The 123,577-nt window shown below is 34.6% G+C and overlaps 1 protein-coding gene across 7 annotated transcripts; it reads right to left on the reverse strand.

The window, feature by feature from the left end:
* Positions 1-30,121: 30,121 nt before the first annotated feature.
* On the reverse strand, positions 30,122-83,382 carry LOC128236302 (carcinoembryonic antigen-related cell adhesion molecule 5-like). 7 transcript variants are annotated; one of them, XM_052951195.1, is made up of 18 exons: positions 83,279-83,382; positions 80,912-81,242; positions 79,212-79,523; positions 76,892-77,149; positions 76,317-76,577; positions 71,992-72,249; positions 70,421-70,681; positions 67,690-67,959; positions 67,125-67,418; positions 65,840-65,977; positions 64,986-65,294; positions 64,188-64,298; positions 53,001-53,040; positions 50,486-50,535; positions 46,636-46,800; positions 41,045-41,080; positions 37,356-37,429; positions 30,122-31,383 (listed from the first exon to the last, which is right to left on the reverse strand). In XM_052951195.1, exons 3-18 carry the CDS (start codon positions 79,288-79,290, stop codon positions 31,198-31,200), a joined length of 2,790 nt encoding a protein of 929 aa, XP_052807155.1. In that variant the 5' UTR covers positions 79,291-79,523; positions 80,912-81,242; positions 83,279-83,382; the 3' UTR covers positions 30,122-31,197. The 7 variants fall into 7 exon arrangements, with proteins under 7 accessions (XP_052807155.1, XP_052807151.1, XP_052807153.1 ...); XM_052951191.1 differs by having other exon boundaries at positions 65,630-65,977; XM_052951193.1 differs by lacking the exons at positions 50,486-50,535; positions 53,001-53,040 and having other exon boundaries at positions 65,630-65,977.
* Between the last annotated feature and the right edge of the window lie 40,195 nt (positions 83,383-123,577).

The following is a 123,577-nucleotide window of genomic DNA, read 5'->3' on the forward strand; positions in this document are numbered from 1 at the left end:
TGTTATTTTTATATCAGAGATTAAGTCATTCCAATATGGGCAATTTCATGAGAAACATGTCATAACTGATGTGTCCATAAAAGATTATATGCTGTGATCTATCATCCGAGTGAAAACGAAATCCCCAAAACCGAGAATGAGGAGTAGCACAACCTAACTTCTCTATTACATATATAGAATAATGACAAACCCTGCAGAGTAAGATATTTTAATTAAGGGTTGAGGGTTTTGTAGGACTGTATGCCCAAAAGTTTTATGTGATTGATAAAAAGTCAAATAGACAAGTTCAATCTAAAATAACAAAGCCCCACAAAGTTGTAACAGGCTGTTTTAGGTTATAATATAGTTAACTTAAAATATGTTGCATAACCTTAAATATTCAGTAAAATATTTATCTATACATTTCCACCAAACAAAAGTACTTTTTCATAGAAACTTTTAAGTTAATGTTTTAACCATTAAAATGTGTTAATATAAGTTTGTTAATGCTAGAATGATTTAATTAGAATGATTTAATCACCACCTTATGTGATCATGCATTGTCAGTTTTGAAACATTGTACTGCTGTTCTTTGAGATGTTATTTTTTTCATTGTTTTATTCAATCATGATTTAGTGCTGAGCTGAATGCTGTCCATCAGATGTCAGATGATGTTTTATGTATCTAGATACTATTTTTTACATGTTTCAGACCTATATCAATGTAATGACATGAATGACAACACGGGCCTTGACTTGATACAAGAGCAAGTTTTAAAACCTACATCAGCTTTCATTGGAAGCATACAATGTTAATTCAATTTTTCAAAGTGCAAAATATATATGTATTATGCTACCAGGTAGTAAAATACACATATATTTGCAACATTGGTTGCTAGTTTTGATCAAGGTTGTTTGATGCCTCTAAGAATCATGTGAATGTTAATCACTTCATTCACACCTCGTGTCTAGATATACATGTTTTTACTTATTAATTTACAATACAAGTATCAGGTAGACACATAAATTTCCAACACTATGCATTTGAAGATTAAGCAGACTGCCATTTTATAATTGATTCAGACATAACAAGACCACTTCTGAATTGTATATTTATAACAATGATGCAAACAATCAACTTATATTTTTACCTGTTCAGACTCCATCTCTGCCAAATCTGGCATCTTGGGCACAGCAATGACCTCAACGGAGGTGTTTCTTCAGACTATAAAACAAAACATGTTTTACTTATCAATATACAAACAAAGTATTAGGTAGACACATATATTTCCAAAATTATATATTTTAAAATTTTAAAAGGCAGACTTCTTTTTGTTTCTGATTCAGGCTGACAATAACACTCAAAGAAATCTAAGTTAAAAAAATAATGCAAATATTCAGCTCGTAATCCCACCTGTTCCGACTCCATTTCTGTCGAATCTGTCATTTTGGGCACAGCAATGATCGCAAGGCTTGGTTTCTTCAGACTAGAAAATAAAAAAAAAATGCTGTTGAATAATTTAAAATGAATTGATAATAAGAGAGTCAAATGAAGTGCATCTGTATTATGAAATTTTAGGTACAATAATATAAAATAAATGAGACATTGAGTATTTCTTAAATCAATCCAATAATTTGAAAAGTCAGTGTTTCAATTTCATCAGTTTCTATGTCTGGTATCAGTGACCTTACCCAAAACTCAAAACCATGTTAGACCCTGAAAGGTCTTTGAAAGTATTTACAACAAGCCAAGTTTGGATACAATATGACAACTGTTTTTAATACTGTAAAGATATATAAAACAAAATTTCCTAATTAACTCAAAGGCCACAAGGGGTCTTATGACTTGGTTTTGACCCAGATGGCCCATTTCTAAGTTGATTTTATCAAGGGGAACACTCTCGCCAAGTTCAAACATTTTATGACCTATGTCTACCAAACAAATGGTTCAAGAGAGACAAACAATGACCGACATGACAGACAGAAGGAAGAACGGAATGACATATTGACGGACAACGCCAACACATATCCCCCTTCCGAACTGGTTTGGCAGAGGATAATTATTGCTTATAACTTTTGGATTGGTAATATCTTTGAGTGACTGCAAACTATCTTATGAATAAGCCTGTACTTTGTCCATGCAAAAAACAGGTCGATTAATATTATTCAGGGAGAGTAAATTTAAGAGTAAGTAGCCCCTAAACTATTCAAGTAATAAACTAAAGAATAATACTTAATAAACAGTTAATAACATGACAAGTTCCATATCATCATTCTCATTAGGCATTCCTACATTTCATGTCAGCTTTTGAGATACACTCTGCATATGCATCAATCAATTGCAACCACCGACCCCCAGGTCTTGGGAATAGCGGGGACTTTGCATTTCGTTCCGGCCAATCCCAGGGATGTTGGGTACAATCCTTGCACTGTGTGGCCAAATTGCTTGTAAAATCCCCGCCAAATGCCCCCGAAAAGTGGGGACATCCTAGGGCTGTTCCCCACTATTTTGGCGCGAAAGCGAAACCAACACATTCACTCGGCACTGTGAGCCACCTCGAAGGTCAAAAAACGGCCCATATCCCTCGGTATACCAGGTAAACTCCTGGACCTTGGGGCCCCTTGTTACAATTGACCGTTGCATAATATTATCAGGAATTATGTTGGTTTTAAATAAAATGTGCCCTGTATTTATCAATATAGAATACTATTAGTGCAAAGGCCAATAAACATACCACAGTTTTTGCCCATCGTTAGAATAATAGAATGTCTTGTTCTCTGCATATTTGATCTGACGACTCTCTACTTCCTCCTTAGTCAACCTCTTCACCACAATTATACTCCAGCAGAAAGCTCTCTTTGATATGCTCATCCGTGGCTCTTCCGTGGCAATCATGCAAAACCCTGCAAATATTAACAACTTGTCAATTGTACACCATCACGCTTAGACTTTCAGGGATAAGAAGAATTACGTTTTAAACGTTTATAATCTAAGACTTATATGTAAGGTTTGGTATAAAAGACTGGCCGGACCGGAAGTTTCCGTACCGGTAAAGAAATCATTCGGCTGACTTAAAAATTTCGGTTATAATAGAATAGTCGGATCGGACCATTTCCATACAAAATCATGATAATATCAACAAACAGCAATTAAAGAGCTCATTACATATTAGGCCGACAGAAAGATCTTGTTTCTGGTCAACCAACCGACCATACTTGTTTTGCCTCAATATCAATTAACCCTGGGGAAACCAGTTAGAAACAAAAAATATTTTTTTTCCCAAATAGGGCTTTCATTTGACCTGAGCTTCCATGAGAAGTCAATTATGACCAGTAGTTCGCGTCAATTATGACCCAGGAGAATTTCAATGTAACAGTCGGTAGTCCGGAATCTGAAGATCAAAATGGTTGTATGTTTGTCTATTCTTTCACAATTAAAGTATATATACAACACATGTCAAGAGCAATAAACGCACTAAGTGGAAAGTGATTTACAATCAACTGTGTACATTGTTTAATATCAAAAATTGAAATGATATTTAGTTCAATTCTATTTTATTTATGGGCTAAAAATAAATTGTAAATCTTTGAAGTAATGCATAACAGAACAAAAAATAGCACGCACACAGACAATAAAGCGCGGCAAACAGGTGAAGACGTTTACTTTCCGTCAATTTTAATGGAAGTGAAAGGAGAACTGTTTTACGTAAATCGGGGTTTATCTACAGTTAAATTCTATTAAATAACATTTTGATTGCTTGCCTTTTTATAAAAGGAAAATGTAGGGTTATTGGCAATAGAAACTTTTTTATGTATTTGTTTATTTGGAAGAATAATTTGAAAGTGAAATTGAGAAAAAAAATCATCTCATATTGGATTTTGACAAGAATGGGTCGGATTAAAGACCAATAAATACATGCAGATTCCTGTTTTACTCAACACTTACCAGTACCGCTCCGACAACAATGTTGTATATCGCCACTTTCCGTTACAATTCGCTACAAACATTTAACGTTATTCTGCCGCCAGTACGGGATGTTGCTATTTTAGTAATAGAAGGTATTTCCCCGCTACTCATAAATTTCTACATCATAGTATTTGCAAACTAGATTATAAATGTTGCTGTGCATTATCAGCATTTATTTTTACAATAAACAAGTCTTATGTTGTGTCAAATAGCATTGAATTCATATTTGATTATATTAAATGTGCTATCAAATGCTGGCAAACAATACATTCAACATTCCGATCCAAAGATGTATTTTAAAGACCTATGACCAGAAGCAAGAATTTTATTTATTTGGCCTAAATATTAAATATATGATATAAAATACATAAGTTATATACAATTATAATACTTGGTAAGTTTTGGACACTGTGAGAACAATATTCGCATAAAAAACATACAGACAAAGGTACATCAAAAGAGCTCAAATCAATCAGGGACCGATAACAATCCTTCTCCCAGAATAAGTGAACAAGTCAAACACTATGCAATTACACTTTTGATTAAATAACTTAAATATAGGTATGTAACACATACAAATTGTGTGCACTGTTGTCTCCGGTGACCTCGGCTGCAAGAACCGTCTTTCCTCGACTATGCGAAGTGAAAATTGGGCCCCTATTTTGACCAGCAGCCAATTGTATGAACAATGGTAAAAAAATCACCAAAATAAATAAAAACTTCCGTAATTTCCATGGTAATTTTACCAAGTCGGTAAATGCGTTGTATAAAAGAAATTACCAAAACGGTAAATTTAAAAGGTATAGGTAATAGTTTACCTGTGGTAAATTTTACCAAACTGTCCGATAATGCAATATAGTGACGTTATTTTCACGCACATCTGTCAGAATGGAGGTATCACCTTTCTTTTTTAAAATGTACTTCCACATTTCATTTTCTCTCAACTCTTAGCAAAAGTAGATTTAACGACAAACTTAATTAAATCTGTGCAACAAGTTTCATGGTGAATATTCAACAAAATAGTACAAAATATTTATTAGCTTCTTCAATGGCTGATCAATAAAACACATGCAACACTTCCAGAAGTAGGTTCTTTCTCAATTCAGGGGTGTGGCTCTTTACCTCATACAAAACGGTCATTGAATACCACAGGAAAGTGCAAACATCATTGCAATGATATGCTAGTAATAATGGCACAATATATCCGAATTACTCCGAAAACAAATGTAACTTTACATTTTACCAGCTAAAATAAAATACAGAGACTCACTTAGAATAAAATTTATTGACATCGTCCATTTAGCTGTTTTTCACTATTAATGAATTTATAGTCAACTTGTCGTAGAAAATGATGCACTGAGTTTCATATAATTGAAACTTATTACAATGATCAATAATTTATTCTTTAATTCTAATTATAAATGTGTGCCATTGTTTAAGTATTGATGTATTAGCTGGTACTAAATATTCCTTTGTTATATTTTAACCTCAATTACTGGTGAAATTGAGGATATATGTATCATTAAACAAGATTACACCACTTATTCTTTATCGATCAATATAGACCTATTTAAGTTTACTTGATCTTTTCATCATTTCCCTTATATAATTTACTAAATTGTTTATAGTCATATAATAGATGTTGCATCAAACCTATTTGCTAATTTCACAAGAGTATTAAACTACATGTAACATTTGTATATTATATATTTATAAAACTTCTTAAGTCAATTTCTTAAAAGAATTCAAAGCCAAATGAAAAGAAATGTATAAGGGGTTTTAACATTATTTTTTTTTTTCAATAAAGGCAATAGGGATAATGTATTATGGATTATTTCATTTATGATGATGAATAATTAGGAAAGTAACTTCAGTTAGGAAATGACTTAAACAGATTTCAAAAACCTCCCCAGTTATAATTGATGACCAATAAAATCATGAATGTTTTACTTTGATCGTTTTGGTTACATAATTTATGTTTACTATACAAGATTGCAGTTACCTTAATTACTGAAGCGCAATCATGTATTATAATTAACTTTTAAAATTATTTTTAGTTTTTGTTTTCATCATTGTTTCTGTATAAAATATAATGAAACATCATCTCTTCAATTTTTATTAGCACCTGCTAAATAGTTAATACATACTGTAATACTATTCAAAAACTAAGATGTAAATGGTTTTCTGTAAGGGCCATTGTCTCTATGAATTTAAAAGGTGAGCAAACAAGAGCACCGCTAATCGAAGGTGGGTTTTATGATAAACAAATAAATTATAAATATCTTGCTTTCACTCAAATGACAGTATAATGCTTTGTTGACTAATCGATGATTGTTATTACACAAACAATTTACTGAAGAAATAAACAACAATAAAGTTCCCTTACTACTCTTGTTTTTTTTTTAATATGGTGCCAGGAATATTTTCTAACGTTCTACTGGTTCTGTTGTCACATTTCTGAAATGGTTGTATACAATTGCACATTAACAGGACATGTTAATCACAGAACTGTTTATTTAATATAATACTAATATTACAAAAAAATATATAGATAACAAAAAATCATACTGGGTCAAGTTTTTTTTTTTTCAAATAGTGTTTACTCTGAACGTTTAAACAAACTGCAGTACTGTATTGACCACGTAGGATAAAAGCCAACTGTTTTTATGACTTTTTCTAGCCTGTATATACCCAATATACAGTGTGAATATATAGCCTTGGTTAGAAAACAACTCAATGTCCCCTGTGCATGGCTTTGGTTGAAACAATACTAAAGTAGATCATAGTTTTTAAGACATGCTTTCTACCGTTTTATTTAACTTCATTACATTAGTTGCTGGATAGTATTTTTTACAACAGTTTTTTTTTTATTAAATATTATACTTTCATAGTATCAAAGTATTGTACAATATCTCGTACAGTAAGCAATCACCGCAATGGATGCCTCTATATAAATGAAAAACTTTAGAAATAGGCTATGGACTGAAAATGACGTCATTGCTGTCATTTATTGTTCAATGTTTACAGGCGGTTAGATTTGATTTTAAATATGTACAGAAATACTCAAATTATGTCGGGATATAATGGTGCACAGTAAGGTCGAGACCTACAATCAAGTGTTGGCCTCGAACCATTGCACTAAATTCTAAAGATGTTTGAATTATTTTAACGCGAAACAAAGTAAATACATTCTTAAACTGCAATTCCTTTTGGTCACTGTTTTTTCTACAAGGAATTGGTTCCGTTGAATATTTTAAAGCATTAATCTGTTCACAAAGTTGTAAATGGCGATTTCCTTCTCTGTATTTCTGTCTTTTATTAAAATTGATCAAATGGAAAAGTTTTCCATACACGTAGTTTCAATATGTCTCTAAAATCGACGAAATGAGTTGTAAATCGAGCGTTGTTTATATCTGGTCGGCCATCTTGATTCCGGTAACTGAGACGTTAAATCATTTTACCCACCTCTTTGGGGAAGGTAAAAATTACCGCGGTAGATAGCTCGGTTAAATCTTAATTCTGTTTTTTACAATTGCTTACCGCCATTTTTACCATAAAGATTACCGCCGGTAAAATATTACCCTGGGTAAATATGTTTATACAATTTGCTGTTGAATGTAGGGGGCCAGTCTTATAGGCGAGGCTATACGAAGCTAAGAAAGAATAAGGTCAGAATCAGGATTCTTCAACATACAGTATTCGACTGACCTATTTATTGTCTGTTGATGACACCCCAATAAAAATGACAAGATCACACCCATCGAATTAAGATGACAATCTGCTTTGTTTTGCTACGATAAACACTCAATATCTTCTAATTGGCAAACACATCTCACAGGAGACACATTTTGCTGCCTTTATAATAAACATATTTTGGATATTGTTCACCGTGTTATTTTTCCATGTCCGAAATAAAACATTTTCCTTACGATTAGGCTTTGCATATATCGTGCAGACTGACTGACAGGTTCCAATACTCATTTCATTAATTATTTATTTATCCGCAATCATCACTGGTTATTTATTTAGTCAACTGTAATTAAAACAAACACGACGAATTTTCACTTATTTAAACATGTATTGGAATGTATCGTGTCGGTCAGATGCAGATCAAACGGTACAAATTGTGACGTCACAGCACAGCGCTGTGTAATTATCAATGGCGCATGGCAATGGTTTGCATTCACATTAGTCAGTCTCTACCGTATGATATATATATATATACTAACAAAAAAATGAAAAACCATTTAAAAGGGTGGTAATACAAGACTGCTTAACACCATAAGTGGCAAACATGAGAGTGATATACGCGAAGAACGAACTTCTTAAGCAAACAGACAGATGTATTTAGAATTTTGATTGTTTCACATATTTTACTGCTTGAAATTATCCAATTATATGAATAAGACTTCATGGACTTATGCATGGTATCAAGAACGATATTATAATCGACTTTCCAACATTACCGAGGCCGGTAAGCACACACTTCATCGCTAGAGCTATGAGATGAACGCGTATAATTTGGGTTTCCATTACTTTTAGAAGTTGTAAATTTTACGTTGTGCTGACAAAACATTTATTTTATTTTATTATTTCGTTTTACATGAAAGGATGGAGTATTACAGAGTATGATGTTACACATCGATCTAACCATAAAAATCTCAAACGAAAACCAAATTATTTTCCGCCCGGAATAAGCAAGAAAGAAACTAGTATCGGAAAAAATAATAATAAAGGCTTAATGATTTATCGGTTTTCCTAAATTGAAGCATGCACACAACCCTAATACCATAAGAAGTCCAGAATCATGCATGGAATATGTTATGCAAGGTGATAGTGTTGTTTTAATAACGCTAACTGGGCCAGGTCCATTGTAGGAAAAACGGTTTTTGATCCACGCCTACTTCATTCAATAAAATATATTCAAATTGAGAAAATAAATTATATACGTGAAGGAAAGCATACGCTGGATCAGGGAAAACATGTTATGTCATGATAGTCCGTATGGATGATAATTATCCCGCACATGCATGTTAAAATGGAAAAAAAAAAATCGTGCGCAGGCCTGTGGAAAAAAAACAACAAAAAACATATCAACGTAATATGTACATGAATATTTAAGAAAACAGTCAGAAAACTAAATCGATTTTAGATAAAAAATAAATGTCAACGCATTCTTTGGTCTTAAAGGAAGTTTTAGAATTTAAATAGTGAGGCAACTCGGAACTCCACAACAAAGAGGTCTATATATGTATGCAGATTGGACGAAAAGTCTTGTTCTCGGAACACTTTCTTGCGTATGAACTGCCGACGAGTCTTGCTTGTCCTTTAAAAAGATACCAAACTTACATAAGTTAAATGTTTTGAAGACACGCGTGCTATCCAATTTCTAAATTACAAAAAGTTAACACCAAAAAAAATAAAACAATATCCAATAGTCAGAGCTGTAGGACCACTTTAGATGTCATTCATCGTTCGGCCCGCGGCATTTGGGATTCAAAAGTACTCGTTTGCCCAATATCCCACAAAACGGTGGGAAAAACTCCCCTTTGGCCTCAAAAATATGTTTCAGTCACACATGGGGATGTGACGGAGCCAAGCATAATGCAGCCACTATAGGGTGCGGGCAGACCTTTATAAAGTCAACAACATAAACAACCGCATGAACTCATTTTACTCCAAAGATTGTGCCTAAGCTGGTAAAAACATACCATACGATCGGACAAATAAAATCAATAATCCTCGTCTGATAACCTTCAGATTATGGCAAATATATTTGAGTTAACTAAAAAATTAAATACACCTTGCTGTACGAAAAATATATGTTACCTAATCCTTAAGTGCGTTACTTTATTAACTTACTTCCACGTTAGAAACTTTCCTTCAAGCAAATGAACAAATTTATTTGATAATTGACTGTTCAGCTTGAGTATTATCACTGACCTGGAGAAATTAAAGTGCTGAATTGGTTAGGGGGTCGTCATATAAGCGGATCGCCTTATAGTCCGGGAAATACGGTAATGCTAATGTTATCATCTCGCTTTTTCCTAGTCAAATTGTACATTAAATTCCTTGTTATCATTTTTTACCATATTTTTTGCTTACGCTACCAGATATAAATATATTTATAACACATGAATTGCATTTATACCGTTTTTACATAGCTTCTCATGACTTGTTTCTATTGAATGAACTGTAAAATTGTGATTTTTTTTCAGATATTGTATATGTTGAAATCATCCTCCGGTGAAAATAAAGAGATAATTTATGAGATTAAACAGAATGAGATATGTGTAGTCATGATACATTATCATAAGTTACATACGGGTAAGTGATATGCTACTAAGGGTTGGACGAACGACGTGATTAATTCCATACGCTAGGTATACGTTTCTATAATAAGGCTGTAACAGCACCATAATCAATGTCGTTGGGAGGAAAATTAACTGTGTCAGATGTATTTATAACGATGGTGAGAACACCCACAATGGAAAGCATTGGATAATTGACGGGTTAACAATGAAAATTGTATCAACGTCGATGGAATAATATGTACCATCAGCAAAACAAGGTATCAAAAAAATCAAAAATATAATGTACAACGTGTTTGCATATGATGTTGTTGTTTTTAAAGGGAAAAACATATAAGTCACATATCATTTTCAGTATATGTTTTATGTCTCATTTAAGTATATTTTTCTAAGAAAAGACACGCAACCCTTTCATCCGCAAAGTGCATAAAACTCCTGGGGCGTGATACACGCCATATGAATGTTAACGACATCTTCGAACTTCGATGTCCACGTAATTGCCGCCGCGAGATATTTATGTTCAATAATTTTTATTGCTTGGTCATTTACTTGCATCGTGTAGGCCGAGTGTCAGATAACATCTTCGTATCAAAAGAGATATAGGATCGACTTGCGATCTCTGGTCCCGGTTCTTAAACGAATTGGTGTCGTAACTAGGAAATCTAAAGGAACTTCACAGATTGGAGCCAGTTAATTTTATCATAAGTGTGTACAACTTATAAACTGAAACTACATTGTAGTCCAAGAACGACGAAAACTCTCAATGAAACAAACCCGCTGTCCCACTCCGTAAGCGGACCATGGAGACTGTAGAACTGTTGAATTGTTTGCCAAATATAATTGTTTTTCGGGATTTTATTTTTAAAAAGATAATCTGTTATTTGGAACATGTCTTTCAAATTGTAAAGATTTTGGCCAGTTTAATGTTAAAATCTAAACAGAGAACTAATCGTGTTGCTTATCATTGTACAAGATATATGTATAAATTGAGACGACCGAATGATGGTTTGGTATAATATATATACGAGTCCGCCCAATGTTGGTTTGGTATAATATATATACGAAAGTGCTCAACGATGGTTTTCAACTAAAGTGTGCCCCACATTTCATATCCATCCCCCAACACAACTTAGTATAAACCCCAGCTCCACCAACCCCATTCGAAGCATGTAGTGAATGTCCTTATGAAAATAAGTGTTTGAGTAATTCCATCAACCAAGTATAGTGCATCTATTTAGTAATCCAGTTCCGCTAAAACTTTGTTACTTTGTTATTGTTTGCGACAGGTTGGAGACGGAGATGATGACTGACCCGAGAGCCAAACTTAATTTGGAGTAGACATCATGCGGTAATATATTTCACAATCACTTCATTGTTTCAGCGGTCTTGATTCTTTAAGTTTATCTTTCCTATTTGTTTCATTCCTAAATGACTTTGTTTCATGCCGATTGTTAATTATTTCTGGTCGCGGCTTTGAGATTATATAATTTTGTAATGAAACAACAACCTCTTAGTGAGTGTCTGTTTTGTGAAACTATTTTGTTTGCTCTGTTATTCGAGCATAACATTAAGAACAATTTCTATAAGCAGTTAAACAAACCTTCATTAATGATTTATTTCGTGTACATTTGATTTAAGCTTTTGGAGAAGAAAAAACATCTACTTCAACAATCATGGCAACATTATAAAACGAAATTTCTATTTTAGAGAAAAACTACTACTCACTCAGTTCACCGCTATAATTCATATTCAATAATTCTTTCAGTGTTTTAAATTATGTTACTTTAAATATATTAAGGCAAATGGGATAAAAAGTGTGCCGGTTACCACAAGGTTTATGACTAATCCCTCAATACTTCTTAATATATAAAAACAGTCTGCTTAAACACAAACGTATTCTTTCTTTTTATAGCAACCTGGTTGCTGAAGCACAAGGTGACCTTAAAATGCTGCTCAAGGAAAAGTCCTGTCTGGAATTCCATACTGCATCCAGAGGGCCGAAAATTTCTTCAAGTAAGAAGAGATTCTTATTATTATTATTATTATTTACCAGACTTCTCAAGCACTTTTTTCATGTACATTAACACGTTCAAAAGTGCTGTACAGAATTACTAGAATGTTACAATATTTAAAAAGATAAAAAAAAAAAAAAAAAAAAAAAAAAAAAAAAAAAAATAAAAAAATAAATAAATTAAAACATCAATATTATTCAAGTCACAGATTTGATTCAAATGTAAAATAAGAGTTAAACAGACACACATAAAAATAAGATACAGATAAGACTCAAGACTCTAAAGCGACAAGGTTATCAAAGTAATTAGTCCAGATAAAACTTCTTAAAAAATGAGTTTTAAGTGCTCTTTTAAACACTGGCAGAGTTTCACAGCTTCTAAGTGTTCTAGGTAGGGCATTCCAGAGTTTAGGGGCTGCCGTCATGAATGCACGATCACCATAAGTCACAGTCCTACTACGCGGTACAACCAGTGTTAAACAATCATTTTGGGACCTAAGTTGTCTTGATGGGATATAAATGTCTAGCATGTTGCGTATGTAAGTAGGGGCCTGTCCGTGAGCGCTTTAAACACAGTAGTGAGGATTTTGTACTCAACTCGGATGTGCACCGGGAGCCAATGTAGTTCCTTTAACACAGGGGTTATGTGGCTGTTACGTGGTGTCCTGGTGATAACCCGAGCAGCCGTATTTTGAACATTTTGGAGTTTATTGAGAACGTTCTTTGGAGATCCACAAAGCAGCGAATTACAATAATCCAGCCTTGATGTCACTAACGTGTTTATCAGGGTTCTGGTTGAGTCAACGGTCAGGTATTTCCGGATTTGACCTATTTGTCGAATTTGCATGAAGCATGAACGAGAGACAGAGTTTACATGTTGGTCCATGTCTAAGTGAGAGTCTAGTACGGCACCAAGGTTTCGAACTGTTGTCGATGGTTTTATAACAGAATCACCTACTCGTATAGTAAGGTCTTCAACTTTACTACGTTTTGGTACAAAGACAATCATTTCAGTTTTGTCAGCATTGAGTTTTAGAAAGTTATTGTTCATCCACAGTACGATGTCATTTAGGCACGATTCAATCTGTTGCAGAGTCTCATTGCGTGAAACAGCTTCCTTTGGTTTAAACGCCATGTACAATTGCGAATCGTCAGCGTAGAAATGATATTGAAGTTCATGTTTCCGACAAATCGCACCCACAGGTTTGGTGTACATGATGTAATTCTTGGGGCCAAGAACAGACCCTTGTGGCACAGAAAATGTCAAACATACAGGTTTTGACAGTTCTCCATCGATACAGACTGTTTGATGACGCTCGGATAGATACGATTTCATCCATTGTATAGGTTTGCCTACTATGCCAAAGTGTTGTTCAAGTCGGCAAAGCAGGGTGCTGTGGTCAATCGTATCAAAAGCAGCAGATAAGTCCAACATGACTAGCACCGTAGCCTCATTCTGATCAAGTGAGCGGAGGATGTCATTTTGTACACATAATAAAGCAGATTCTGTTGAATGAAATTGCTTATAAGCAGACTGGCGTTCTTCATGAAGATTATGTGCAGATAGGTGTCTTTCAAGTTGGGAATCGACAGCTTTCTCGAGAACCTTTGACAAAAACGGTAAATTCGATACAGGCCGGTAGTTTTTCAGTACCTCTTGATCTAATCCTGTCTTCTTGATTAAAGGTCTTACTCTTGAGCTTTTAAAAGCTGGTGGTACATATGCCCTTTCAAGTGAAGTGTTAATGATTTTGGTGATCAATGGTAATAGTTCACCTAAACAATCTTTCAACAGCCATGTTGGAATGGGGTCTAGTTCACAGGATTTGTTAGGATAATTGCGAATAATCTTTGAGATGTCCATATCAGAGACTACTGAAAAGTTTGAAAATTGCTCTTCATTAAAAGGTGCTTCAGGAACAACAGTGTCTATTTGTTGGTGAGACTTGGTCCAGGCTATATCACTACGTATGCATTCAACCTTATCTACAAAGAAGTCACTAAAGTCTTGTGCTAGAACTTTTGCAGATTTACCAGATGGCAGCACTGCATCTTTGGTATTACCCATCAAATGTTGGGTTACTTTGGTAAGGCCTTTCATGTCACGACCGCAAGACTCTACTTTCTCACTGTAGTAATTGACTTTGGACACATTTAGAAGCTTGTTAGTTACAGCACATTGGTTTCTGTAGATTGCGTGATCTATTGTCAATCCAGTCAACCGCCACTTTCGCTCTAACTGACGTCTTAAATGTTTAGCATCATGAAGTTCTTGGGAATACCACGGATTCATTGGTCTTAGTACAACGGTCTTGGACTTAAGAGGCGCATGTTTGTCAAGAAGGGAATAGAGACCATCGTTGTAAGCATCAACTAGTTCATCAACATTGAGACTATCGTTTACACTATTTAAAATATCTGATTCCAAAATATCGGTTTTAAACTCATCAACATCTATAGACTTTAGCTTTCTGTAAGTCACAGTTTTGCGTACTGGTGGTGGTTTGGACGCACTAGCATTGAAACCACAGCAAAGTGATCACGAGATGTATTGCCGTTGTTGTCCGGGAGTCCGGGATCAGATATTTCTACATTTGATACCGTTGTGCCTGTATCTCTGGTAATAAGCACATCTAGTATGTGGCCTGCTACATGAGTAGGCTCAGTGACGTGCTGTCTCATACCACACGCTTCCAAAACGCTGTTGAATTTTGACGTGTTAGGGTTTGACCGATTGTCCAGGTGAAAATTAACATCGCCAACCACAATAATATCGTTCTCAGCAGTCGTAAAGTTTGCAAGAAATGTTGGCCATTCGTCATCAAGAAATGTCGTAGTCTTAATGCCATTTTGTTTATTTGGAGGCGGCCTATATACCACAGCTAATCGCAGAGAAAAGTTTTTTATAGTGATGTTGCAGTCCATATATTCAAAAGAAGTAACATTGGTATTGTGACTGGATGCAAGCATGGAAAGTTTTAGGGGTGCCTTGTGGATGACCGCTACCCCACCACCACGACCTTGGCGAGGAACATGGGCGATTTTGTATCCACTAGGCACTAACTCGGCAATACATGCTTTGTCTCCTGGACCACCAAGCCATGTTTCTGTCACAGCCACAATGTCAAAGTCGTTGGAAGTGATATAATCAGAAAAGGCTAAAGTCTTGTTTTTCACTGATCTCGAATTGTGACAACATATTCGATTTTAGTTTGCCCTTTACGAACAGACAGTGGTTCAAGTGTGATCTTTCTCAAGTTGTGGGGATTAACACTGTTTATATTGGTATTTTGTCTATGTTCAGTATTTGTTATTGATGTTGTTATATGTGTTGATATATTCTGAGGTAAGATACGAATATTAGTAAGGTGAACTCCATCATTTGTGTCCCATATTAGTCTTTCATTGACCCGACCTCCTCTAGTACCCCTATGTTGATGTAGTATATCTAACTGTTTCAGTGTTTCTAGTACACATGGATTAAGTCTTGCTGGTGATAATTGCCTTATACTGTGTAGGCTACAGCTATTATATTGGATAATCCTTGGTAAACACTGATCAGCTAAAAAATCCGCCTTAGGCCTTTAATAATAAAAATAATAAAATAAGAGATTCTAAGCATGTGTAGTTCTGATTCCTCCAAAATGCTTCTTTGTAGTCAATTAGTAGGGTTTTATCATGGAGTTGTAAAATACTTTTTGCGAAATATCCAAACGTACCGGAAATGTATTTCATCATTTTTGTCTTGATGTTTTAGTACATGGAATCTACATTATATCAAATCTAATACTTCTTATAGAGTTGTGAAAGCCTCAAATGATTGATAATTGACAATTTGCATACCTTCGCTGTAGTAGATAGTAGTTTTATTCTGTTAAAAACATTGTTTTTAAGTAATTTGCAGATTTTGATGTGCCAGCAGCCTGAAGTGGTCAAACAATCTAAAACTGGGAGTTGAGGCAGCACAGAGGATGTTAGTAACCCCTTTCAAACTTGTGTGTGTGTAAATTATTCAAAGTGTGACATTGCCAACAAATTTGTAATAAATGAGAAACATATAGACAATGCCGTTCTTTTAATGTTGTGCCAAATTTACGTTTAAAACACGATAGTTTCAGTTTCTTTTGTTGCACAATTTGTTCGAGTAACAATCAGTTCAGCATATAGTAATTATGGTGTTTTGACAGTCAATGAATCCAAGATCACTACTTGTATATCTTTGAACTGATACGTCTGTTAAATATTTATATATATGACTAGACTAGAAAAGTAGCTATTCACTTGGCTGAATGACCTTATACTGTTTTTCATGAAAATACTACATCTTCTTATATTGTCTTAATCTTTACGTATTAAATAGACTCTTGTCAAACTCTAAAGTGTGTTGCATTTAGGTTGAAAATGAACTTGAGTTTATTTTAAACTCTGTTTTATCAAAAATGATACTTAGATATGCCCAAGAACCACCGTTTTTAATAAAGATCCAGCTGTCAGTACAGAAAACATGCCTTGTGCTTTTGAGAATAGTGAATAATATAAACGTAATTTGACACTGTATTGCAAACATTTTTTTTTTTAGTTTAATGTTTATAAAGTAATAGTAAAGATAACTGTGGCCGAAATGTGTGGATGGTAACATATGTGTACTAAGGCAGTTTGTGTAAATAATATACCCCAACCGTTTAAACTGTTTCAATTGTTTTCATATATGAATTGTTTCGGAATAGAAAATGGGGCTCGCTAGATTTGCTGGTACAAGCAAAACAAATAAAATAGTGCTAAATAAGCTCAGCCATCAGTTGAGATATCTTACTTGGTTCTAATTTGATAGGAAATCAGGTCCATACTTTAATATGCTTTTGAACTTAGATAATATCGGATAAAACCCCTATGTCCACTCTGTGCTTTATTAAAAAGTAATGAATGGAAATGTCCAGCAATATCAATGACTTGATATATTTTGTATATACTAGGTAGGCGCTTAATTTATAATATACTTTTCGCTCTGTTGAATGTTGATTGTTATTGCAATTTATCATTGCTTTTATCATCATGTGTGTTAAAATATTTTGTGGGGGTTACGGAAAGTCATTTGTATATAATTACGCCTTGATAAGTTTAAACTTCTCAAACATACTGGGTCTTTAAGAAAGTCCCATGAGATGGACGTTTACGGTGCTTCATTCAGAATATACTTTCAGTTGTTCTGCATAATTGTCATTTCAATTAATCCATTTTTTCATACTGGGGGTTAAATGATGTCAATAGTGTTAAGAGAGGTCATTGAGATATACCATAATGATAAAAACACATAACGTAAACATATTAGTTCTTAAAAACTATTGAACATTTCAACATGAGCTTATTCATACAATGTATTTCCCGTAAGATGTAAAAATAAACCTTTATTTTTTGAAAGGCAAGACAAAAAGTTTTTTTTTGGTGATCTAAATTTGTAAATAATAGATATGTATATGCATATTTAACTGTCAAATGTCTAAAACAAATCTATTTTAGTATAAACCTCATTTTAGCAAAGCTGTTTAAAATATGAATGAATCGACATAATTTATAGTAATTTTGATTATTAAACATGATTATTATCAAATTCATTTGTCACTCTAAACACAAATGTGTCTTTAAAATCTAAACAAAACATCTGTTTTTATATTTGACATTTTGCAACAGTTTGTTGGGGGATATGTTTTTTTGTAACAAACCAATCAGAATATATTCTATATTCTCACTGAGATATTTTGCTGATGTTGCTTGGCTACAAATAGTTCATTTACAATCAATACTTTCTTGCTAAACAGAAGCAGAATTGCTTGCTATTTAAAATGGGGTGAAAGACTTTCAAGTTTCATTATCATTTATGAAAAACATTTCCCTTTTACTCCTAGTATGTTTAATTCAGTTTAACTTCGACAGCAATAACACTTCAAGCCCGTAGAGGCAGCGCCATAGTTCATATTAAAATCAGAAAATCAAATATACGTTTTAAAGCATCATCAGTATCGTTCTCGTTCCTTCACAAGATCTATATTCTTCTTTTTTTTCAATTAACCAAATCGAATTTAAAACACAACAATAGTGAACAAAAAATATTGAAATGAAAGTGTTTAAACAATCCATCAGTTCGACAGATATGCAAATATACTTTTAAATATGAATACAATGAAGGCATCCGATATACAAATAATATCTTCTTAAAACGAGCTACTGGCCATATTGTTATACTTTGATGATGTATAAGCTTGGTATCAAAAGAAACTGTATTGTTTACTGATAACTTATTTGTAAAGTAAATGGTTATAATCGAATAAAAATCGTTTTTTACAACTAGAATGGGTTGGGACTTCATCTATTTTTATTTTTTTTCAAAAATGGCAAACAGCATGTGTTACATATGCTTGAAATATTTTTTTCTCTTCACAAAATCATTTTAATACCAAGATAGGCATCCAAATTTGCCATTGTAATTAATGGAATAATTAAAATCAACAAATTGTTTGGTGGGTTTTTCGGTCTTCAAAACAAACAAGTGGGGTGGGGATGGGGTAGGGAATAATAAGGCTACAAAAACAGTCAGAAAGCAGAAACAACAATGACATAACATACAATAAACGAAGATAATATGAAAACAATATTAATATTTTCTTTGACTCAATTTAACAAGATTATATTTTTCAAAACAACATATTCCGTCAATGCTAATACCAAACACCTATGATATTTTTAAACGGTAAAAACAAAGCGCTCTAGAAAAAATATTATGATGAAATAAAACGAAAATGTACGTTTAAATAAAAAAAAAGCATTCATTTTCTGAATGCTAAAAAGAAATGCACAAACAGATTTAAATGCAACAAAACTACAACATATCTCAAAATAACATGTGTTTTTAGTTCAGTGCATGATTTGTGTATTTCTAACAAAAAAACAAAAAACATATTCTGTAAACATATAACACTAATACTGGTTTAATTTTATTTAATTTTATAACACTTCAATGTCATATTTTGAGGTCGTATTATCCATATTTTGCACACCAAGAACACTGCAGTACATAACAAGAAAATAAATAAAAGAATGTTGTGTGCCTTAAATAAAACAGATAACGGATACAAACGCTTCACTGTTAGAAATGATGCAATGATACAAAACCATTGAAGTCAGTGAAACTTCCAATAACATTGTATTCATGAAATACTTAAAACTTAACAAATATCATGTGTGAGGTAATACTATTGCGGGTTTTGAGCTTAATATGAAACATACCTTGAAACGTAGATTTACACAATTTAAGACACTCTAATATTCAAATGGTAGGTATATCAAAATCACCCAAAGTATAATCAACAGCTAAACAAATAACAAAACCTTTTACGTTTTATCTCTGTAATATGAACTACTGCCATATTAATGATTCTTTATCAACGATACATCAAATACTCGATGAATCTGTAACGAATTGGTATACTAAACATGACGTTAATAAGTTATGTTTTAATTTATTTGAGAACCTAAAGTGAATTTGCTGTCAAGCCTTCATTTTGACGGATTGTATATTGTCGTGTCATAAGCAGCTGCTAGTGAGTGTGGCGCCCAAATGTGTACGAGTGGTAACTTCTGATATTTGGGTATTAATTATGAATATTGAGGGGTGCAAATGCCTATTTTCTAGAAAAGGGTGACGATTTGATGTTCGCATGATTGAATGAAAGAAGCTACCTATTCCCTTCATACGATAGTAAAGGTCATCAGCAAGTTACTTTCAGCAAACATAGGGTCATAGAAAATTAAGTACAAGGTAGCGATATCTGCGAAGAGTCGTATTTGTAGTTGTAAATCGCAGACAATGTCATCGATATAGATAAGAGAGAGCAGTGGCTCAGGAATCGAGCCTCGAGGTACACCAGCTGATTTTGTAACTGTATCGACATTGAAACAGATCAGATGACACTTTGTTTACGTTTTCTGAGATAATCACAACGACATAACAATAAAGAACCGGTAATACCACTTAAACGAAGTATATGAAAACGACGTTCATGCCATACTCGATAAACGCGTTCGAAAAGGTTTCACAAAATACTGCTCTAACTTCTTCACCTTCATGTAGAGCATGGCAAAAGGAAAGACAGATCGATAAGAGCTATTCGACAGTGATATCAGAAGGAACAAAACCATATTAAAATTTGACGCTAAAAATGAACATGTTCTTACGCAAATTTCTTTCAAGAAACCTACGTACAACAGTTAAAAGGGATATAGAACGAAAATTCCAGCATCGGATTTCTTATAGATAGCGAAGACATTAGCCAGTTTCCACTATTTGGTACTTTAACGAAACGAAGTAAGCTATGTAAACGATCACGAAGTCGGTAAGAAGTTTCAAAGGCTACCTCCCTCAGAACATAGCTTTTTTACTAAATCTGGTCCTGTTGCCTTGCCGGTTTTGAGAACTCTTATTGAATCAATTACATCTTGAAAGAAATAACATCGTCATCTAGTTCCGGAGTCTCAGTGTCAGTGGAAATAGGAAATGCCATTTAGTAGAAAATGATATTAGAAGTAGTTAATATTCCGTATCGGAGGAAAGAATTAGTTATTACTCCGTATCTGATTCCTAGATATCCCTTCAAGTGGAGGGATTTTTTTAGATGAGATTGTCGGTGTAGCGAGGTTCTTTATGTGAAAAGTCGGTAATGACAATGGTTCTTTCCTTGAGTCTTGTAGTCAGCCTTAAATAATGTGACTGCTTGGTAGTTCGAACAAGATCGATTGCGATTTTGATTATATATGCACCATTTGTGTTTATGCGTTTTCGTTATCTGTAAGCGCATCGCCTTTGTCGAAAAGATTTTCTGATTTCGTTGTGAACCCCAGGGGTTTACTATAACGAATTATAACAGTCTTAATATGTATGCAGGTCTTACACAAAGTCATAAAATGGTTAGTGAAAATATCGGTATATATGTTGATATCTGTATGCACACAAGACTGCCAGTCAAAAGTTTTGCAAAATCTCTTTTAAAGAATTTCCGAAAGTGTGGCTTTAATGATGAAGCTAAGGTTATATCAAACCGTAGGACACAATAGACGACTGGGGAGTGATAACGGACTTACTATTCGAGATAGTTCACCTACACCACAAACGAAAGCAATATATTTTGAAGAGACGAGGAGATGAAAGACTCAGAAAGTGTCTACTACTGGAGTTCTGAACATTGTAATGGACGATATACAGGTATCCAGTAACGTCAGCATCTGGGAAAAAAAGGAGGGGGATGGAGAATGTGTGGAGCCAAGATGTTCATGAACGTCTTCAGAACAGAGTAGAAGCATTACATTCAAACAAAGTAGTTCGAAGTGAGCCAGGTATTTGATTCCCTTAGCAAGAGATTGATAATAGCAACTACCCACATTTGAAACGTGCCTAATTCAATAGACATTTAATACAAGTGATCGAACGGCGCCAAGAATGAGAGATATACACATACTGTTTGACAAGTACCACTGTGAGATAGAAAGAAGAAACTATAGGAAGTAAAAGTGCAATACTAAGATAACATCTAAGAAAGAATCGTAATGAAGTCCTTTTTGTTAGAGTAAGTGTATATTAAATATTTATTCTTGAGGAGGAAACAAGTCATTGTAAGTGACGAGTATTCTACGTTTCTATAACATTCTAAGTAATCTGAACATCCGAGTAGGAGGATTAAACAGGTGATGTACTTATTTACCAATTTACTTGCCAAGACTGTGACCGACCAGAATTAAAAGAAATATTAAAAAGCAGCTACAATCTAAGTTTTTTATTATACCTGTGTTAATTATGAAACATAAGCATTAAAGCAGAGTATGTCACACCTGCTTCATACTGGATTTAACAAATGGTAAACAATGATTATAAAATAAACAGGGAATGGCATAATGATACGATTTCTTCTACTAGCTGAAACATTTTTATTGTGAACTGCTCTTTTATTGAATAAGAATGCACCTTTATTGTGTTTATATATGTGCACGTTTCCTCGAAATAGGCGTGGTTAACGTTGATATTCTTGTTGAATTTGTGACAACAATAAGCTTGCTTATACAAAGCGGTATCAAAACATGAAATAAAATTATATCGATGGTTGCGCAATTTCTTGAACCAGACCACTTTAAATTTAATCAATGCGCGTACGTTTCGGTTGATTTATAATTGGCATTCAAAACAGAGAAGCCGATGTTTGTTTAATGCGAAAGGTTCTAAGACCCATTGAAAGGGCAACGTCCGAATTGGCAGGGAAAAAATATTAAAACTTTCTGTCCCCCAAAAGTGCTATTAAAGGTAGGAAACTGGTTTGTTTCCATTATTCAAAAAGTGTCATTTTTATTTATTTGTCAAAAACATGAACTAATACATTAAAAGAAAACAAACCATCAATTACTTAAGACAGTTAGGCTTTTAGGCCTCACCAAATTAATGACTTGTTCATCGGATTTCCCGCTCCTATTTCTTCAGAAAAAAATAAAATATGTTTTTATCACTTGCGCCCTCACCATCTAAAAATAATTAATTTTTACGAGCGCTGGTTTGTTAAGTGGAATGTAGCATTTTCCCTTATATATCACCTCGTTTTTCGATCGTAGCAATTATCAAAACACCGGCTAGTCTCAATCATTCAGCCGCTCTGATCAGAGATAATGGTGTCAACATAGATGGCAATTAACGTCTAGCGTCTATATGGTCGAGACTAAACACCGGCTAAATGAAAACAATGATATCATAAATCACTTCCTGATTCTTGAAAAATAAGTAAACAAATGACAATTCTTCCACCATTTAAAGTTTGGTTAAATTATGTACAAATGTGTTTGTTTAAATTTGGCTCCCGCTAAAAGTAACTGAATATATACAGGCCTAGAAGTGCTGAATTTCATCGTAAATAACAGTGATTACCCAAAGTTTGAATATGATTCGGACATGTTTGACGGGAATTAGAAAGAACGTTAAGTGAAAAGACAGTTTCCAATCGGTCAACTATACCTACTACACCGTTCCAGGTAGAAGCTTCAGGTCTGTATTTTTAACTTCTTTGTTGTTTTTCTGTTAATATAGCAAATATGTTGTATTATTTTAGTATTTTCTTCATTCAAAAATATACATTTAAGAATTCATGCATGTTTTTATTTTATTTTGCTGCAGTGTTTATTTAATTCATATGCAATCATAGAAAAATAAAGTTTGGGTAAGAAACGAGCACCACTGGTATTCCTGCATCTTCCATTTTTCCTAGTGTTATTATCAAACTGTTCAGTAATGCATACTACATTATACTACAATGAACATTTATATATAATATTGCTTATTAAAATTTTAGTTACTCCGACGCAGAGGATCAAGAAATTCCTGTCCCCATGAGGCACCGAGGGCGTGCTTGTTCGTGGTGGAGGCATTGGTCGCCGATGAGCCAATGTTCGTGGACAGTAGAATGACGCTAATAATTAACCAGACCGACATTCCGGCCATCCCATCATTTGTGCTTCATGCCATCCCATGGGTTTAACCATTCAAACAAGCAGTATTGTGTATATTTTGTAAATATTAGTCAAAAATACAAAATATTGTGTCAGACTGTGTGATTAGAAAAAAGTATTAATCCCACTTTGTGTTGTGAATAAATGTTTGTAGATTTTTAGATGTTCATGTGTTTATTTAAACTATATATGGAAATAATTCAAATGTTAAATATCTCTGCTAATTGTTTTTTTTGTATATGAAAGAACTATTGCATACTTTTGTATTTTCCCGAAATATTATTTTGCTATATATAAAAGTTGACTCAATCAGTGTTTGCAGTACAAAAGGAATAAAAGTGTTTTTGTATATATGTTTATGTTTTCAAATACTTGTCTAAATTTGAACAAGATAGCTCAAAATAAGGGAAATATACAAATTAAAAAAAGGTATGCGATAAAGCTGCACTCTCACAAATTTACCGTTTTTACAACTTTTTTTATTTTTTGTCTTGGAAAGAGCGATTTTTTGCGTAAATATCTGCAAACCAATGATAAAAGATCAGATCGCAGATTTGCATATGTCCGTTCGAAAATTATAATTTTATGGCTTAAGAAATCTGCATAAAACATTAATTTTTGAACTGCAATATTAAAATCGGCGATTTAATTTTTGTCAGCAGTCTTATATCATTTGTTTCCATGTATTTTTTGCAAAATATGGTTCTTTTCAAGACAAAACTGAAAAAAAAAATGTCAAAACGTTCAATCTGTGAGAGTGCAGCTTTAATTCTGGGAAAGCCTGAAATAAATCTGACGCTGGCTGGAATTTTCTGTGACAATTTGGTGCCGAAATGGTTAACAGTACGGTGTAGTTATTTTTGTAAATTCTGGACCGGAACTTAGATGGCTACCAAGGCCAATCGTGTAGTCATTGCAAGGATGATCGCTGTAGTTTTCTATTACTTGTCTTAATTTCTAATTTTGATTGCAAAAGCTTATATTAATTGTGTGAGTTATTTTTCAAGTCACCTTGACTAGTCATTTCAATGGCATGAGGTATGACAATGTATTTTTAATAGATAATTATTTTTAACCAAGTTTTCCAAAGGAAAAGTGGAAAACCTATGTTAATAGATTTGGGTATGTCATTGGGCAGGCAGGTGACTGTGACCATTGGCGCTTCAGTCCAGGCTTTAACTTAGCAATGCAAAGGGTATTTTGAAAAAAAAAACTTTTCAAAAGTGTTTAAAAGACTGAAAAACTGTGGTTTTGAGTTCTCTCATTTATACATAGTTTTAAAAAATACATATGCTTGACCTCAAATAGCATTTGTTTGATCTCAAAACTAATATTTGTATTAAATTATCTTGTAGTGTTATCATTCTTTCACTGGATATTATCCTTGTACTGTTAACAACAGCATTGTTTAGTCAATTAGTAAAAAAAAATGTGAGCAAAAGTGAGTAAAATAACTCTATACAATTCTTCGCTCTTCACTCCCTTCTCTTTCTTGCTAAATGCATAACAACTATTTTTATTATTATTTCGCTCGCTCGCCTCATTATTTTTTTTGGAAAAAATCCGATGAACAAGTTAACAATTTGGTGGGGTCTTAGTATCAATTACCAAACAGTTATTTAGTTATATGATGTTAGTGTGTAAGCATCACAATTTTACATGATCAAGGACGAACAATCAAAATTTGTCTTCCCACTTTAAACATTTTGTATGTCATTAAGATCTGACCAAGTGTAAATGTAATTGGTATACAATTACAATTTTGGATAGCATCAAGCAATTAATATTCGAGAAAAACAAATTGAAAGCTTAAAACATAAAACTTTAAACGATATATATGTATTTATGCACACTCTTTTCTCAACATTATTTTAAATGAATAATATGCGAAAATAGGTTTCCTTGTCTTCCATTATTCCATTTACATTGCAGTTCAAAACTATTTTTGAGAAAGTCAGTTATTGCTTTAGCGTTTTGACATCAAAATAAAACCATATTTAGAAAAAGTGTTATTGATTAGCAAAAACAAACCAGTCTGGCGTTTAATTGCGGCATCTGTTTTGAAAGATATCAGCTGTTTTCTGCGTTCCAATGTAAGTAGTTTCTGGAATTCTACCCAAATAAACATTGTTACACTTCTGACCTTTTAAAATGGACGTGGGGGATAACCTAATCACGCAAGCGTTCATTTGCATGAGGCCCTGTAAGGATTTTAAATATTTTCTATATTGCGCTATCAGACGACATTATTGAATTGTCATTATGAAGTAAAAAAAAATCGGTGATGCATTATTTAAATACCTTAAATAGCTGTATTTTAAGTTAACTTGCAAGAAAGTGGTGTAACCTGAAAACCGGGAAGTTAAGAAAATGGTAAAAACGGGAGACAATTCAAATTTGAATTTATTATTATATTTTTGTACGTACATGAATCGTCCCTCTTTGTAAATGTTCTAATGGGCTTTTAACTTACTTGTGCGGCTGCCAAGATGAATAAATAATAACGCGCGGAGTGGTTGAATTTTCAAACGTTAGTTTGATTGAACATTTTTTTTTTAAAATGCCTTACAAACACTACAGTCACGAAGCACTTGCTCAGGCTATTTTGGCCATGCGTCGAAATGTATTGAGTAGGGCGGCAGCCGTACAGTACGATGTTCCAAGATCTACACTCAGTGATGGTGTTGATCAAAAGAAGAAAGGAACGCAAACCGGTCAAAGTAGAATGCTTACTGATGTCGAAGAGCGGGCTCTGGTTACGTACCTAATGTGTATGGCTAACCAGTGTCTACCGCATACACGATACATTGCTAAGTGTTACGTACGGGACATCGTTGTTGATTCAGGAACATAACAGTGGTCGAAAGTTTAATTAACTATGCATAATGCTTTTATTTGACAAACATCGCATGTAAAACGATGCACTGTACATGTAAAACAGTGACTTGCTCTGCGTACAAGTTTCGTTAGAACGAATATTTTAGTTGCATGCATGTTCACTTGGAATTTAAATTACGCGTGTTTTTTTATTAAGGCCGGGCTACATTGTTCAATATACAGGATGGCCCATCGGACAAGTCCTTCCGACAGATGTTCGCTCGCCATTCATACATACAGGAAATGAGGGCAGAGACTCTGGACAAGGCGAGAAAGTCGATGTCAACCTAACAGACTATTGACGACTTGTTCGATATGTATGGGCAACTGTTGGTCGATTACGATACTTGCGATATGTCGGAGCAGGTGACATAATTATTCTGTATGTCTTACACATTTAAGTCATGTTTCTGTTAAAGTTAAAACGCACCTCGACGTATTATAAATATTTTAGAGTGTACACAAAAACTTGATCGCTTTAGATATTCAACTGCGATGAGGCGGGCTGGACTGGTCGTTAAACAGAAAGTCATAGGTCCAACTTCTGCGCATACCTACAGACAGCAGACACTGGTGCATCAGCATATAACCGCGCATTTATGTGTGTCTGCAAGTGGCCGCATGTTACCGCCTTTGTTTATATTTCCGGTACGAATGTCTTTATTATCTGTGTACGTTTTTATATGTACAGTGTATGTTATGGGTCCACGACTTTTTGTTGTTCGGGGTCAGCGAGTCTGGTTTCGTTAACACAGACATCTTCCATCAAATGTTAATAAAGTTATTTTTGCCAAACTGTGGGAGCGTACGGCCAGTCCTGTTGATCATGGACAATCACGATGCGCATGTTAATTTACACACGATCAATGCCGCCGATGTGGTGTTATTATGATTGCCCGCCCACACGACCAACATACTGCAGCCACTGGATGTCAAGTTTTTTTTTATCTGCTTCTACATAACCTCACATATTATCCATTTTTTGGAATATAATACCTGGATAATTGCTCAAACGTTGATTTAATTTCTGTTTCAGATCCATTGCAGGTTCGATTTTCAAAGCTGGCGACGAATATTGGGCACACCGCAAGAATCGTCACTTTCGGCAAGGCAACGTTTCCAATAATTTTACACCATGCAATTAACCAGGCCAGCCCTGTATCAATCAAAAAAGCGTTCAGTCTTCGTGGTTTGTGTCCTATCAATATAATCGATAAGTCTCAACTAGTAGAACCTTTTTTTCAACCAAGGTTACAAATGTCTAATACTTTTACCAATCGTTTACAAAAATGTACAGTTTAGTTTGGCTTGACTCACATAAAATATAGTTTTCTTTGTCAAAAAAACATTGTTTCAAAGACAGAGTGGTATAAAATAATAATAAATAAATAAAGCCCTTCATTTACCAGGTGTAACTTGGACAGTGGCGTAGAGGTGTCTAATCTTTGGAGCATTTCCGGTAAATCCGGTGGCGCAGGGGCTAATACCCGAATTGTTAGGTCACATCCTCGTGCCCACTAGGATGCCACCGATGCAGGCAAAATGGTATTCATGTACTTAATAACAGTAGTGTTTAGAAGAAATATTTAAAATAATATAAATATTATTTGAATTTATTATTGTTCTATGTACGTACATATACGCAAATTATTACTACTAGTATTAACCGTTCGATCTGGAAGGAAAGGGAACTTGAACAAAACGCCTCCTGGAGGAGAAAGAAAAAGAAAACAGGACATGACTTGTAACTACCTGTATGTACAATATGACTTTTGTAGATTAACGTTTGTTATGTACATACTATTTGTATATATATGTTTTATATTCTACTTGTAAATATGTTATGCTCTCTGTTACTGGAAGAATCTATTTGTAATATAACTACTGGAAGTTTATACATCAGCTTACATAGTGTAGGTCATGTTTCAAGAAGGAATCCCAGTAGCTTTTTAAATTTTCTGCAAAAAGAAGACTTGCCGAAAACAGGTGAAGTGTCATTTTGATCATATATTGTAGTACACATATTATATAAATTGATATTTTTTTTCGTTTATTACGGTTTATTGACTGATGGAATTATATAAAAAAGTTTAAAGATATAGTTTAGAATGAAATATATCAAACACAAAGTAATAACAGCGCATTTATGTGGTGGGCGATTTATTGGTACAAGAGGTTGTTTATTTGGGAGAAATCATAGGGGTACTTTGCACGTGGTAATATTTAGCATTCCTTGTAGTTTTTTTAAACACGAAAAACACAGTTTTTTAAGGAAGAGCCAACCTGTCTGTGCACAAAATTTTATTGCAATAGCTATCTTGTGTCAAAAGTAGCATAGGAAAACACTCTGATTCCGGCAGAAAAGGAGTCGCTAACCAATACAGTAAGTATGTTACTCTATGATAAAGTATTCTTAAATGTAAACGGATAGTTCACTTTTGTGATGTGAGTATCACCAAACTAATATGTTCTTAAACCTTACCAAAAGAAAAAAATCTGAAATCTTAAAAATATAATCCTTCAAATTTATTCTTTTTTACTAATCACATGAACATGCAAATCCAAAACACCTTTTCGTTATCTTAACATTTTACGTGGTAGTCAACTGCAAAGTATTTTTATTCATCAATAAGAGCTCTTTCTGTAAAAAAAAGGTAAAACACAGGTCTTTTACATAGTTCTCGTCACCATCTGCACTTTTAATGAATTTAGGATTGTTGATCCGATGATGGTAAGACACCCAATTTCAAAGGATCAGGAATAATTGATACGTTTTTAGTTCGAAAGTCTTTAAAGTTTGTAATGGTGACGGATCAGGAAGTCAATGTGATTGTGCGTGTTGCCGTTTGTATTTGATGCACAGTTATTTGTTTAACAAGATTTATATGCACCCGTTTCACCCGTTATCTATCTATCTTTCTACCTCTAACTCAAATGTTTTTGTCTGATCATATCCAAACTTGCAAAAAACTAAATATATATCGACAATGTGTAATTATGTCCACGTGAACTTGCCGTTGAATTGCCATTATTACAAAATTTTATGTAGACGGCGCTTTATTTTCGATCATCGCCAAACTTGAACAGTACCTGTTTTAACAAATTATCACGACCAAATTTTGAAAACCATCTTCGGTTGCGTTTGAGTTATTACCAATAATTTACTTAAGTTACAAACATGTTATATTATCAGCTCTGTAGCTCGATGAACTTTCGTCCGATCATCACCAAACTTGAACAATAAGTTTATTTGCAAAATATCTCGACCAGGTGTAATAACTGCTCACGTCTCCCCCTTTATTTTCCAGTTGAATAGTTCCCTCTGGATTTTGAAAAGATGTTGCCATTTTTCCGCCGGCGGTTCCAGGGCAGCATTTTAAAAGCCTGATATTACATGTTGATATAAGACAAACAATTTGGAACTATAATGAACCAAAAAAAAGAATGTTATTAATTTTTTATTGTATGAACGGCATATTTTAAAAGCACATTTAATAAGCTCGTTTCATAAGCGCATTATCATGCAATTGAATAATTTGTTTTGTATACATAGCCATGTTAAAAGCACACTTTCGTTAAATAATATATATATTTTTTTTATGATTAACATATTTAATTGTTAAGTTTGAATAAACAAGAATCAAAAATACATGTTATTGCAAAAAAAGAAGACAAACATGCATTGTTGAATTATGTTCAATGCATGCATACAATTATCTCAGAGGAATGTTCAATACAAAATAGAAGATTAAGAATGAAACATTACTAAATTGTTATTGTTTCAAAATTTCATCGACAGTCCGCGGCTCTGAGTTATTTCTTTTATTTGCCTAGATGAAGAATGCCTCTATTATTTAGGTGGACTTTTCGTTTTAATTCATGCTATTTTACGTCTGTTTCTTTCTTAATTCGTGTATATAAATCATGTACTACATAATTAAAGTAACGGACACGTCTTAAACTTCGATCACCGGATGAACTGTATACTTGCGAAGTTTCGATTCATGATATTATATTGCAAGCATAACTAAGCAACATTTGTAAGATACAATGTGTTTGGAGAAATAGAAAACTATTAATAGATAGTAGAGAATCGTAGCCCTTCAAGTTATCGCTTTGGTATTTTCAGCAAAATCATAACAGTTTGGATTAACTAAAGTATTTTACTGTAAACTGCTAAAAAGATAATTTTAATAGAAAATACAGAACTAGCTTGCTTATTAAAAACATATGTACACGTGTTATCAACGAAATGACAAGTTTGCATACTCATTTTTCTCACATAGAATCTTTCCTCGATGTTATATGGTAGTACTATAAACCGAGGTTTTAGTTATGACGAATATACGTTAAACGCCTCTACCGGCTGTTTGCGATTTTTCCGTTTTGACATTTTTCTGAAGATTGTTAATTGATCAAACTTTATTGCATTATAATACAAGTGTTTATTTCTGTTTTTGTAAACAGTTGTATCATATACTATTCCGATCGGAATTATCTTCGTAAAATACATTCACACTATTATTCTGTGTTGCCATTTGTGTGTTCCTCGTCACTGTCAGGTAGAGGATCTGCCTTTTTTGTAAGATCTACCTCTGCGTACTCCGTCATGTCGTCTAAACCATGAATCACGAGTTTTTTCTGTCCTTTCGGTGGATTCGGAAACACTAGATCAGCGTAAATGAGTCCATCCTGGTTCACATTTTTCTGAAAGTTAAATCGGTAACATATGCTATAAATGCAGAGGTAATTTATGATGTACTTTGTTCAATTGCGGGATTGCAAGCCGAATAATGTAGTTTGACGAGGTTCTTAAACACAAACAAAGGTAACATAAACACTTTTATTATTCTTAACTTAAGAATTAATGTTTTGCGATTACAAAATTACAGTTTATAACATGCTATATAACGATATCCGTAACTATACGACCATAGGCTATGTTTTAGCGAAAAAGGAAATCTCTTTCTATATCAGACCATTTACATCGATGGTCGTTTATAAATAACAATATAATATCAATGACTTATAAAAGTATATAAAGATTAACTAGTACAACAAATTTATTACTTCCTGTTTTATTGATTCCCTTTGCATATTACAGGAAAAAAATAATCACAATTCTTATTATTTCTTCTATTTATGTAATCTAAAAATAAAAAGATTCGACTTGAAGAAATAAATAAATTAAATATCAACACTTAATATTCTCAACAGAGTCATACGTGAATCATATCACGATGACAAGGGCATAGCGCTTGAAACAAAAGCTAGCATTGTAAACGACGATGTGGACAGCGTTACAACATTCGCATTCGTAAACAGTGGTTATATCAAAAGCCATCCTCAATGAAAACAAGTGACAAAAGCACTGCATAGTTTTCAAATTTTGATAAAATAAGAAATGAAATTATGAGATATTCATTAGGAAAATTATACAAAAAACACTGAACTTATTATCAATATAACGTATCAGCCCGAGCTGTTGGTATGTCTGGACAGGAGGACAGGCTGACGGAGAGATAAAGGAAATATAATAGGGTTTTTAGTACTGCGATTTCATGCGGGAGGTTGTATCCTCCTCGTGAAATCCGAATCAGCTAAATGCACAAGAGTCGAATATGACATTCCGGATAAAAACGCAATACTAATAACCCTTTTATTATATATATATTGTACTGGTTAAATCACTTAAAAGCCACATGTTTTCATAACAAATGTCATTTTAACGACGCACTATTTTGTTTTATGACGTCATTTTAAAATCGCGCAACGATACTTGTTATGACGTGACTTCACAAGAGTGAAATACGGCCGTATTGCACTGGAGTGGAATACGGACTATCGTATTTTGCGATATGTTTTGCGTGTGGATTTATGTAGGGTATTTAATAAATATATTTATAAGAGGTGCAGGAAAATATGGAAATTATCTCAACGCTAACTGAAAAACATTTTGTTCAGCAGCTTGCAACGAATCCAATGGATAAACACCACATACAGTTAGTCAAGTAAGTATATTATTATTAGGTTGTCTGGTAGAGGTTGGTATTTAATGATAATCTGTAATTGTCTTTCTAAAAACTATATATTATTTTACAAATGTAAGGTAACTGGAAATAAATCCTGAACCAGGCAAATGAGCAATGTATCATGTTTGCAGAAGGGAATGATTTAATGATAAATACTGAACCGGCGATTCTAAAAAAAAATGACGGATTTTTACATTTTTTAAAGCAATTTTGGACAAGTGTATTTTGTTTGTAAGTTTCTACATAGGTCTTAATTAAACATGTGACTCCTGGGGCGCGGCCAATTCTTGCCCTATGGGGTATGATATGAGCAAACTTGGTAAGGACACATAATCAATTTTATATACCACATATACAAGCTATATGCCTAGCAGAATTGGAACCTAAGAGTTAATTCCTTATATATTTCTAGTTAAACATGTGACCCCCAGGGTATAGCCAGTTTCTACCCAAGAGGCATAATTTGAAAAAAATGTTAGCTAGCAACTAACCAAGGCTCTATACCAATTGACTAATGGTTAGATCTAGAGGTTACAGACAAAAATTTGTCATTTAAAAGTCTTTGTAAAACTAGTGATTTCTAGGGCGTGGCCATTTTTGACTTAAGCCTAATAATATTTGGAATCTTATAGAGAATCAGTAGTCCACGTTAGAAAATCGAAAACAAAGGTTTTTAAAAAGAAAATCCATTTATAGTTTTACATAAATAACTAACGCACAGTGTGTGACCAGTTTTGATTGAAGGGGCACACTATGAGCAAAACTAGCAAAGAACTAAAAGTCAACTTTTTCAAAGTAAGTCCATAAGTTTTGGGACGAAAAGTGAAAAAAAAATCATTTATAATACTAAGTGGGCGTAGCCATGATACAAACCAGCAGCCGATTGTATAAACGTGGATAAATCCTAACCGGCGGTTATCTTTTGGTTATCTCCCTGGTTTGGTCAAGTTATCCGAAAAGCGATTGTATAAAAATTAAGTTATCCTAACCAGTACGTGATTCGGATAACTTTTGGACAAAATGTAACCGATCTCTGGGAGTATTGTTAACAGACTCATCCAAAACAAAGATGGCGGACCAGACATAAATAAAAGCTCGATTCTCAGCTACTTTCGATGATTTTACAGACGCATGGACTCTGACTAAAAAGAAAACAATTGTATAACATCGATATCCATGATAGTCATGAATTCAAAGGTAAGTCAATTTCTTATTTGTGACCGAATTTATGCATGAAACTTATCCACGAAACCATGGAACAAAAACAGTGACCCCGAGCTGCATTTTGAGAACGATATCGGCCTTGTTAGTGTGTGCATATTATTCCAAAATCTTACACAAGTTACGACACTTGATCGAGACCAACAATTGCTTGCAGATCTCGCCCTTCCTGTTTATAGATAAACCCACGCTGTGAGCACATTTTGTTTCATTTGCACATATTTACAATAAAAATAAACCGCCTGTAAACATAAAGAAAAGTTGACAGCAATGACGTCATTTTCAAGGAATCCTACTCATTCTAAAGTCTATTTCTACAACTTTCTCTTAATACACCCTGGTAGAGGCACCCAGATTATGGCTACCGTTCTGTTGTATGTAATTTAAATGTGTGTCTGACATAAAGGAGTAAATGTAAGCATAATTGTGATTTGAGACCTTACTGTATCCTTCGAATAACATGTCATTGATATAAAGATAGATATATTATTCATCACATATTGTATTAATTTATAATATATTTATGTTTCAGTTGAGTGATTTTACAAGCCAACGTTGGAAGAACCAGTGTTGTTAAATTCTACACAAGTCTGCTAGGAAATGAAACCGACACCAGATATAACACAACAAAAGCAGTGAGATAATACATAGCATTATTTGAAAACATATTCCAAAACATAAAGCAGTATACTCAAAACAGTCATTTGAATAATAGCAAATATATATATTTTTATATATAATATTTGACTTCTTCATAATTTAACTTTCATTAATGAAAATAGACAAAGATATCAAATAATAAAAAAGGAGAAATAATTTATAGGAATTATTACGAATGCCTACCCCACCACATGTTATGGGTACGATATTGAAAATCTGTCTGTTTGTCTGACTGCCTGATGTCAAATACTTTGTCTCGAATTCTTCCCTTACGGGAATATTTTGTCTTAATGATGAATGGTTTGTTGAAAAACAGGGTTTTCTTATAATAAATATGTTAAATAAATATATTATTGTCAGATTCTGTGTAGTTTTGCTGACTTGTTGTTATTTTAATTAATTTGCATGTCTCTTTAACAATAACATTTAAGATTTGATTAATGTAATCTTAAATACATGTGTATGTTGTTTGCATAGTGTTATGAAAATAAAGACAAGAAATTATATTCCATGTCTGTTGATTTTGTGGTCCTGGAAAGTGCAAATGGAAAAATATAATGGTTTATCTAAGGCTATATATTGAATAAGTTAAGTGTGATATAATATTATGCTGAGAGGGATAATTTATAAACTAACATTTGTCTGTTCTGATACCAAAAGTCACCTGAAATATAACTGAGTTTAAAATTAAATAATAATACCCATATACTATTACAGTCAAAATTACTATTTAGAAACACATATAAATCTATACGTTTTGATGTCAACATATTAAAAACATGATAATTATATTCAAAAGGTATCAATAGGAATGGCCCTATACAAAACTTATTTGATTGTTCCAAGAACAGTTCACAGTTGTATAAACGATGTCATTGCAATTTAATTAAAGTGATTTTTTTATTTCGGGTTAGCAGATACAATTTATTGGCAGCTGTTATTCACTTAAAACTTATTATGGTATCTTGATGAAGATTATAACAATGATGTTTGCATGTCCATGCATTATTAGATGCTGAAATATCAAGCCTACTGTGTAAAGTAAAAGTTCAACACCTTTGTTTCCGGAATGAGCTAATCCCTTGAGATGTTGCATGTGTAATATTTATCAAACTATCATTGACAGAAGGAGCTGATACCTTGTTGACAGTTTTTTCAGGTATTTGGTTGAATATTTAACATTTTAATATGTTGGGCAGATTTAATGAAGTTTGTCATTAACTCTGCCGATGCACAGAATTCTATATTGAGGATATATGCACTTGGAACAGGTAAGTGTAATTTTATAACAATGCTACCATGATATATTCCCTTTTCCTTTGTCATATTTCTTTTTCAAATGTTATTACTTTCAATGACATTTAAAAATCAATGACCTTCTCGGGATGTCGTGGTATATGCCCAGAAAGTCAATGATGCTAACAGAAAAATGCGGTAATCATGCTTTGACCGAAACCATGTTTGTCAGTGCATTGTGGGATTGTTTTTGTAAGTTTTGGTTAGGTTAAAGTTGTCCAAATTGGTTGTCTTAGCCATTGCATTTTCTGCGTTTATACAGACGGATAAACGGTTTGGATAAAATGGCCAACTTAGTTAAAATTAACCGCTGGACAACTTAAACCATCAGTTAAATCTTGCCAACGTTTATACAATTGGCCGCTGGTATCTAAGATCTCGCCTTATGGCTTTACTCAAGAATATATTTGGCAACTAGAGTTTTGCATGAACTTTCAAGCAGATTTCAATGGAAACCATCGAAGGTTTAAACCAGTGGTTTAAGAGATGTCGCTTTAGCGAAATATTGACGTACGACGCCGTAGGCCGGACATAGAATGAAACTTATGACTTCCTTCTTAATTAGGCGAGCAACACGTTTAAATGCAATCACAATTTGTCAAGGACTGCAGTTATAGTCCTTACACTATGCATACGTTTGAAAAGCCTTTTATTGAAGTATATGAATGTGCCATGTTCCATTCCTTTCTATATGTATTTTAAAGCCATATACACTGGACAAAAGTGGATATAAAAACGAGTTATTATTATTGCCCTACGTATAATTGCATTTCACGTTTACCTATAGATTATCCAAATTTTGAACTCATTTTCTAAGCCTCTCTACCAAAATACCAAAGAGGTATGACTATTCCATAGTGTAAAACTGCATAGTGCCATCTATTCGAAGTTTCACTTAATTGATAATAACTTCAAGAAGTAAATGCGTTCTGCTCCGGTCAAAAATGATTGGAAAGCAGAAGAGGAAGACGAAAAGGACAAACAAAAAAGAAGAAAAAAGATAGGAAGCATACAAAATTTAGCCTGCCTTCGTTGGAATGAAAATATGTTATTGATCAAAAAAATTATATCCGATTTTGGCCAATCTACAATTTCGGCCGGACAATTCGGCGACTAGGCATATAGATTTATTAGTTTAGACTAGGCAAGGTACGTTTGATATAACAGGGCTAATGAGACTGCGCTTAAAATCATACGAAAATGCTAGTTTTCTTTAGACTTATAATGTCATCCGGGAACTTCTGTTGTACAAAATGAGTTATTTAAGGAAGGCCGAACAGTACTTGGGTAGCTTTTATCTTCCGGATAGTAAGCGGTTATGATGTATTGCATCACTTTGCCTCCAAATTGAATAACACTTTCTTTCGAAATCGTAGCAGACAAAATCAGAAATAGGTGATAGATAAATATACCACTTCCCAAAATTCGTGCCGATCACACTAATGTTGTCGATTGAGTATATCACAATACCTTGATTGTAGATGTTTTTCTGCCGGTCGATTGATATCCACTTGTGCCTACTCCATCACTGTTTTCGTAAATGTCTGCAAAATGTATAATAAGTTAATAATAAAAAAAATTGAAATTAAAAATTAAAAATTAAAAACAATACTATTGCTATCGATGTTAGTGATAGTTTTCGTAAATTTCGTTGGATAATGTTTTGTTATCAGCAATAAGAATAAAGTATGACTTGTAAATTGTCACATAGATTTTAAAGTATGAATTCATCTAGTATTTTTCCCAGATAAACATGCTTAGATTGTGTGCGAGGAGTTTTAAAGCAATCGTTCTGTCTAAGTGTAATGAAATAATGTGCATTCATGTTTTCTAGGGTATGATGACATGACCAAATTTTACTTAATTATTAAATTAAACTCATAATCACAATCTCTACAAGCTATGAAGCAGTAATTTCGTGACGATCACTAAATAGGATTTATTTGGAAATGACGTAGTTTTACTTCAAATAAATGCCTAAAACATCAAATTGATCGAACAAGAATGATCCTAACTAAACAGATTATTCTCGAATGTATCACCTTTTTTTAAAACAAAACAACAAGAGACGTCTGTCGAACAGTATGCCACGTGAGCGCCGCTTTGTCAGAATCATGTGGAATTTTCATAAAGATATGTTTTGATTATTAATTGCTGCACAAAAGCAATGTTTTAAGGAATGTGAAGACATACATTTCAACTTAAAAAAAAAAAAATTGTGAGTGATTATTTAGAAGTGTATGCTTAAATTTTATTTTAACATAAATTGCAAGCGCACAGTGTTACGTTTTTTTGTAAAACCATTCGAAGTTGCTCTTCACTAAATATCTGGGTATGGTAACTTCTTTTTAGCCGTTCAATGTAAACTAGCAAAAGTCCTTAACGGGACCTTCCTAAATGCGAGAGATAATCTGTACGGGGAATGTTTACGTCATACGTTGTTTTTTTACTTTCTTTTCGCGTACAATAGGTTAATGAAAAAACATGCATTTGTTGCAACATGCTTACGAATATATTATTGAACATTTGTTTAATTTGTTTCTGTATATGTTATTTAAATATTTCGACAACAAAAATATATTTGAGTGTCACCATGTTTCATACTAATCAACAATCCCATGTAACACTTTTGAGTTATTTCTGAATAAGAATTAGAATATTTATTGATTTAAGTGTACGAATGTTTTTTTTATTATTTCACGATTGTCTGATAAATAATGAAGCCAAAGAGTAAAAATATAGCTTTGCTCTGATCACGGGTGACATAAAGTAGTATCTTACACTAAAATCAATATAGTTTCTGTTTTTGTATGCTTGAATTGAAGTTTTATTGGTATTTGCATTATGTTTTTTTTAAATACTTTCTTTTTAAAAAGAGTCTTTTCTACGTAGCTACCCGAGGGACGCACCTCACGCAAAGGTTTGGAGGCTGATGACGTAACCATTATTTGACTGAAAATGGCTATTAATCTATAATTTAATCGAATAACGTCGCTTTTTGTGGCATAAATTTTAGTCGACATTTGACAATTCGTCAGCCCTAGATCGTTCATTTGCGACCTACGCACTTGGCCATGAACTTGGTTATACCAGTGACATTATGTTAAGCACGTTTTTGATTTAAACTTTGCCAGGGTGAATTTCTTATGTTTCCTGTGCGGATGAAAAGCTCAGGCCTAGGGCACATGCAAAAACGAGCCGTGTGACCGACTTTGTAGCGTGATTGAGGTCCGGATTTTCATTGTGTACTGGAAACACATGATATGTTCTTGCATGTCTTTGAATTACTAAAAACAAATGGTTGGAAATTAGTGTAAGCATACTGTATTCAACACAAATATCATATATTGCAACATTGAATATCATACTATCATATACATGAGATAGTTCAAATCAGTGCTCGTTCGCAATTTTTTGCGTAGAACGTTAAAGAGACCAGCCCCAGTGCTTAAGAATGCAAATGGTGATTCATAATCATTGTAATCCTTAATAAAAAATGGATTGCGGGTGGTGTAAGCCGGTGCGTCAGTTTAGGTTGCAAATCAGCGGTCGGTTGTTATGTTGTGCGCCAACTGCTAAGGAGACTATCCTCAGAGTTTAATTATACAAATATGGGTGTATAAGCAGTGTCATCCGAAATAAAAATGGCGGTGGGGGGGGGGGGGTAAGCCGGTGCGTCAGTTTAGGTTGCTAATCAGTGGTCGATTGTTATGTTGTGCGTCAACTGCTAAGGAGACTATCTTCAGAGTTTAATTATACAAATATGGCTGTACAAGCAATGTCATCCGAAATAGAAATGGGAGGGGGGGGGGGGGGGGGGGTAAGCGTGTGCAGCAGTTTAGGTTGCATAACAGTGCTCAGTTGTAATGTTGTGCGTCAACTGTTAAGGAAACTATGCTCAGAGTTTTGAAATACAAATGTAGGTGCATTAGAAGCTATAAAGTGAGGAGTGAGGTAAGCATTATCGGCATGTTAGGTTGCAATGTGTTGGGTTATATGTTCAGGGGACTGTCCTCAGTGCTTTAGATTACAATTGTGGGTCCATTAGCAGCTTCATCCGGAGTAAACAAGTGGGGAGTGAGGTAACCATTATTGGAATGTTAGGCTGCAAATCACTGCTCGGTCGCAATGTTGTGGGTAAACTGTTTAGGTGACTATCCTCAGTGCTTGATATAACGAATGTGGGTTCATTAGCAGTGTAATCGAGAATTAGAAAGTGTATATGGTTAAAGCGTTTGCGCCAGTGCTCGGTTACAATGATATGCGTAATAGTTCGAACGTGTTAGAAAAAGAAATATGAATACACATTGAATTTGAAACCGTTTTCCAAGTTTGAGGGTTTGCTTAATGCTACATGGATGTTCAATCATCACGCACTGTCAGAGACCAGCTGATTTCCTTGGAAACATGTCGTTCTCCACATCAAGAATGAAAACCACGCTTGGTTGTTGACAAATATTAGGGAAGGTTGGGTAAACAACAACAAGAGTTAATTAGAATGGGAATTTGTTTAGGACGATCTTACTACAAAATTATACAGTCTTGAAAGATATTAAATAGATCACATAACATCAAATTTATGTTCGATTTCGATTTCGTCTGTGATTTGTGTTGTGCTAATGTAAATGTTTGAATGTCCATTTTCAAGTTCAAGAAAACGTTTGAAAAACTGGAATACTATTTTTACTGCTGTCAATTTAATGATAAAAATCCGTATATCATCCAAAAGCATGAACATAATTATATAAGGTATAGTACGATTTAAAAAAAATATCACAAAACCACAATGCATTGTTGACTGGATAATGTCAAACATGTTGGCACCTAAAACCATTCTTAATCTTGTTCAGTCTTGCGTAAAATTGCGAACAATTGTTGAGTCAAATTTTGTATAATCTTCTTACAAAAACTTTACTTAACTCTTAAAATACCTACATGAAATGACTAATGTATTATGCTTGCTAAATATTGATCATTTAAAATACATACTTGAAGAAACATAACTATTCTGTTTTACGTATATATAAGTCAGTAATGTTGTAGCTATGAGAAATAACACTTTGTTAACGATATATTTCTTTAAGTCATCTTCACTATTTTTTATACTAGAAGATATGTGTCTTTGGGCGCGAATTTGCTTAAACTTAAACTCGTACTACCTTGTTCGCTCGTGTTTTTCTGTCCGGACGTCTTGCCTAGAAAATGAAATAGTAGAATGAATATCAAAAGAGAAAACTTATTAACTTTACGTTCAATGTGCTGACAATTTTATGCACTGAACCGACCCTACAACATGGCTCCACTAAGTTGCCATGTATTATATTATTGCCAACTGTTGAATATGTCCACCAAATGAGAATTTTGATTGACCATCATCAGCAACGTAAAAGCGAGTTGTTCTACTCTTTGATTTAGCATGATCCGTTTGGTGTATGTCGCCATTCATTTTATTTGAAAGGTGAACTAGTCGACGTCAATTATCACTAACTAAAGCAGTTGTAGAGTTGACTGACATTATCTATATTTGAAATATCATCGCTTTTGGTGACATAAACATTTATCCATAATTGTGTCAAATCCAGCAGTTCCTCGGCCAGTGATCGTACATTTGCAACCTACGCACATGGCCATAAACTCTTGCTGATAACAGTGGTTTGATTTATAACAGGTTGGTCGTGTTACCATTACAAGAAAAAAATCATATCATTCCAATGCAAATGAAAATATTAGGCGTAGGGCTGGTGCGAAATCCGGTCACAAAACTTACCGTGTCTTTAAATTATATCAGATTTGAAGTAAAAACATCAAATTGTTTACATTAGTTTAAACATATTGTATTCAACATAATACATATCATACATTATCATAATATTGTAAACATGAAATATTGAGGCGGATTAAAACGAAAGCAGAGCTTATTATGTTTCTCTCCGGTTTGTACATTGTACCAACATGCATGTGTTCGGTGTAATCAGGCGTCATAAAGCGCAATATTTTGTTCAAACTCGTTGTCAAAAATTTCCTAAGATCTATGTATAAATAATATGTGTTTAAATTTACATGTTTGAAATGTCATGAATTAAGTTCCATAAACCTATGTGATTGGCACTTTATAACTGGCGACCCATCTTCAATTTGGTGTAAGATATTTTTCCAACACTGGTTAAATAGTCGGAAACACTTCTACAGTTTGCGAGAAAAGATTCTCTGATGAAGGACATTATCAGGCATCCAAATAAAGTTGTAGGGACCATGATGCCATAAGCTTTAATTTAAATATTAGGTAATATGTTTTTGTCACACGTGATTGCATTGAGCTGAGATCAATTGACGAAGTGTTCTCTTATAACACACTGTCTTATTGAATGTGTTAAAACCTTGCCTAGCATTATGCTCACATCGTGATAATGCTTGGGTTGTCATTACAACATTTTTTACACGTGTAAACATATGCAAATACTCTGGATCTATGGCACTTGCCGATACATAAATTAAGATTTATATGACATTCCTTTATATCAACCGTGACTCAATATGTGCTTTGTTGTGGCTAAAATGTGTCGTTATATCAAAATTATCTCATAAATATATAAAATGGAAACTCAAATAATATCTTTAAATGTTAGAGGTTTAGGCAACATAGGAAAAAGAAAACAAATTTTCGAATGGATTAAAAATAACAATTATGACATTATATTACTGCAGGAAGTACACTGCTCAAAACAAAAAAAAATCAAAATGGAAAGACGAATGGGATGGACCTTGTGTTTTTAGTGGTAACAGTTCAAATAGCATAGGAGTCGCAATTCTTATCAACCCCAAAACCAATTTAAAATTAGTAAATCACATCGAAATTAAAGAAGGTAGACTCCTTACAGTCGACATCATATTAAACGAAAATGAAATTACATTAATTAACATATATGGACCCAATAAGGACGAAACTGATATATTTGATTTGCTACAAACATATTTGTTGGAACATAATGATAAAACATTTATTATTGGTGGGGACTTTAATACTATTCTAAATTGTTCATTGGACAAAAGAAACGGCAAAACAGACACACATAAAAAATGTAGAGATAAAATATTTAACATAATAAACCCTTGTGATGTAGTTGATATATGGCGACTACTCCACCCTTCTAAAATGCAATATACTTGGCATTCAAATTCTAAACCACATATACACTGCCGCCTTGACTATTTCCTTATATCAAGTAATGTTTTAAATTACGTAAAGAAAAGCTTGATTAAACCAGGATTCAAATCTGATCATTCTATCGTCTCAATAACGATAGACGACTTAAAGTGCGACAAAGGTCCAGGATACTTCAAATTAAATAATGCTCTTTTATTAGACAATGAATATAAGACAAAAATTAAGAAATGCATGCAAGAAACAAAACATCACAATGTATCTACTAATCCAAACACTTTATGGGAAATAATAAAAGGTCCAATTAGGAACACAACAATAAAATATGCATCGCATAAAAAAAGAATGCTTAAATCAGAAGAGGAAAGTTTAATTAAAGAAATAAACACTCTAGAATCACATCTTAATATAGCCAATGCCAATATCGACAATATAACTCAATCAATCATACAGAAAAAACAAAGACTCGACGAACTTCGTAGTGAACATATTAATGGTTATATTCTTAGGTCAAAGGCAAAACACGTTGAAAATAATGAAAAGAACACAAAATATTTTGATAACTTAGAGAAGAAACACTCTGAGAGGAAAACAGTATATAAACTTAAAGTAAATGATAAGATTGTATCAGGAGTTAAAAACACATTAATTGAATTAAATTACTCTTTTATAAATGGACATCTAACACCACTTCAAAAACAAGGCATAATAACACTTATTCCAAAACCCGGTAAAAATCTAGAAGACCTTTCCAATTGGAGACCAATCAGTCTATTAAATATTGATTACAAAATAGCAACGAAAGCAATAGCTAATAGAATTAAAAAAGTACTACCTAAAATTATTGATTTTGAGCAAACTGGTTTTATCAAAGAAAGATACATCGGCGAAAATGTTCGACTCATCATAGAAGTTATGCAATATCTTGAAGAAAAACAACAACCTGGACTCCTATTCTTTGCTGACTTTCAAAAAGCAATTGATAGTATTGATCATTCCTTTATACTTGACAGTCTACGATCTTTCAACTTTGGCACAGAGATCATTCAATGGACTAAACTCTTCTATACAGATATTCAAAGTATAATAATAAACAATGGCCATATATCGGAGGCCTTCAGAATTGAAAAAGGAGTACGCCAGGGGTGCCCGCTATCTTCCATTTTGTTCATCATTTGTCTACAAATTCTTTCAGGCTATATAAAACAAAACGCTGAAATCAAGGGAATAAAAATTCGTGAAACAGAAATAAAACAATCACTTTTCGCTGATGATGCAACGTATTTCAATGATGGCTCAGAAAACTCTTTTAAGTCTTTGATAAATTCATTGGAATACTTTTCAAAATGTTCTGGTCTAAACCTCAACACAAATAAATCCATCATTCTTAGAGTGGGTACCTTAAAAAACACAAACATAAGGCTCTGTAAAAATAAACCATTTATATGGACTTCAGAATGCTCAACTGCTTTAGGTATTACATTCTATAATGACAAACAAAAAACAATAGATGAAAATATGAATAAAAAAGTCAACGAATTTCATAAAGTACTTAAACAATGGGAACATAGGAAACTAACATTAATGGGTAAAATTATCGTAGTAAAAACATATGCGCTACCAAAAATCATCTACCCATTTACTGTGCTCGCAAATCCGAGCAAGTATATTATTGAGAATATTAAACAATCTATCTTCAAATTCCTCTGGGACGAGAAGCCAGACAAAATAAAAAGAGATATTATGTACCAAAACCATGAAAACGGTGGACTAAAACTCACAAATGTTGAACTCTTTCTTTACTCCATTAAAGCTGTCTGGGTCAAAAGATATTTAGACGACAAAAACAAAAGTCAATAGAATTTTTTCTTAAAAAGAAGCTTATAAATTATGGAAATGAATTGGTTTTTGAATGTGAATTAGGCAATGGCATAATAAACAAAATTTCAAGAGAAGGTTCATTCATAAATGATGTCCTCAAAGCCTGGAGTAGAATTAAACAAATACATGACTCAAACTCAATGAAAACAGCTAAAACAGTGATATGGAATAACCAAACAATTTGCAGTATAGGAAACACTCTGTTCTTCAAACAATGGTATGAAAAGGGTATCAAATATCTTGAACATATTTTTGATTATAAAACAAACAATTTCTACGATTTCAATCAAATAGAATACCTATACAACATAAGGAATACAGATTTTATAAAGTATCAAACACTTGTTCGGTCAATTCCATTACATATTAAGACACAGCTGACTACAGATGGGATTATTCAAACTAATATTCAACAATTTAAAGAAAAAGTTGAAACATCATTACAAACAAACAAACTTTTGTACTCGATTTTGTTGCAAAATATTCTTCAACCGACTTCTGAAACAAAGTGGAAAGAAACTCTGGATATTAGTGAAAATTTAGATTGGAAAACTATATATGGTAACATTTACAAATCAACGATAGATACAACTTTGCGTAGCTTCAACTACAAATTCCTTATGAGAATACTACCGACTAATAAATTGTTGTTTAAACTCAAACTAGTTGACTGCAGTCTATGTACATTTTGCAATTCAAATGTAGAATCAATTGAACATTTATATTGGGAGTGTCAAAAAACACAACAGCTATGGAACAAATTAAACAACTTTATTGCATTGACACCAATGGATATAACAATTTACAAACACGAAGCCCTATTAGGAATAGTAAAAAAAAGCAAGTACAGTAATATCTATAATTTTTTAATTATCTTAATGAAATTTTATATAAACTCCACAAAATGTAATGACAGACAATTATCTTTCAATGCATTTTTGCATTATCTGAAATTAAGAATCAAAATAGAAGAGCAAATAGCATTAAACAATGATAAGTTTGAAACCCACATAAAAAATGGGAAGTACTCAATAGTCTAAACAACTAAGATACAAGACAGACACATCTAGCCTAAACAACGCATATCAAATCATTGTTTCTTTTCCTCAAATAAATAAACTAAATTTTATAAACATTAACAAGGGACATCACTGTGTGTGTGTGTGTGTGTGTGTGTGTGTGTGTGTGTGTGTGTGTGTGCGTGTGCGTGTGGGGGGAGCGCGTGTGTGTATGATAAAAAAATGCTTTTTTACACAACATAGAAATGTTTAAGCATATATATATACATATGTTCTTGATGCATCATGTTAATATGCTATATGTTGAAAAATAAATGAGAAAAAAAAACAACATTTTTTTTCTTGTAAATATCCTACATTAATATCTGTGTCTCTTATTTATTTAAAGAAATTTTAGTGGGCATTTAAACAGTTTTATTTTTGTTTAGAGCGCATTTTAACAAAAAAGTGTCACTTGAGAAGGTGCGTTTACTAGTAACTAATAGTTCACTGTAAGGAAGATTTCCTAAGTTGTCCGGCCTATTTCTGAATAATGACTCTACGAAATCTAGAAACTTCGCTCGTATAAATGAATGTCGTGACAAGTAAGGTAATCAGTTTAAATGCCAAGGGTTCTGTTAGCCCAAACATATATTTATAAAGACATGTTGTTTTTATATGGTGGTAAAGAAATATAGATATAACCTGCCTTGATTTTTTGTTTTTTTGTCGACAACGGCATATATATCTCCAGTTGGCGCACCTCCCTGATGTTTTCGTTTTTGTGGTACTGCATACAATGTCTGTGCTGTACCGGGAACACCCATGTCGTCAGCTCCAACATACATCGGATTTTCCACTTCGTCAGGCAAGGCTGTTATATACAAAACAATCACTGCAGCAATACAAAGCGACCAGCTTTTTCACACTTGAGAAAATAAAGCTTGAAACGTTAAAATGAAAAAAGGAATTAAACAACCAAACCTTGAAATGCGTTACTTCAAAATGTTTCAAATGATAAATTGTCCTTTGGATTAGGCATGAAGATACTGAGTATTTCTTGCTAATGTATATGAATCATTTCTTATCTAGATTTGATAAGTTAAATCATTTTGAAGCGAAAATGATAACTAGACCTTCAGTTTGGTTTACACTATTACTCTACGAGTTGTCCTGCTGTGTAAGTTTTATTTTGGTCAAATGAACAGTGTACCCTCTCAATAGATTTATTAGATTTGACCTTTGACTTAGACTTTTAATGACTTGGCATAACCCATAACCGAAGCAGATGTAATAATGACAGTAAACTTATGAAGAAAGTCATTTTGAGTAATGATATTTTTTGTGCATAAGAGTTTTATATAATCAGATCTAAATGAATAGAGTTCAATCCGACATAAACCATATTCAGCAGTAAAGAAGTTGAAAACTTTGATCATTAGGGGTGTTAGTTCGGCCATCCATTACATATTCGGAACTTAGCTGTCGTTTTAATAAAGCCCAAAGGACAACAGACTTTCTGTTGTTGTTTTTCCATTTAAAAGTCACCAGAAACAAATAGATCAACAATCAGAATCAGAATATATATAATTAATTCTTATTTGCCACAATATCAATATAAAATCTTGATGGAACCAAGCCATGCGAGGGGCCTTGACTTTGATTCATAAGAACCTGTTTGTTGTATTTTTGTAGTTGCCAATAATGCCATTATTTAGGAATTCCATCATGCATGAGAGATATAGAGACAGACTACGAACCAGCAATAAGGGTGTTTTTTTACCTTAAATGGCAATATGTTCACATTGTATGTATGTTTGTAGATGTGGAGTGCGAAACCTTTTCATTTCATGGTGGTGCAAATTATTTCGAGATACCACCATAAATGACAAAGGTACGGACTGGATACGAAATATTGTCACCAGCAAAGCTTAGTCAGCAAACAAGACGAACTTCTGAGGTGCTCAGCTACCTTAAAATGCAAGCTCGAAACCCGACTTTTTTGCGCATCACGTCGTCATCCTATAGTCATCCAATTCGCTCAATAAATGGTAAATGCATGGACCGGAGAGAAATCATTATCATTAGTAAGGCTTATAAAGCAAACTTGAGAAAGTTCTGAAGCGCGATGACTTTGACCTTGAAAATGGGGACCCGCGTCTTGGAAGTGACACTTTGTCATTATTTGGTGGTCATTTCTGCCAATCGATTTCGAAATTCTATTATGAGTGAAACAATCATGGACTTGATGCAAAAGTGGAAAGGACAGGCGGACAGACGGATGTCACGACGCTCGTTATGCCTATAAATATTTCAAATCACTCATGTGCATGAGGTGTTTGCCGGTAAAACAATGACGTTAATTTTAGCTTTTCAAAAATCAGAAGTCATACATATACAATTGTTGAAGGATAATATTTTTTTCTAAATACGACAATGATGGTTGTAATGAATGAAATAGCTATAGTCAATGGTGTTTTTCATCCTTGTTTAGAGAACAAAGTAAACATGTTTTCCGATTCGGCCTATAATCACATTTATCTTAAGTTTTATTGTTTAAGCAATCCGTAGAACTACCATGTGTGGATTGGCATACCAGTAAAAATCTTAGACTGATAACGCAGTTATAAATGGCATCCTTTGAAAACAATCTGATAATAACTTATTTTTTTTTATAAATCTATTGATATATTATGGGCGTACATGTTCCTGTTAAATACGATAATGATTGGTGAAGAAACAAAGGTGCAAGGTTGTTAATTAGGTTGAATCTGGCATTTTTAAATCAAGAGCAAATAACCCGAGATGTTCAGGTCTAAGTTGCCCATACTCGAATCAGGCCGAGATCGGGAGAAAGAGTTATTTTTTAGTAAATGACGAAAGGAGCTATATATTTAAACAAAGGAGCTCACAAATAATATTTTACTGTCTATGTGCGATGAATAATTAGCGTAAAAACTGTTTTGTTTTGTTACTGTGCAGGGACTCAAGCACTTACTGTTGATACAGAAGATAATGATGAAGAGGAAATTTAAAACAAATCCTATATATTTCCGTTATATGTAAGAGCTATGAATTCATTTATGTCTGAATTTGTGTTATTTTATAGATAAGATTAATAGAATCGTTATACAATACTCGCAAATACTTAAGTAATATAACATTGGAGTTTTTTAAAACAGAAAAGTTCGCTAAACAATGTACCTGAACGTTCCTCCGAAACATTTGCTAGACTGCATGGAAGTGTTTAAAGAATCAATTTATTCCAATGAGATGTCAGACCTAATAAAGTACAAGTTTTATTTTAATTTCTACGATGTGATTATACCATCATTTAACAGGATAATTTGCGCTTAAAAAAATGACGGCATTTGCTGACATAACTTTCTGAAAGCAATACCTTTTTAAGATAAGATAAGATAAGACCTTACAATAACTTCCCATATGTTTGTCGAGTCAACCTGTATAAATTATATTGTTTTCGAACAAAAGAGATGTATCTTTTGATAAATAAACCATTTTTCCACCGTAAGATTGTAGATTGTGTTTAGTTTTTACTTATTTTCAGATATAATCAACAATCGTTATTCTTTTAATATCTACCCAATATAAGATTGCTATATTATTATTTACCCCATCGCCCGATGTTGTGCCTTCGGACCTACATTTGCATTTAGTTTTCATTGGTACTTTGGTAATGAAATTAAATGAAACGTCTCAGGATAATCATAATATTGAAAAGCTCATATTGCTATCACTAACATTGCTTAAGAAACGTTTTTACATATGAGACATTGTATTGCACCAATTGACAGTACTAAATTTGACGTCACGCATATTCACGTCATTATGATATTGAAATTGCAGCATTAAGGTCTAGATATTGAAATTAGCTTATGACTTAAGTTGTTTTTATAACACAATTCTTTATCGAACATTCATAAGAAAAATGATCATTCGTTTTTGTATTTTAATCAACTGGACCGTTGCAAGCACAGACTATGAATGCGTTCAAAATTAGTCGGGACGAAATCCGTGGTTGCTCTTGAAACATGAGAAAACTTATGACAATTCTTTAAAAGTAAGAAGTTTTGAAGAATATTTATGGAAACATTATTATTTTTGGCATTTTTTATTCATGGTTATTTGATATAAAAGTTTATGTCCGAAGGCCTAATGTCGCGCGATGAGGCTCATATTTGATAATAGTATACATTACGCATTGAAAGGTTTTAAAACGAAACGTTTTAAGTGTTTCTCTCATGTTAAAATTAATATCAATATGCACCTTAGATGCAATATACCGTGTCCATTGACCTAGTGACCTAAAACTCAAAAAGTCCAAAAAATGTAGTTATTGGCAAATATGTATCCAATAATAGCTATTCACCAATCAAATCTTAGAAATTTGCAAACTTGCCAAAATATAACATATGGTACAATTGTATATGTTTAGACCTTCTGACTACTGGAACAATATAGGTCAACAGTTTTTTTTAGCACTGAGTGTCAATATAAAGTAAAAACGGTTATCATATGACCATACAAATTATACATACTCTCTTCGTCATCTCCATCTGTTCTTTTGGAGAACAATTTTCTCAGCCGCCTAAAACACACAAAGTATTGAATCAGCAGTTTCTCTCTTATTGAAATTGTTCAAGAACCACTAAGCCTAAGAATATCCAAAACAACCAAGTAAAAACACACCAGTACCAACAGAAAAAAAATGTATTAATCAACATGTTTCAGGCCAACAGACCAATAAAAGCAGACAATCAATGTCATAATACATGTCGAGTATTTATTTTTATAATTTTGTCCTTATCAATAAAATCAACATATTTAGGTAGTTTTTTATTATAATTAAAGGTATTAACTGTTCAAAGTTGGTTGAAAAGTTTCAAATCTAATTAACGATGTTCTACCTTAATATGCATGTTATACTAAATTTAACACTATAAGCAATGAAAGATGTATAGATAGATCTACAACCTGATATACAGTCCATGTTAATTAATTTTAAAAATTGCCCGATCGACTCAAAACATTATGGCAACCCTCCTTTATTAAAATTATTTGCATCATGTTCATATTAGTATGCGATACTTTAATAGTAACTCTTTCATAGTAGGCACCATTTGGGTTAAATTGGAAGACAGAAGTGAAACATAGTAAGAAAAGCAGCCTTCAAGGAGAAATAAAATGAGAAATTCTTGGCCGCATGAGTTTATACACGCAGATTGCGGATTTGATGTGACATGATTGTTTAAAAAAAATATTGCTGACTCATTAAAGACGGTCTCAATTTATTATGACATAAAGAGGTTTCTTTATGACTTAATGTATTTTAATAATTGCAATGACTTTGACTGTTGAACTATTGACGAAAACGTTTGGTTTATGTTCACCAAGCCGGACAAGTGGGTTTCCTCCAGGAACTCCAGTCTTCCCCACAGCACAAGACCACACTATCATGTAACATCGTACCAACGAGAGTGATAAATGTTATGTTGTTACAATTTGTTTCACAATCGTTGTAAAATAAATAAGTTTAAACTAAACTTACTGACAAAAACAACATAACTGTGTAATGTCCTTGGTCAAACTGTTTTAAGGACATATTTTAAGTAAGACTATTGAACTTGCTCTTAAATTTTGTCATATTGACCTTAAAATCTAGATGATTCATCTGTCGGTCAATTACAAAAAAACGCAGGTCAAAATTTGCAAATTATATTCTTTGTAAATTATTATATACCTCGACCATACTTTCTCAAATTAATAAGCGGGAAAAGAGATAGAAAAATTGTTTACAGTCCTATATTCTAACTTTCTTAAATCAGTTTGCGTTTATCTATGTTTAAACTCTTGTTCTGACAAGACATAGTTTTACGATCTACCGACAACTAGCCAGACCGACGGACCATCTTACAGATGTCTGCAAACCTACTTATTAACATTTCCATTAGCTAAGGCTTTTTCTAAAAACAGCTCGAATGCATTACGGTTTGTTGTACATACACTTAACAAGTGTATCATTTGTAACTTTACCAAGATATGACATTTTCTTGATTTTTATAATACTTTGTCATGTAAACTATATTTACAAAAAATATACTGCAAACTAACAATATTTGACACATCTTAAAGTTGTTGTTTTTTGTGTAATTGTAGTATTGAAAGATTTTCAGTTTCAGGAAACTTGTAAGTTGTTTCTAAATGAAGTTTTCCGGGTGTATTGACCTCTTTTTTGGCCGTTTAATATTTCTTTGAGATAGTTTAACAATAAAGCCATTCGGCAGATGTTCATTTTTAAAAACGAAAATATCAATTTAAATTCAACTTCTGTTCTATTTTTTTCGTTTTCCTCACTGTTAACACATTTTCAATGATAGAACTCTTAAATTGTTTTTGATACATAATGTATCTTAATATCACAAAAAAGATATACCAAAAGCTAGATTAATTTAATGTATATTTATGACAACGCTAATACAAACCATCAGCTTTTTTTTCGCGTTTTTGCACTACCGTGTCAAAAGTTAACGCTAAGGCTTTGTTTGCCTATATTTGAACATTTATATCCGGTGAAACATATGACCAATGTTAAAACGTCCGTCCGACGGTTGAGACGTAGCATACACTTATCTTCAAATAAATAGAATAATGGATTAAATGCGCATATATATGCACCCTTACACCCAAATAAGATTTACCACAATCGTTTTAATATACCAATGAACATTATGACTGAATGTCAGTAATAATGGTTATTATGAAGGATATCGAGTTTGAAATTGAAAGAAAGGTGCAGAAAACATGGGTTTCTACCTTAAGAGGCGATAGTAGATCACAGTTTATCTTTTATAACTCACTAATAATTTAATATTTATGTGTTTTAAGCTATTCAACACACGGTTACAACCTTGTTATAAATAATTAATAGTTTTCATAAATGCATTTCTTACAAATTAGTTGAAGGTGTAACATTTAAAATTATTTTTATCTCATACATGTGTATGCATTGATTTTAAATAAGAGTGTCACTTTAAAATAAAAAGTCCAACTTACTGGCCTCTGGTTAATCGATTAACGTCATCCTGTTTCTCTCCTGGAATGAATGTTTCCTTTTATAAGCATTAAAAGATGATCAAGCTATGAAAAAAACACATTCGTATACCAAAAGGCAACTAGACAATGTTTAAGAAGAATGAAAGCTAAATTGATGAATTTGGGTCAATTGTATTTCTTAAATGAAGTTTTAAAGCAATAACGTTATGCATTTTTTATAATAATTACTTCAAAAGCAGTACGGTTCAAGGTAGAGAGCTCATTAAATGATGGCAATTTACTAAAACAAGAAATTAATTCAAATTAAGTATGGATTTCAAGTATAGATGACACGATAAAAACACATTTCCTCGATATGATTTGTTGTGCCTTTTGTTGTCTGACTGACAAGGTTTGAGTTTGTATTCGCTTCTTCTCCATAAAAACAACACAGATTATGCTGAACTTAAACACCTGAGGGACTGGTGAACCAGTCTTGTCGTTCAAATTGTCGGAACAGGCTCGTCTACTTTACTAGTGTAACGCTTGTTGTGTTTGTGTCTTATTAGAAACCACTGCAAATACTTTATGGTACCAAACCTCATTGTGCATTTCGTCAGAACGGTCATATTGCATGATTTATTGTCAGGAAAAATAACATCATTTACACATTGTCCGCACTTGTGACAGCTTAATTATGTGTATGCTGTCGGCACGTTATCATCGAAATATTCACTGCGCAGTTAATGCTACTTCATATTATTAACGAATGAATGACCCGCTTTCAAAGTTGATCGAACTATTAACTTTTGATCCCCGAAGCCTTTTCAAAAATCTAAGTTTTGAAATATTTAACGTTGGTGATTGTGTATACGTTTATTTCCCGGTAAAAGAGTAGGTTATTCCGCGAAATTACGTATTTTGGCAAGGTTGGTTCAAAGTCAAAGATAAAATGTCCGTCGTTTAGTTTAAGGTATATAGTGGGCGTTCGAATTCGATTTAAATTCAAGTAAGTATCAAGTGGTACATGTTAATCGTATGCGAAATCTTAGAAATAAATTTTGTAAAATGCGAATGAGACGACAATAATAATAATAATAATAATGGTGGCTTACGAAATTCCGTTCACAATAATGTTAGTTTTGACGAACAAGAGTCAAATGATATAAATAAAGATCGAGATTAGTTAGATAACCCTTCTGCTGAGGAATCTATTGTCATTGATAATGCATAACATAACACATATAGGGAACCTCGTAGGAAATACCAAAATTTAGTCAAGTTTTGGAGAATGGCGATGAAAATGAAGATTTAGATTGGGATCAAGAATCCGAAATAAGAATAGACCTGGAAATACATGATCATAAACCTTCCGATTGCAATTACGATAAGGTCAAAGAAAAGACAAAGGATGAGACCATTGATGAAGTCAAAAAGAGTTTTGTTGAAAATGAGGATGAGATGATCAAAGGTCGAATAGAAAATAAAACAAACGATTATGTTTAAAAAAAAGAATCAGGAGGCAGGAAGTCGACGAAGAAGCTTCTGCATCTGTCTTGAAGATGAGCTAAAGAATTTGCAAATGAACAGGAAGAATATGGTACACAGGATGCAACGAAAGCGTTTGCTGACACGACAGCAGATCAAAGGCGATTTCAACGAATAAAATCGAAAAAGATTCATAAAGTAGGGATTTTGTTTGATGTCGATTCTAGAATAGTGAAACCCAAACAAAATTAGTGATCAATGTAGATGGTTGAGTATTCCTTAGATCTTTGACACCTTATGGAATTAGGTTGTTTTGACTTTGATTTGAATTATGTCCTTGAAGATAAGTTTAAAATATGTGAAGATCAGTGTTAGAAATTGTTGTGTACCAATGGATATCAAGGCCTGAATTGAGATTTGTGATTTTAAACAAATGTTTCGGCTGAAGTGAAACACTGTGTTCGTTATTTAAAACCTAGCAAGTAGCTATGGCTGACTAAAAGGTAGTTAAGCTGTGTCACGCGATGTTGCGCGAGAGTGTGGTCTTGAAGTGTGGGGAAACCGAGGAACAAGGAAAAACCCACTTGTCCGGCTTGGCGACCACCAACCAAACTCACATACACCCAGACCTGGAATCGAACCAGGACCGCCTTGGTGAGAAGTGAGTGCGCTAACCACTGCGCTAACCGGATAACCTTGATATTGTTGATATTGTTGTTGTTACTCTAGAATATTTTAGCGAAATGAAGATACGTATTAAATGATTGTTTCAATCTGAGCCGTGTAAAACGGTTGACTGTAACCTTAAAGTTGTTTCCCTTTTTATTTGATTGTCAAATTGGCAAAACCTTTTACAACCATACTTGAATATTTAAGGTAAAAAGCGGTGCTTTGTATATACAAGAAAAATATTAACGACTAAATACTTTGATTAAGATTTTTATGATATAAATCGCTATTTTGTTTGCTTAACAATTGATAAGCGTTTTCCATAAGTCGGTAACTTAATGGTAAAATGAATAGGGAATTTCGCAAGTCAGAGTCATCTGTGATAGTCATTTAGATGAGAATAATTTTGTCCAAACAGAATGCTGATCGGTACCAATCAAAGTGCTTGGTTTTCAATTAATCGACGCTCAGTATGAATGACCAATGAAATAATCGCTTTGACAGAGCGCTTTCCGCGGCGTTTTCTTTTTTATTTTATCATATTAGATGCAGTAACTAACCAGTAAACATCAAGAATTATTTGGTAATCAACTTGAACTTCGTAGTTGCGTGTCAAAAAGATTAACTAACTTTACTGAGAAGCTCAGCTTTGACGAACTGTTCAGTTAATAGTCGACGAGTGGACCTGGATGTTGTTAAGAAATACGACAATTAATCAAAAGCCTTCACTTCTATACTCCTGCTGGAAAGCTCATCTATTCTGTGAGGCAGAGTAAATTCTTTCAGAGAAAGTGTTGTTTTCCTGTTAGACGTATGTGAAGCTTACTTAGAGCGAGAGAGCTTGCAGTCGTGAAGAAAGGTGAGTGACCCTTCCTATAAATATATTTAATAGTTGTTAAGTATTTTAATTTTGAAAGATACAACTCTGTGTTTTATCCAAGAAAGCCCAACTTTGTTATTTCACAGAGATCACTGAAATAGCAGTAACGTATCTTGGAGGTTTTAAATTCATTGTTAATGGATTAATCATATAAGTAGCCACAAATAAAACTTTTTATACAAAACGTTTTATAATTATTTTGTGATTATTATTTTGGATCTCACTCAAATTAATGTGTACACAATCAAACGGTTAGGCAACCTTGAGGAAAATTATTATATTTTTTTATCTACTGTTATTTATTTTACTCCACACACGTTACAACACTTCCAAATAATAGCTTCGGGGTGATAAGTCCATTGTTTGACTATTAAGTACTTTTGATGTAATTCTGCATTATTGGTTCAAAGTACAGAAGTATTAGATAAAAGCTACGATAAAGGAAAAGAAATTGCGGTGCCAAATGGTAAAACAGGGCTAAACGGAGATAATTATTAAAACTACATCATAAATTGCCGACACGAAGTATTTCCTTCGGTGGTTTAAGTTTCTGAAAACTACTGTTTTTTCCTCCATGTTTAAGTTCTAGTTTGAACATTTTATTGTTCAATTATTTAAAGTAACTTCTTTTTTGTAATAAACGGATTCATATTCTTCCTTACCATTATCGAACCGGTCCGAACGACATTCATTTTATGTTTTTTCTGCCTTTTTAACTTCCTGTTTTAGTGTATTTTTTTCTTCAATTGAAAGTGACAGTCTTTCAACGTGACCTCTTGTATATCTGTTTTTGCAGATAGTGACAAAACCGTACAATGCCATCTGATCAAAGACTATAATGTTATGATATGAACATACTGGTGCTCTTCTATACCGATTCTTCATTGCATAAATGACTTATAAAATATACCCAAATGCAGACTTCAATTGCAGGTTTGCATAAATATAGACATATTTCATTAATAAAATGCCACTAGCAGATTTTAAGCTTATGGTCGGATATGCACCACCCTCTCCCCTCTTAAAATATTTAAGTAAACATTTTGTCAAGTTTGGAGAGAATCATGATTTAAGGCGCACAAACACGTTCGTCCGAAAGACATGCATGTCGGACAAGTTTCTTGGCAAAGCAGTCGCCAATATTGTATTTGATTAACAGACCCCCCCACCCCCCACCCCGATGCGCCAGTGACCATATTATATTCAAAAATGACATCGGGAAGAGAATGTGTTATTTTGTAAATTAAGTACAAATAGTAAATTGAACACTATAACCAGTTATGTAATATTATAAGAAAGTGTTCAAATGCGAATAATTATTTTAAAAGGGTAGAATTTGCGTAATTCCGATATAAGTGACGTCAACTTCGTAATACTTCGTTTTATTGATGAACTCACATGCAAAGTGATATTTTGCTAATTCCAAATTATTTTAATTTTGCTTTTTGATTATGTGTGAATTTTTTCAGTATCAAATATGTGCACAAACTTAAAAATAAAGTAAATTAGTAACAGTGTTTCCATTTGTAGCTTCTGTGCGAATCTGATATTCATAAGGTACGTTTGCTTTGATGACACGTATTCGAAATCGGATAAAATCAAGACCTATAGTATCCTAATATGTATTATGTTTATTTTTAAGGTTGGCATTAATTGTATGTAACAGCAGTATACAAGCACCTGTGGGATCATGACTGAATTTTACAGTTTACTAGGTCTGTGATATTTGAACAGTTTTGAAAGTAAATAAAAGCAAACAAGTATGATATGTTTGAGGTAATCTATTGATTCTATCCATATGTGAGTTGGTATGTATGGTTTTGATCGTTCCATTTTGCATTTGGTGCAATGTATTTATATTTCAATTATTCGGCTAGCCGTCTAAATTTGTCATATATTTTCGGGTTCTAATATATCCAGTTTAGTTGTGTTTGCCGAAACTTAAGTGAGGGAAATGTTGAATGCGGAAGAGAATGGCGGTTTTCGAAAGGATATTGGTGTTTTGGGAGGATATTTTGACAAGGTAAGTACGTTATATCACTTTTCTCGCAATATAAATACGACTACTAGGAGTGTAAGTTTCTGTCAGTGTTTCAACCTATGTTTCTAGAGGCCTTAACAAAAAAGGTTATTGAATATATAAGCTGGACGATTGCTTGTGTACAAAATAAAAATTGAAAATTGCGTTACTTGAAACTGTGTGTTTAGTCAAAGTGTGCCATTCTTGTTCCCATTTAATCTATTTTTCATTTAATATTTTCATATTTTTATTTCTGTTCGACGGCTTGTGCACTTAAGACTCGAGCTGTAAGGCATGTTAATATTTATTACAAAAGGCATATTTTTCGCAATAAGAACGTACCGCGTATTTTTCATGCAAATTTACCTACCAGTTTTACTTTGATTTTATTCTAGCAATTCATATATGTGGTCATTAAATAATATCAATGTAAAAACTCTTGATGTAACACGAATATCTCGCAATACTGCAAATGAAATGAATGCAAACATTATAAGTCTGATACTATTTTACCACAAAGATCATCCACGCGAGTGTGGAGATTTTATTTCTATGATGTTATACGCTTAAGTGAAAAATGGACAAATTATAAATCAAATATGACATTGATAAATAATAGTAAATCCATATACTAATCTTGATGAAAAGATGATTTTTTAAACCGTAGAACATCATAGCGGTGTTAATATTATTTTATATAAATTATAAGATATTAGTATATCGAAAGGATATTGATTGTATAGTATGGTAAAAAAATGATTTTTGCCACGTATCACCGATTTATTGTGTGTAGTCCAGTGTGATATTTGTGATAATGATGATGCAGTTTGAGCAATATATATGACATATTTTACAAAATTTTGTTTTCATTACTGACGATACAAAAATTAGAATGGGTCAGTAAAAGGTTTGCATAGGGATTAATCTTGGTATTTACAACGATGACGTTATTTTGATTTTTCATAAGACTTGGCGATCACGTTATTTTACATACAATTTTTAAGAAATTTGATCTTTGTAAGATTAATAATATACATATTGTAAGTGGTCGTTTGTTAACATTGCGTGATTGACACATAACGGACAGGGTTTACTGGATGTTTTACTTTACTTCATTAGATAGTTTCTTACACATTCATTGTCTGTTTCTTTTCTTTTTAATTTTGGGGATATTATTTTTTTTCTCATCAGGCAACTGTGAAATTCTCTTTTAAAATTTATACAAAAGTTAAGGAAAAGTCCGAAAATAGGAGTACCTTTTTTTTACATTTTAAGACAATCTTCGCAATAAACGTATAACATATTAGGCTAGATATAACAAGACGAATGTTGATGTTAGGCATCAAAAACGCGACTGAATGGGTTTTATTGAATATTGATATATATCTATTGATGTTCATAAAACATTCTGATTAAGTTTCATGAATATTAGACCAAACATAATGCCTCTAGTGTGTTCCAGATTGGACCTAGTCACCTAGTTATTGACCCAAGTGAAAAATATCGATACCCAACTGGCTCAATAAAGTCATGTGACAATATGTACAATTGTTAACATTCCGAATAAACACGGATATAGCCGAACTATGACGGTTTAATCAACTTCCTAGATCGTAGTTATTCGGTCGTCTTCGGCATGCGTAAATTATTTAGACTGGTACCTTGCATTAACACCGATAAATTTATTGGTGTCGGGTCGATTCGGCCGACATATAATTTCGGCCTACTTTTATTCATTAATGTTTGTTTTAAATCGTGTGAATTACGCTTTGAACTTTCATTTTATATCAGTTAAATTTAAATTGTGTTAATTTCGTTATTGCGACGTATATTTGTTAGTAAAATCGTGTGAATTAAGCTTTGTACTTCCATTTTATATCACTTAAATTTAGAATAGTCAATTAATGTCGTGTTAAGGCACTTATATTTGTTATCAAATGCATAATTTAAACTATTATTCACAATATGCCCGTAAATTCTCACATTCTTATCTACTACCACAGCGTGTATATAAATCGTTTTCACAGAAAGTAAATTTCTAAAATAACGAACTCGTATGACCGGTGACCAGTCAATACAAAAAAAGAGAATAACTTTTTTTAATTTCCTGTTTAAACATTAGGCTTATTCGTTTTATATGACGTTTTGAAAGTTTTACACGCATCAGCACGGTTATTGGCAACAAATTTTAAGTAAAGTTGAATAAGAGTTGATATCATTAACAAATCTTCTTTTTTTCATAACTAAAATTTATCCGTATACACTTCCCCACTGACAATTGCAAGCATGTATCCCCTATAGACGCGGCCTCCATGCCGCGTCTAATAAGCCAAATCGTACTTATTTCAGTCATTAATTTTTAATAATTAGAGAAATAATTTAAGTGTAAAAGGAAAGTGTAGGTACTATTTTTCTTAAATGTTTGGGTTTTGCTGATTTTATTTCTGTGAAGGATAAACAGAAATACTATTCAGGACACCCAAGTATGGCTTCTATTTACTGCAAGCTGATAGTATATTACTACATGTTAAACTATCAATTATTTAAAAAGAAACTTAAAAGATAATGATCCTGTTAAATGATTTGAGTCATGATTTTGAATAGAAAGGTAGAATCGAAAAACAAGAAGTATAAACGGTTATGGATTTTAATGAAACGGCCACGGGAATCAAAACAACAGTGATTTGAGAGCGTCTACGGGAAAAATAGTTGACAGTGTGAAAGAAAATAACAGCATAGGGGATGTAACAACGCCTACAGCATTAAAACGGCAATAAAATGGGCTTGCAGAGCGATGTTGCAGGTATAAAAACAATAAGATCAGAGGTATTAACAACTTAGATAAAAAATAACCATGACGGCAAGGGTGTCAAAACAGCATTTAGAGGAGAGTCAATTGACGCAGGAGTGGCAACATGTTGACTAAATTATTACTTCCTTGACATTGTAATTATTCGTGAAACAAAACCAAAATTTACATACTTTTAAAATCCATCGACATTACCAAAGGCCATTTAACCTGTAAGCTAGTTGATTGAACGAACCCATGGCGGCACTAAATTGACATGATTTATATTGACGTTGTTTGGCGTAAAGATCACGCAAGATCTACTCATTTTATTTTAACGAATGGAATTTTCAGCCTTTTCTTAACTAAATTGTCTCATATTTAAAAATGTTCATTGTTTCATTTCATTTCCTAGTACTAAATAAAGAAATATTCCTCTCAATGTCATTTCGTAACAAATGCATCGCCTTAACTGATGGGTATCTGTTTCGAGCGCGCCGTTGAAATATTATAAAACATAAAAGCTATTTTCTGTTATACTCGCATTAAAATTATATGATTTACTATTATGTTTATTAGAAAAGAAATTCTGATTTTATATAATAAACATAAGCAGTAAAATCAAATCACTTTACACATTATCCATGTTTGCACCAAAATGAACTTGTATGGTAGGGACGCTGTTTATTACGGAATTATTAAACCATAATTAAACACAACGTTAAATTAATTTTATTGACGAGTGTGGCAACGAGTTTCATGAAAATAGACCGACATTCATTCTTTTTCTTTGGGGCCTTGGCGCACGACCAAAGTTTAGTAATTACATTACTAGTCAAAGTTCCATTATATTTTAGAAATGTTAACTTATTTGTTTGTATGTATATACAAATGACTTCTCTTAACCTTTTTACATGTTTACCCCTCAACACAATATATTTATCGCAATTACAATATCTAAACTAAGCGCGCACAACGTTGAAAGTTACACATCACGTATGTTCATGGACTGTTAATGATTTGCATTTCTTAACTAAGATGCGTTGGGATTAAATAGTTTTCCCAGTTTTGCATCAGAAAACACTTATTTTATTATTATTTACTACGATGTCGAAATTGCAGAACATATATTGTTACAGCTTAAAAAAGTATGTTTGTTTTAGTGGTGCGCAAACCCACGCCGTTAGAGAAAAGATAAAATACCTCAAGATAATCGTCAGCTTTACCATTAGACAAACGGAAATTTCTTGCAAAATGAGATATTTTTACATCTTAACGAAACATTGATAACACCACGTGATAATGTCAGTCAACCAATTACGCGACAACAACTATGTTTACGCTTATTGGAAAATTGTAGTTTTCAAAAACGACATTTGTGCAAAATCGCTGATGGTTTCCAGCTTTGACTATAATCTTAGTCTTAACACTTCTTATGATTTGACACACGTATTGGTTATACACAAGAAAGGCATTTTACACAAACATGAGCGATGAGTAATCTACGATTTGTATCTAAACAACATTGACATATTTCTATTTGAAAATACTTGTATCACATTTTTTTTAGAAACAGAAGCTTAATTCCGCATGTGTAATTTCATTTGAAATTATCAATATATCTTACTTTCTAGTCTTTTCCGGAAGTAGATCAAGGACTGTTTGCTAAGCGCTATTGGGTGTTAATGATCCAGTTTGAAATTCCGTTGGTATTCCCCATACATTTCTTTGTACTAAAGCATCGTGTGAACTTTGTAAATTTATCAACATTAAATGAGACTCTATTATAGTTTATACTCACGTTTTTTCTCTTATAATTTGATATTTGATATAAATATAATTTGATACTAAGTGACACAGAGCTTTAAACTTCCTGATATGATTAAATTGTACATTTTTAACATATGTCTCCTTAATGATCACTCTTTTAATTTACGGAAAAGGAATTTCACACAGATCTGAGAAGCAAAGTCGTAGTGTTATTTTGGAGGTCATACCGTTGACAAACACAAATGTGCAAGCCAACAAAAATACATCCTCTTATAAAATTGTTTGACTTAAAAACCAATCAAACGTGCAACTCGATCACTAGATCGGTAAGCTAACAGTGAGTTAAATTAAACTCAACAACATGCCGTATGCGGGCTAAGGCTTATCTTCGCGTATTCTCCTTATTCACGGATGTGTTGAGAAAAACACATTACTGAACGGTACCTAGCTCTAGTGGGCATAACGTTAGCAATGATGTTTTTTGTTGTTGTTTTTTCATCGCTGGTCACTTATTCTAAGCATATACATTTACAGAAATGATTGTTCCTTGAAAAAAACTGCACATTCCCGACAAGTTTCGATCATTTATTGTCTTGCTTAATTATACTATTGCTTCATGGATTTGCTGCCCTTTTCGTCCACTCTATATTTAGTTACTCTAGTTACTTTTTGATATTACCATGCGGGATTCAAACATGTGAAGTACTGCCCGCTTGCACAATGAGTAACAGTTAACTTATCGTTAGCTCACCGATCAAATCGATCGGGTTGCACGTTAAATATTTGTTATGTGATTAAACTATAATCAATTAGGCTCTTAAACCCCAACATACTGAATCAAGAAGGCAGCTGTGACATTTTCCTCGAAAATATGGACACGAATCTTTTGCACGACACGTACTCATACTATGTTGGTGATTTCTGCCAAAGCATTTGAATCCGACCATGAATGAGAGTTATCGGACACAATATATTATTAGATGTTTGTTGTGACCTTGACCTCCGATGTAAGAACACCAGTTCTAAGTGCGACAAGTTATCATACAAAAATGGTCACTACCGCCAGATTACTTTGAAAACCGCCCATGAATGAGAAAGCCATGGAAGGGATAAAATCGGGATGGTAGGGCGGACGGACAAATGGACGGACGGACGTGACGATCCACTTGACCTGGAATATTTGGTAACGAGTCTTGTGCGAGATACATCTTCATATTAGGTAGCATACATCTGGTAAATAATTTGGAAATTCGAACATGAAAGCAACATATAATGTACGAGCAGTTATCAAATAAACTAAGTTAAGAAGGTTTCTGTTAGTTTGTACATAAAGGAAGTTAAAAACGGTAAAAAGAAAAGCTAAAATGCTTTTTGTCTTCAAAAAATCGTATCATTAACTTTTATTTTGGTAAATTCATACATTTTACTCTTTTACCGGATATGAATCCGAGATCATATTTCGTGTACTTGTTCTGCCTGATTTTTTAAATATTCCAAATCACCTGATTAAAAAAATGGCTGACTGTTCATTTTACAAAATATATCAATGGCAGATTTAAAAAATTCAAATGCAAACGATTTATATTACGATACCTTTAAGCCTCCTTCTTGCCAATAAAACAACACCGACAATCACAAGTATTAAAACTGCAGAAATTCCCCCAGCAAGTCCACCTATCATCGCTGCTGGAGACGGTGTCGAGTCTGTGAATAACGTAAAATGATTTTCTATTGCACATCGCCTAAATTTTAGGACAATTATTTCATAAAGTGTTTTACTGTTTGATATCGTAATTGTTAAAAAAATACCAAAATGTAAAAAAAATCGAGTCGGAGACCAAGCTCGAAACAGTGTCGCCAAATTTGCAGTCCAGTGTTGTATCCACTGTTCTACGAAGACTTATCCTAAACGGTTGGAATATTTAAGCTTTTTACCTCACTCGGTAATATCACTTTAAAAACAACTAGCCATCCACGCATTAGGAATGAATACCACTAGGTAGACATACCTAGTAACCTTTTTTAATGGAAAATACGAAAAAACTGCGAAAAGTAAATTAATTGTAAACTATGTGGTACTTCAGTTAGTAAGTTTCAATGCGTTGTACACATCGATACCAAGTTTATGTCAGTTTTCGAAAATTTTCTTTATTTTTCGCTATTTCATCAGGCGGAGTACAGACCCTTTAAACCATTTGGAATAACTGTCTCTGTATCAGTTGGATTTATGTATACAATTATTGTTGTTACATACCAGGTAGGATAAAGTTTCAATATATTTTCAAGAACTAAGCTACGATAATATGCACGAACACAAACGGATGACAACATTCCATGGTTTGAGTATTATTGATAACACAAAGTTTCTTGTTACTAATACATGTATATTACCCAGGGGAGCAGGAGTCGTAGCCTGTAAAGTGTAAGTGTGCTCACTTACACCAAGCTTATTGAACGCGTACATGCGAAGATAATATTTTGTTGTAGGTTCCAATTTATCAACGTTTTGGTTGTATTGTTGCTTTGTGTTCGGTACGACTTCAGCAAACAATGTAAAATTATGCCAACTAACATCGTCCTTGCTGGTTTGTATAGCAAATGTCTGTTTGAATCCACCATTAAAATTTCCAAACCAAGAAATGGCAATTGAATTCTGCATTACTTCTTCTATCGAAAAATCCAGTGGGGTTTCAGGTGGACCTTCAATGTTTCAATTCACAAATACATATTTGATACATAAACGAGTACAATATGTCTAAGATTTATAATGTTGCTATCGTTTTAACTGTATTATTGTAAGAAGCACTAATGCAAAACAATTATTATGTATCAATTGAGACAAACTAATTTAAATTTATCATGTGAATGATAATATTCAATGTATAGACTTGCAGTTAAATGTACTTTTTGTACTGTATTTCATGTAATAACGGCATTTGTCGTAAGCTTGTTCATGATAGAAATTTAAAAAATGCAAATAGTAATTGTTTCAATCAATTAAAAAACAAGTGCATTTCGAATCATAATTTGCAAACCTTCTGCTTTAACTTCGATGTCTAATAAAGTGGCTTTGAAATCATTTTCAATACTGACAGGGTAGAAAGTAAAATCATCTGCTTCCTCTATGGTTATTGTGATATTTAAAATGAATCCACTGTCATTACGAACATGACCCATAACAGGTAATTCCACTGAAGTTTCAAAAACATCAATCGCAATGCTCGTGTTCTCGCTGGTATTATTACCGGAGTCCTTTAATTTGGCGACCACACTTCCGTAATTGGAGTATATCTTTACTTGTAATGATAGTGTGTCTCCAAGTTTGCCAGATACAACGAAGACGCCATCATGCGATATTTGAGGAAAGAGTACAACAGGCGCATCTAAAATAACAAATAATTGAAGACGTGTTTTTTTATTTCGTTTTTTTCTCTGTCAAAAATGCGTTCAAATATATAAATGGAAAATAATATTTACAGTTAAGGGCTAATATTTTAAAATATGATGCGAAGAAAGCTAGTAACAAAAACATAGAAATAATAGAAGAAATGCAACTACGATTTTCAATTTTTATGGAATCCCGGTCGATATATAAACCAATCACATTTACTGAGTTTACCTTTTTATACTAATGAGCATCGACCTCACAAGGAAAAGTTGCATATGAAATATGTGATAAAGGAATATAGTGTATGCGTCTCTGCTTCCTTACACTATTGGGGAACAGACACAGCGAAACATATCAATATGACTTACACGGTTTGCGGACAAACAATAAACAATATCAAATCCGTTAATAGCATAACAATTAAAAGTGTAAGTGGCGGAAACTTTTTAACTGTTTTAAGTCAAACCCACCCTTACCAACCAATATTGGACACTTAAGAGAAATAGTTTATTTGTGTCTTGTTTGTTTCCTTAAGTAATTTCTTATAACCATTTCATTTGTGCCATACGTTCTTTATTATTTATGTGACGTATGTTTTGTTGAAGAGTGTCAAATATAAGTTTAAAAATAGATGTCGAATCCATGCTTCTTAATATTATGTTATTTATTCTATATATTATATTATGACATTTGTTTTGTTCAGGAGTTCCAATTACGAGTATTCTTGTCTGTATCGTATGTTATTATCCTTATGTCGTGTGGTGTCACCTCCTTTTTCGTCTGAATATTTTCCTAATGATTGAACTTATGTTAAGCGTATATGATTCTCTAGTAAGTTACTGGTATTTTTTTATTTAGTTGTCAGATATATCAGAAATGTATGGTTCATTTTAACTTGTGGTATTAATCTAGCAAACTTGAATTACACAACACCTAATAGTGGAATGATTTAGCATACCAATACATCAATTAAGTGTAAACCTAATAAAACTTTGCAATGCTTATTTGATCCCCTATGGCATTTACTTTACTCGAAATATTATTATATCTATATATTGTAAATGCACTAGGCAGGCAAAACACTTAATTGTTAAACATAGTGTTATAAACAGCCACAACAAACTAAAACACTATGTATGTACCTTTCACAAACAGGTACGCTGATGCTTCCATGACAGTCTCTGTAGTTGGATACTGCACTACCCCATTACTGACCGAGCATGTATATATTCCAGAATATTCGTACGAAAGATTTGTGAGGCGTAATGTTGAATATCCACTTTTAGGAATGACTCTGGCTAAATTAAAGCCTGGCCACTCCTGTTTCCAATTGGTGTATGTATATGAGTTCGGCACACCGTTTGCAATGCATTCTAAGACAGCGGAAGTGTCATCGGATGTTGTGTTTGTGGTCTGTACGTGAACATCAGGGGGGTCTGAAGTTTTAAGTTTTAAAAGAGACGATTATACAAAGGTTTAAACCATAAAAATGTTTAAATTGTTGGTGACCTGAAGTTAAAATTTTCCCATTAATTCACATCTGTATGGGGTAATACAATGATTTTCATCGAGAGCTGCAAAGGAAACAAAATGAAGGTATACGCGTATTCTATTAAACTCAATATTTAAATCAGCTATAATGAGCATTTATTGAACGTGTGATCAAGGAACCTGATATCAACGATTAATCTATCGCCTTACACTTACATTCGACTATCAATATCAAAGATGTCTCGGCCTTTTTCGTGTATTCTACCGCGGTGTTTTCTAAGATGCATACATAGCTTCCAGCATTGTCTCTGGTAGCTCTCTCAAGTGAAAGCGTGCCAGAGGATTGTATTGTAACATTTGCGGCGTTCATCCACTTCTGTCCACATACAGGCCAACAGTCGGAAGTGCATCCTATGCTTTGGATTGTTTCCCCTTCTGTCACAGTGAACGGGGAAGAAACGTTTAGAATAGCGCTCTCCGGACCATCTGCAGACATATTTACATATACTCATATCGTGTGATTCCAAATAATAAATCGTCGCTTAAGATGATAGATTCCATTTTAAGAAAATATTTACACAAAAGATGGTGTGCTTTTACATATGTTTAATGAAGCATTTCGATGAAAGAAAATGCAAAATCGTGCTTGCCAAGATCGTCATAGATTGCTTAGAAACTATGAAATCCCAAACGGTCCATGCTCAAATAGTATTGCATTAAGTAAGTATTAACAATCAAAACGTTAAATGTATAACAACTCTCATTAAGCAACAGTATCAATTAAAATCATTCAGTGTGCCAGTTTAAAAACAAATCGTATAAAATAGCAATAAGGTTAAATCGTGGGGGTTTATAAATCTGGTAAACATTCTAGTTTTCGTGTTCTGGTACGTCGATGTATACTACAACAAGAGCTGTCACAGAAACAGCTCGCTCCACTATTTCACAGCTTTAAACCAAAATATTTCAGCAGAATAAAGAAGGGTCATCATTTGCATCATTTGGATGTGCATAACATGCAAAAAAATAAACTGTCTTGGTTGAGTAGGTTGGATGGTTGGGAGCCATAAGCAAGCCACCAAATAGTTATTTCACCGAGATATTGACATACAAACGCTAACATGCAAGCCAATAACCAGGATTTCTTGCTAGAAACACATAACTAAAGATTTAATGCAATACATATTGTATTTGGTGAGATATTGACTTAAAAATGTTAACATGTAAAACCTAAACTAGAATGTATTAGAAAAAAAGGCCATTATTTGCATTGTGCAAAAACTACCTACAAGTAATCAAACTCGATAAATCAAGTTGGTTCGACGGTTGAGTACTGTCGTATAAAGCTTATTACATCATTAAATTGGAAAGCTATTAACCTATGTGTGCTTACATGCAAAACTTAAAAAAGAACTTCTAAGGCAAATACTTGGGGGCAATAATTTGCATTGTATGAAAAATAGAGTTATCTAATAAATTTAATCAAGTAGATTGAACGGTTGAGTACCTATGTATAAAGACACATTGCAGTACATTACTTAGTCGCTGAGATATTAGCCTACGTATGCTTACATACAAAACCTCTACCAGAAATTCTTAGTCGAATATTTTAGGGGCCATAATTGCATTATATGCAAAATAGAGTTATCTTACTTCATTAATTAGGTATGTTGATTAGTTGAAAACACATATCTTTAAGTTTCACTGCAAAATATGACTACTAAAACTTTCGATATTCTTCGAAATCCGTGTTAAAATCATTGAGGATGTAGACTGATGGTTCTCTCTAAACAAATGTATATTATTTTAATATGGAAAAAATCATGTACATTATTTACAAAAACTTATATATTGATCGCAATAGTTCAAGTAGCATAATTCATTCAAGTTCCTGAATGATAATACATATATATATATATATATATATATATATATATATATATATATATATATATATATATATATATATATATATATATGTGACATTTCTCATCGTCTAACACGAGTTATGACCCTTCAATTAGTAAAAATGGTCTGAAATATATTGTGTTGCATGTAGCTTAAAATGTTACATCTACACTCCTTATAGTTTACAAAAATGTTGGTCAGCATTGGAAATTCTGCACTTGCAATTCTTCGTACATTTGCCTTCTTTAACAAACGTTATAACGCTTGCAATTAAAACAATGGTCTTAAAACATGTCTCGCATATAGCACCAAATGATCTGAACCTACACACGTGAAAATTGATAGATATGTTTGTCAGCAAGTGTTGCTGTGCTCCTTCATTTTTTGTAACATTTCACTCGGTCAAACAAATCGTTACGGCCGCATATAACACCAATGACAGTGAAACTACAATCATGTCTCTTCATAGTTATGTTTGTCGACATGGACGTTTGTGCACCTGCCGTATTAACATGAGTAATGGCCCTTGAACAAGTAAAAACAGTTCCTTAAAGATGCACTCTTACTCCCAAATAAGGTTTACCGCGAATAATGTATTTGTTTTTTATATACCAAAACAGTATATAAAATGTCGAAAACAATGGTTTTTATTAAGGATATCGATGTCAATTTGAAAGAAAGATGCGGAAAAAAGGGAATTTCTACCTTATGAGACTATAGTAGATCACAGTAAATCTTTTAGCATTCACCAATCATTCAATATGTTTGCGTTTTCAGCTATTTAAACACGGTTACAATCCTGTTATAAGTAATTAATATTTTCCATTAATGCATTATATAGTAAGTAGTTTAGGTTTTATCACTCAATATTTCTGTTTGTTGTACATGTATTGATTTTGAATAAGAGTGTCACTTTAAAATGTTGAGTCGCATTTAGCCATTCCTCTGTTCAGGTGGTGTCTGAGAGAAGTTTTATTATATCTCTATTCACTTTAATATTATTATCGTCACATTTCAGTATCTAAAACTGTCAACTTACATCTAACCTGGACTGTAATGGTAACATTAACAGATTTCTCGCTCCATTCCGGGTTACTTGCTACACATATGTACAGCCCGGCGGACTCCTTGTGAAGGACGCCTAGACTGAGGTTTCCTTGGTAACTTGACGAAGACGGAAGCCACATCAGAGAACACGCCGGGAAGCAGTCAGATGAACAAACTACGCTGTCCATAGTGCTGCCGTCGTTCAGTGCATACAGGGTATTGGCCGGAAGCACGGCTGCAAGATCAGGTCCGTCTGCATTGTTTGAAAAATAGATATCCATGCATAAATATATACGATGGTTTGCCGGGAATTTCATGCATACGGTTTAACACAACCTTAAAGAGAATTATTGTTTACAAATATGGATAATATATCAAATCATTATTGTTGATAACAGACCCAAACCATTTTTAACAATTTACCATTGGTTGCCATAACATGATCTTGCCATATAGAGAGCATTTTGAATTTCATTATATTATTTTTGAACAGAATGTGGTTACCAGTGGTTAACTGACATCGCGCTGAACAAATCAGAGAGCAATATCAAAATAACAATTTTGTCACCGCCCAGTGCGTATTCCACCATATGAACGTAAATTTTCGCTATACATTATAGTAGGCGTAGGTTAATATATAGATATCAAAAACAGCAAATGGACAAATAGAAATATTGGTATTATTTGTAAGATGTTTAACATATGTCAAATACGTTTATAAGTTAGTTTAAATGTACGTTTATAAGTTAGTTTAAATGTACGATAAACATTTTTACATTCATTCCATTCAACGCAGGCTATTAACATGAATTTTATTGTTTACTCTTAGATACTGGGGAATGGACGAGAGACAGTCTAAAATTCCCGGACGTTGCTAAAGATATCGAAACTGGTTACTTTAAAACCAAAATAACACAACAGTAAAGTATAATCACCCTATTACACATAACCATGAACAACACAGAGCATTTTGCACAGAAATAATAACGCGACGTCACGGTTTACGTAGAATATTTGAACCGCATATTTTGTAGGTAGAATATGATAATAAGTATCTTCTGTTCTTCACAGTTTAAAAAAAAAATATTTTGCTCACTTTGTTATAACATCAAACAGTAAAAACAATGACTAGAAGGGGAGCAAATAGAACGCAACAGTTTTCCGCAAAGTGGTTATTGGGAGTGGCTCGTGATTTAGCATTGTATGATATTTAAATTTGTCAGATTAAGTAGTCCTTTCGATATTCTACCTTTGAATGGTTAACAATACAAAGTAAATAGGCAGCTAAGGACACACATCATCAAAGACGCATTACAATAAAAAGGTCTAATATAAACTACGTTCATTAAACGATTTACATCGTTTTGAAAACAAAATGTTCTAAAATAGCATGATGATCTTCATAACGAAACGAATGAAGGTATTTCGAAAGTGGTTGATACAATATCTGATAAACATATCAAAATACATAGCCCCGATCATGAATTTTAAACGGTCATTTAGAAACTTTTGATAATGATTGAACAGTCATTCATTTTGTATAGGAGGGCGTTACTAGCTTACATATAACTTGGACTACAAGTTGTTTGTCCATTGATTGTGCTCCGGTCCTTGACGCTGTGCACGAATAAACCCCAGCCTCCGATTTCTGCAAAGTAGTCAGATCCAATATAGCTGTGCTTGTAAACGGAGCACCGTCTTTGTTCCATGTAAACGTGCAACCCTTGCAATCGGACTGACATTCAACCGGCAGGAACAATGAACCCTCTCTTTGTCTTATAGTAGTTAAGGTTATGTTGAAAGTTATGCTTTCTGGTCCATCTGAAAACATATATGAATCTTATAAGCCTTATAACCAATTTGTTACCATTATATATCAGCAACCAAAATATCTCATTCCTAAATTAATGTCGTTAAATAATTTCGCATTGGTGCTTGAAATAGTTCAGCACAATTGTGTACACTCATTGTGAACAAAATGGCAAATACATTGTGCGTTTTATTAGCAGTCTATCTGGAGAAAATTATATTAAAAGTTAGTACAGTAGCTCTGATGTAATGCTTACACATTTTATTGATAACCTGTGTCTGCACAAAGTGCTGTTCTCGCACACAGCGTGCTCAGTTTGTTAATGCGTTTTCTTTGAACAAATCAAACACATTGCATTGTATATGTAACTCTCATGGTAATTTGCGATATTGTCTTTTATATCACTTCCTGTGATAATGATGATTCCAATTTACAATGATGTTTACCACAATACCTTTCTATTGAAATGTTGATTTACTGAAAATGTCAGCGTTCTTTTGAATCATCGTTTTTAAAACGTAGAACGGTTATATAAAGGCAGGCCAAGCCACAGACTAGATAACACCTAATGAAAGGCAACGTCTTTAATACATATAACGAAAGTTACAAGCGACAGTCAAGAAATTATTCACAGCAAAAAGTATTATATTTAAACATACTACGTTCAGGACTCAAATTAATGTCCCAGAATGTTTGTCATAAACATTTATTGTTTTATGCAAGGTTGGTTTCATATTGTTTCATTATACTTACTCCAGCATTCTGGATCGGCCCAGTTACAAGGTGATAACCTGTATTTGATGCAGCGGCATTTGTATCTTGCAAAAGTTTTCATCTAATTATAATTATAAAACTTTGTCAGAATACTTGTCTATATGTAGTATTGCAATTTGTGAATTTATGCCATCTCAGGTCAATAACTAGGTAACTATGTCGAATCATAGAAGGCGTTTATTCAGTTTTGTATTGTTAGCCGTTCAATGAAACCCATGATAATTGTCTCGTACAAAATAAACATTGCGTGGGACAAAAGCAATGGTGTAAAAGTGGTCAAATGAAATTTAAGATGTTCTCAGGACTTGAACGGACAGAGAAGGAAGAAAAAATCATGGTTATGTCGCAGGTCTGTAGATATGGAGGAGGAACACACGAATAACGCAGGAGTAATTTGAGTGTAGCATGCGAATTTTCGCATTAATAAGTAAATATCGCGAATGTCGTGCCATTATCGTGCGATAGTACAAGAATCCCACCAATCCTTTTGCAACCACGTCAGGTAAATTGTCGTACGAATTTTGTAAATATCGTATATTTGTGTAACGATAATATTGACAAAACACCAGTAAGACAAAAGGTCGATGAATATTTCGTGGAATAAAATAAGAAAGTTCGAATTTCAAGCCACGACTGATCTATCGCCGCAAGACACCTATTTTTTTCCTACGACTATTGCACGATATCAAGTCATTATTTTTCCCAAATTATTAATAATATTATCAACATTATGTACAGTTAAACGGGACTGTACTCCTGACCGTGATTACATTCCTTTCAAATGTTGGTCAGTAAACGGGATCGCTGTGTTTAGATTTTTCTTATTCATTCAGAAACTTGAACTAGAAGCATGTTCAGGTGAAAATTCAGGCTGTTTAAGAAAGGATGGAGTGTAATGCTCATGAAGGCTGCATAATTTTGTTAAAATATTCCGCTTTTTAATTTTTCTTGACATATTTTTCGAACTCAATTTTTTTGATACAAATAAATGTGTTTGACGCTCAGATATAAAGGCATTTCGATATATTCAGACATTGTTAAAATGCATTAATCGATAATATTTTAGGTTAAATGTCACTAAATCTTGTACAGTTCATATGACACCAAATCAGGAGTTAATTGTGTGCGTGCGTGCGTGTGTGCGTGCGTGTGTGTGTGTTGTGCTTACTTGAGTAATGCAATGAACTATTGTTCAATCGATATTAAGCAACAAGTCACGTAATAAGTGCTACCGATACATATGCATCAATGTATTGATTTTTCGTTTAACGCAAAGACTTAACCGTTTCTAAAACAATTATTATCTTCCCTGGTTTCCTTAGATCTTCCATTGGTAACCGATGAATATTAGTTTCGATCGATAGCTATATAGCTGATTTCTTTTTCATAAACCCATGTGTGAAGTTGTTTTTACCCTCAACATTCATGTTTATGATATAAGTTCAAACGCATATTTTATTCAGTCTAATTTAGGAGCAAAATTACAAAAATAGTTTATTAAAAGTGCATCACATCAGTGATGTTAGATCAACTTTCAACAACCCTTCTGTAGTATCGATTTATAGATAAAAACATTTAAGTTGTCGCAACAAAGGTCTTTAAGTGACGAAATGCATTTCATCGAAATGTTTACATCATAAATTTTCTATCTCTTACAATTTGCTTAACTAGTAAACTGATATAAATGAATTTAATATATAAAGTATACAAAACATAAATGAATTTTAAACTCTTATTGCAAACAAAAAAACATCGGTTTATTTGGAAAATATGCCTATGTTATGCAAAGTAGTAATCCAAACTTACAAAGGTTATAGGTTTGAAATTAAGGTTTATCTAAATGTTATCATTTTAATTATTATGTCTTAGATTTATAGGTCGCATCCTTACTTAGTTATAATTTGAGAAATAATAACCAATGACTCCGCAAACAATTAACTAACATAAATCACATTTATTGTATTTATTGTACACATAGACTTTAAGAAGAGTATATAAGTGTTTGGCAAATAAAATACTTAGTTTCTTTTAGTATTTTTATTGAAATTGATTTGTATAGCCCTAGGAATCTTTTAGATATAAATGATTTCAGTTTCTTATTTTAAGATGAAGAAAACAATTGATTATATAAAAATACGTATAATTTAGTTAACCATTTCTACATGTCATTTTCACATATTTCATATATATATATATATATTGCATAATTTGCTTCAGTTTTAAATTTAAGCATTTTTTTCTGAAAAAGAATGATATAAAAACCTATGATAAGATTTGCTTTGCCTATATCATGATATACACCTGTCACATGCAATATGTATATATGTTTGTGTATTAGCTATCTAAATGAACATTAAAAGGACGTCACTGTTTATATTTGCCATATTTCGTAAGCCAATGGCTGCTTTATCATAAGAATGTAAGGTGATTTTTCTTTTAGCACAGCCAGATTTTGTCTCCATAGGATTTGTACATTTTAGTCGAAATGCAGTTTTTACGTCGTTTATTTCAAGAATTCTCAAATGCCAATCAAAGTTTATTTTCCACAAAAAAACAAAAATACAAAATAAATTTATTGTATAAACATATCCATTTATCGATCCCGATTCTTGTTTACAAACTTCATGGAAATCTAGAAGTTTAAATCTATTGATGTAAATATTTCTATGATTTACACATTCATTAATATGTTTGTGTATTAGCTATCTTAATGAACATTAAAAGGACGTCACTGTTTATATTTGCCATATTTCGTAAGCCAATGGCTGCTTTATCATAAGAATGTAAGGTGCTTTTTCTTTTAACACAGCCAGATTTTGTCTCCATAGGATTTGTACATTTTAGTCGAAATGCAGTTTTTACGTCGCTTATTTCAAGAATTCTCAAATGCCAATCAAAGTTTATTTTCCACAAAAAAAGAAAAATACAAAATAAATTTATTGTATAAACATCTCCATTTATAGATCCCGATTCTTGTTTACAAACTTCATGGAAATCTAGAAGTTTAAATCTATTGATGTAAATATTTTTATGATTTACACATTCATTAATAATACGCTACCTTAAATGCTTACTATATCGTTTGAGGCAAAAATTTATGTGATCGTTTGACTATGTATTTCGAATATTCGGAAGCATAAAACGCAAAGGTAGGTTGTTAAAAGCGTTAGGCTGAAATCAACAAATGATAAAATCGATAGTTTCTAAAAGGTTTAAAATTTACGGTTCTTAAACATTTAAGGTTAAGATTTTACGAAACAGGTTTTTTTTATGCCAAATTTAGATAAATTAATAAACAACTTACAAACAACGTTTACATCAAAGTAGGTAGAGCTAACGGTTGATGTCCTGCCATTGGTTGCAGTACAGGTATACCTCCCGTCCGACGCCTTTGTAGCTCCTTGTAGGCTGATAGTTTGCTCTGAGGAAGAAAAAGGCCCGGGCCCTGTCCACATGTATGAGCAAGGCCAACAGGACGCTGAGCAGGTTACTGTAGCTAAGGTCTCACCAATTTCAACTGTATAATGTGTATCCGTTGGATCCAATGACCCACTGCTTGGACCGTCTGATAGGAAAAGTCATTGATTAAAGTTACACCCGTTAAATCATACAAAACGCATTGGTTCTCATTTCGGAAATACATGCTTATGATTTTTAAGCCGGATACTGACTCTTAAGAGTTTAAGGCAGTATAAACGTTGTTTCAACCGTACAGCTCTTTTGTATTCAGATGATGTATTCGCTTTTATAAGCTGTATGAAAAAAGAGTGATATCATATTTGAGAATAAGCTGTTTTGGTCTGATCAACAGCAGTGTACCCTTGATAACTACACTTTATAAATCTTTAAGAAAGTACTTTCAAAAAACGTTACACTCACGTATGACTTTAATACTGAGTGTTTTTTCCCTTGTCGTAGCCCCGGTCCGAGATGCCATGCACGTATACTGACCAGCTTCATTAACTGACAGCGCCATCAAATTCAGAACATCTGTGTTTACAATGGTAGTTTGTCCGCTTGACCACGAGAAGCTGCACCCGTTACAGTCAGCTTGACACATGACTGGGTCGAGAATAGTGTTCAGGAGCTTTTCATAGGACGTGATATTGGGGCTGAAGCTTACACTGTCTGGACCGTCTGAGGAAAAAAAACAATTCAACAAATATACAGCATCCTACGCAGACAAAGGACTTGGGCACGAACGACATATATGGCCTTTCTAAAAAGACATGACTGAAGCTTAGAATCCGGGTCATCTGACGGAAATTTAAATAACATAAATACAGCCCCGTTCGCAGACACGTGATTGCAGCGAAAGAAGAGTTCATGGGCTTCTGAAAAGACGTGGCTGCAGCTGACACTGTCTGAACCGTCAGAGGGAAATAGAAATATAAGATATACACAGCCTCGTCCACATACACGTGATTGGCGCAAGAACAAAGTTGAGTACTTTATCATAGAACTCGGCTGTGGGGCTGACGATTACACTCTACGGACCTTCTGAAGAAAATAGAAATATATCATGAATACAGTCTCGACCACTATAGTGTGACTTGGGGCAACATTCGTGACCTTTTAAAAAGACGTTGAAGCCGATCTCACGCTTACATTTCCTGACCGGCTGAGGGAAATATAAAAGAACGTTGAGGCGGAAGAGAGCTAAGAGTATCTAGACGAGCTGAAGGCAATGTAAATATCATAATTATGAATATAGCATAGCCCAAAGACACTGGTGAGGACAACGTTCATTGTCTATTTAAACGCTATTAAAGCGGGAATAAAGTTAACAGTCTCTGGACCGGCTGAGGGAAATATAAATACCATACTTAGCTCATGATTTTCGTAAAAGACTAGGAAGCGGGAATGAAGTTTACAATCTCTGGACCGTCTGTGGTAAATATAAATGTAATATATATATATATATTGTTCAAAGACACGTGACTTGGAAGGACAAGTTCATGGTTTTCTTAAAAGACGTAGAAGCGGGAATGAAGCATACACTCTCTGGACTGTCTGAGAGATATATAAATACAATTTAAATATGTTTCGTCCAAAAACACGTAACTTGAGAGGACAAAGTTCATGGTCTACTTTAAAAACATTGAAGTTGAGCTGATTCTTATAGTCTCTTGACCGGCTGAGAGAAACATCAATACCATAATTAAAATTAAATGACTTCGTAGCTGGACTGAAGCCTACACTTTCTGGACCGTCTGAAGGAAAAATAGATACAATATGAATTTAGCTTCGTCACGTGACTTGGAAGGACAGATATCATTGCCTTTTAAAAAGACGTTGCATCAATGCTGAAGTTTCCACTCACTGGACCGTCTGAGGACAATAAAAAACATAATATAAGCATAGACTCGTACTAAGAGACGTGACTGTGAAAAGAACAGAGTTCAGGACTTTCTCATGAGACGCGTCAGCTAACCTAAAGCTAATATAACCAGGTAGTCTTTTATTCCTAGTGTGAGTGTTTTCCAGGTATATGTTCCGTTATGTTTGAATAGCTTCAGTGTGATAAGAGTCTCATGGCAGTAAACACCATTATCTAACAAATCATGTATTCACTGTCATTGCACAATGCATAAAACCCTTTGTAACTTTTCCTTTCTTCTTTATTTTTGACTTGCTTCCCTTGAGAGACAAAGCTATATATAAGGATTCAATTAATACGTTGATGACTATACATGTATTCACTATTTAGCTGGCCTGGTAAGAATCTTTTCCTTTTCAATTGTCTTAGGTATATTTTGCATGCTGTTTTGTAATTGTGTATTTATGTCATTTTGACTTTATAATATTCTTAAAAAACTCTATATTTGTTAAAGGTTTTTATCTACTCCCAATAAAATATCGAACTACAAAGGCTTATAACATAGCCCCATAAGGTCAAGATTGTGTTTCCTAAGTCAAAGAGATTTGGAAATGATATTGCAATACTTTACATATACCTCAAAATACAAATTAGAAAAATTACATAAGAATAATTTAAAAGGGCCTATAAATCAAATAAACAAGCATTTATTTATTTGTTAACGATATAAATATGTTACATGAAAAATATTTTAATAAAACTTGCATGTACTCTAATACTAATTACAATATTCACGAAGTTTGAAATGATGTATTTACTGTAAATATTAAATTGCAGAATCCCTCATCAAACGCTTTGTTGATAAACAACGGTACATACACAGAACGTTTAATGTTAATCCTAAACTCTCGGACGACGTGTACCCGTTAGTAACGTTTTCAGTTGCCGAACATTTCATGACAATGGTGCTATCCGTCTTCCGTACGTTAGAAATAGTGAGTTGGTGTCTGGAAGCAGAGTATGTGTAACGCTTGCCGGCAGGGTTTGTCTGACCATCTATCTTCCAGGTGTAGGATAAACTAAGCCCGTGGTTTGTCGGTGTGGTTGTGGAGGTACTACTGCACGTGACAGTGACATTTCCACCGACTGAAGGGTCATTGTTTAACGAAATGGTAGGTGGTTCTGGAACTCCTTCAAACAACAGATTATACATATTACTCTAAATAGTTACTTTGTATGTTACTATATATAGTAACACATGTGCGCAAGGATTCCGCGAGTATTTGCATGACTCAGCGATTAACAGTTTTGCGGCCCGGGCCGTTAATCGATTATCATTTTGCGACCCGTAGAACGTACTGTAGTGATCTGGGAACCAGTCACTTTCTCTGTTATTATCTATTTAAATAACCAGTCTAATAGATGCTTTTTTTACCCCCATCATATAATGTAGGGAACCAGCTAACAGGAAATAGACAGACTTTGACCGACGACGACTGATACCTGACGTACATTAACGTTCTGAATATCACTTTTTACATATATCATCATCCTTTACAAGATTCGACGCTTGAGAGATCATCTTTATTCAGGAATGTTATTTGGATGTTAGTTTATATGTCGGATATACACTAGTACGCACGTGTATTCAATTTACGACTTTTAATCCAATTTGGCGACTGTTAAATAATGTCTCATCTTAATAATCACAATTTATTGATCTGCCTAAACATACTCATTAGTATAATCCTAAAGGGAGACAAACGCGAACGCAGTTTAGGAAAATATGCTTGTGTTTGATAACCAGTGTGGACTATACGGCGGCGTTTTTATACACTGTTTTCTGTTGACATTCTAAAACCAAAAGAAAGGACGTGGTGAAATTAAATTTTCTACTTGAAAACAACAACTGTACAAACATGTTGGAATTAATAATACGAGGTTTTTGTTTGTTTAAGTACAAACAATCGTTCCACGTGCTACGTGTTAATGTTTATATCATTGAATTTGGTCATTTTAGACATTAAACGACAGATGTCCGTGATTTGTACTAAGGAAATTCGGATAGACGTTTTGGATCTTTCAAGATGAACAATTGAAATTGATGGGAACATTAAATGACAACACAATTTTGCTTGCCATTTGGCTGACTCTCAAAAACTAAATTTAATTTGAGAGAGAGTCAATAAATCGTAGTCAAGCCAGAAGAAAATAAGAACTCACAACTGGACTGCATGTAAACTTTCTACGAAGCCCTCAAACTTACAAAAAAAGAAAAATAATTGTTATAGAGGTTAATACACGGCGTAGCCGGGCCGTTGAATCACAATTGGCCCTCGTGCTCAAAATGACCCTCGACTACCTCTCGGCCATTATGAGTCGCCTGGGCCAATTATCACTCAACGGCCCGGCAACGCCGTGTATTAACCTCTTATTAACACACCGAATAGGAAATATATATTCGTAGCCTGTGAACGATATATATATATATATATATATATATATATATAGGGAATCATTTTGAGGAATTGATAAGATAACAGTGACGGCAAAGTGATAAAACATAGGGTGATAAATACCTAGTACGAAAAGTGTTGTGCACGCCTTTTCTTCTTTTGATTGGGCTTCGATGACTTTATATTGTCCAGCTGACACTCTCTGTACATTTGATAACGTGATGGAAAAGTCACCGTTGGCAGCATTTCGTGCAGTTTGTAAGAACGCATTTGTCTTGTTGCATAACCACACCGTTATATAAATCTATGTTCATTAAAAAGGTTTCGTCCTTCCAAATCTGGTAGCTAATAACGCCTTGAGTTTTCACAGTTGTAATCAATGAAAGTTTTAAAACGTCATCATGTACCCTTTGAAAAAGTCGAGGAGAACTTGCTGGACATGCATATACCGTACCTGAACAAAAACACATATTTTCAGTATATTGTCGACAGGAACAAGTAGTTTCAAAATGAACGCATACTGAATCCAAATGAAAACATGTTAATATTTGTGTTTACATTTTGGCAACAGCTTGGTAACTAGATATTTTCGTTTAAAAATAAAATTCTGATCATCAGATTTGGACAGGTTTATTACCCGGATATTAGCCTAGATAATTCGGTTAAACACGGTAAAACATGGATCGTATTGAAGATCCAATTGAATTTTGATATCAAACTGAAAAATGAAATTATGATATTTCACTTTCATCCTATAATAAGGTTATTGTGATTAAAATTCATTCATTAGAATATTTGAAGTTTGAAATAGCCTAATATCGGTTTTTACTTTACATGAAATATTAACATTTTTGGTATGTACGACTGTGACGCATCAAACTATTTACTTGCGTAAGTAAATACTAACAACTGTAACCATTCTTCCATGCATACTTTACACATTTTCAATCAAAAATAAAGCGTGTTCATGCTTCCGGCATGCTACAATTTGTGAGAATGGAACGGAAAGTGTATATGAAGATTTCTCATTTAGTCTCGGTAATTTCAGACCAGACTCTTGAGCATGTTGCAAATTTATAAATGACTGATATAAATATGTACATTTGTCCACGAGTGATAAAGGTTGAGGTAACTATCAAGAACCGTCAATACATTCAGGGAATATATAGTATATAGTATGTGTGTGATTCGATTCAGGACTTTTGAGTGAAGATCCTGTCATTGTAGAAAAATACCTTTAACGTAAACTTAATTGGCATGTCCAATGCATTTTGTTGGATACATTTGGTTCAGCGGTTAAACCCTGGTAGTAAGTTTAATAGAAGTTTACAGGGATTTTACTAAAAAAATGCTTCAATGCTTTATCCTTGCATATGCATTGTTTATGAAAACAATATTCCAGTTCCATAGTTTAGTAACTATTAGGGTATTCCATGTATTAAATTCCCAGTCACTAATATTCCGTGCCTTTGATTTAATTGAGTATCAGAATAAAAATCTAAAAGTATTTGAGAAGGAATTCATGATCATGCATATACTATCCTAAGATGTTTATGTTAATTTGTTTTACAATTACATGACTATACTCTCAAAATAAAAATATCATTCTATGAAAGTGCAGTTTAAAGACCCGTGAATGAGGTTACAGATAAAAAAAAATATGTTTTTGTTTTCATTTTAATACAATAAATGGGCTATGCTATTGGGCATTTCTCAATTAAAGCAGAATCAGTGATAGGGATAAGTCAATTTAAATGATTCTTTAGAGGTAAGTTATGCCCAGCACCAGCGCTCATTTATTGACTGATTGCACGCACAAACTAAATACGCCCATGGAATAATAATGTTTAACACCTTTGCGAATATAAGGGTGTTTTTTATTTCCAGAAGTAACGATGATATATTTTCATATTTAAGAAGAAAATACTAAATCAAATTAAACTGATGAAAATGGACTGAATGTAATAATTCTATGACAAACTATTTAATCATGGTACGATATTTTACTGACTGACTGACTGACTGACTGACTGACTGACTGACTGACTGACTGACTGGCTGGCTGGCTGGCTGGCTGGCTGGCTGGCTGGCTGGCTGGCTGACTGACTGACTGACTGACTGACTGACTGACTGACTGACTGACTGACTGACTGACTGACCGACCGACCGACCGACCGACCGACCGACCGACCGACCGACCGACCGACCGACCGACCGACCGACCGACCGAGATATAAGATATTTGAGGTGAATCGCATTTTTTAAGAAATGGCTGGAATTATTTAACCAATACATTATTGAAGGACAGTTTCATATAATAATTTAAAATATCCCCGTAGCATCATAATTATATAGTAGTAAGCTAACTTGACATATTTGAGTTGTCTTTGATAAATTGATTAAACAATAACCACACAGTTGTTTCAAAAAGGTATTTTAGAAACACTTGATAATAAGTCACTTCTAAAATTCTTAATTAAGCAATTTTACCTGAAATCACCATAAGCCAAACACACACCAAATACATAGTTTTACTCATGGTATGAATATGTTCACACGTCCACTGTAAAACTGTCGATAAGCTTCTGTAAAAGGCTCCTCAACTTTATCTCTTCAATACATGGTATAACCGTAAGGTTTAACCACATAAACTATTTTCTATAGTATGCACATTTTAACTGTGATTCTCACCCTTACGTTTATGCCGCATTTTGTCAAGCTTTCAGAATGGTACTCAATGTACAACTTTGTATTAGTGTAATTTATGAAATATTTTCTAAAAAAGAATTGAACAGAATACACGATTATAATAAAGATGTAGATCAATACATTATTTTTCAAAATTTACCAGCAAAAAAGTAATCATGCAAATATTTCGCTTATACGACGACTTCTTTACTGACTATGGATAAAGGGTCCCTTGTATTCTTAACTTCATATAGAGGTTTTGAAATATTATGACCCGGGAGTCGATATATTTTGACCTGGGGTAACTAGTTTTGAAGGAGATCGACCGGAGGGTAGTAGTAGTAGTAGTAGTAGTAGTAGTAGTAGTAGTAGTAGTAGTAGTAGTAGTAGTAGTAGTAGTAGTAGTAGTAGTAGTAGTAGTAGTAGTAGTAGTAGTAGTAGTAGTAGTAGTAGTAGTAGTAGTAGTAGTAGTAGTAGTAGTAGTAGTAGTAGTAGTAGTAGTAGTAGTAGTAGTAGTAGTAGTAGTAGTAGTAGTAGTAGTAGTAGTAGTAGTAGTAGTAGTAGTAGTAGAGTAGTAGTAGTAGTAGTAGTAGTAGTAGTAGTAGTAGTAGTAGTAGTAGTAGTAGTAGTAGTAGTAGTAGTAGTAGTAGTAGTAGTAGTAGTAGTAGTAGTAGTAGTAGTAGTAGAAGTAGTAGTAGTAGTAGTAGTAGTAGTAGTAGTAGTAGTAGTAGTAGTAGTAGTAGTAGTAGTAGTAGTAGTAGTAGTAGTAGTAGTGTAGTAGTAGTAGTAGTAGTAGTAGTAGTAGTAGTAGTAGTAGTAGTAGTAGTAGTAGTAGTAGTAGTAGTAGTAGTAGTAGTAGTAGTAGTAGTAGTAGTAGTAGTAGTAGTAGTAGTAGTAGTAGAAGTAGTAGTAGTAGTAGTAGTAGTAGTAGTAGTAGTAGTAGTAGTAGTAGTAGTTGAATGAGGAGCAGTAGGAGCAGTAGTAAGGTAGCAAGGTCATCGATATCACTTATAGTTGTACCAATGTTAGTATCAACAGCAATAGCTGCACTGCACCAGCAACGCGTTCAGTAAAGATGTTTGAGGGGAACGTTCGCTGTTTGGTTTCCAGCTTAACTTTTATGCGCTGCGTTGCAACAGGGATACAAAACAAAACGTTTGCGAGCGTTTTGTAAACGCTCGCCTTACTGAACGCACTGCAGTGCCAGCTGAACTACTCATACTTGTTGACATAATATGTATTTATTTAAACTACAACATAAAATGGTCGGTTCTGTTTGGTGGGGTTTACTTTTGTATTGACATGTTGTGGGGAGTCATTATTCGAATGGGGGTGTGCACTTTTTAGAGGAAATGAGTCACATCTAAAGAATAATGACCAGGAGTCGTGATATTGAGGGGTTAAAACATTTTCGGATCACCAACGAACAGAAAAGAAAAGGTTCTTGAGGGATAGATGTTGACATCGTGAATGATCTAGACTGAAATAAAATAGTTGAACATTTCAAGACAAACAGTGAGGGAAAGGGGTCGTTCTATAAAGCATGTGGAACAGTATAATATATAAGCATATACTTAGACACATGGATCAGTATTGTTTTCATTGATACATTTTCTTACATTGAAGGTCTTGAAAAGGTTTCGAGGATCCTTTTATATTCTTTTTTACGCAAATTGCAATATCAAATCAGTAAATAGTTTTTCTATTTTATAATAGATAACTAAATCGCGTGTTGTATTGTAGTTTTCAATAGCTTTTACAAGATGATATCACTGTTAATACAGTTGTATTGTTTATTAAATTTTAAAATTCGAATGTTGTCTTGACAACATAAGTTTAATCATACTGTGAGTTCATCTTAAATACTTACTGTTTAAATTGTAAAAGTACTCGGACTGTAAGTCTAATTAAAACCAGAGTAAAGTACGCTCCTAAATAAACATATCAAGTCTAGTCCCTAGAGGTATTTGTGTGCATTTTTTGTCCAGAGCGTTTCTTGATATATTGTGTCGGGGGATGTCTGAAGTTTATTTTTAGCGAAGGTGGACAGCTGGCATCCCCCAGGTTAACATGGTAACCAAGACAACAACCAAGATGGACGCCGTTTTCTTAGCTCATGACTAGTCTTACAGTATTTATTATAACTATTTAACATACACATTAATTCACTTAAATGTTTGAACTAAGTTATGAACATATGCTAAGATTTCTAACACACTGACCATCAAGGTCAGCAAAGGTCAAGGTCAATGTCTTTCAAGGTTGGAGTATGAAAAATACCTCAAATTTGAAAATAATTTTCGTTTAATGTTTTGTGGCAGAAATGTAAACTGTTCCCTCATTTAAAAAATATTTTAGGGTAAACTTTTCAGATGATTTCTTAAAGCTGCACTCTCACAGAGTGTCAGATTCAACATTTTAAAAAAAAAATGTCCTAGAATCGGCTCATTTTGGCATCAATGCCTTGGTTTACTGCGGGAAATTTCTTTTTCTTAAAACGTTATTAATCCTTTAAGCCATAACATATCAATTTTTGAACGTAGATATAATAAAGTGAGATTGGATATTTTGTCAGCAGTCTAATATAACTGGTTTGCAGACATTCATGCAGAAATTGGCTAATTCAAAGAAAAAAAAATTGTTAAAACGATAAATATGTGAAAGTGCAGCTTTGAATGCCATTAAAACGAAAGGCTGCTATAACAATAGTTGTATGGCAAATTTGCTAGCCTAAGTTGGTTACACTCAATTGAAAGTGTATCTTTTATACAATGTGCTTTTTGTTAGCATACATTACTGAATTTTTCAAGGTCATTTGAAAGTAAAATAATGTTTTTAATTAATTTGAATTTGATTTCACAAGATGTTGTAGAAACGTTATGGGCTCTTTAGTTTAACAGTGAACCGTTTTAAGTGTTTGTGAAAGCAGCTAGGCGTGGTGTCATCCTAATACATGTTACCAAAAACAGGCTGCTCCAAAGAGGCTTTTATCTGACATTGTAAATGTTTTACTTTTAAATATGCATCTTAAAGAATAGAGGATAACTGTTTGGTAATGAACTTCATAATATTGATATACAAAACTAAACAATTCAGAAACAAGGACGAAATGATCATTTGAATTTTAAAATGCGAATATCAACAATATCAACTGTGTTATTTATAACATCACGATGTTTGACTGGATTTCTCAAAAGATAATTAAAATCAAAGAGCATTTAGAATCATATATCATCTCTTTTTTCATATAAAAAAACAACAACAGATTTATTACAATTTACCTCACTTGACCTCATCCAGTGCTTAACAAACTACATGTATACTATTTGTGTAAATTTCACATAAATCCATTCAGTCGGATGCTAACCACTGTTCAAGTTAATCCAGTGCTTTACCGACCTAGTCTGTAAACAGTTTGGAACCAACAACCCCAAAGTATTTAGGCTCATGTTTAATGTATAACTGTTTAGCAAACCATTAAATGTTGCTACCTAAGCATACCGAGTGCTTTTTCAGTGCCAAGCCAATTCCAAATTGTCTATTTTAGATACAATGGGTACTCAACAACTTTTTTTAAGAGCTTAATACTCCCATCTAATTTGTTCGGTCAAGCCTACTTATTATTAAAACCCAAGAAAGGTTCTACTAAGGCCAACCCAGAGCTTAATCAACCACATTTTGTCTACTACCAATCCTAATCGGCCACGTAGTCATCAACGACTGGCTCTGTTCAAGTCTGCCTTGTATTCAATAAACATTGTATTACTTAGTTTTGAGTTAAACATGCCATTAATGGGAGTCTTTCGAGTCGATAAAGTATTAAATGAACCACAGTTTTGCTATATGGAGACTATTTAGTGCCAAACAAATCCACAAATGGTAGTATCAAAGTAAATTTAGTGCCTAGTAAATCTCATTGTAGCTCCAATAAAACTCATATAGTGTCAAGCTCTAGAAAAGCCTACACATTGCCAAATAGACCACATAAATTGACAACCATGAAGCCCCTTAAGCGCCAAACAAACACATATTCAACTCTAGTTCAGATAACTGGGTGTCTTACATACCATATGTTGGCACCATAAAAGCCATTTAGAGCCAAACAAACACATATGCAACTCTTATTTAGACTACTCAGTGTCTTAAATAACACATGTTGGCACCAAAAAAGCAATTTAGAGCCAAACAAACTCATAAACAACCCTACTTCAGACTACTTAGTGTCTTACATACCACATATTGGCACCCTAAAAGACATTTAGAGCCAAACAAACACACATACAACTCTAGTCAAGACTACTCAGTGTCTTACATACCACATGTTGGCACCCTAAAAGACATTTAGAGCCAAAGAAACACATATAGAACTCTAGTTGAGACTACATAGTGTCTTACATACCACATGTTGGCACCATAAAAGCCATTTAGAATCAAGGAAACACATATGCCACTGTAATATAGACTAATTAGTGCCTAACATACGATATGTTAGCAACCATAAAGCACATTTAGAGCCAAACAAATACATATGCAACTCTAGTTCAGATAACTGGGTGTCTTGTATACATCATGTTGGCACCATAAAAGCCATTTAGAGCCAAACAAACATATATGCGACTCTAATTAAGACTACTCAGTGTCTTACATACCACATGTTGGAACCATAAAAGCCATTTAGAGCCAAACAAACACATACTACAACTCTAGTTCAGACTGCTCAATGTCTTATATACTATATAGGCACCATAAAAGCCATTTAGAGCCAAACAAACACGTATACAACCCTACTTCAGACTACTCAGTGTCTTACATACCACATGTTGGCACCATAAAAACCATTTAGAGCCAAACAAACACACATACAACTCTAGTCAAGACTACTCAGTGTCTTACATACCAGATGTTGGCACCCTAAAAGCCATTTAGAGCCAAAGAAACACATATGGAACTCTAGTTAAGACTACTTAGTGTCTTACATTCCACATGTTGGCACCATAAAATCAATTTAGAGCCAAGGAAAACATATACCACTGTAATATAGACTACTCAGTGCCTAACATACGATATGTTAGCAGCCATAAAGCACATTTGAAGCCAAACAAACACATATGCAACTTTAGTTCTGATAACTGGGTGTCTTGCATATCACATGTTGGCACCATAAAAGACATTTAGAGCCAAACAAACACATATGCAACTCTAGTTAAAACTACTCAGTGTCTTACATACCACATGTTGGCACCATAAAGCCCATTCAGAGCCAATCAAACACATATGCAACTCTTATTTAGACTACTCAATGCCTAATAGACCACATGTTTGCAGCCAACAAGCCCATTTGGAGCCAAACAAACCAATTTGTCCCTCTAATGAAGCGTACGCAGTGCCATAACAATCATATTCTGGCATATAGGTTTTGTGTTATCAAAGTAAGCCTAATTAATCGGGTCTTGGTCGCACATTGTGGCAACAACATTTGGCAATATGTAGTGTAATTGCACCAGTTGTTTAAATTAAATCTTGCACTTTTCTCTGATTACTGAAATAATATAATGAACATATATGACGGCCAGCTCTGTAACCATATTGTGAATGAACATGCCGTGATAAACTTTCAAAAAAAACTTCTTAAAAGAAGATATAGACACAAAAACGCATCTCTTCGCGAATCTAACAGCAATAACAATCGTGAGATCACCAATTCAACTTTATAGTGTTACAATTAATGATGATTTAATAAATATAAATAAAAAGATACACTTTAACATCATTTTAAGTGAAATAACATACAATTTACAGTTTTTCCACAACTGTTCATCGAAACTAAACACAAACAACTTTGAAAGAAGAAAAGTATACAGAAAGTTTAGTTTTTGTTTTGTTCTTCCACCTTGAAATGACCTTGACCTTAACATTGAATGGGTCAATGTCATATTTCACTTTTAAGTACATCATTGGAGATGTAATATCCATGTGAATTTTCACTTTTATCCTTTGAAGGATAATTGGCATATTCGACTATAATATTTAATATGACTTTGCAATTTATGGTGGCAATCTATTATCTTAAGCGCCATCTTGGGTGCCATCTTGGATTATTTGGTCCGCACCAAGTTTTTGAAGTGTAAAGCACCAGTTTTAAAAAACACAGAATTTTCTGAACATTTTGGAATATAACACCACTTAATCTACTTTTGTTGCCTTAAATCATCTTATTGTCATTCAGGTTTTAATGCCTATAAGAGATTTAACATTCAGGTGGTATGTAACATTTAGATGACATAAATAGTGGACCATATAAATTTCAATGATGCATACATGACCATGATCACAATAATTAAATAAGGATTTGAAGCATCAATGTAAATTGACTTAAACATCAAAATACTAAATAGCCTTTAAAGTCTATTGAAACATGTTACTTGTATAATATTACAATTAGAACATTTTTCAGCAAAAATCAGAATAAGGTGGTGGTACGTAATTGGCTGGTATTCCTTACCATTACACCATATGCGGTCCTCTTTTGGATTATTATGATAGGAATTAATTACACGTTACAGACCTATGCACTTTAAATGTAACATTTCATTAATTTGTAAATTTATTAAAAACAATTTGAGGTAAATAACTGATTTTTTAACACTTTTTCACAATTCGATCTTGAAATGACCTTGACCTTTACCTTTGCTGACCTTGATGGTCAGTGTGTTAGAAAGCTTTGCACATGTACATAACTTACTTCGAACATTTAAGTCAATATATGTTTGTGTTAAATAGTTATAATAAATATTTTAAGACTAGTCATGTGTTAAGAAAACGGCGGCCATCTTGGCTGTTGTCTTGGTTACCATGGTAACCGGGGGGATGCCAGTTGTCCACCCTCGCTAAAAATGAACTTCAGACATCCCCCGACACAAATATACCAAGAAACGCTCTGGATATAAAAAAACACATATACCTCTAGGTTGTGTACTCGCACAAACTGTCACTTTAAATATTTTGAATCGAGAATTTTTACACCACATATTGCATCTGAACTTACTAATGCCTTGTTTTCTGTGAACAAGATTTCTTTATCATAAACATCATCTAGAATACATTGTACAAAACTGTTTTAAATAACAAGATTGTTCCATCTGTAGTTTTGCATTATTGGGCCTCATCAATTTAAGTTTGGGCAAACGTTTTTTTCTGACCAAATAGTCAATTTAGTACCACTCATCGCTACCGTTTGTGTTGAGGAGCGGCTTTCGATTTTGGAATTATTTTTGTGAAAACGTTTGTGTATATAATCACAAACTACTTTTGTACATTCAACCTTAGAATTAACCCTTTCATTTTCAAAAACAATTTAGACTTTTCTCTCCATAACCGAGTCTAGAGTACACTTGATTCCCCTTTAACTATGCTATGATTCAATAAAACTGATCAAAATATAAAAGAAATCTATAGCGGTTTTCCTTTTATAATCAGTTCGCTTTTTACTTTTAGCGAAATACGAATGTTACGCAACAAACCTTGTGGTATGACCACAATGATTACAAGTGCAATCGATTTTGCCGTACGACATTTTATGAGGGAAAACAAAATAAAGACAAATCTAACGCTGACTCGTCGAGAAATAAATACTAGTATGTGTTAAGAATGTCCATGATACCCATAGATAATGAGAAAAACAATGTTAGTTGACATTCAGATCTGGTCACATTCCGCCGCAAATATAAATTGTGTTAATATATGCAAGCACACTCGAATGCTACTACCAAGAGTATTGTCCCCATATGTCTAGCTGGGATGTAAGTTTCCAAGCGAAATGTACCCAAATCACCATGTCGGTTGTAGGTTTCCAAGCAAAGTGACTCAATATCGCAGGTGGGTTGTAGGTTTCCAAGCAAAGTGGGAAGAAGGTTTCCAAGCGAGGTGTCCCAATATCCCTAAGGGGGGTGTAGGATTAAAGGCGAAGTGTCCTAATAATCCTAGGTGAGTTATAGGTTTCCAAGCGAAGTGACTCTATATACTGAGGTGGGTAGTAGGTTTACAACTGAGGTTTCCAAATATTCCTAGGTGGGAAGTAGGTTTCCAAGCGAGGTATCTCAATATCTTTAAGTGGAAAGAATGATTCCAAAGGAGGTGTCACAATATCCCTAGGCGGGAATTAGGTTTCTAAGCGAGGTGTCTCAATATCCCTGGGTTGTTTAAAGGATTCCAATAGAAGTGTCCTTATATCCCTAATTGGGTTGTAGTTTTCAAGGCGAAGTGTACCAATATCCCTAGGTTGGTTGTAGGTTTCCAAGCGAAGTGAACCTGTATCCCTAGGTTGGAAGTAGGTTTCCAAGCGAGGTATCTCAATATCTCTAGGTGGAAAGAATGATTCCAAAGGAGATGTCACTAAATAAAGGTGGGAATTAGGTTTCTAAACGAGGTGTCTCAATATCCCTAGGTGGTTTGAAGGATTCCAATATAAGTGTCCTTATATTCGTAAGTGGGTTGTAGGTTTCAAGGCGAAGTGTACCAATATCCCTAGGTGGAATGTAGGTTTCGAAGCGAAGTAACCCTGTATCCAGAGGATGGTTGTAGGTTTCAAAACTAAGACTCCCTATATCCCTAGGTTTGTTGTTTATTTCCCAGCGAGGTGTCCATATATCCCAAGGTCGGAAGTAGGTTTCTAAGCGAGGTGTTCCTATATCCCTACGTTGATTGTAGGTTTTCAAGCGAATTGACCCTATATCCCGAGATGAGAATTAGGTTTCAAAGCGAAGTATTCCAATATCTTTAGGTGGGAAGTAGGTCTCCAAGCGAAGTGTCCCAATATCTCTAGATGGTTTGTAGGTTTCCCAGGGAAGTGTCCCATTATCCCTAGATGGGTTGTAGGTTTCCAAGCGAGGTGTCCCTATATCACCAGGTGGGAAGTAGGTTTCCAAGCGAAGTTGCCCAATATCCCTAGGTTGGAGGTAAGTCTCAAAACGAGGTATCCCAATATCCCTTAGTGTGAAGCAGTTTTCCAATCGAGGTTCTACTTTATTTAAAGGTGGGAAGAAGGTTTCCAAACGCAGTGACTCTGTATTCCTAGGTTGGAAAAATGTTTCATAGCAAAGTGACCCAATATCCCTAAGTGGGAAGTAGGTTTCCAAGGGAAGTGTCACAATATCCCTAGGTGGGAAATAGGTTTTAAAGTGAAGTGCCCACATATCCCTAGGTGGGAAGTAGGTTTCCAAGCGAAGTGTCACAATATCCCTAGGTGAAAAATAGGTTTTAAAGTGAAGTGACCCAATATCCCTAGGTTGGAAGTAGGTTTCCAAGCGAGGTATCCCAATATCCCTAGATGAGAAGTAGGTTTCCAAGCGAGGTGTCCCAATATCCGTAGGTGGGAATTAGGTTTCCAAGCGAGATGACCCAATAGTGGGTGGGTTGTAGTTTTCCATGCGAAGTGTTCTAATATCCTTACGTGGGTCGTAGGTTTCCAAGTGAAGTATTCATACAACGCTAGGTAAAGAAATAAATTTCCAAGCGAAGTGATCAAATATCCCCAGGTTAAAAGTTGGTTTCATAAAAGCGAGGTATCCTAATATCCCTCTGTGGGAAGCAGATTTGCAAGCGAGGTGTCCCAAGGTTGGAAGTAGGTTCAAAAGCGAGGTATTCCAATATCCGTACGTGGGTTGTAGGTTTACAAGCGAAGTGTCCAAATATCCCTAAGGGGGTATTAGGTTTCAAAGAGAAGTGTCCCAATATCCCCAGATGTGTTGTAGGTTCCCAAGCGAAGTGACACTATATCCCGCGGCGGGTTGTAGGTTTCTAAGCGAAGGGTATCTATATCCCTAAGGGGGAGGTATGTTTACACGAAAAGAGTCACTATATCCTAAAGTGGGTTGTAGGTTTCCAAGCGAGGTGATCTAATATCCCCAGATGAGTATTAGGTTTCCAAGCGAGTTGTCCCAAAATGCATAGGTTGTTGGTGGTAGGTTTCCAAGCAAAGTGACCCTATGTTCTGAGGTGGGTTGTAGGTTTCCAAGCCAGGTTTCCTCATATCCCCTAATGGGTTGTAGGTTTCCAAGCGAAGTATCCCCAAATCCCTAGATTGGTAGTTGGTTTCCAATCGAAGTGACCCTATGTTCTGAGGAGGGTTGTAGGTTTCCAAGTGAAGTATTCCTATATCGCTAGGAGGTAAATAAATTTCCAAGCAAAGTGACCCAATATCCCCAGGTGGGAAGTAGGTTTCCAAGCGAAGTGTCCTAGTATAACAAAATTGGAAGTAGGTTTTAAATCGAGGTATCCCAATATCCCTAGGCGGGAAACAGGTTTCAAAGCGAGGTAACACAATATTCCTAGGTGGGTTGAAGGTACCCAAGCGCAGTGTAGTTATATCCCTAAGTAGGTTGTAGGTTTCCAAGCGAAGTGCTCCTATATCCCTAGGTCGGGAGTGGCTTTTCAAGCAATACCAATATCCCTTAGTGAGAAGTAGGTTTCCAAGCGAAGTGATCCTATTTCGCTAGTTAAGAAGTAGATTTCCAAGCAAAGTGACCCAATATCCCTAGGTAGGAAGAAGGTTTCCAAGCGAGGTGTCCCAATATTCCTTGATGGGTTGAAGGTTTCGAAGCGAACAATCCCTATATCAGTAGGTGCGTTGTAGGTTTCTAAGCGAAGTGTACTTATATCCCTAAGATGGTTGCAGGTTTCCAAGCGAAGTGTACTTATATCCCTAAGTTGATTGTAGGTTTCTAAGCGAAGTGTACTTATATCCTTAAGTTGGTTGAAAGTTTCCAAGCGAAGTGCTCCTATATTATATCCCTAGGTTGGAAATGGTTTTCCGAGCAAAGTGACCCAATATCCCTTAGAGTTTTGAAGGTTTCCAGGCGATGTGTACCAATATCCCTAGGTGGGAAGTATGTTTTCAAGCGAAGTGACACAATATTCATTGGAGCTTTGAAGGTTTTCAAGCGATGTGTCGTTATATCCTTTAGTGTGTTGTAGGTTTCAAAATGAAGTTTTCCTATACCCCTAATTAGGAAGTAGGTTTCCAAGCAAAGTGACCCAATATCCCTCGGTGGGAAGTTTGTTTTCAAGCAAGGTTTCCCAATATCCTTTGGTGGGGAAAACGTTTTAAAGCTAAGTGTCGCCATATCCAAAGGTGAGTTAAAGGTTTTCTAGCTAAGTGTCCCTGAATACGTACGTGGTTTGTAGTTTTCCAAGCAAGTTGACCCAATATCTGTAGGTAGGTTGGAAGTAAGAAGTGTCCCTATAACCCGTAAGAGGGTTGTAGGTTTCCAAGCATGGGTTCCGTTATATCCCTATCTGGGAAGTAGATTTCTAATCGAAACGTACCCACAATCTTAGGTGTATTGTATGTTTCCAAGCGAGGTGACCCGATATTCTTTGGTGGGAAGAAGGTTCCCAACCGAGGTGCCCAAAATTCCTAGATGTGTTTTAGGTTTCCAAGCAAAATGTACCCAAATCCTTAGATGGGCTTAAGGTTTTCAGGCGAAGTGTGCCTATATCCCTTAGTGCGTTGTAGGTTTCAATGCAAAGAAACCCTATATACCTAAGTGGGAGGTTGATAACCATGCAAAGTTTCCCGATATCCCCAGGTGTGTTGTAGGTATTCAAGCGAAGTGTCCCTATTTCCCTAGGTGGAAAGCAGTTTGCCAAGCGAGGTATCCAAATATCATAAGGTTGGAAATAGGTTTCATAGCGAGGTGTCCCTAAATCCCTAGATAGGAGGAAGGCTTCCAAGCGAGGTATCCCAATATCCCTAGGTTGGAAGAAGGTCTCCAAGCGAGGTGTCCCCTATATCCATATATATATAAGGAAGTAGGTCTCAAAACAAAGTGACTCAATATCCCAAGGTGGTAAGTAGGTTTCCAAGCGCAATGAACCAATATTCTTAGGTGGGAAGTAGGTTTACAAATGAGGTTTCAAAATATTCCTAGGTGTGAAGTAGGTTTCCATGCTAGGTGTCCCAATATCCTTAGGTGGGAAGTAGGTTTCCAAACGAAGTGTCCCAATATCCCTAGGTGAGAAGTAGGTTTCCAACCGAGGTGTCCTAATATCCCTTAGTGGGTTTTGGGTTTCCTAGCGAAGTGACCCAATATCCCTAAGTGGGAAGATGGTTTCCAATCGAAGTGTCCCTATATTCCTAAGTGGGTTGTAGGTTTCCTAGAAAGGTGATCCAATATCAATAGGTGGGAAGTATGTTTCCAAGCGAATAGTCGCTGTATACCTCAGTGGGAAGTAGGTTTCAAAGCAAAGTATCCCTTTATCCCTAGTTGGGTTGTAGTTTTCCATGTGAAGTGACCCAATATCCCTAAGTGGGTTGAAGATTTCAAAGCAAAATGCATCCAAATCTAAAGGTGGTGTTGTATGTTTCAAAGCTAAGTGTGATTATATACCTAGTTGGGTTGTAGTTTTCCAAGTAAAATGACCCAATATCCCTTAGTGGGTTGAAGATTTCCAAGTTTAATGTACCCAAATCTCCAGGTGTGTTGTAGGTTTCTGAGCGAATTGTCTCTTTATCCCTAAGTGAGAAGTAGGTTTTCAAGCAAAGTGTCCAAATATCCCTAAACAGTTAGAAGGTTTCCAAGCGAAGTTTTCTGATATCCCTAAGTGGGTTGTAGGTTTCAAAGCGATATGTTCCTTTTTCCCTAAGTGGAAATAACGTTTCAAAGCGAAGAGACCCAATATTACAAGGTGGGAAGACATTTTTAAAGCGAGGTATCCCAATATCCCTAGATCGGTAGTAGGTTTCCAAGCGAGGTTACTCAATATCCCTAAGTGGGAAAAAGGTTTCTAATTTCATTGTCCCTGTATATCGCAGTGGGAAGTAGGTTTCCAAGCGAAGTTCCCCGATATCCCTAAGTGAGATATTGGTTTCCAAGAAAGCTGTACCTACATTCCTTAGTGGGGAGTAGGTTTCCACTCTCATTGTCCTTGTATCTCTTACTGGGAAGTAGGTTTCGAAGCAAATTGTCCCTATATTCCTTAAGGGGTTGTTGGTTTCCAAGTGAAGTGTCCGTATATCCATTAGTGGGTTGTAGGATTACAAGCGAGGTGACCAAATTGTTCAAGATGGGTTGTAGGTTTTCAAGCCAAATGACTCAATATCCCGAGTTGGGAAGGGATTCACAAGCGAAATCTACCAAAATCTCCAAGTGTGTTGAAGGTTTCCTAACGAAGTTTGGCTATATCCATAGGTGGGAAGTAGGTTTCCTAACGAAGTGTCCCTTCATCCCCAGGTGGGTTTGAGGTATCCAAGCATGGTGTCCACATATCCTTAAGATGGAAGTTGGTTTCCAAGCGAAATTTACTCAAATCCCCTGGTGTTTTGTAGGTTTCCAAGAGAGGTGACACAATATCCCGATATCATACCGGTATTAAGTAGTAATCGGTCTTCAATTATATGGTTCCCAAACTAACAAGTGGTTGTCGGTCTTTAAGGATTTTGTCTCCAAACCTTAAAGTTGTTGTCGGTCTTCAAGGATATGGTCCCTTACCTACAAATGGTTTTCGGTCTTCAAGGATATGGTCCCCATATTGTTTAGTGTTTGTCCGTCTTCAACGATATGGTTCCACAACCTACAAGCAGTTTTCGGTCTTTAAGAATATGGTTCCCATATCTACATGCTAATGGCGGTCTTCAATGATATTGGCCCTATACTTACAAGTGGTTGTCAGTCTTCACAGTTATGGGCCTAAAACTGGCAATTGGATGGTTGTCGGTCTTCAAAGATATGGTCCCCATACCAACATGTGAATTTGTGTCTTCAACGATATGGTTCCCATACTAACTACTAACAAGCGGCTGTCATTCTTTAAGTATATGCTCCAACAACCGGCTAGTGGTACTCGGTTCTTAAGGACATGGTTCCCATACCTAACAACATTGATTGTCAGTCTTCAAAGATATTGTCCAAATACCTCTTAGTGGTTTTCTGTCTTCATGGATATGGTCTCTACAAGTGTTTTTGGTCTTCAATGATATGGCCCCCACCCAAACAGGTGGTTTTCGATATTCAAGGATATGGTACCGAAACCTATAAATGCTTGTCGATCTTCAAGAATATGGTAATCATATGTACAAGGGGTAGTCGGTCTTGAAGGAAATTGTCCCTATATAAACAAGTGGTTGTCGGTATTCAAAGATATGGTCCCCAAACCTACAACTGGTTCTCAGTCTTCAAGTATTAGAGACTAGGTGGTCTATGACCAAGTTTAATAACGACTTTGTTGTTTTTCATTGAAGTGTTTATGTAGCAATTTTTACTGCTGGCAGGGTTATTAGTCACACCCTTGCTCTGTGCTCTTTCGAGTACTCTAAGAATGTGTCTTGATTATATTTACTTGGAGACCCTATTTTAGATATTTTAGATCCGTTTCAATGGGCGCACATTAAACATTTCATTGAACATGCACTACCAAAGGTTTATTTTTTGCGACAATAATCAAAATTTCCTTTCTACCTTCAGTGCACAAAAAGATCGCTGACTGACCGTTTATATTGTAATTTTTGATTTAAAGATTTTTGGGGAATATAGATAGCATGGTTCAGTTAGTTCATGTTTTTGTGTTTTATTTTATCCTTGACTCATGTATTTTGTAATATGTTATGTTTAAAATGTACTTTTTATTGCATTGATCATTGTTCCGTTATAGTAATGAAAACCAGATAATTCTTACTTTGAAATTTTCATTAACATTTTCCTTTAAGTTGATATTGCAAAATCTTATTTTTGTGCCGATCTATAGTTCATTTAATGTCTAATGAGTGTTTCAATACACGTTTGTGTTAAATTTTCATTTCTATAGAAAACAATTATTACATTTAAGTTCATTGTTAATTTCAGTTAATCGTTGAAATTTGATCGTTACGACGTTGAAACGTTTAAAGTAGTACGTTGAACCGTTGTACGTTGGACCGTTGTTAGTTGTTCGATGTTTAAATGTTTTACGTGCATTGTTTGAGTGTAAGTAAAAGTGTAGATCGACATTGTCTATCAGTTCATTCCCTAATCTTTGTTAGGCTAAATCCACGCCCAGTGTTTAACCAAGTTGGAGGATGTGAAAAATTACAGTTATTGAGCAGTTATTGAACATGATTATCATGTGAACTGATTATTGCTTTGCCGCAGCAGAGCCGGCTTACGAGACCGAGAAACGGTCTACCCTAAAGGGTTGCGCATCTCGTTCATCGAAAATATCAAAGGGCCTTGAACTGACAATGTCCGAACAGGACATTGATAACGTGCGAGCATTAACAAATGACATCAAGGACTGTTCAAATGTATACGAAAGGGAACGTCAATGTCTCGATTTGTTTTCGAGCCAGAAACAGTCGCACATGTAAGATATGTTCGAAAGGGCGCTTGCTGATTATGACACTTTGTCAATCTGTGTCCAGAAATGGATTGAAGAAAGGCAACGAATATCGCCTATTCCAACTTTTCCGGGAAACGGCGTCAACGGATCGAGCTGAAGTTAGCCCAAATAGAAAAACGTCAAGATCTCTAACGGCAGCAGCTAGATTTGGAACATCGGTAGGCCGCGGCAAAGCGAGCGCTCGAATTGCAAGCCGTATAAGACGAGCTTACGCGAACGGAGCTAGAAGACGACAGCGACTCCATCTCCAGTGTTTCGAGTGCACCACAAACCAAGATCCGATCAATCGATTTGCTAAAACACTGTGCTTAATTCTGACAAAATGGTTCGGAAATATGTGAGTAGTATTAGTAGTGTTTCACCAAACGTTGGGTCTAAGTTAAGCCCCGATGCAGCTCAGTTCCAGAGTGCCTGATTTATTCAATGGACTTAAGGCTATGACCAAAAGGTTGAAGGAAAGTTTAAAACTACCAAAACCCGAGTTACAGACTTTCACTGGGAAACCAGTCGACCACTGCAAATTCATAAGCAATATTGAGACACATGTTGAGTTATTTAATTCAGTTTTGCCAGGGCAATTGTCGCAATAGTGTCGAAGATTGTGTAGTCTTGTCAGATAAAGAATTTGCTAGCGCCAAACAAGTTTTGTTGACTTGATATGGTAAGACCAATCTTGTAGCTAGGTCCCATTTTGAACGACTCATTAGGTAGCCCTGTTAAATCTAACGATATGCAAGGACTTATGAATATGTCACTTGATATGGGCAAGTGTCTGATTACGTTATCTCAAATAGGATTTATGTCTGATATAAATAACACTGAAAATCTAAAGAAAATTGTTTGGAGATTGCCTATGCATATTTGATGAACATGGTTCCAATGGGCTAGCATATTAATTGAACAGGGGTCTGAACCTACTTTTAATGACCTTCTAACGTATGTTCAAGGTAGGGCTCTTGTTGCAATTACAATGTATGGTCAAAACCTAGCCAACGAGACCAAACACTCGCAAGATTCGAAATTCAAGTTCACATCAAAAGCCACTTCTCAGCGTGAGAAAGCTGTGGCCTTGTACATTAGCGCTCGTTGTGCTGGTAGTAAATTTTCAGGTAATGAGTCATAGGTAAACCAACAGAACAGCAATTTATCTTGAGTGTATTTTAAACGGAAAAAAAACTTATCGACTGTGGCAACTGCTTTAAACTGCTTGATTATAGTAAAAAATGAGCATTACATAGGCATAAAATCTGCGAAAATTATCTGAACTTGTAAATGTTGTGCGGCATCAGATGTCACCTCGACTCAAGCGAAGGTAAGCTTACGTATCGTACCAGTTGCAGTTAAGAATGGGCCGGTACAAGCAACAGTGTACGCCTTGCCTGATGAAGGCAGTGACGTAACGTTTAGTAGCCATAATTTAGTAAACAGTTTGAAAATTTCGGGTACTCTTATTATCATTACAACAGTAAATCCATCTACCGAGCGAAGGACTGGTGTAGAATTAAACTCGAGATTAGTTCATTTGATGGAAACCAAGCAGATACCTTTAATAGGGTCGGTAGATCGACTACCTATTTCAAAGAGGTAGGAAAGTGGGGCCATTTAAATGGTCTTACTTTGACGAGAATTAATGATAGCCAAGTTGAATTACTCAAAGTGACACCTCAGAGGTGATCTGTGTTAAAGAGGAACGAAAGGGTAATAGAGGCGAGCCGCATGTAAACAGGTCAATCCTGGGATGCAGTGTTATTGGTCCAACAAGGGAAAAATACTTTCGCTTCAAACGAACAGATACACTTTCTATAGACTTCTGGCATACAAAAGCAAATAGATATGCTGTGGAAAACTGATTTCCTAGAATGCAGATCTGGGAGAAGTAAGGGTATGTCGCAAGAAGATGGCCGTGCAATTTCAATCATGTGGCGTACCTTAGAAAATGTTGACGGACACTACAAACACGGCTTGGCCCGGTTGGATCAGAACGTACAACTGCCAAAAAATAAATATTTGGCAGTCACTAGTCTTGAGCAGCTGAAACGGAAAATGGAACAGGACACTGAGCCGCATACCTTACATAGGGACACCATGAGCGGCTACATTGAATCGGGGTTTGCTGCGCCACATGATTTTTATAGTGGCTAGTTGAAAACAGCCTGTAGAACACCGTATGAACGTTCATTTGTGCGGTGCCAAGTCTTAACCTGGCTGTGCTGCGTATAGACTGTGATGTACAGCAAGGTATGGCGCCAAAGCATTCAGCGGGACTACCGTGAAAACGGTAGAACGAATGGTTTACGTTGATGATCTTTTAGAATCAGTGACTGATGAAAAGGTGGGTATAAGGCTTTCTTCTGAAATTCTAGATATCCTCGCTAAAGGTGGTTTCAGGCTGACGAAGTGTTTTTCAAATAGTAAAGAAGAAATGGAATCGTTTCCAGCAACAGAGAGTGTGGAATCAAGTAAGGTATTTGTCATTGAAAGCGACCCTGTATTCAAAAGTGCTCTTGGGTTACAAACGTACGTAGAAAAGAACCAGTTTGTGTTTGATGTAAGCCTAAAAGAGCCATACAAGACGTGGCATATTGTCAGTCGCGAGGTCTTTGTATAACCCTTTAGGGTAAGTTACACCTGTGACTCATATCCCAAAGTTGATATTAGAGAATGCATGCCGACAAAAGGTTCAATGGGATGAGACAATATCCAATGCCATAAAATTGCCTTCCTGAACTCTCGAATATTCGAATTGACAGGTACCAGAAGCCAGATTATTTAGACAATTCTTCCCCAAGGCCGAGTAGCACATGTTAAGCGATGCATCTGAGGTAGCATATGGATCCGCAGTATATTTGAAGATATATGACGCAACGGAAAACAAAACAACAGTCTCGTCTTAGGTGAGCTCCAATAAAGGCTTTGGCAATACCTCGGCTCGAGCTAGCAGCAGCAGTACTAGTTGTCAAATTGTACTAGTAAGTGACAAATGAATAAGATATGAATGTTGATGGTAGGTACATTTGGACGGATTCGATAAAAGTCTAAGGGTACATATAGAATGAGAAAATGCGTTTCAAGACGTTTGTTGCACATAGATTTGCAACTTTACATGACGTCACGACTCACGTTGGAGGTTTGTACCTACGGAAATAAATCCTGCCGACTTGGCTTTAAGACGTATACATCCACGCGAATCTGAAAAACTTGCAACATGGCTGCATGGTCCAATTTTTCTAGAGAAAGATAACATGAATTGGTCGGAGATTGCAAGTCCAGTTACTTTGCACGATGATGGCTCAGAATTTAAAACCTTGCTTAGTATGCAGGCGGACGAGATAAGGCCGTTTCAAGTTTAGATGATTTGTTAGTTAAATACTCTGACTGGCATAAATATCTTCGTGCTGTAGGCTACTTACTTAGATTCAAGACATATCATTTAAGTAAGTATTTGTCTGGAGAGAAGAATGATGGTTTTGCGTTTGCCATACCTATACGTGGTTTTCGATCTTCAAGGATATGGACCCCGTACCTATAAGTGGTTTTCGGTCTTCAAGAATATGGTCCCCATGACTGCAAGTTGTTTTCGGCCTTCAATGATATGGTCCCAAAATAACTTGTGGATGTCGGTCTTCAAGGATAGAAGTGGTTGTCATTCTTACATATTATGATCCTCATACCTACATGATGTTGTAGGTTTTAAGAATATTTTCCTCATATATACAAGTGGTGATCGATCTTCAAGAATATGGTTCCCAAGCATAAAAAAGGTTTCAGGTTTTCGAATATATAGTCCTCATACTTACAAATTGTTGACGGACTTCAAAAATGGCCCATGAAAACTAAGTGGTTTTCTGTCTTCAGGGATATAGTCTCCTCAAATGCAAGCAGTGTTCGGTCTTCAAGGAAATGGTCCGTAACAAGTAGATGTTCGTCTTTAATGATATGGTCCGCATACCTACAAGTGGCTCGCCATATTTAGGGACATGGTCCCCAAACCTACAAGTGGTTTTCGGTCTTCAGTGATATGGTCCCCTTTCCTACAAGCGGTTTTCAACCTTCAACGTTATGGTCCCCATACGTACTAGCGGTTTCCGGTCGTCAAGGTATGGCCGCCAAACCAACAAGGGTTGTTATTTTGTCATTTTGGATTTTGTCCGCATACCTATCAGTGGTTGTCAGTTTTCAAGGATATCGTCCCAAAACTGTCAAGTGGTTGCCAGTCTTAGGATATTGTCCATATACCTGCAATTGGCGTTTGGTCTTCAAGCATATTGTCCCTATACCTACAAGTTTTTTTCGATCTTCAAAGATATGGGCCCCATGCATGCAAGTGCTTGTCGGTCTTCAAGTATATGGTCATTTAACCTACAAGTGGTTGTCAGTCTTTAAGGATATGGTCCAATACTTACAAGTGGTTGTCAGTCTTCAAGGATATATTCCCCATACCTACAAGTGGTTGTTAGTCTTCAAGGATATTGTCCCCATACCTACAAGTAGTTGTCGGTCTTAAAAGATATGATTCCCATACCCACAAGTTGTAGTAGATCTTCTAGGATATGATCCCAACATCTATAAGTGGTTTTTGGTCTTAAATAATATCGACCCAATATACCGAGTGATTGTCGGTTTTTTAAAGATATGGTCCCCATACCTTCCGGCGGTTTTTGGTCTTTAAGCATATGGTCCCAAAGCATATAAGTGGTTTTCGGTCTTTAATGTTATAATTGTCATACCTGAAAGTGGCTGTCGGTCTTTAAAGAAATTGTCCCTAAACATGCAAGTGGCTGTGGGTCTTGAGAATAGGTGTTCCCAAACATAAGAGAGGTTGTCGGTCTTTAAGAATATGGTTTCAATACCTACAAGTGGTTGTCAGACTTTAACGATTTGGCCCCATACCATCGGGTGGAGTTTGGTCTTAAGGGATATGGTCCCCATACTAACAAGTGTTTTTTGGTCTTCAAGGGTATGGTCCCCATCCCTTCAAGTGGTTTTCGATCTTCAATGATATGGTCCCTATACTTTCTTATGGATGTCGGTCGTCAAGGATAAAGTCCCAAAACCTAAAAGAGGTTGTCAGTCTTCAAGAATATGATCTCCATACCTGCAAGTGGTTGTCGATCTTAAAAAAAATGTCTCCAAATATGCAAGTGGCTGTCAGTCTTGAAGGACCATTACAAACAGGTGATTGTCGGTCTTTAAATTGATACTCCTATTCAAATTCAATACATACACATGTATAACAAACATTAAATTTGACTGATAAACCTTTAACTAATTACTAAATAATGCATTAATTGAAAATATTACTTACTGATAACAAGATTGTAACCGTGTATTTAATAGCAGAAAGCACAAAAATATTAAATGATTGGTTAATGCTTAAAGATTTACTGTGGTCTACTATAGTCTCATAAGGTAGAAATACCGTGTTTTATGCTCATTTGGATGGGTATTTTGTCAGCGAGAGTGGGTAGACGTTCTTTTTTCGCTCTAATTATTATTGGATATATTGTGGGAGTACATGGACATATTTTACATTACCTAAGTGTCATTCTATGGAAATTTCGTTTGTGATTCCGAAAGTAAAATAAGAAAAAAATAAGAAAAACTCATTTCCTTTTGTCTAAATTTCAAATATTTAAGTGTGAACATTCAGATGTGTTCTCAGTCCACGTCCTACCCTGTTGTATAAAAGTACCGCGACAATGGATATAGATTGCGGGACAGAGCAATTATCAGATTTGCGAGAAATTAGTTTTGATCGGCTTGAGGCCGAAGATACGTTAAACGTTGCATGTCATGCGACTATCGACCAGACATCATGTGACCAGCAGTCATGTGATCAGAGGTCATGTGACGATAGCGACGATAGTAGCCATGGCAACGACACTTTAATGGAGGACCTTAATGAATCCGACTTCCGGGTTCTGCACGAGTATAGGAGTATAGTGAACCTTTTCAGAGAACTCCCACGGGATACGTTTGTTGCACAACTTGTCCAGAGTTATTTCTCCAGTTAAAGTGATTTAGAGCGAATCCGATTAATGTACTTTGACAATATTAAGGAAACACAAAGTGACTTTCAGTTTGGCCCTAAAGCAGAATTAAAGAGACGCATGGTATCTCGGTCGGGCGAGCCCCTTGTGGTGCGCTTAGCACAAGACATACATACAATCATTGAGGTAACCGAGGGCGGAGACTACAATATCTTGAAGCTTTTGATAAGGACTGCAAAGTTGGCGCGTCGTCCGTATGTCTACACCGGTACTAAGCATCAGTGGCAACGGACAATTAAGTGTTGTCGAGTTTAAGCTTTTGAAAGACACTGTCACTTCTCTGCAAGCTAATTTACTTTTGATGAAACAGACTCAGCTCGCAAGTGACAAACTCAAACATGATAATCTTAAGTATTCAAAGGACATGCTAGACTTAACAAAGCAAACCGTCAAAGAGCTATGTGCAGACGGTAAGGAGACTGGTTGTAAAAGTAGGGACGCAGTGCGTGATCTAACCTGCTCATTAATGAGCAGAATTACTGAACTAGAGGATAGAATTATACATTTAGAAGTATTTCTTGACACCCAAGACATTGTTACTATAGCTAAAATACGTGGGGAGTCACGTGACCAGGAGATCCAAGATCACCAGGAATACGGCGACGCTTCCCAAAAACCTCAAGACTACTTTGACACTAAAGACACGCGACGCAAAAACGCATCAAAGTGGCAAAGTGGCTTGTCTAAATGTGTTTTCCTTGATACTACTTGTAAGGGCGTTTTTAATGAAGGTCCTGTCAGTGCGAAAAAGAGGCCATTCGATAAAAAGGGCGAGATGAGTTATATCAATACTAGTAATCAACCCATCACTACATCAAAAGATGCGCCCAGGACTTTGCGTGGCTTAGACGATACTCATGGACAACTCGGTGACGCGATGGAGGGCTTTATCGGTAGGACACGGGCTAAAGGTGCTCTTCATATGCGCCCGGGCTGCGTGGTGGGGGATGTGACAGGCGTTCAGTATAGCATGGACACTAACGGTTTTCTTCAAGACCATTCGACGAAGGACGTGACCGGCAACAAGGATGTCATGAACGCTTATCATACACCCAAATACTTTCATATGGAGGGTGCGATTGATGATCAGTGTAGCGTGGGCGCTTGTCATATTCTTAACGGCTACGACAATGAGGTCTTGGCCGACGATCAGCACAGTGTGAATGCTTACCATATGCAACACAGTAACGGGACTGATATGATACCCGGCGATCAGTGTGACGCAGACGCTCACCATACGCGTCGCGCCTACGGGACGGAGGACACGACAGGCGATATACGGTGGATGGGTGGATGCTCCTAAGTGGCGAGCCGGCCGCCAGGAACGGCGTGAAAATACCTATGGGAATAGCCTGTCTAGTGCGAGAGAACCTACTTATTGTCCGATCTTGGTCGTATTAACCTATCGAAAGGATCTTAATCGTGAAAGTGACGAAGGATTTATTATTCAACAAAATAAACACCGCAAGCGCTATTGTGTGCTAGGCTTAAACAGAAACGCTAATGTGGAAATCATTTTTAATGTGATAGAAAGCAAGGGCCCAAAAGTGGTTAATATTAAAGTGTTACCTTTGAAAAGAATTCCTTACAAGTGTTTCTTAAAATTAGCTTTAGTCGCCAATAATGAGGCGGATCTTGTGCTTGACTATGACGTTTGGCCAAGCTATGTTTCATTTCATCCCTGGTCACCAAGCGGACATAGACTTGAACGCTCCCGTACACCACCTGTGACGAAGGACCCAACATACGAACTTCCTCCTCGATTCAAACGCTTGGTAGATAGCCGTGCTGTGGAGAACCAAGAACAGAGGTCGTGGGCGGAAAATATGAACTTGCGTTATAAATTTCAAGCTTTGAGCTGTTCAGTGGATTAGATCATTGTTTGACTGTAATAGTACAAGGGTATATTATATTGGTTTAACATCTAGAAATGAGTAGCAGCAGTTTAAATATTGTTACATGGAATATTACTGGCTTATTGTCAAACGTGTCATATCTGAGTGACTTACTTAATGAAGGTCGCATTGATATAATTGGAATATGTGAACACTGGCTATACCCACATAACATGCATTTTCTCAAGTCTGTATCTAAGTGATTACAATTTTCATGCGGTTTGTGATAAGGACCTGAATATAAATAGGGCAGCGGTAGGAACAGGCGGGGTATCACTGATGTGGAATAAGAAATTAGATGATTTAGTTACTCCACTAAGTATTGATGATGACCACATTGTAGGAATACAATTGCAACTTTGCTCGAATCAGTACATATATATATATTTGAAGTGTATCCTACCATGTGTAAACCATAAAATCAATGTTTTTAATGAGTATATTGACAAGCTGTATGACTTATATTATAGCTATTGTGATAAAGGAATTCCGTTATTTATGGGTGATTTCAATGCAAAAGTTAATACCCAACCCATGACTTCTAGAGATAAAAGATTAGTCAAATTCTTAAGTGATTGCAATTTATGTGCTGTTAATCTGTTAAATGACTGTTGTGGGCCGCAGGATATGTTTGTGTCCTATGATAACAACTATTAATTCTACCTTAGATTATGTATGCATGCCGTTTGAATTTTGCGATATGATTTTGCATTGTGAAGTTTCCAGTGACTTGTTGTTTTAATGTTTCAAGACATAGACCTGTATTATGTTGTATGAACGTACAATTTGATAATGAATGTGCGTCAGACAAGAGTAGTGCCTTAAGCACTGGTATAAACTGGAAAAAAGTGAATGATGCAAATATTAAACTTTATCATATCATGCTGTTAAATGACGATGGACTTACCAATAGTAAGCACTGCTCCTTGGATTAACAACACATAGATGATAGCTACAATGCGTATTTGTGACACGCTAATCAAAGGTGCAAATAGTTCATTCCCAAAGAGGCGTTTTAAACGGTTTCTTAAACCGTACTGGTCAGAGTCTTTGACGAAAGAACACATGTCAATGTGGGACGCTTGCGAACTGTGGCGCCGTGCGGGTAGACCAAGAGTGCCGACCGATGTAATGTTCGTTGCATACAAGAGCGCCAAACGTAAATTCCGTCTTGCACAGAGATGGTGTATCGAGGAATATCTAGCTACCATAGACAACACCCTAGAACATATAGCAAAGACTGATCCAGTCTGGAAAACGGTCAATTCTAGGAGAAAGTTATCAATTTCAAATAGCGGGGCAGGAATAAACTTTAATGGAGCAATGTACCGGGACAGGGAACGATCTAGTTAGGGAATGGGGCTTATATTTCCAAGATCTTTATTTCCCATCACAATCTCAGGATTTTGACGATGACTGGAAGGAACATGTATCACGAACAGTCCAGAATGCATTTGACAATATTAAACCTGAACCAGATGCTTTTGTGTCAGAAAAGAGTAGTTGACAGTGCGATTCAAACGTTACCTTAAGTGCAAGGCATGTGGAAGTGACGGGATTTTATATGAACACCTTATCTATGGAAGGGCAGTCATAGCTCCAGTATTGGCTGATATGTTTACTTGTATGTTAAGACTGTCCCATATTCCGGTGTCTATGAAGATAGGTACGATAACTACTATGCACAAGGGAGGTAATAAGAGAAAGGACGACCCAAATAACTATCGAGCCATCACTCTAGTCGTCGGTCATTTTAAAAGTTTTTGAAATACTTATTTTGCAACGATGCAAGGACCAACTACTTACAAACATTGACAACCAACAGGGTGGTTTTCAGGAACAGTTAGGGTGTTTGATGTCATCTTTTGCTCTACGTGAACGCTTATTATTCGCCCGGGAACATTCCTCAACTGTATATCTTTGTTTCCTGGATGGGAGGTAAGCTTTTGACCGCGTCTGACACGATGGGCATTTCTACAAACTTTCTCAAACCGCCATGGACCATACAACACTCATTGCAGTTAAAGAGATGGATACATCAGTACAAAGCCATGTAAGATATAAGGGTTTATCGTCGGAAAACTCGACGTCCTACAAGGAAATCCTCAAGGCCGAAAGACGTCATCCTATAATGTACCTTGTCTTTATTGACGGACTTATAACGAAGTTGCGTGACAGTGGTTGTGGGCTGTGTATTTATTATATTTCCATAGGATCACCAACGGTAGCCGATGATATGGTGTTGCTTTCTTTATCTAAACACGGAATGGACACTATGATGAGCATTTGTTGTAATACTCCCGAAAATGGAGATTTTTATACAATGCAAATAAATGTGCTGTCTTAACATTCAACAATCGTTTACATCAATGACACATTTTCCATCTGGGCAATGAACTTATCAGTGAATGTGATGCGTATACACATTTGGGAATAATTTGCAACTCCACTTTGTCATCGACAAGCTCCATAAAGGCTGCGTGTATCAAGCTTCGTGACACGTACCTTAACATCTGCAACAGTGGAATTCATCCGAAGTCGATGTCTCCATTAACTTTGAAGACTGTTTATGAGAGTGTCGTATTGCCTAAATTTCTGTATGGTTGCGAGACATGGTACTTTTACTCGAAATCAGACATACAAAGCTCGAAACAGCTCATAGTTATTGCATTAAACATATGCAGACAATAAAGCTGAACACCAGTAACCAATTTGCATTTAGTGCGCTGATGATTTACCCTATCGAAGTGTTTATAGACTATAGAAAACTTACATTTTTGGGCCAATTATGTCGACTGCCGACTAAATATTTGGCTAAGGAAATATTTAACCATAGACTTGTTCAAGTATCTCCATGGTGACAAACAGACTGTCGGCTTCGTTCCGGACGTATTTCGTTTATTGATGAAATATTCATTATACAATACATAGTGTCTTACGTGGACTACGGTACGTTCCCCTCTTCCTACGCTTGGAAAAGTATTCTCCAAAATAAGGTGCTGAAAATGGAAAGGCAAAAAGTGTTCGACTCTGTGCTTCAACTTAATTCAAGGTGGCTCACCCCAAACATAATCACACCGGGGAAATATTCAAATGTATGGATAGCTGCAAAGGCCTCTCCAAAACTATTGTCGATGTGCTCATTTCTAATGAACTTAATTGCCTCATTTATGACGAGACAATACTCTCGCAACTGTGAAATGTGTCATCTTATGTGTGAAAGCCTGCCAGAACATATCATGTGCTACTGTTATAAGATCGATCATGTGAGGCAAACACTGTGGGAACATGTCATTGACCTTAAAGGTGTGGTTTATTTTAGAAAGTTAATGACTCTAAGTGGGAGAGAACAGTGCCTCAATATATTGAACATTTCTGCAGAAATGTCAGATATGAAATTGTCAAGTTGGCATATAGCAAAGATGATTAAAACATGTTTGAATTTGCGTAATATAACCTGGACTTACACATAAAGTCAGTGCATATATATCGCCTCTAATGAAGGCTCGTTTGCTAAGAATGAAATATTCATCCTTATATTGCATTTCGTGTTGCTGTTGTTGTTATTACTTCTTTAAATGCTCAATGACTGTAATAACTGCTATTTTTTATTGACTACTCACCTGAACATTTAGTCTTAGTCTGCCACACTATTGATTCAACATACAGAAATCTTGATGAAATATACGAGCAATAATACTCGAAGCATGTAAGGTAATACGAAGAACTTCAATGTTTTTACTCTTATAAACAAAAAAAGCTTCTCACATTTGTATTTCCATATAAATTAAATCATTTACATTTGATTCTCCTTATGCAGTATGGAATTTAGAATTTTGCTCTCATCTCTAGGTTCCAAAAACCTGCAATTATAAACAAATCAACAAAACACCTCAGGCAATTACTCAATTATATCTTAGTTGTGATAATTGAGTAGTTATCTTCACTGACCTTGCACATATAGGTGTAATCATCCTTCAAATTTAAAAACACCAGTTCATTTATTTTGTATGTCTTGTCCAATGTTGTGTATATAAAACCATGCATTTTTTGACATTTGTATTGTACTTTGGTATCAACTAAACCTGCTGTATATATGTTCTGCTCTCCATATATGGAGGAAAATAAAATATCTATCTACTCATGAAATATTACATATTTTGTTCAAAATACCGACAAGTGATTCCAAACTTTTTTTCATTTTGAACAATACTTGCACGTACGCATTCAAATTGAACGTGAAATAGCTATCATGAAAAACAAACTTAATGTCCATAAAAATTAATGGGCATTTTTATCGTAAAACATCAAATTTGGAATACCAGTATGTCTCTCAAAAACGTATTTTTTCAATTTGTCTTAGTATTTTTCTTTTTATATTTTCTTTATTTATTTTTTTGCACACCCTCTTTCTTTAAACAAAAAAAACATTACAATACAATATCGAACATCACTTTGTTGTTGATTGTTACAACATGTTTTTGAAAATATCTAGTATATGATTACTATAGTTAGTTCTGTATTGATATTGTTTTGTTGATAAGTGAACAAAAAAAACAAAAAACAAAACTCGGTATCCTTTATAAGAACAATTGTTTTCCACATTTGTTCATCCCTTTGGAATATTGAAACAATATTTTTAATTGTGGTAAATCTTATTTGGGATTAATAGTTTATCTTTAAGGAATTGACCCCTATACCTGCAAGTGGCTGTCGGACTTCAATGATATGGTCCCCAATCCTGCTAGAAGTTATTGTTATTTAAAGATATGATCCCCATATCTACAATTGGTTTTCAGTCTTCAAAGATATGGTCCCCACACCTATAATGGTTGTCGGTCTTGGAGAATAAAGTCCATATACTTACAATTGGTTCCAGTCTTCAAGTATATTGTCCCCAAAACTGCAAGTGGTTATCGGTCTTCAAGGATATGGTCCCCATACCTTCGAGAGTTTTTTGTCTTCAAGTGGTTTTCGGTCTTGAAGGACATGGTCCACAAACCTGTAACTGGTTGTCGTCATCAAAGATTTGCTCCTCATAACAGCAAGTGGTACTCGGACTTCAAAGAAATTGTCACCAAGCCTGCAAGTGGTTGTCAGTCTTCAAGATTATGTTCCTATTATCTGCAATTTGTACTCAATCAATCAATCAAATCTTTATTTCCTCCTAAATAGAAGATATGCAAATATAAATACAACTTGTAAAGTGCTCTAACATTGAACAATATAGAACAAATTAACACAATAAACAAGGAAAACGTATCTAAGATAATTATATGTATGTATATATTTAGTTACACATATGTACATTGGATGCTTTTGTATTTTGAGCTAACGATTTAATTAGTGATTATAAACATAGCTGTGATGAGTATAATAACAGGTAATGTAAACTCTAGTCAAAGTATGCACGTATACACCGTAATGTATACTTGTATGAACATTGCAGAAGTAGTGCGTTGTTGTCGGTGTCTATAAAAGGTTCTAAAGGTGCTCCGAGAAGTCGCAGAGTCCATTGTATATGTTCTAAGTTATTTAAGCTTTCATAGTCGTGTCCATTCAAAAAAGTATTCATTTGGGTAGTAAAGTCTTTCCTGATTGCCAATGTGTGGTAACACTCGCTTAATATATGTACATGCTCTTCCTGAAAGGTTAAATTTCACTTATCACACTGTCTGTTTCGTAAAATCGAAGGTCTGCACCATAATTTTGCTATAATCCTTGTTGTGTGACGAAAACTACTTTTTCTTGAAATAGTATACATAAAGCAGGTTGTACACATGGATGAAGAATACGAAATAACATAAAATCGCAATCATTGGAAGTACGGATATCCCAGTTTTCGGTCTTTAAGATATGTTTCTCATACCAGCAAGTGGTACTCGGACTTCAAAGAAATCGTCACCAAACCTGCAAGTGGCTGTCGGTCTTAAATGATATGGTCGCCATACCTACAAGCTGTTTTCGGTCGTCAAGAATAAGGTACCTTTACGTGCTACTGCTTGTATGTCTTGAAGGATATTTTCCCCATACATGCTACTTATTTTCGGTCTTCACTGAAATGATCCCCATAACTTAGTAGTTGTTGTCGGTCTTCATAAGTATGGTCACTTAACTACCAATGGTTGTCAGTTTACAAGGACATTATCCACATACCTACAAGTGGTCGTCAGTCTTCAAGGATTTAGCCCTCATACCAACAAGGGTTTTTCGGTCTTCAGGGATATGGTCCCTATCCCTTCAAGTGGCCGGCAGTCTTCGGGGATATGGTCCCAAAACAAATAAGGTGATGGCGTTCATGGATATTGTCCGTCTTCAAAAAAATAATCCAAAACCTGCAAGTGTTTTCGGTTTTCAATTTTAATGATATGGACCCCAAACCTATTGGTACTTGTTTGTCTTCAATGATATCGCCCTCCAGAACTACCAGTGGACTTCAAGGATATGGCATATTGTTTTTCGTCTTCCAGCATATGGTCCTCATACCTATAAGAAGTTGTAGGTCTTCAAGGATATAGGCCCAAAACCTATGACTGGTTTTCGGTCTTCAAGAACAAGGTCTCCATACTTACATGTGTTTATCGATCTTCAAGTATATCGTCCCCAAATATACTAGTTGTTGTCGATCTCCAACTATAATGGTCCTAAAACCTAAAAGTGGTTTTCGGTTTCAAAGGATATGGTCTTCATATCTACAAGTGATTGTCGGTCTTCAAAGATATGGTGGCCAAACCTGTAAGTAATTGTCGGTCTTTAAGGATATGCCCCCATACCTACAAGTTGTTTTCATTACAAGGTGTTTCTGATCTATAAAGGTATGGTTCTCAAACCTACAAGCGGTTTTCGGTATTCAAGGATTTAGACCCCTGACTAACAAGTGGTTGTCAGTCTTCTAGGATATAGTTCCTAAACTTACTTCTTGTTGTCTATCTTCAAAGATATGGTCCCAATACCTACAAGTGATTTTCGGTATTCAAGGATATGGTCTCCATTCCTGCAAATTGTTGTTTGGTCTTTTAACAAATTGTTCCCTAACCTGTGTTTGGTTGTCATTTCTTAAGAATATGGTCCTTGTACCTACAAGTGGTTTTTGGTCTTCAAATTATGGTCACCATACCTGCAAGTTGTTTTCGGCCCTCAAGGAGATGGTCCCAATCCCTACAAATTCAATTTTCAATGATATTGATCCTTGACATATAATAAGTTGTCTGTCTTCAAGAATCCTTGGTCCTTATACCTACAAAGTGTTGTCGGTCAATGGTATGGTTCCCATACCTGCATGTTGTTTTCGATCTGCATGGATATGGTCTCTTCTATACCTACAAGTGGTTGTCGGTCGTCTAGGATATGGTCCTTATACGTACCAGCTGTTGTCGGTCTTCAAGGAATTGGTCCTCATATCTGAACGTGGTTGTCGGTCTTCAATGGTATGGTCGCCATACCTGCAAATGGTTGTCGGTCTTCATAGATATGGTCCCCATATCTACAATTGGTCGTCGGTCTTCAGAGATATGGTCCCCGAACCTACAAGTGGTCGTTTGACTAAAGGATTATTATGGTCCTTCTACCCACAAGTTGCATTCGAGCTTTAAAGATATTTACCCAAAACCTGTTTTAAAGTCTTCAAGAATATAGTCCCCTAACCTACAAATGGTTATTTATATTCCAAGATACGGTCTCAATACTTACCAATAGTTGTCGGACTTTAAGGTTGGTCCCCAAACCTACAAGTGGTGGTCAGTCTTTAAGGATATGGTCCCCATTCCTACTTGTGGTTGTCGGTTTTCAAAGATATTGTTCCCAAAACTACCGGTGGAAGGAAAATGGCAACAAACCATATTGTTTTCATTTTTTTTACATTATTTCCCGAAATATTTGAATAAAAAGCAATAACGCAACGAACAACTCTTTCTTTCATGATTTTCAATAAAATATGGAGATTTATCAGTGAAATAACTACAGTGAAAATATCAATTTGATATTTTCACTGCAAAATAAGGAGTGAAGATGTCAACTTTCAGAACTACTTTTAAAATCCATAATTAGTCATTACCCCTTGATCAAAACAGGACACTGTCCTGCTGTTTTTTTGTTCTAATTAATGTTAACGATATTGCCGACTTCCTTGTAAGTTCAACGCGACTCTTTGCAGACGATAGTTCTCTAGCCGTTTCTTCGTAAGATACCAGCCATATTGAATCTACATTAAATAGCGATCTTAGCAAGAGTTCAAACTGGGCAAAACAATGGCTTGTACAATCCCCTAAAGAAAGAATTTATGTTTTTTACGCTGTGCAATCAGATTCTACCAAATATCGTGTCCGAGGGCAACTTGTTGAACTTTGTTCAAAACCATAAACATTTAGGGCTTTGGTTTACAGCTAATGGAGCATGGCACGAACATATAAGCCAAATTATTAAATCACTCTCTAAAGTGCTTTGGTCAATGAGGTTGTTAAAATATAAACTAGGTAAAAAACACTTAATCAAATAAACATCTTGTTTATGATACCTTTGCTTGAATATTCATCTTTAGTTTGGGATAATTGTGCCGTCTATGAGAAGGAATGATTAGAAAAAATGCAATACGAAGCGGCTAGAATTGTAACCGGGATAACCCAATCAGTTTCGAATCATAGACTTTTAATTGAAATTGGTTGGATTCCACTAAGTGAGCGCAGGGAAATTCAAAAAATCATTTTTCATATATCGTCAAAAGTTCGGTAGCTTGCCACAGTATCTTCGCGAACAAATACCACAGACAATTGAACAAACAACCAATTATCAGCTTCGAAACAGACATAATTATGTCACCATACCTAGATGTTTAAGTATTTACTAGAAATCAACAAGCCCACCTTCCATAGTAGATTTGTGGAAGCGGCTTGATGTTCGCCTTCGTAACACTAACACGCTTAATGAATTTAAGGCACGTTTAAAAGATACATACAAAGGCTCAATTGTTCCGAAATATTATCTTGTCGGGGATATACTTTCAAATATACACAATACAAGAATCAGAAATGCTTGTAGCAACCTTATTGCACACCTCCACATAAACTTTCTTCGTGATAATTCTATTTGTGACTGTGGACAAGGCACAAAATATGCAGAACAGTATTTCTCTAAATGTAGTAGATACGGCGAAGAACGCGTGTGATTTTTTCAAAATACTCGAATATTTTATCCTTTAAGTACATCTAAATTATTGTTTGGATAGAAGAAAACACTGTCGATGAGACAGTGTGCTTTTTCTTGAGGTTTTCAAGTACATAAAATTAACAAAACGTTTCTTTTGATATCACCCTCACTCACGATAAAAACGGTCTGGGATGTTATAACATTGTATTTTCTTTTGGTGTTAGCCAATTTTTTTTTCAAAAGTAATTATCGTTTTCTCATTTTCTAGTTATGTTTAATCATAGATTAAAACGACATTGACGCTATATTGACGCCTGGGAAGGGCTGAAACTAATGTTGTAATAACTTGTAGCCATACCCATGTGTGCTTTTTGTTTTATTTTATTGTAAGTGTACGTGTAAATTGTATGCAAATTTTTTTTACAAAAGAGCAAAAATATGATAAAACTAAACTAACAGAACACTTCACTTTTGAACGGTCTGTAAAATGTAAATTTACTGGGGGTTTAAACCAGTTTATGTGCACAAACCTCACTCTTATCCCAACAATTCTTAATAAAGATAAAACGCAAAAGATGAATCTTATCAAAGTATGCATTAACTTAAGGAAACTTATCAATAAAATAAAACCTCATTATATATAACATACTAATAACTGATCTTTTAAACCTTTCAGTACCAGTACTATGCTATTGTGCAACTACAAATTATTGTCAAATATAATTTTGACTAAGGTGTACAAGTTGCAAGGTAATAATCATTCATTAAATTTATATTTTTCTTACCATAATATATTACCTCAAGTGGCCATTTATGAAATTTCCTTCAGATCCAAAGGACAGCAACAAGATCCGTTGATTTTTCTGAAAATCATGTTGACATTTATTTAATGAGTTAAATGTGAATCAACAAACATTTTGACATATGAAACATTGAGTAATCTTTAAAGCTTCTTTTTATTTGAATGCATTTTGAAAGGAAAAAAGTTAATAACCTAATGCAACACAGACAGGATATCATAGGATATCATATGCTTTTGCCCGTGAAATAACATAACGACCATTTTTTTAACCTGCGCTTTTGATGAGCCGAGTACCCAAAGCAATATGCTATTTCACACGCTATTTTAATTTTTTAATGAATAAGCCAAGTACTTAATGATTGCCTATCTGTCATTTCATTTGCTGAAAATGGATTTTGTACTAAAAGCAGAACGCATAACAAGATGATATCCGGTAAGAATCATTACATTAACACTTTAAATAGTGACACAATATCTGGTAATATGACATCATGATTTGTTGTATGTTCATAAGGTCAAGTGCCTAGTTATTAATGACTGGCTATCTGTCATGTTATTGCCTGATAATGTAGGTTGTATTCAAAGTAGAACGCATATTAAGATCATATCAAGTAGGGGTCATTAGATAAACTCTATACCGGTACTTCAACGAATATTGCTTTTTTTAAATAGTGACACCATATCAGATAAGATGTCATCATAATTTGTTGTATGTTCATGAGGTCAATTTGTGTTTAAACACATCAATGATTAAACATCTTTAAGCATGTTGTTATACGAAATTAGGAGGAAATATCACGTTTAAGTGTATGAATCGCTGAAATATTGCCAGTAAAGCAACTATTTTTTTAACTAAATTGATTATTTTCGGACCAATGCAAAACCAAAAGTGTTTAATACTAAACAATAAGTGATGGTTAAAACCAGAAACAACATATAACATATACCATAAATGTACATGTTGTCTTTTGCAACTTAAACTGAATCATGTTTGAGAATGTTCTCTCTGTTTTCGTCTTCGCATGAAATCCATATCCGAACGCTTTCACGAGAAATGGGCGTTACCTTTCTATTACGACTGCGCGGATAAATAATAACTATTCAATTAAACTGCTGATTATATAGAGGATAATCGCTTGCTTCAGTGTAAGGTCGTAATATATTTAACCGGATGAGCACCAAAATATATCTTTCAGGAGTGGCGTAGCCACGAGAAGTTAAATATTCGATTTTGGTGTTCACGAGGAAAATTATGTTACAATCTTACACTGAATCAAACAATTCCTAATTGTATTATATGCCAAAGATTGGAGTTAAAGGTCGTTTTAATTATTTTCTTTGAAAAAACGCACCAATTCGTATGCGTGCGTCACGTCATTTTTGAAATGCCGTCGTAGAAATAGTGTCTAAGCAATATGCGCTGACATATAATTTAGAACCGAGAGCGGGGAAAATTTAAAAACAGTAAACAATATCTATTTTATATTTCCTCTAATTTAAACAGTGATATATGAATTTTATTTCACTGATAAATCTCTATAAACCATTGGAATGTCATATGATAAATACGAGTCCTTAACAAAATTGTACAAAACAAAACGCCATCCGTAAATTTGATTTAAACTATACGCTTGCGCCGAAGCTCTCATTTACAATCTCATTTATTAAAGCTAAAAGTGCTGTTACTTTTACTCAGCCAAAACCTTTAATTGCTAAAAATTATAAGAGGGATTTAGATCAAAATAAGTCACTTTTAGTTTTAGTATTACAAATTAAATAGCATTACTATTACAGAAGTCGCTGTTGCTCCTTTTAACAAACGTTTTTAACTTGTAATAAATAAGCTATCACCTAGCTACTTAATCAAACTAATGTATACTATATACACTGCATGTAATTTATGTTATTCCCATCTAACCTTAAATGTCTTCAATTGGTGTTTTATGAACTGCATCCAAAAATGTTTTTCAGTTCAAAATGATGGACGCAAGATCCGCTTGTTTCTCTGAAATTCATGTTGACTAATAGTCAACACTTGAAAAGAAACTGATCATATCCTTACAATAATTAAAGCAGTGCATTTTTATTAGAACACGTAGAAAGTTTCAAGAGAAATTGCCATAGTTTAAGTTTAAGCCAAACTAAATCTTTTTACATTAAAATAAATGAAATAAATGTCAAAACTTTAAAGTTAAATAGAATTTCCTGGTTGAACTACATGAGTAGATCATTGAAATACTAATGCTTGGGTGTCGGTTGAAGTGATTTACTGTACGCAAGTTTCTGAAACGAAATTTAAAGCAAACATAGATTCTGGAAAAATATTTTTGTCGAAATATTCATGTAATTTATATTAGCATGGCAGGTCTATATATTAGATTTAACTCTTTAGACAAGTCTATGATTCTGGATGGATGGGAATGATTCATTTGACAAGGCCCGCTGACACCTGCCCAACCCCCAGAAAATAGACTTCTATTTTTAAAATGATTCCAGAAAAGACTCCAATAGCAGGAATTAAAAAAAAATCAATTTCAGGAGTTGAATTAGAGAAAAATCTAAATCTACAAAAAATATATTTTACGATCTAATTTAAATGAACTGTTTTAACCGTCCGATGAAAGGTAAAGGTCTGAGTGTTTTATTTATCCGTCAACACATTAACTCCAATATCCGTACATAACAAGTAAACTAGGCATAACCGTTCTATTTACACTGTGTGAATAAATGCATCGTTATTCACTTATAAAACCACACTATCTACTCCATGAAAACATAGTAAAAATAGTCACTATTCCCACAACCCTCATGGGTCCTCCATACTCTAAAACAATGACAGGTACCATGACTCTAATAAGGATTGTTTGTATGTGAATAGAAATACATTTAACTGCTGAGTAATTCACAATCTTAAATTTACACCAAAATAATTGTTCTGAGCAAAATACAATTGTAAAAGGGAAAAGGTTTTTTTTTAAACAATATAAGTAGTAAAGGCTTCCTGAAACTCACAACCTTTGGTCTTCATGTATAATTATTAATATTATTTCCACTTTTTACAAATATCAACCATTGGGTTGACTTTGCTAATCTATGAATCGCATAAGTGTGTATAGGGAAATTTGCATTTTAGTTCAAACAAAATTAATCGATTTTACATATCGTCAATGAATAAACATGCATATGTCACGAGGCAAGTTGTTAAATTGCTTAATATGATTAGCCGGGTTCAGATGAAAATAAGCCCAATTTTGTTTGGGTATAGCAATTTGACCGAACGTTAGCACTCAAGAGCACTTTTACGCTAGATAATACTGTATAACCTTAATCACGAAGTTTGTGGGTGACGTTATTGTAATGGTTCATACATTACAAGTGGCAAAAAATAACTTATGACTTAAATCATACGGCACGAACTTGAACAAAGCTCGGTTATAACGTCAGTGTGCCAAAGCGGAAATCGTATGTTGCCCTTTGAATGTAGAAAACAATCATGTTGCCATATTCAGTGACATGTTCGTTACTATAAATTAGGAAGGGTAAATAATTTTAGGAGGAGGCTATTACAGATGTACGTTTTAAACACATTTGAATTAATTTGACATCGTTCAAATCATATGCAATACATCAGTTATTTAAAGGTTGTTGTCACACGATGTTGACTGAAAAAAATCCATAACTGATATATTCGTTATCGGATTTTACATAACTATACAGTTTACACTCTCTTTTAAACTCGCTGACGCTTAGCCTTGTGCATGATATTTTATATATTCAAAAGTTAACATGGCGGAACTTTCAATTCTCTTTAAAGCATACACTATTTTGAAATGTTCGTTACTAAAAAATAAATAAATAGGTGTAGTTATTTTTGTACGATCATGACGATTTATTATGACGTCATACTTTCGTCATTTGAGCGGGAAATATGGCCGAGGCTAATGTTTTCAGTGTCGAACAAGTGTTTTACACGAGATTGTTTGCTGTTGCGAAAATTGGTTCATTTATATACATCTATTGGCTATTTTTAATTGTGCTCATAAACATTTGTTATCGAAATGGTTTTAAAATCTTCATGTGTACCGCTTTTAAACATTCCATGGAAGTGCATATACAAGAGTACTGGTAAAAGTATTTAAAATATTTGTATTGTATGAGAAACAAATTAGGTCGTGTTTCAACTTAATGCATAGCAATCATTTATTTTATGGAAAGAGACGTCAATAGTCGAATGATGCCTGGGAAGAAAGATGTTAAAAAGGATTATAATGAGAAGAAACAAACACGAGTCCTGACAGATTACATGTCGAATGTGCACCAAATGTTTCTGGCGGAAAACTCAACGATCAAATTGATGCTTGCCTCATTATGTCGAATTCGACCAAAGAACATATTGCTAGCTTCCTTTTCTAGCAGATCGACATGTCTGTGTACTCAACATCAGAACATGTCTCTCACATTGAAATTGGCCAGAAATGAGAATGTTATGTATCAATGAATGCAGAAAATATGCTTGACATTAAGGAAAGCTTCATTAAAGATACACATTGAAGTTGAAGAAAAGGGAAAGAAGAAAATGGTTATGAGGATAGAGGAACAATAGATGACAAAGAACGACTTCTTAGTTTATACAGAAGCACAAACAGAAAATTTTGAAGCTCATGTAAAACGCGTTAGAGTACAGCATGAGGAAATCAGATGTTTGAAAGACAACTTGCCGGAAAACAATGATATTGTGCAAATGGATTATACTGAAAATTACAGATGCAAAGCACTGAGATCTAATCATCATACTGGAACATGACAAATGTAACGTTGTACCCTTTTGTCGTCTATGATCGACTATCAGGAACAAATGACACAAGAGTGTTGTAAACGTTTCGGATGACCTTGCTCATTCCTCCAATACTGTATTGAACTTCATTGTGTATATCCTAAGGTAAGTAAGACTTATCTCCTCAGGTGTGCCGTATATTCACTACTGGACAGATAGTCCTACTTCCTAGTACAGGAGCAATTGCATCTTCCTGGAAGTTGCAAACCACAAGGAAGACTATGGCTGTGACGGTAAATAAAGTTCTTTCTAGTCCGGCCATGGGAAAGGACATTGCGACGACCTCGGAGAAATAACTTTGAGAATGGCAGACGATGCTGTTAACACTGGATAAGCAAAAATATTCAAAATCTCCAGGACTTCTATGGACACCGACAGGTATATGTAATTTGCAGAACATAAAGTTTCTTTACGTTGCAAAAGTAGAACGTGAGGCGAAGGCTGTTAAACTGAACCAGGAGACAGACATAAAAGCAATAAGTGAAATAATGAAACTTTATGCCATTACAGGTCGCGATATTGAACTGCCTCTCGGAGGAGTTTACATGCGGCTCTTCGAGAAGAGAAAACATAGAGTAGGTTACTAGTGAAACTAAAACTATTGAAAGTGTTGAAGGTAAACTTGGAGAAAACATAGCTGCATACTCAACAAATGGACCGGATACAGTACCATATGAAATAAATGAATATAAAGCTGCAACATTGTTACAAATTGGTACTTAGGTAAAATAACAGGCATAGATTAAGAAGATATGGAAGTAAAAATATCATCTATGGAAAAGAAAAAAAGCAATGGCTAAGTCGGCCTGACATTAGATATCATTCAGACTTATATGAACCAACCGGAAAGACAAAAAGGCTATTCAAACGTTCGAACTAAGATAAATTTGTTGTTGAACCAGCTTTTAATGTTGGTTTTCATAAATAACATATTGCGTATAATCATGACAACGGTAACGGATTTTTCAAAGTAAACTTGGTATCATATTGTTGGTATACAAGACATATTTGATTTAAGTTAGTTATCAGTTAAAGTTATTTTAATGTTGTTGTTTTGTTGGTACGAACCGTGACCATTTCTCCTCTCATGTTTGCTTGATTTTTATATACGTATATAAATAAGGACTGTAATAGAAAAAAGGCATTTATTTTGGATGTTCGAATTCGCAGAGTGTATCTTTTGATCAAGTATATCAAAAATATCGTATTTCGCTTTGTGAACTAACCATGCTGTTATAAATACGTCGTTTCCCGTTGCATAAGTGTTGTTTAATTGTTTTCCGCAATGGGCATTTTACAAATTCTAAGAAATGTTCTTTACATTTTGCAAAATGTTAAAAAACCACGATAAAACCAACTTAGTTTTACAGTAACATGCCAAACACTCATGTATGTAACACTTAATTGTTTCACTCGCGAATATAGTGAGCATTTTACAAAATTAACGGCGTTGTATTCTGTATTTTTCAGGTTTCCAATTTTTGTAAATAATTCGTTCTTACAGTTACATGTTATGTCAAACAGACGTTCATGCATTATCTGCTTGAAAACTCTGTTTTAGCTTGCATTTAACTATAACAAATGATCTAGAAACTGTTTTGAAAAAGAAAGTGTCATGTAACGAACATTCTTTAATCCAATATGTATTTTTATGGTCGCTTTTTCCGATCCTTAAATTGATGTAACACAATGTCGTTTTGATGAGGTTAAAGCAAATTTCTTGCTGACAAAGGTTCAAAGTCAGAAAGTCTTGATATAATAAACCTATAAAAAGACATTTGATATTCAGATTTTTACACCACTGAAGGGAAACGCCTCCCGAAACTCCCGGTGTTGCATGGCAAACGGGGAAATACCGCCACAGAATTCCCGTACATACTGTTAGTTTCCATCTAATAATCAGCCATGCTGATGGTTGACAGGTGTTTCCATTAATGGCCTTTTAGGTCAAAAATTATAATTCAGTCTACATTCAATCACTTACTTTTTTCAGTCACAATAAATTAATTT

This window comes from Mya arenaria, chromosome 5 (assembly GCF_026914265.1).
Source record: "Mya arenaria isolate MELC-2E11 chromosome 5, ASM2691426v1".
NCBI classification, from domain to species: Eukaryota; Metazoa; Mollusca; class Bivalvia; order Myida; family Myidae; genus Mya; species Mya arenaria.

Excerpts from the sequence above, each read along its gene's own strand:
- LOC128236302 (XM_052951191.1), bottom strand. The coding sequence starts at position 79,290 with ATGAAATGTTCGGCAACTGAAAACGTTACTAACGGGTACACGTCGTCC. Across the intron at positions 72,250-76,316 it reads CTTTGATGTAAACGTTGTTT|ATGGACCAGAAAGCATAACT; the intron begins GTAAGTTGTTTA and ends ATATGTTTTCAG. Across the intron at positions 65,978-67,124 it reads AGCGTACCTGTTTGTGAAAG|ATGCGCCTGTTGTACTCTTT; the intron begins GTACATACATAG and ends TTGTTATTTTAG.